This window comes from Desmodus rotundus, chromosome 2 (genome assembly GCF_022682495.2).
Source record: "Desmodus rotundus isolate HL8 chromosome 2, HLdesRot8A.1, whole genome shotgun sequence".
NCBI lineage: Eukaryota > Metazoa > Chordata > Mammalia > Chiroptera > Phyllostomidae > Desmodus > Desmodus rotundus.
In genome coordinates, this window is record NC_071388.1 from 30210156 (window position 1) to 30354334 (window position 144179).

The following is a 144179-nucleotide window of genomic DNA, read 5'->3' on the forward strand; positions in this document are numbered from 1 at the left end:
TTCACGGATGCCTTCAAGAGGTTCAGGATTTCCCAGTGAAGGAAGTAACTACAGAAGTGGTGGGAATAGCAAGAGAACTAGAATTAGAAGTGTAGACTGAAGATGAGACTGAATTGTTGCAGTCTCATCACGAGGCGTGAGTGAATGAGGAGTTGCTTTGCATGGATGAGCAAAGAAACTGGGTCCTTGAGATCTGTTCCTGGTGAAGACTGGAGAAATGACAACAAAGATTTAGAATATTACAGAGACTTGTGACTTCAGGTGATAAAGGCAGCGGCAGGGTTTGAGAACCTTGACTCCAATTTTGAAAGATGTTCTACTGTAGGTTAAATGCTGTAGGTCACATGCTACAGAAAGATTGTTGAGGAAAAGTCGACTGAACACGGCAAACTTCAGTGTTGCATTTGAAGAAACTGCCTCAGTCACATTGGTCTTCAGCAGCCAGCAACCGGCTCAGCCAGCAGCCATCAACATCAAGCAAGAGCCTCCACCAGCAAAACGACCAAGACTTGCTGAAGCCTCAGATGATGGTTAGCACATTTTTAAAGCAATAAAGTGTTTTTAATTAAGGCGTGTCCATTGTTTTTAGACATAATATTATTATTCTGTTTTTTCCATTACTCTTTAGTACCCTAATACCCCTACCCCAGCACAATAACCACACAGTTGCCCATGTCCATGAGTCCTTTTTCCTTTTTGCTCAATCCCTCCACTGCCTAACCTCCCCCAACCCCTTAGCTGTCAGCCTGCTCTCTATCTGAGCCTGTCTCTGTTTTGCCTGTCAGTTCAGTTTGTTCATTAGATTCCACATATGAGTGGAATCATATGGTATTTGTCTTTCTCTGACTGGCTTACTTCACTTAGCATGATGTTCTCCAGCTCCATCCATACTGTTGCAAAGGCTAAAATTTTCTTCTCTTTTTATTTTTATGGCCAAGTAGTACAATGTTATTGTACAGTTAGTAGTCAGCAGTAGAGTATAAGCATAACTTTTATGTGCACTGGGAAACCAAACAATTTGTGTGACTTACTTTATTGCAATATTCACTTCATGAATACTGTGCATATTCACATGCACAGTAGGGTGGTCTGGAACCAAACCCACAGTAGCTCTGAGGTATGCCTGTAGTAGCCGGAGTGCCAGCACTTTTTGTGCTGACTCACTAAACCCGTTTCCCAAAGGGCAATGCAAAGGCGGGGGCAGATGGTAACTGAACATGCAGCAAGATGTGTTATAGGAGAAGAAGTCTGAGCTTAGAGAAACTGACACTTTTATAGTGGCCAATAAGAGGCATTTTCTCTGTGTCGGGGGAGACACTACCTTTATTATACAGACGGTAAGTATGCCTGCCTTTTGCTCTAGAGGGGAGCACTATCTCTTGTATTCCAAGGCTATTTACTAGATAAATAACCTGTAAAGGTAGTTGAAACAAAGGACGTGTAGCACCTCTCTTCTTAAGTTGTGGAGAAACATGAGAAACTCATGGTATATCCCAAATCTGATAATATACATTCAAAAATTTCTAGGTGAGCAGTTTATTAATGATTGTTTTGTTAATTGAGGTGTTTAACTTTTGGATTATGTGACTCGATGTTTTGTTAATTATAGAGAAATCGTTTTCCATGACTCCATCTAAACTTATGGGATATTCCATTGGATTTAAGAACTCAAAGATTATAAGGTGTATCATTACTCTATTTAACACTAAGGAAAAATTTTCTAATAACTACATGCTGCAGTGCTTTTTGTCACATCTGCTATAGATTGCTTAATAATTTCAGAGATATTAAATTGTGGGAAATGTATGCATCTGAACATCAATGAAATTTATATTTATTTATTGTCTTCCTTTCCCAGTTAGAATGTAAACTCAAGAGGAGGTAGGGATTCTGTTGACGTTAATTATCAATATGCACCCAGTGCCTAGAACAGTGTCTGGCACATAATATTCAGTAATATTTGCTGAACTTATTTACATAGGAAAAAATTGTAAGTTCTGTCTTCCGCCCCCTTCTCTCTCTCCCCACCCCCAACTTTGGCCCACAATAATAGTTCTCAACTCGAGTACATATAGAATCATCTAGGGAGCTTTAAAAACATGGTAACTGGGCCTTCTCTAGACTAATTACATTGGAATTTCTTGGAGCAAGGTGCAGACACAGGTGTGTTGTGAAAGCTGTCCCAGTGAATCTAAAGCACACTGAGAAGTTCAGAGTCACTGATCCTTGTTACTCCATTAATAACAAATACACATGCAGCAGCCATGCATCTCTGCATAAAGCTTTCTAAAGGAAATTGTTGCTATTTCCTCAAACAGTGATAATCCAATATGCTTGGATAATACAGCCTTATCAACTATCTCATTTGATCCTCAACAGTCAGGTGAGGAAAGTAGAGCGAATGTTATTTCTAAAGCTGGAAAGAATCTGACTCGCAATGATTTAATCAAGGAAAAGGGAGGGTGTGCACATTTTTTCTTCTCTGTTTTATCATCTCAAAAAATCAGAAAAACTTTTAAATTATTACTTTATATCTATATTTAAACAGCATCTCCTAGTTGATGTATTAGCTTTAGAACAACACTGAAATGATCTGATTACTGTAAGCCATTCATTCATTTAAAAAATATTGAATATTGACCAGTTGTTGAATGCCTATAATGTTCCAACTGTTAAGGCAAGCTGAGCTTTCCTTGTAAGTTTTCCTCTGACCAAGCACTCTTTTCCCATACTCCTGCCTCTTCCGCACTTTTGACCTCTTTTTTTTTTTTTCTTTTTCCTTCCCTGGTTCAAGCTAGCACTGTAGGTATAGCAAGAAATACAAGTTTATTCATACTGCTACATTACTTAAATAAGTAATTTATATGTAAATTTTCTTGCGAACTATGATGTCCTAATTTCTTCAGCTTCAAATCATGACTCTCTGCTCTTTCTTTCCTCACTGAGTTTTTAATCAGTGAATTTGAGGACCCTTAAAAACAGATTGAAACAAACTGAGAATAACATCCAATTAACCATTGGAGGATTACAGCTTGAGAATGGAGGTCAGTTTTGTCTTTCTGGAGAAAGCAAAGTCCTTGTATCTCTAATGTTCTAGAAACCATTTTTCCCTGAGGGTGAAGAGAGCCATGAAGCTGTCGTTACCATTTTATAAAGCTGGAAACATTTGATGGAATTATAAGAGGGACAGTTCCAGCAACAGGGGAATCGGCACTTAAGTGATCTTATGCTCATAAACGAATGGGACTTAAAGCATTTTCCTAAAACAACCATAAAATACTCTTAGAATCAGAAGCCACCATGATGAAAATGGAGGGGAAATAGGCCACCCGTGCTAAGTGATCTTTAAGGACAGTGCTAATTTCCTTCTGGGGTATTATGACATTTATTAAAAAGTTAATGGGATATCAACCATACTCAGAAACATTTAAGCCCATGGATTTATATCACAGAATTGAAGTCCTCATGACATTAAAGAATTTAATATCATCCATAGGTACTTAAATTCATATAGAAATCATTTCCTCCTTTGGTTTTCACTTAGTTTCTTTCAAATTTGAAATTGAAGATGGGCATGCAGAATCCATTTTCTCTAAGTACGCGTTTAAAACCAACATTTCACAAACATTGTTTCACCTAGACCTTCAACGCGTTCAAACATATTTTTTGGAAATACCATATACTATTTATTTCCTAAGAAAAATATTGCCACCCAAAAGCTTTTCATCTGACATGTAATAAGTTGGGCACATCCATGTTTTAGCCTAGCACAATTCTGGTTTATGCCTTTGTTCTGGCATAATTATCAATAGCACCCCTTTCTCTCTCAAAGGGGTCCTAGCTTGGATAATAAGTTATGTGGTCATCCCAACAATTTTAGTTTACATTAGTTTAACCGAATGTTTCCTATCCTTACTTAACCATATGAACCATTTTGTTCCTGTAACATTAATCAATCTCCCTAGAAAATGGTTTTACATACTTCCTAATTAATATTTAAGATCATATCTGAAATTAGTTTAATTTCATGAGAATTTATTCTTGTTCTTCATAGCAAACACAAAAAGGCTTCACTTGCAGGAAGCAGGTATGGTAGAAGAAAATGAAGACACGTGTAGGCACGCATTGCGCAGCCGAGTTTTTTCATGCTGAGGACCTTGTTCATTGCGGCTGCTCCGGCACCTTCCAGTGAGAGGCGGAACCAGGCCTGTCGCACGTTTCCCAGCTAAGTTGTGCCTTAATAAGTTCACAGCTGCAATCTATAGCAGCAGATTTTGCATGCCCCTACCTTAACCATATAAATGTGCTTCCTCCTACCACCTGCCACCTGTTATTTCCCTTATATATTGCTAGTCAACTCTCTCCCTCTCTCCCCTCTCTCCCCTCTCTCCCCTCTCTCCCCTCTCTCCCCTCTCTCCCCTCTCTCCCCTCTCTCCCCTCTCTCCCCTCTCTCCCCTCTCTCCCCTCTCCCCCCTCTCCCCCCTCTCCCCCCTCTCCCCCTTCTCCCCCTTCTCCCCTCTTCTCTCTTTTCTCTCTGCTCTCTCTTCTCTCCTCTCTTCTTCTCTTTCTCTTCTCTCTCTTCTCTCTGTTCTCTCTCTCTCTCTCCCTCTCTCCCCTTTTCTCCCCTTTTCTCTCTCTTCTCTCCTCTCTTCTTCTTTCTCTTCTCTCTCTCCTCTCTCTTCTCTCTCTCTCTCTCTCCATATATATATATATATATATATATATATATATATATACATATATCAACTACCATTTCAAATAATTTGTTTATAACTACCAAGTTGTAGGTTAAACAGAGGCGGTCTCACCCAGGTGTCTGGTAACTAAGGGAAGTAGTGTTCCCCTCAGTTTGAATGGGCCTAGTAAGTAGTGTTCTCATAGCCTTGAGACTGGGTCTGAGAAATACTTCCCATAACATGAAGTGGGCTCACATGTATAGTGAACCTGTCAGGCCTTGAACAGTTGCAAAACACAAGTTAACTAGTATTCTCTGGAAACCATTTTTTTGAAAATATTTGGGCCCCCAAAAGGCATTACAATATTGTTCCACATCATTGTTAAATATTTATATGCACTAGTTTTTCTTGTAACAACAGTTAACACTTATACAAAGCTTCCTGTGTTCAAGAATGGCTCTAAACACTCCATGCATCTACTCACTTCGTCCTCCTAATAATCTTCTGAGAAACAGACATGACTGCCTCCTGTTACAGAAGTGGACTAGCCTGCCCGTGCTTACCCGGCTAATAAGTAGCAGCCTGCCATGCCTCATTATCAAACTGTCCCTCCCTCTTTATAATAGAGTGTATCTTTACTTGAAAGCTTTTGAGGAAAAGTACTGTGTGTATTTTTTTGGTTATCTATTTCAATAACCCCTGCACTTCTTATGTATTGCAAGCAATCAAGAATGGATATAATAAATATTTTAACCAATGGTAATTGTGTTTCAGATAAACGAAAGAATAGTCCCCAAAGATGTGCCTTGGGCATAGTAAAGTTTTAATAAATATTTGTTGATTATTTCTAATTAAGTACATGGAGACTATGCTAACATTTTCTAAAAACAGTGTTATTTTCTAATTCTTTTTTAATGTGTGTTCTCAAGGAGTTTATTTTATTGATTTTTAGAGAGAGAGAGGAAGGGAGGGAGAGACAGAGAGAGAAACGTCCATTTGCTGTTCCACTTATTTATGTGTTCAGTGGTTGCTTCTTGTATGTCCCCTGACCAGGAACTGAACCTGAAACCTTGGTGTATTGGGATCATGCTTAACCAACTGAGCGACCAGTCCAGGGCCATTTCCTAATTCTTTAGTCAGATAAAATTCAGTAAAAATGAAACAACACATTTCCCAAATAAAATTATTTAACTGACAGCTCAAGCACATGAATACCAAAAATATACTTTGAAACACTTCTTTAAACTGTTGATTTTTTCTTTACAATATTAAGACACTCTACTGAGTTGAATATTCTACACCCAAATTCATGTCTGCCCAGACCTCAGAATGTGAATTATTTTGATATAGGGTCCTTGAAAATATGATTAGTTAAGATGAAGTTATATGGAATTAATTGGGTCCTAAATCTAATAACTGGTGTCCTTAGCAGAAGGTAATGGGCTGACACAGGGACACAGAGACAGAGAGACAGAGACAGACATACGGGGAGAGAACCGTGGGATGACAGAGGTAGAAACTGGAGTGACGCATCTATAGTCACTGATTGTCAAGAATCACCAGCAACCCCCAGAAGCAGGAGAGAGTCATGGAACAGACTCTCCCCCAGAAGCTTCAGGAAGAGCCAGTCTGGCAGATACCTTGATTTGGGGCTTTTAGCCTCTGGAACTGTGAGAGAATAAAATTTCTATTGTTTTACATCACTTAGTTTGTGGTAATTTGTTATGGCAGCCCTAGGAAAATAATACAGATGCTAATGTCAAATGTTAATATTTGCTTATTGTTAGAGATTCACTGATGCCTCAATTGTTTTGACATTAGTAAAAAACTATTTTATAAATATCACTATTTTTGTTTCTATTATAACATGCATGGTCTTAATTTATCTAAAGTGATCACTTTTCAAAGCAGTATTAAATATCTAATTTAAACTTTTGAATAAGTTCAGTCTCTGCCAGTTAATTATTTGTTGCTATACAGTGATATGAAACTAGTATTATATTTTCTCCATTAACATTAACAATCCTAAGTCATTTCATTTCTGCCCAACAGATAGTGGTGTACAAATAACTCAATAGAGCTTTTAGTGAAAGGCAAGCCAGACAGGCTCCCATTGTGTTTTCAAAACGATGATCTTTCCTTCTTTGTTGTTCATGAAGATAAGATGATAGTTTTGCAACCCAATTAAAAAATGGGCAAAGGATTTGAACAGACACTTCTCCAAGGAGGACATACAGAGGGTCCAGAGACATATGAAAAGATGCTCAGTATCGCTAACTATCAGAGAGATGCAAATTAAAACCACAATGAGATACCACCTCACAATGGTCAGAATGGCCATCATAAACAAATCAACAAACAAATGTTGGAGAGGTTGTGGAGAAAAAGGAACCCTAGTGCACTGTTGGTGGGATGGCAGACTGGTGCAATCACTATGGAAAACAGTATGGAATTTCCTCAGAAAACTAAAAATGGAACTGCCTTTGACCTGGTAATCTCACTGTTAGGATTATATCCTAAGAACCCTGAAACACCAATCCAAAAGAACCTATGCACCCCAATGTTCATAGCAGCACAATTTATGATAGCCAAGTGCTTGAAGCAACCTAAGTGCCCATCAGCTAGTGAGTAGATCAAAAAACTGTGGTACATTTGCACAATGGAATTCTATGTAGCAGAAAGAAAGAAGGAGTTCCTACCCTTTGTGACAGCATGGATGGAACTGGAGAGCATTATGCTAAGTGAAATAAGCCAGGTGGTGAGGGACAAATACCATATGATCTCACCTTTAACAGGAACCTAATGAATGAAACAAACAAACAAGCAAAATATAACCAAAGACACTGAAATTGAGAATAGGCTGACAGTGAAGAGAGGGGAGAGGGGAGGGAACTTAAGGGGAAAAGGGTAAAGGGTTTGCAAAGACAATTATAAAGGACACATGGACAGTAACAGGGGTGGAGGTGGAAATGGGAGGGAGGTGGGGAGGGCTGGGGGATTGGGCTGGCGTGGGAGGAAAGGCAGAAAACTACTTGAACAACAATAAAAAATAATAAATAAATAAATAAATACAATTAAAATAAGACGATAGCTTTGGACATAATTTCAAAGCTACATATACTCCATTAATGAAATTTTAAGTTATTGAACAATGAATCTGGCAATTTTACTAGGTTGACAAAAGAAAAAATTGATAAAGTCATTTCTGACTATATAAAGCCATTTTATAATTATACAAAAACACTTTAACCTTTTGTTTTATTTGCTCAACCAAGCTCCTCTCTTCTTACCCCAGAAATATTTTCTTTGAAATAAAAGAACTAAGAACATTATTTGTATCAAGATTTTACTTCTGATACTATTTTGTAACTGCATTAAATTCTGAAAATGTAACTCAAAAATAGGAACAATATTTAATGGAACCTAGAATGACTAAGTTTTTTTCTTATTTTAACAATTTCCTGGCTCTCTAAGAAATATCCTTTAAATGGTTAAGTGCATTTCCAAACAATAAGAAGAAATATATTGTTTTTAATTGGTACAAAGATAATATTTACAGTTGGAAATTTTTTTCAAATTTGACATTTGGGACTTAAGTGTGCATGAATCACTAGGAAAGTTTACTTGCTGTTGGCATCTCCTATGGATTTAAATCTATACTGGAACTGTATCACTGGGGAAATAGAGAAAGATATGAGAAGAGTGTGAGTTGGAAGTGCTGACTAGTTTTTTATTCTAGCCACCAAAGTATAAATAACAATTAATTTTTCTCATGTAAGGTAAGTGCATGATTATGGTTTCTAAGCAGAAAAAAGTATTCTAGAAGCAGTATAACAATTCAATAATTCCCCCTTAATTTGTGGGCTGGGATATACATATAAGTAAATGTATTACCTCTTAATTCATCAATTCTACATGGGGATGAGGCTGCTGAGTTACCTCGTCATTGAAACAGGCAAGATGCTTAGATCAGTGTCTAAGATACACATAAAATTAGTGCTATACTATGCAATTTTCATGGAATGTGTTTACTAATATCTGTGGTCATGTTAAAGGCTATTGAGAGCTCTACATAAATAAGGAAACTCTCTATACTATAGACATTACATAAAATTTTTTACTGATATCCAGCCATGGAATGTTTGCTTTTCCAAGCTACTTAAAAACAAAAAAATATATAACAGTAAGATTCTTTCCAGAAGCCATTTCCTAGCTTAGTATAAACTTTGTCTTATTTCTTACTCTCATGATAAGAATTCTGTTTTTGAAAGGTCAGGAAACCATGGGATATTGGCCAGTGGCCAGCTGATCCTTCACGCTGAGCCTGGAATCAGAGCATATTGAATTTACCAGGCTATTAGTGTAAGAAGAATGCATGGTGGGGTGGAGAGAGAGGGGCCACAGCTAAGCTCGCCTACAAACAGGGAGCATGCATTAATTCCAGAGCTGCGAATAGACCACAGGGAAACACCACAAGGATTAAAGCCCACATATGCCCCTGTTGTGCTTCGTACATAGGCACTTATTAATTCAGCTGTTCTGTCCTCAAAAACCAAGAATATTTATAGATGTAAAGCCGAAGGAGGGAAAAGCAGAGGAAAGGATTTAGAATCCTAGTCTCCATTCCACGAGCCTTGGCTGCACCCACGTGCCTTCACACAGCTCTGAGACATCGGAAGTCAGGACACTATGAAGAGGCTCCCAGAGGCTAAAACCCACTCCAAGATCAGGGTGCAGAATAAGGTCACTAACCCATTTAAAAAATCGGGGTCAGCAATCTATTAGAATAAAAGTAACTACTCCTCGGGTTTGCAAGGGGTCAAAATCTTTGAACTTGAATGCAAAATATTTTTATTACTTCACTCACAGCTAAAGGCAAAGATAGGCAGGCTTTCAGTAAATCGGTCTGCAGCCCTCCTCCTTTACTCCCCATCCTCAATGGCGCCAGCATCCTCTGGCACTTTACCCAGCCGCATCCCAACCCCAAATCTCCAGGATTCAGAGATCCACATTTCAGTTGCCTGAGATTCTGTGGAGGAAGATAACCTGCCTCACCCAGAGAGAATCCTGTGCCAAATCATTCATTTCTGAGTGAGGATTTCAAGTCTTCAAGTCCTAGTGTTCAGGTACATACATTTCAAATATAGTAAGCTGGTTAGGAAAAAAAAAGGAAGGAGGTAGAAAAAACAACAAGAAGGAAGAACAACCAAGGAGTACATGCTATGGTTTACTGAAGTTACAGGAACCGTATGACATATTGGGTGGACCTTGGAAGACTCAAGGAGGCCAGGAAAAGGTTCCCAGGGTGTTCAGATGTAGACATCCCCAAACTGGGCTGTCCTGTGGTGTAACCACCTGGTGGTACACACAGTCAAAACTGCAAAGTGTGTGTGCGCATTAAATTTAAATGCATTGCAAAGTGAGAAGCCAAGATTTCATTTTGCAGTCCCCTGTTGCACGGTACCAGGCAGATTAATTAAACTTGTTGTTTCAAGTTCAACACTGCTGTTCCTTCCCTTTCAGTGTTTTAAATCAGTGTTTTAGCTGATTTTTCTCCCAACATGCTTTCATTCTTGTTAAACATGCATTGTGCTCTTTAGTCACATCTGTAACTTTGTTGCACGTCAAATAACACATCTCTGCTGTTGTTGGAGGAGGTCATGGAGAGGATGCAAGCTGGACCTGGGCAGTCGGAAGCCCCTCACCCTCTCCCCTGTCCTTGGAACGTTTGTTCCTCCTGCCATTCTGATAGCTGAAGACTATTCAAGGATGCAGCTGTGAGAGAGCAATGTGTTATTCAGACCATCTGGATGGTATACTTGACTGAATGCAAGGATTCTGTACAAATTTTTAAGACTCTGGCAGGCCAGTACATCTATTGGTCCTATGGCCACCTAAGACAAGCCTCATATGTAAGTAAGTTCCTTGCTTATTAAACCTGCTATCTCCCAACCTGGAGTGGTCTGCCTCTTTCTTCCGTCTCTCTTTGCCCTCAGTGTACCAGAGCCAGTTACGTACTTCATACAGAAAATCCTCAGTTTGCAAACCAGCACCTGGTTTTCTTTCAGGATTAGCCTTTTTGATAGCTTTTGCAAACTAAAGGATATGTTGGAGATTTAAAAATCTTGAACTACCCCAAGTTAACCACAAGCTTGGCAGGGTTGTTATCCTCCATGTTTCAGAAAAGTTTCTGGTTTGGGCTTGAATAGACACGAGGCAAACAGCACATCTTCGTAACAACTGCTGTCCCAGTTGCGACCCACAGCAGGACTGGCTGCCATGAGTGAGACAACAGCTGTCCCTGTTCCTGCCCAAAGTAACAGAAACCAAAGGCTGAACGAAGTTAACTGCTTTGCCTTGGGAATTTACTTCCTGGTGTTCACTTGGGTTCTGAATTCCTCATATTTCTGTACATATGACATATTGTTCCATGTCTCCAAAGTTTTAGGAAGTGCCCTACTGAGTGTCCTAACTATCTCTGCCAGTTTGCTAGGCCCTCAGATGCCCTGGGATGACTTGAAGGTGGGTGAATGGTGGGCAATTTAACCAGCGGCAAGGAAAGTAACACATGCCTGTTTGTGTGGTCATCCCCTTCCAATGGGACCATTTGTACATTTTTTTTTTCTGGGCTAGGATAATCATAGCATTTTCCCCTCATGTACTACTATTGGTTTTCCATAAGATAGATCGGTAGTGAAACTTATCTGGTTATTATAAAGGAAGGATGTGCATGGGGTGGATCAACTTGGATCTTAATCTTCTTTGGCCAGAACAACTGCTTAATCATTCTTCTGCCTCCAGCCAGAGTTGCCCAAATCATTAGGGATTAAAGAATTCATACTGTTGTTAAGCTCTTTGACTGTTTCATGAATTGAAAGCTTTGTTAAGACCTAGCTTCCATGTAACATCATTTAAAGGAAAAAGACAGTAAATACAGGTCTAGACTTCCAGCTTCCAAGCTAAGAAATAGGTGAAGGCTTCCATGGCCAGTGTCTTTCTCAGTGAGTCTTAACTTAGATGTAGAGGAAGGAGAGAACAACTTAAGAGGTGGGCACATTAGCTGAGGGTGCAGGGAACCCAGACCTAACCTGAAGGCTGCTGCAACTGTTCTCATTTACGAGTGAGCCAATGGAGGCTCACAGAGATCAAAAAGCTTGTCTGACTTCAGAAAGCTAAAGAACGGTGCAGCCAGGCATCAGATTCCTATCTGCCTCCTTGCCTCGTGGCAGGAAAAAGCATAAACCCTCGGCTGTATTCTCCCACAGTGTTTTAACTGTGGTATTTCTCAACACTAGTGCATTGCGCCGTCAAGATCCTGGGTCACGACCAGCACTGCCATGAAACAGAAAAGCAGGAAATGGCACGAGCTGTTTCTCAAAACTTTTATTTCCTTTATATAATACACACATATTCATGCACAGTTTGGGGATATAAATACATTTATTTCTTCCTGTAATCCTACTCAGAAATAAAACTAATTAAACTGCCACACAATTCTCCTTTTGGGATTCTTTGTTATTCTATAAAAACCACAGTTTATGAGTTTGAGGAACATTGTTTTGAGGCAAAGCAATTGCATTATGAGTTTTTTCCTCCAAGAGCAGAGATTAATGGAACTATTGACTCATGCAACTCCCCTCTGCAATATTGTGAAATTCTCCAGTGTGAATCTGGTAAGACAGCTATATCTCACTATTATGGTATTTACAATTTACTGTGAAATACTTTAACATAGCAAATGTGGTGTGCTTATATGTGTGGATGTGCATGCGTGTGGCTAGGGGAGCTTTGTTAACGTAGAACGTTAGTGCTGCTGGCGCCCTAGCAACAAAGGCAAGTCCCGCAGATGGCGAATCAGCCCCAGTACAAATCTAGTCTGGTGACTCCCAGCCCTGGCTATACATTGGAATCACCTGAAGCTTTTAAAAAGAATTTAATAGCTACAATATTTTAGTTCTTCAATTATCATACAATGAGACTGACCTTTTTTCCCCCGTTGTAGTGCAGAGCTATGAGTGTGAATATGAGTACAGATTTGTATAACAACCTTACACTCAGAAGACGGAAGAGTTTCTCCACCTAACAACTCCTTTGTGTGTGCTGCCCACGCAGGGTCACCCCTCCCCACCACCACGTCCCCTGCCAATCCTGATTCATTGAGAGGCTTGTAAAAAGTACTAATGTGCAGGTGCTGCCCTCACAGTTTCGGATTTAATTAGACTGGGGTTGGGGCTGGGGTGTCTTTAAAAGTTTCTTCAGGAGCCCTCATGTGCATCCAAGGCTGCAAGACCGGTGCTCTCGTCAGGGCGCATACCCCGGAGGCTGCTCTCAAAGATCTACTTTCTTCAGCCCCAATCAGCACTGTTTTGTTAGGTAGCACAGTGGATATTAAAGACTTGTTTTCATTCTACAAATGAATGGTGTTCAAAATATGTGAGTAAGCTGGAGGAATTCTAGTATAGGCACCTCCCCTCTCCCACAAGGAGGTCTGAGCACACGGTGAGCCCAGCACCCACTGCAGATGGACCCGGGTCTCTGAGGGGAAGACTGCCAGGCACGGGAGCTGACCACAAGGTGAGCTGAATTCTGGTGATGGAATATCATGAGCTCTGCCCTGACAAACCCTTCACGCCTCGTGCCTGTCTAGAACGCCTCTCCTTTTAGTGACTCGTGGAGACTTCAGAAAAGTTTACTACAGTTTCTGCTTGCCTGTAAATATTTGCTTTGCAAATTTGATCTGAGACTGCTTTCATTGTAATTCACCATCTGGCTGAGAGATGCTGGGGAGGGATCAGTACTCTTCCCCACTTCTAACTGGTTTAATAGTAGTCCTCGCTCTTCACGGCACATTAGAATCACCTGGAGAATTTTCCAAATCCTGATTCCCTGATGACACCGTGGTGTAATTAATTTAGTCTGGGAGTGGGACACAGGTATCACCACTTCAGAAATTCTCCAGCTGTGTGAACTACTGCATTAGAGACTACTGATACCTGCCAAAAAGAATCTAATAATTTTGAATAAATAAATTGGTTTAAATTTGTTCCACTCAGTAAGTTGAACTCCATCTTCCCTCACCAACACATCTAGGCCTGGCTCCCAGCAGAGCAGCTGCCAGATGCCTGGTTCCACGACCACCATCTCCACCTCTGGTCTCTCTGCTTTGAGCCATAAGCTCTCCTTAAAAGATGCATTAGTATCTACTGCTGTTTAACCAGTTACTCCAAAGCCTAGAAGAATAAACAGTTATTCTCTAAAGTTTGTGTGAGCCAGGAAGCTGAATATGACTTATCTGGGTGGTTGTGGCTCACGGTCACCATCAAGTTGTAGTCTGAAGCCTTGCCTGGGGCTGGAGGATCCGCTCCACACTCACTCGTGTGGCTGTTGGCAGGAGCCCTCAGTTCCTCACAGGCTGTTGGTCAGAAGCCTTGATTTGTCACCGCATAGATGTGGTTTCAAGGTAAGGCCGTTTGAATATCCTCATAACATGGTAGCTGCCTTCCAAGAGAAAGCAGAGGAAGCGGCGGTGTCTTTTAGGACCTAATCTCGGAGTCACACATCCTCGCTTCCCTTTCGTTTCCTTTGTTGGAAGCTGGTAACTAAGTCTAGCTCACGCTCAAGGGGAGGAAACTAGACTTCACCTCTTGAAGAGCAGACTCTCAAAGGTTTTGTGAACAAATCTTAAAACCACCACAGAAGAAATTGGCCAGAGCTAAGGGACTATAAAAGGTGTTTAATTACCTTTATGGAAAAAAATAATCTAATTCCACTAGGATGCATAAAATTAACAGGAATCAGAGACCTACAGAACCCAAAAACTCTGAGTTGAGACAACAAATTTGTTTATTGTTAACATATTAATGGGCAAGCATGATTATGTGTTCCCATACCTACGTCTTACAAAGAGGACAAACATGCCAGATCAAGAAGTCATCTCATCTTGCTCAAATCCATGTCTTCCGATGAATCAGTCCTTTAAAAGATATGTACTTTATGGGGAATGCTGTATATGTGTTAGCAGATAAACAGAAATGACATTTAATTTCAAGCATCATTAGTACCATACAGGGAATGGTGAGAACAAGGTCAGCCAAGATGGTAAAGGACGAAAGTATTTCATTTCCAATTACTTAAAACAGTGTATTAATGCAGCAGCTAAGATAATGCTGAGTGCTTGCCAACTTAAAATAGAAAGTTTTACAAGAGAGAGCTAGAAAGCCTTTATAGCTAAAGATCTCAACATGCTCTATTTTCTGTTGAAATCACCGCTTTTACAGCAAGCATTTGGATCATATAGAATAGGTGTCTACAGCCTGCGGGCCAAACCCGGCATGCTTTCGGTGAATGTAAATCAACTTTGATTGGAACACAGCTATGCTCATTCCCGTATGCAGTGTCTCTGGCTACTCTCACAGTAAAACAGAGTAGTTTCAAAAGAGTCTCCATGGCCCTCAAGGACTAAAAGATTTACTATCTGGACCTTTACAGAACACAGTTTGACAGTCTTTGGTACAGGCTAGAGAATAGAAATATACAAGTACTTTTAACTTTATTACAATAATCCCTAAGCTTTTAAAAAATATTTTATTTATTTACTTTTATACAGAGGGGAAGGGAGGGAGAAAGGGAGCAAGAGAAACATCAATGTGTGGTTGCCTCTTGAGTGCCCCCCTACTGGGGACCAGGCCCACAATTCAGGCATGTGCCTTCACTGGGAATCGAACCAGCAACCCTTGGTTTCATAGGCTGTCACTCATCCACTGAGCCACACCAGCCAGGGCTAATCTCTAAACTTTTTATCACAGATTGTTTGGGCCTTAAAGGCAGATTGATGCAAGAGGAAACACGGCAATCAACAGACGGACAAAACAGCATGTCATTATTTATTAAAACTTGCTACTTTTAGGACAATATGACTAAAAGTATTTCCTCCTTCTCTACTGTTGTTCTTCCCCATAAAGAAAAATATGACTCTAAAGTCAGTCAACATTCTTTAGGTTTTACGTGATAGAAAAGAACCTCAAACTTGCTTAGGAAAAAAAAAGAGGCAAGGAGAGATTTATTGGCAAATAAAATCAAAGGAAATTAGAACCTGGGAATTTAAACACCATTCTCTTTCTTTATGACTGACTCTCTCCCTTTCCCACTTTCCTCCTCTCTCCCTAGACCCCAATTCTATTCTACTTTCTGTGTCAGCTTCATTATTTCCCGCTGCAACTGGATTTGCTCCATGGCATGGGGAGAATGACCCCTGGCAACTCCAGCTGTAATGTTCCCTGCCCTCACCGGAGCCAGAGAGCATTTTTCATACCCAGCCTCAGCATAGAAATCCAAGAAGATGGAGTTGGTTTGGGGTTCTCCCCCGTGGTGGTGACAGGTTGGGCCTTTCTCCACATGAAGAGCTGAAGAGGAAATGGTGTGTGGACGAGAGGACAACCAGTGGATGAGCGTGAAGCCTAACGGAGTGCTCCTGCCTGGTTACAACTGGCCCTCCCACATGCTCACACCAGCCAAGGAAATTCTAAGAGGGTATTGCATCGAATCCTTAGAAGAGGCTTATGCAGGCCTCTTGTAAATGGCATTTAATATATTCTGATTTTACTCTCTAGATTTTACAACTCCATTCATCTGTTTCTCAAGAACTTCTTTACTCCTGATGCTCTAATGGATGCTTCAAAGAAGGCAGACATACAGTGTTACATCTTTCTCTGATCTCAGGTCAAAGAATTCCAATTTCTTGCTTATTCCTCTAAATCCTATGGCTGAGACTTTTATTTTTTTTTACTTCCATTACTTTTTTTTTTTTGCAAAATTTAGAACACACCTTCCGAATATATGAAACTCAGAATGTGACACCCGCTAGTGATCCGTATGACTCCTGCTACATTTAAAATTAGCATTGGAATCAGATTCACTTGGGAAGAAACTGTGCTCTGCCACTTATTTAAAATTGTATGATCTTGAAATAATCAATATTCTCATTTTATAAATGAGGGCTCTAAGCTATTCACTTAGTAAATATTTATTGAAAGTATCAGAGGTTGGGATGCAACCATAAACAAGAGAAATAAGGTCTCTACCCTCATAGAACATATATGTCAAGTGTATAGACAGGTTAATAGTGGTTTCCCTACACTGTGGTAAGTACTGTGATACAAAACACATGATGCTGTAGGAAGACAGAGAAAAGGTATGCACAGTAGACTTGGCGGGGGAGAGGGGGTGGTGGGGAGAGGTAAGACTCTTCCCTGAGGAACCCGTATCTAAGTTGAGACTTAGAGTAATGAGCCGAGCAAATGAGAGATGAGCATAGGGACTGAACAGTATCTGGGGAGAGAGTAGGAGACACATTTACCAAGATATGAGAGGGCATAATGCTTTAAAGGAACTGAATGTTAGTCAGCTATTAGTCAGGAATCTTCAGGTGGCAAGCCAACTGGCTCAACTAAAAAAAGTAGAATTTTTTCGGCTCATTAATCAACTTATGGCTGGACTTGGCTGGCATCAGGGATGGCAAGATACAGGGACTGAAAAAAATCCATCTCTGCTTCTGTCCTTTGTTTGTCCTTGTGGGTTAGGTCATCTGTTCTCTACTTCCTAGTTAGGGAACGAACGTGTATGCCCTCTGACCCAGAAGGAGACACTAGCTTTGTTAACTTCTGGCTGTTAGGCAAGTGTCCTTTTTGGTATACATTATATGTCACAGCTGTGTAAGACTCATAGCAATGTATAACATAATATTGTTAATAACACATGAAGACTGAGGGTTATGATATTAAACAAAGTAATGCTTTGCTTTTAAAAACTATCTCCAGAATCACCTGAGAACAATGTGAGGAAGGAGGATCAACTTACTCTTAGTGACAGGGTTAAAAAGAGGTGTGAACCACTTAAGAAATTGGATGAAATTCAAGCTTTTGAAAGATAAATTAAAACAATGTTCGTTCATACTGGAATTTTATGTATCACGGAGAATAGGATTAAAAGCATAGAGGTCTGCAACTTATTTATTTCTGAAGAGAGTCCAGGAGAAAAGCCGTCACAAGATGCTTAAAAGCTCGGTCATTGCCCTCCAACAGCAACCAACCAACCCCAGGGAAGAAATTCAGTCATGTGCCCATCTTGGACTGAGTATGCTGTCCAAGGAGATGGGTTAGTATTATTGGCTTTGTTCAAGTTGACCTCCCGTTGAAGGACAGGGGTCAAGGTTGCTTACTAAGACATTAAGAGAGAAATGTGCTTGACATAGAGGGGTCACGTTTATTATGATTCAGTTTAGATTGTAAATTATAAGGCTGAAGAGGTAAGATGGGGCCAGATCATGAAGAATTATGTAAGTCATACTAGGAGTCCGGAATTTTTCATATGTACAATAGCAATCTTATTGAAGCATTTTATAAAGTGGTAGTGTTAGTGTTAACTTTGGAAAGATCGCACTAGCACAGATTGTAGAGTTTGGGAGGCAAGAATAAGTGAGGACAGAAGTTAGGGGACTGTTACAATAGTGCAGATAAAAAGATAACAGGGGCCTGAACCAGCAAGGGTGGATGGTGAGAAATGGGCAAGGTTAAGGATACTTTGGTAGCAACTATAAGGAGAAAAGATAGAACCAAGGACAAACTTTTTTTGCTTTGTTTTGGTAGACTCAGTGAATTGAGATGCAGAACCTAGAAAGATAAGTGGGTTTTAGGTGGGAAATGCAAGCTCAGCTTTGAAAATTAGGAACTCCAGGTAGGAAAGGTCACAGAAAGCTAGGCTGAGGAGATGGATCAGGAGACGTGTCTGAGCCACAGGTGGGAAGAGGGCTAAACAGAGAGCAGACCTCTAGGCCAAAAGTCAAAGAACATAGATGTTTAAGGGGAAGACACAGGAAGAGAACTCTGCAAAAAAGAATGGAGAAAGTGTAGTGACAGAAAGAAGAAAACTAGGAACAGATAGCACAATGGAAGCCAAACGATGACTCAGTAGAAGTTGACCTCATTTTTAAAAATTGTTGTGCAACATGCCATAGCATGCCACAATGTAGTAAGAGAGCTAAAAATACAGCACAGTACTCAAAAGCAGTTAAACGATGTCAAATAGTCTAGAACAAATTTCTTCAGCGGGGGGATGGGGGGGTGAGGAACTCCAAACTGAAAAGAGCACTGTGGGATGAAGTGGGTCCTATCAACACACCTGTCGTACTATGACATTCAACATGTGTAATTTTCCTTGATAAAAGTGAGTCACTCTGACTTACATGTGGCTCATACTCTCACTCCTAGACCTCTTTCAATCACTCTTATAACTATCCAGTCATTGTATTTGTACTAATGCAGCTCTTTTTGTCCCTAGTAAATGTGCCTTTTTTTCCCTTTCTGATTACATCCACAGCACCAAATCCTTTGACTTATTGGTTGCACCAGAAGCCATAGATTAATTGGCAAGATAAGTACAAGTGACAATGTATTTCTGCTTATTTCATTGATGTAGATAAACCCTGGCTGATCAGTTGTCCTCCAAACATCAGCGACCATGGCCGTATAACGTACGCCATCCGAGAGTAGTGTGGTTTGTGACTGTTGCTTTTTGCTGATTGTTTGTGTGCATACAACACTCCGACACTTCTGTATCTGTTTTTTTTCCTTCCACTCAGAACTAACACAAATAAAATAAAAATTCTTAGTTCTTTCTTTAGGACAACGGGGGTAAAATCACATACCAATTGAAGTAGAGAGAGATATAAGGAAAATAACAGGTTGAGAAAGACATTTTATAATTTATTAATATATATTGGTACCTCTTAAATGTGTTTCCTTTTATGAAAAAGAATGTTGTAAAATCACAAACTGTTAAAAAATCACATACTTTAAAACTTTTATCACTTCCTTTTTATAGCTTTATTGACTATTACCAAGTTTCAATATTTCAAATAATTAAATACTGCAACTGGGACATTAAAATACAAACTAATTTACCAAAATAATCATATTCTGAATATTATGTACAATATTATACATTTTACATTACATAGAGGGTTTTTATACATAAAGGTAAAATTTGACTTATGATCATTGAAAATCCAAAATACATTTGAAGAACCATTCCTCTGCATACATACACAATCACTCAGCTGGGGAATCAAAACCATACTCAAGTGTGGTCACTACGAAATAAAATTACATTCATCCCACAAGGATAGCCGTGGAAATGTTTTTATCAATTTGAGAGTATTACAAACCCACAAACATGAATTATATAACCTAATTCTACATTTCTAAAACTCTTTATGCTTGAGACTGAAATGTCTCTATCCCAAGGGAAATTTTTGATTTTTCACTTCTTTAAGTAAGATTTATAACTCATCATCATTAAAATGTATATCTGTGGGCATAATGCAGACACAACCCCAGCAGTCAAAAAAGTCACCAAGGTTTATCACACTGTTGTACAGTTTTTGAAAAATAACCTTATTCAATTTTATAGCTTGGTATGTCTTCATATTCACACTTGTCATCGAAGTGATTACATACTGAGGCACCGAGCTTACAGGGAAAATATATATTACTGTAGGGAACTAGATAATGAAGCAAGGATATCACCAGGTGGCTTTGGAAAAATAACAGAATGGGTAGAAAACAACACCGCTACACAGTAAATTAGTTATTAAACCACGTGTCAGTCCTTCAAAAAAGGTTAATGCACTAAGGTGTCATACCTTGTTTGAATACTGAAATATCTAAGTCCAGAATACCGTTACATGAATTTTAGTACTATCTCACTTTTAAATTTAATTCCTTTCAAGAAGAAGAGCTGTGCTTTGAAGTAAACTGAAATATTTTTCTAACTGTTCTGACAAGTCTGAAAACAATGTTGGTTTTCAATGGATCTTACTCCAGAGATACAAAGACTGGTGAAAATTCTATCAGAATGACATAGAGGAACCTTAAAAAAGGAGCAATTAGTAAACTGGCCATTCTCCTTAAAGTCTGCACAGCATTTTCGCACTATTCCTTATTTTGAAATCTTGTACTTTATCAAAGGCAACCAACAGAACACCTGGAAACCAGAAGAGAGGAAAGCAACAAGTTGACACGTGTACAAAGTCGATGTCCTTTCCAATATCACATAATCTTTGAAAAACGAGACTCAGAGCCCAAGGTTTGCTTTATTGTTTTTCTTTTTGCTCAGGTGTAGCTTGAATATAAAAGAAGCTCTAACCTAGATTATCAAAATATATCATATAATTGTATGAGAATTTCTAATACAAAAGTTTAAAAAATCTAAATACATAATTTTTATAATTAAATATCCTAGAGTTCAGTAGGCAGGTTTAGTTTTGAGCAGCTTGGAAGGAATCTGTCGGCTGATCACTGTCTGTGAACTCGGGGTGCAGCTACATTTCAGCTCTTCGCTGTGATTTCTCAGCAACAGCCGCCCCATCGTCCTCCTCCTCCTCTTCCTCCTCGTAGTGTTCTTCCTGGCCTTTGGGGTGTTTGTCAGCTTGAACTTCTCGTTCCTCTCCATCATTGTTTTTCTCATCAGCCTTAAAGTTAAAAGAAAAAAAAAAGGGTTAGGGCACACAGTGAGACAAATAATCCCTTCTTTTAAACAAAGAGGCGAGAAGTTACTCATGTTTGGTGGAAAGAAGTAAAAAATAATGTTCTAGTAGGCAACAGTGCTACATCTTTCCTAATCTTCATATTGTCACAAGTTTTCCTAAGTCTAGGTTGGCCTGTTAAACTCCGAGGCACCTTAGATGTACTGACCATTACCTACCCAACTATACACATATATCTCCCACACATGCACAAACACGCACAACAGAAATGCACATCCTACACATACATTTTCATCATTTTCACCATAGGTCTCTTCTGCATTATGCTCCAATTCCCTTTTTTTCTCTTCAGTCAAATCTTCCTGAACCTAAAACAAACCAAAGACACTAGGTGACACTTCTATCATTTAGGCACTTGAAACAACATATTCTGATTTCTAAAAAGTTCAAAGTAGCAGCAACAAAATTAAACTAAAAATAAATTTGGAAAAAGATAAAAGTCAAAGATTTGATTTGTCTCTTAGCTACGAACAAATGTATAACACACCTACTATAAAAAATCTTACTCCACTGTCTGCTGTATCTAGATGCGCTCCTGGCACCACACTACTTAATAAACACTGTGGATGAACCAATGCGAATAACATCCACTCCGTAAGACACAGAAAACAGACCCCATAACCTATGTATGTGGTAGGAGAAATATGAGAAAAAACGTGTGTGTGTGTGTGTGTATATATTTATAATTAAGCATAAAATTTCTAGCTACAATATCCAGAACATAGAACACAACCACTTCAATTTCTTCACAGAATAGTTATTAAACTGCCTCAAATCCCTCCATCTCTTCAGTGTTCTAACATGACATTTGTTTTAAATAATTTTCTGTAATATACATTATCACTGTAATATCACTACCAATTAATTTTCAAAACGCAAATCAAAGAAATCACCCAAATATTTTTGCCAAATAATCTCTATTTAATGATCACATTCCACAAAATATATCACTTAGAAAAATGTTAGAAGATATTTTCTAACTTAACTATTTTGAAAACCATACATAGGCCAAGTGGTTTAAGTCATTTGAATATATTTCAAAAAATTGCTAATGATTAAGCATAATGTACTGGCCTGGTACCAAAAGAAAACCTGATCTCTCCAAAGAGAGTGGTAGACAGGAAGTCTCCTAGAATAACACACAAAATTGTCTGATTCTTTTTTTTTTTTTTTTTTTTTTTGGTGCAGAGGGGGAGGGGTTAAAAACCCCAGAGATGGGCAAGGAAAGGAAGTATGCAGGTGTTCTAATTAAGGAGCAAGAAATTAAGGGCTGTCTCAAGATGTTTAGCCCAGGTGCAACAGGAATGAACCACAACCTACCTGGGCTGTTGGGAGCCTACAAAAAAGGTCTTTCAAAGATGCCCTGGGCAGAGCCCCGCCTTCATGACCCAGTCCAATGCCAGCTGGACTCACAGCCCCTCCACTACACTGGCCCAAAATAAGCTCATTCTGGGGACAGAGGTGTAGAGCATCTGTTGTATTCACATGTCCTGGTGGGGTGAGCTAGAGAGAAGACACATGAGGCACCAGCAGGCTCTACCTGTGCCCATGACATTGTCCTGCCCTTTGTCACGGGACCTCATAACAACATTCCCCAGGACACTGTGATGAAAATGATGAAGCACTTATTTCAAACTATATTAAGTTCTCGCTAATTGAAACATCGTTAAATTGCTCAAGTGTCCCGGTCAATTTCAGCGAGTGGATATGTCTTCTACAGCTGGTGAACACTACACGTGGCTTAATTGGGGTTGGGAGGAAACTACCTTGAAACTGCAGAATGGCAGAAAGGATATGCAAGTCAGGGTCAGCACACTTTTTCTGTGAAGGGTCCGGAGAGTAAATATTCAGGCTCGCTCGGCCATAAGGTGTAGCAACTACCCAGCTGCACCACCGTGGTGCAGAAGCAGCCTCAGACAGTATGTAAATAAAAACACGGGGCTGCGTTCCAAGAAGACCTCACTCACAAAACAGGCTGAGGCCACTAGTTTGCCAGCCACACACTGATTATGGGGTCAGACAAACCCGGACTAAAACCTTGGTTCTGCAGCTCTCCTGCCTGTATTAACAATGAGGTCATTTGCTTTTATTATAAAAATTTTCAAGCACACACACAAAAAGAAAATAATTTCATGAATTCCTTATACTCATCACCAAGGTTCAAAAGTCACCTCAATGTTGCCACACTTGCACCACTTCTTGCTTTTCATTTTGTGATGAATTATTCTTCAAAATTCTACACATCATATCCCTTCCCTCCCCATCATTGTGTAGGGAGTGATGTGTAGAATCTTCTGTGATTCTACACATCACTTCCCTGCCCATCTCAGTATACATCTCTAAAAGCAATGAGCTTTTCTTATGTAACCATAGTGCCATTAAACCACCTGATAAATAATTCCACGGTATCATATAATGTCTAGTCCATACTTAACACTGTCCCTATTGTCTTACAAATGTCTATTTATAGTTGGTTTGTTCTCGTCGTCATTCAAACAAAGGCCACTCCTAAATTAGGTTCTTCTCTTTTCTCCTCAATGTTACTGATTACCTGCTTCTTTAAGGCATCACTTAACTCATTCCTTCAGCCCCCACATTTCTTATGAAAGCAAGTTAGCTTAAGGCTTGAGTGAATTCACATTCAATTTGCAAAGCAAGGATTTTTCAGAGGTGATGCTGTAGACTTCCTATTTTCATCACACCAGGAGGTACATGATGTTTGTGCCACATTTAGTGAGGCCGACATTGTTCAGTGAGCCTGATGGTGACAGCCTGACTGTCCACGGTGAAATTCCCCAACTTCCGTTCAACTAGTAATATCATCCACTGATGACTGCTCTTCCATCAATTGCTTTAATTAGGGGCTACAGAAACAGTGACTCTCTAATTCTATCATTCCTTCTGCATTTACTAACTTTATAAAGAACAACTTGCCCATATCAACTTTTTAGTTACATGCATGAGTGTATGCTGGGTGTACTTTAAATAAGACCTCGGTGGGCTCTAGTCATGGTTTAATAATAACAAGCTGTGTGACCTTCAAAAATTTAGCTACTCTCTCTGAAGCTCAAATTTCTTATTTGTAAAATAAAGAGATGGATGAAAATCAGTTATCAGCGAAAGTACTGATTTTCATCACTGTCTGGGGTACAGGGAGTCATGGATCTTTTTATGACTTTGGAAGAAAGTCGTTAGCAAATAGGTATAGATACACATAATTTGCACAGAAGTTTCAGGAGGTTCAGACTTCCCAAGTTCCACCTGCAACCATCTGTTCTAGGGCTGTGTCTGTAAACAGGGTGCTCCTGGAACACCAGCATCAGCCAGGGGCTTGGGTACAACTCTGACTTCAAGGTCCACCACAGACAGGGTCAAAATCTCCAAGGGTAAGGTAGACCCAGTCTTTGTAATTTTAACACTCTCCAAAGTGATTCTTAGCCACAGCAAGGACTGAGAGCCACTCGCTTGGCTGACATGGATATTGGCTAGAGTGATAAATATTAAGTTCTTTCCTTTCTTACCTTGGGGTCTGTTGTAGAAAATTCAGGTTGCTTACCATATGTCAATATAATCTGAGGTGGGAATTTTGGATTGAAATCATTCTTTAATTTAGGGAATCCATGCATGAAAATTTTGTAATTGTTTAGATTTATAAATATGCATTATTATTCTAGTAACATATTTTTCATGTATCGGGCAAAAGTACTATAATTCAAATTCATCTTAGAGGCATTACTGAAAAGGAAAAAGATGACATGGAATTTCTAATTTTAAAATATGCTTGGACTAATAACCAGAAGCGAAATGTTAGTACTTTTTTATAATGTAGATATCCCAATTATGTCTTCCACATTTGGCCCTCTTTAGTATCCCGTTAAAGCTGATACAGACATTTTGTTAAAGATTTCCCAACACTGCTCCTCATTACTCCTCTTTGTTCACTGAACTCTTGATGTTTTTAAGCCTTTTAGAAATGGTCCCCATGTGGTGTGGCAAAGTTTAATAAATAGCCAAAACAAAACAGATCTACTAAAACTGAGGTGGGCTTTGGCCAGCTACGCCTGTCCCTGTCCCTGCATTAATGCCTTTCTTTTATCCATCAAAGATGTTATGGGAGGAGCCAGGAACCAGAAGGCTGAACTGTAAGTAGTCAGAACGCCAGGATCCAAACAGGTGGATAGAACGTGACCAAGGAAAGGCCTTCAGCAATGTCAGCTTTAGTGACGGGCACCCCTGCTGGCTGAGTGATGTTTCACAGGACAGTTTCTGCCATCTGGACAGCTTCTGGATGTGGTGATGCACGGGCCGGCAGTACCACTACAGGCAGCCAAGTAAATAACCTTGTACTCGCTCTCTCGAGGGTTCAGATCCATCTGTTTTCGGTTGTACTGGGGAAACTGAGCACTCAGTGCTTTCAAGCAGTCATTCGATCTCCATATTTTTTTGAACATTTAATTTGAAAGCACACAGAGAACTTTTTTGGGCAAAGTCATAGTTTGTCTTGTTTGCTCATAAGTAGATAACCTGCTAAGTTAGCAACATGAGGATGGGCTCACCGTATGAATGTCTTTCCCTCAAACCGTCCCAAACAACAAACAGTGAATGCTGGTCCACAGCCATCATCTTTCTGTCTTTGAAGGGTGACTAACACCACTGCACTAAGACAAAAGGTGGGGACAGTGCAAATTTCCTAAAAATCACACTGCTTTTGGGTTCTTTACTCTCAACAGGTCAAGTCACAGGTCTAAGGTGCTGTACCTCTGAACAGGTATTGCCCTAGCAAGGTGCACTTCCTCCCAAGGGGAGGGGCACCGGCAGGAGCAGTGAGGCTCCCGTGCCAGTGGCTAGCTGGGACAGCCAGAAGACCCTGAGGCCTGATGGAAGTAAGAACCATGTACATTACACAGTATTCTATGGTTTTCGGTGTCTCACACACGATCACTGACAAACAACACAATATGCGTTTTCCCAGACCGTGACTCCTCTCATCTTTCTCATTTTGCTACAGCCTGCTGAGAACTTCATCTCTAACTGTAACTAGTCCTTGAATGGTATTCGGGAACCACTCTTCTCCACCCTCCTCATGGGGAGAACTGGGAACAATGGAAGGGGTGGGAAGATCCAATAATGATCATCTCAGGAACCACTGGAAAAGGACAACACAGCCTGAACAAGGGCTGCTCGGGGCGGAGAGGACAGTTACCCAGGGAAGAAGAAAGGCTCACCGGGCAACTGTCCTAAGTGAGAAGGTGTGGCCACTTGGAGCCTATGTGAGAGAGAGTTAGAAAGTGGGCACAGAGATGCTGACATAGGAATTCTGCGCAGGGAACTGGCCAAAGAGAAGCAGGACTAGGGGCCTGGTGCACGGAGAAGGAAAGGCTCTTGGTCAGTTCCGCCCACTGGAGGGAGGAAGAGCCCCGGCCCAAGGTAGTGGCTGCCGTGGGAGAGACTCCAACCTCCTGCCTGGTTACCATTCTCCCCACCCCCGCCCCCGCTTTCTTTTCTTTTTATCCTCAATCCCTCTTGGATCACAGGATTTCTCTTCTTCACCTTAATTGCTTAACTAACACAGGAATAAAGAAATCATCAGTAAATACTGATTAAAATTTTATGTTTACCCTTCTGAATTTTTAAAAGGAAGCCAAGGTGAACCTCTTTCCTTTTAATCTCTCAAAAGATTCCTGGCATCTACCATAATAAAATTAAGTAATATTAGTCTAGACATCCTGTTATAAGAAAAGTTCAGATGAATATCTTTTTCTTGCCAAGTGTCTTAATATTCAAGGCTGCTAGTTTCTCTAATGTTCGGTTCTGATAAGACAGCTCAGGGTCTTGATTGGGATTAGAAAAGAGCAGACAGAAAGATCAAGCGCGTTCGAGCGCGCGTGCCTAGAGACGCATGCTGCCCATGGCTGTGGAGAAGGGCATCCTTTCGTCTTCCTGGTATAAGCACACATTTTAGCATTGGCTCTGAAAGATGACAAATGCAATAAAAATGAGAAAGCAGACCTGGTCAAGGGAACTGCGTGTGTGAGTGCAGCAGCACAGGTATTGTGCGCAGGGTCTCGGGTGGGGAGATGGTCTGTCCAGGCTGCCATTTGTCCATCCTCTCTGGTGGTGCCCCTTAGGGCCAAAGCCACACACACTAGCAAGACACCTGGCTGAGAGGTATCTCTAAAACAGGGATTTAATTTGATGGACCATTTACTGGTATGGTGAGAGACTAAACAAGGGGCCTTGGCCTCATCCATATCACGTCCCCAAGTACTTCAGTCGTCTGTATAGTAAAGTGCGGTGACAAAGGAGCTACAACCAACAGCACTCCTCATTCACTTACCAAACAGGGCACCATGATGCTCCAAACTTAAGTAACAACAATGTGCCAGAAGTTTACAATAAAAAGCAAACTAAAATGACAGATTAAGAAATCCTACCCAAATGTATTTCACTCAGCTGAGACCTTACGTATTTTTCCTTTTTTTTTTATTGTTAAATTTAATTAAGGTACCAACTTCCTGGGATGGAAAAGGCTAAAAGCAGAGACCATACATTTTTTAAAAGAATGTCTGCAGGGTGTGAAGTGTACCTGACAGACGCTGTGGGGCACCCCCGTGTCTGTCACTTTGCTGTGTCTACAGAGAAAGTCACAGGGGGCGGGCCAGGCTCTCTCAGTGTGCAGAGCTCTGTTGCTCTCTTTTATGAAAGGGATATACAGGAGACAATAGCCTCACAGAGACCACACACACCCGGGTCCACCGTTTCTGAAAGGCCAAATGTCTTCTTCGTTCAACCGGAGAGAAGGGATTCTGTTACCCCACTATAGTTATCTTCCAACCAATGCCTCACGGCCACGGTCTATTTCCTCTTGCCTAAGTCGTGTCCTGCCCAAGTCTTTCCGAACATCTCCATAAAAGACACAGCAGAGCCAATGCCGCTGAGGTTTGTTTAAGGTTAGTGTGATGCACCAAGCAGTGTGATCGGCCTCCTGCATTCCAGCGTCCTACCTCCTCCTCTCCCTCCTCCTGGTACTGCTCATCAACATTATCCTCCTGCTGGTCTGGATTCCCTGCCATCTGTTGAAACAAGAGGGGAGGCTCCGGTTACTGAACACTGAGATGTGTTTTATAGTGCTCAAAGAACAAGCATGCCGCCATGAGCAGTGTATTTTCAATGCATCGGTGGCCAGGAAATAATGAGTAATCATTCCCAACACAAAGCCCAGGCCGCCCGTCACTCTCTGAGTGCAGACACATCGTTTCATATAATGGCTTGAAAACCAGCCAAAGAGGCAGACCATCTGTCAATGTAGGTTATGACTAATCTTTTGCATAAACCAGGCATTGATTAAAATACCCAGGATAAAGCCGCCTTTCCTAGAGGCCTCTACTTACCACCAAATGCTCCTCCATTTCCGCATTCCCTTGCTTTTCAGGACTTTGCTTTTGCTCTTCATTTTCATCTGGCAAATTTTCTTCTCTCACTTGCTCGGCTTCCTCAAATTCATCTTCGCCTTGATTATTAGGGTCATCTGCTGGGTTTATGTCCTCTACAGCTGCCCTCTGTAAAATTTTAATGAAAAGCAACCACCACTTCAAAATCCAGGATCAAGTTTAATTTCACTTGAAAGGCCACCCACGGGCAGAAAATGAAATCATCTTTCGCCGGATGGTGCAGACCCATCCTTGCCAAGACGCACGAGTACACACCCCACTGTCCAAAGAGAAAACTCCTGCCGTGTTTGTCGGAGGCCGATGAGCCAGAATGAAATATGACTGGCACTTCCTTTCTGTGATTCCAAATTGGTCCTCAAAACTTTACTCTCACAAGTAAAGAGAGCATAACTAAATAGGCATGACAAAAAATAGTTAATAAAAACCAAGAGACCAAGTAGGAGATATAATTAAAATGGAAGATTCAGGTCAGCAAATGGCAACTTCATGTACTGGTGTGCTGATTTTTATGCCGACAAGCTTTCCCATCCAAGCCACTTACATGTAAGTGGGTGAAAAAGCGTCCAAAGAGAAATGGGCCGACACCAGCAAGGACCAAAGAGGGGCCTGAAGAGGAGACAGGAAGAGGGCTGGCTCAAAAGCAAATGAGCGATTTCTAGCATGGATCACATTCCTTTAAAACAAGTACTATTGGGACCCAGGGAGACGCTGCGCTGGCCAGACGGGAAAACAAGAACCAAGCTCACCCAATTGGTGGCAATTATTATTTTGAAAAATATCTCCCTGGATCCATCCCCTCCTCCCAAGGAGCTCTCAGCTCCTGTGTTCAATGAATTCCCTTCATATTACCAACTTTAGAATTATCTCGATTTTCCACTTAAGCTCCCAAAGCGCCTTTCAAAATGATACATGACCTCATAAAAATTCAGATAGAGAGCCTGAGCTCGGCAGACACGGTGCTGCTCCTGTGAGCTTCCCCATCACTCCAGTGTCACCACCGGGACACTCAGAGAAGCTGCCAACGCTTCCCAGAGATGGTGACGCCTCAGAGTGAGATTTAGTCTCCTTCGGCATTCTCCAGACTTGATTCTACCTGAATTCCCTTCAGAGCCTTGAACGTGTTGGAGAGCTCACTGCGGTCTCCGCTGAATTATTCTCTGTACATCCCTGGCTGCACACTTCATTCAAGTGCAAACGACACCTCTCTTGGGGAGATCAGAGAGTGACAAATCATTACCCGCACACTAAACTCCAGTTACTTCACCATCTCTTATATGCATTTCTTTTTGTGCCTTATCAATAATTTGTGTAGAAATAGAAAAAGATGTCACATATTCTCTTCAGAATAAAAAGGACCAAAGCTTTTGTAAAACTTAATAAAAATATACAGCCTAGCTCTAACTCTTAGTAATAAGTAAGACTTAACAGGCATGGTGGTTATAGCCTAATAAAATAGATGATCAATCACACCTCCCTAAAGTTCGAAAACGGTGAAGGGATTCAGAAATAGAAGTTGGTAGTTAGAATAGTCATGGGGATGTAAAGTACAGCACAGGGAAGATAGTCAATAATATTCTAATAACTCTGTATGGTGTTAGATGGGTACTAGGTTTACCTGGGTGATCACTTTGTAAGTTATATAAATGTCTAATCATATGTTGTACACCTGAAACTAATATAATATTTCATGTCAACTGTAATTGAAAAATAGAAAAAATTATTAAAGAAAAAAAGAGCCCTGACTGGCATGGCTCAGTGGGTTGGCGTCACCCCACAAACCGAAAGGTCGCTGGTTCAATTCCTGGTCAGAACATATGCCTCGGCTGTGGGTCAGGTCCCTGAATGGGGGGTGTGAGGCAGCCCATAGACTGTTTCTCTCTCATGCCAGTGTTTCTTTTCCTCTCTTTCTCCTCCCCTTGCCCTTTCTCTAAAAATAAATAAATAAAATCTTCAAAAAAAAAAAAAAAAAGAAAGGAGGTACATAAGACAAAGAGAAGGACAAGCAGGGGAACAATTTCTCATTAAAAGAAGGCATGGCAGGGAGGCCATGTTTCCCAGTGTGTTCTCCAGAACAAGTAAACCGATGACAGTGAAGATTGCACAGTCAAGCAGGCAAAGCACACAGCAGTCCCCGGATGCCACTGACTGAATACTCATCCCTCTCAGCACACTCCCAGGCTTCTGCACACTCACTCTGCCGCTCTCTCATGCACACTCCCTTGCTCTTTCACAGTCTCTGGCTCTCTCAGACTCTCCTGCTCTCTATAGGTCTTGCTCTTTCCTGAAAACATTTCCGGGCTAGGGTTCCCTGGAGCACACTTTCACAGTGCTAATTCCAGGGCTGGCGGGACAGTGTGTTCTGCCTTCTCTCCAGGCGAGGGACAGCCATTTCCATCAAGGCGGCTTTAAGCAGCCATCAGGAAGAGTTTCTCAACAGTAATCAAGGAAGGCAGTGGAGCCCTTTTTCAATCCACCAGGTCAGTACAACATACGCAGGTCCCACAGGACAGCACAGACTAAACTTTATAAACATGGTGGTGGTTTACTAGCAAAAGATGATAGGAGAGCTAAAGGAAGTTGTAAAAATCATCCACACATAAGCCCAAGAACACATCGAGTTAACATGGCTTGCCACACTCAGAGGCAAGGCCAGGGTCCCAGACCACCCAGATGAACTGGCAGTCATGGTCCTTTTTTGGTAAACAACATAGCCTCATGGTACCTGAGCAATTTTTTTCCCTTCTCAAACCACACATTCTAATCCACGTGTTCATTAAAATGGTCACTGACTATTGGGAAATTACAGTCACGGGCATACGTCACGGCCTAGCAGACTGCTCGCCGTGCCCAATAGTAGTCAATTTCCTTTCTCTGGTTCCCTCTCCAGCTCCCACACTTGCCTTTTTTTTTTTTTATCCTTCAGAATGACTACATGTTTCAATGCCTTTCCATTTGGCTTTTACTTTTTGTAAATTTTAATTCACTAATCTAAAAGTCACCAGAGAAAGAATCTTTTGATGTTTTCCCAAAGTTTAACCCCTTCTCACCACCTCCCCTCCCCCCCCCCCCCCCCGCCAATGTTTTACAGTTAACAACACAGCTCATCTGCTGTAATCATGCAAGCCGCCCTTCTTTGGGGCTGATGAAATAACAGGCCTGTCTGGAGGCAGGCAGGGGCATGGTGTCAGGCAAACCTTCAAGCTTCCTTTCTGCCTTGTGAGTTGCCAAGTGTCATGACCAGAAGAGGGGACACTTACATCTGCGTCAGACTCGGGGTCAGCTTCAGGCAGCCCTTGTTCTTGGGGCACATGTCCATTCTCTGGGTCTTCTCCTGCCTCATCTGGGTGCTGGTTGTCTCTCTCATAGGCTAGCAAATCAAAGAAACTAACATCAGTCCAGAAGAACCAGACAGGATTCTTTCCGTTCACGACACCAAAGCCACCAGCAGGCTTTTCCAGAGACCCTTTACTCAGTCTCTCCTCTAGTGAGGTTAACTCAGAATAAGGCACCCGTCTCGGCTTTTCTGAATAACGCCACGTCCTTTCCCTGGGTGTGTGCCTAAGGAGATGTGAGGCTGAGTAGCAGCGTTCTAACTCTCTGAAACAATGTTTATAAGAGAGACTGCCATTCCCTGTCCCCCGCCCCACGGCACACACACAAAAAACAACAATCAAAACTCTCTCAATTAAATCCCGGTCCACTGGATATTGCTAAAATTACCAAGTAATTTTGGGTAATATCAGAGGAAATAGCAAGGTACCAAGAGTAGGAATGGATACTGTTTCAGGAAATAAAAGAAAGAACAACCCCACGTGTGGAACAAAAACACAAATAGTGCCCATCCTGTGATCGCTGACTCACAGCGAGGACGACGGCTACAGCACAGATACGTCCACATCATACTCACACAGACTTTCGCTAGCTGCTTTTAGAAAAAATATTTTTTTGATACAGTGAATTTAGATAAGAGCATATAAGAGAACAAATAACTTTATTAGTAAGCTATCGGAGGAAAGGTTACAGAGATGGAGAAGATTTAACCTGTAAAAACAAGGACATAGGCAACTTACCATTAGGTTTCAAGTGCACCAGGGGATTCATTAAGTAAAGAAGTGAACAAACCATTCCCTAATCTTTCTGATAACAGAACAAAAAAGCTTCAAGTGCTGCACAGGGAACATAAGGAAAACAATTTCTTGACTCTGAGGGCTATAAAATATCAGAACAGGCTAGAGCGGGGGGCCGGGTAATCCCCCTTCTTTGGACTTGCTAGGTAGGAAGCATACGTATCGAAGTGTTGTCAGAGGGACAGTTACTGTCCAGCTCTATTATTGCAGAAAGGCGCACTCGATAACTTACATGCCTGGGGCACACCACAACGGGAAGTTACTATCGGTTTAATTTTTGAAAACTTTTAAGGCAATGATCCAAAGCCTCCAAGATAAGGAGAAAATGAAATTTCCCAACGTCTTAACAGTCCTATGGTAACGTGTCAGAAGGAACTAGTATACAGAAGTTTAAACTACTATTTCCTTTCCACTCTGAAGTGTTACAGAGGAAACATTTTCTTGGGCAATTGTGTCCACCATGGCACACTGTCTGGGAGGATGAAGAAACACGCAACAGAAGACACACGGAACACTAGTCTCCTCTGCACGGACTCAGACGTGCACGCAACTCTGAGAGGGTGTATATTACCCAGCAAGTTTATTAAAGCATCCATCATCTAAGGGGTCTTACCACCTCCTTCTTCTTGTGTGCCCTGGTCCTCCGCTCCCTGAACAATGTCATTATCCACAGCATCGTAATGAGCTTGCTGCCTGCAAGGGGCACAGACATCATCAACTCAGCAACACAAATTAAGCCGCACAGTTTGACGTAAGTCATTTATCTTTAAACACAGTAATAAACTAATTTTTCAACTTTTTTTTAAGCCATAAAAATTTCTTTAAAAAATTTATGCGAATAAGTTTTAATAAAGATCCTGGATATACTTTCAAAAAATATATTAGAAAAGATAAACTACTTTTCAAATGATAAAATAAAGTTAGCACAAAACCTGCTAGGTTATTCTGAGACCTACACTATTACTTTTAAGCACACACAAAAAGGCCGATTATTTTTAAGATGAAATATTTGGAACTTAATTCTGCCTCAGCTACAGGAGCAATGCGAGCCCCTCACATTCATGGACAATGAATGCACAAGGCTGTGTTCCATCTGCTTATAGAAACCGGAGGAGGGGCCATCACACCCAACAGAAAGCTACCGTAGCTGCTCCGGGTGCTGAGCTCTCCCCTCCTCCTGTCCGGCCAGCCTCTGCTGGGCCATCTCCTGCGCGAGAAGCTGCTGCTGCTGCTGCTGCTGCTGCCTCAACAAGTGTTCCTGCAGCCTCTGCTGGTGCAGGGCCTCCTGACGCTCTCTCAGCCTCTGGGCCTCCTCTGCGCGTCTCGCTGCCAGTCTCTGTTGTTCCAGCTGCTCCTCATAGGGCGATCTGAATTTGGTAACCGGCTCAGCTGAAGGATGCACCTGGGGAAAAATGAGTTGGAGTTGAGCAAAAGCAGTCAGGTCCTCTGAATTCTCCGTTTGTTTCTCATGACGAACTCAGGAGGCAGGGATGGTGCATTAACACCTATCTATATCTGTCAGATGAACTGTGAGGAGATGCGACATTCAAGGGTCACCCAGCGCTGGAACTCCTATTCTCCAACTCCCTGTGAGTAGTAGCCCTTGGCTTCTTAGCAACTGGCCCTAGATTTATTGATTTGCTGGTCCTGATTTATTGGCTTTAAGGCCAGATTTCAATGTGTTCCCTCTCAAAAGGAAGAGGGCAGACAGAAGAAATGAGTTTTGAACCTTAATTAAACATACATTCAAAAGGCCCTGCTATAAGTGGGAATTCAGTGACCTCATACTCATTGGGGCAATTTTTGAGCTTTAGGCTAAAGACCTAGGGCACAGATGGCAAACACAAGGCCCGAGGGCCACCTTGTTTTATCCAGCCTAGCACCTTGTTTCTACCAGGCAGCAGTGCTGAGCTCCTTGCCCCTAGTTAAGGAGTAGTTCCATTCATGCAGCCCTAAAATTACATTTGGCCCTTTGAAGGCAACCTCAAGGCTGATGTGGCCCCTGGTGCAAATGAGTTTGACACCCCTGAGGGATTCTAATTAACTCTAGCAATGTCCCAATCTCAGGCGAAACATCACCAAAAGAGTGAAACTTCGGATTAGGGTGGAAAACAGAGAACCCATTTCCTTCCAAGAAACAAAGAATGGGTGAGAAGATAGTGCCTTCTGATCAAAAAGTCTGATACAGAATTCCGTAAACTCTGCTTCCCACCACTCTCTCCTTCATCCCCCAGCTGATACAAGTACATACAGTGAGGAATCACCTTTGAAGAAAACCACAAAGGACACAAAACTGGGAGAGGCTTCTTGAGGCTAAGTTTGCAGCATTGGAGTGCAGCTGCAGAGGGTTTCACACCTACTCAGCTTGAAGTCTCAAGCAGCTTGAAGCCTTGGAAAGTTCAAGGCCAATCGCAGCTTTGGTTATAAACAAACACAGCTTCAGTATCCATGCAAAGACCAGATAGCCTATTGTTGAGTATCAGCTTAGAGACAGGGGAAGGAGGGCGCCCAGCTGCATTCAGTGTTGCTTTAAGTTCTCTGAAAGTACCATTTATAAATATACGAAATGATTTGTATAAATCTTACTTATGCAAGAGCGGTGTGCTCAGTCGGGGGAGCCTGAGCAGAGGTTAAACATGCTCAGCTAGTGGAGTGTCCTTAAGGGATAAGATCAGCTTTTTGATAACTTAACCACCTCAAAGGTGAACGGGCAGGAGCCAGCATGCACTGGAGAGTGAGTGAACAGGAGACCTTTGATCACAGGAAGTCAGGGGCCCAGGCAGGGGCTCACCTGTGCTACCCTGTGAAAGGGACAGGAGCAGGTGGCCCCTGCACTGTGCACTACAGACATCGGTGACACACACATGCCCACAGCTCTTTCTCCTTTCTCCAAAGAGATTTCTTAGGTGTGGAAGTGGCTCTGCGGTGAACATTACACAAGAAAACTTACGTCTGTGCATGTAACGTTCAGTGAAATCACTCACATTTTTATTTTAGAGACCGTCATATATAGGGAAGCTTTTTCCTTTAATATCTGAAGACGAAGCCACGCATCCTCTCCCAGCAGGCCAAACCCAACGGGCGCCCACCTGAAGTGGATGAGCTGCTCCCTCCGCATGTGCACGCCCTTCCACTAGGTTGGCGTCTTCTTTCCGGTCACGCTCTTCCTTCCACTCCCGGTCCTGCTCCTCTGGGGATGGATCGTGTTCCTCCTCGAGATGCTCAGCCTGCCCAACCTGCTCCATCGCCTCCTCCTCCAGGGCCTTCCTGTGCTCCTCCTCCACCTGGTGCTCCTCTGGCTTTCTGGCTTCCGCTTCTTGCTGGTTCTGCTCTGCTGGACCCTGAAATTCTGCTTCCTTCGGAGTGGGCGGGGAAGGTTTTATTTCCTCTGTTCTCCCAGGCCCAGCTTCATGCCTCTGCCACACATTTCGAGACACCTAGGCCAAACATAACCCTGGAAATGACACTCTTCTATTTCAAAAGCAGTGACATAATTTATTTATAAACACATCTGTGAGGTTACAACGTAAGCGAAATCCTAGAGTCTAGAAACAGTCCTGACCAAAAAGTGTGGCTTCAATGGAGCCATCTAACTCTTCTCACTGTGTCATCCAACCTACCAAGTAGAGATAACATAAGCAGAGCTTCATCTGCGAAAGGACACAGCCAGTGACCTGAAAGTAAAGCCTGCAAGTGACCACATCTCAGCAGGCCTTTCCATCAAAAGCAATCTAGCTCTTCTCTTCCCTTAGAATAAAAAGGAGGGGGAAAGTTAGTGATGAAACATGTACATACTTTTCTTGAATGTAAATTTTGTCTTAATAATTGGAAAAGGAGATCAAACAGAGGATGAGTCGGGTTTATTTTTCATTAGCTAATAAAAAAAATAGAATGCCTTTACTAAGGAACATGCACGTTAGCTAAAAATAGTGCCTACTAACCAGAAACAATACAACCCTATTCAATGTATTAAAGTAGTGGGCTCTTTGTAACCAGAGAAAGGCTTTTGTATGTTGTGCTGTTAATACAGAAAACTCGGAACCATAACAACAACACAAAATGCTGTGTCTAAAGAGTACCCCTCTTCTAAAATTGATTGATTAAATCCACTTTCCCTGTAAGTTTCAGAATTTTTTGTACGATCTTCATTACTTAGAAAAGAGGGGCAAAATAGAGATTATATATCAACAGGAACATTTGTAACTCATTTCCCACCTCTCTGTTTATCAGAAAAGATAATTTCTTTGGTCGAACTGCTCTCCCGTAATTGAAATAAACCTGAAGGCCTCCTTAAATTCACAGGAGTGTAACTGAGAAGATGGACGGTATAACTAAATAAATAAACCTAGAAGAAATGTCCTTCCTTGGACATCTGAGGAAAACTTTTGGAGATGTACCTTTTCCCATCATCCTCCCGTACCTGGCAAGTGTGACACAACACTGTCCTGGGTGGACATGAAGTATTTCTCTAAAGGGCACGAAGTGCTCTCAACGGCCTGTCACTTATCTCCAGGGTATCCCTGGGCAAAAGCTAGAGCAGAAAACAACTATCTCCACCTGGCAGGTGGGAGAACTGAAGCTCCGAGTAGTTAAACAGTGAGCCCGGTAGACCGTTAGTCAACTAGGGCAGAGAGTAAAACCAATTCCCAGGCCAGGGATCCGGTGTGTTTTCATAAATTAGGAGTAACCTGAGACCCAGCCAAAGAACAAGGATCCGAAGGACACAGTCCTGTCTGTGAAGAAATGCTCTGCGAGGGCCGAAGACTCATGGAAATCCACTCACATCACTTACTTACTCCCCTCAGATGGGAACTTGGGGGCAAGTCTGCTCAAACGTTCACTCAACGACTTTGCCGGGGGAAACATCACCGCACTTGCCATTTTTACTACACCTGTGATTTGCAAAATCAACTTGTAAGAATTAATGGTTGGGGTGGCACTACTTCTGCTGGCCTGTCTATCAGACTCTGCAGCAAGGCTAAGTTTCTATGAAGAACGGGAACATAAGAAGTCGGTCATGACGGCAGCACTCACAGCCGTGGCCAATCCACAAAGGCCTTTCAGTACCCATTCTGGCCTGTTCCACGTGGGCCTAGCACTGCGGCTCACTCAAATACATCATCCCTTTTAGTATCTGAGTGGGCTGATTACCGCATTAGATTCTCAAGATCACTTAGCTTCTTACTCTAAAAACAAACAAACAAACAAAACCTTAAAACATCTCAGGGCACCACAACTCCTTTCAAACAAATAAACGCCTATGAATCAAGACAAAGCCACTGTGTCTTTCCCAGAGAATACTGCAGTCGTTCTCAGAGTGTGCTCCCCAGACCAACTGTATCAGAAATGCAAATCCTCAGGCCTCTCCCCAAATAAGCTGAATCGGAAACCCTGAGCTGGGGCCCAGCAATTGCTGTTTTGACAGCCCTGTTGGGGACTCTGATATACGCTGAAATTTATACAACTGTAATTGAATAACAATAAAAATTAAAAAAAAAAAAAGAACCATTGTTCTGCAGGAAAAGCAGTTCGCCTGATGACAGCTTGACAGGGAGAGTGACCTGACTGTAGGTCACCAGCCTCTCACCTGCTGTGGCTCTCGGGCTGCATTCTCCCTCGCTGTGTTGTCACCCTGTGGAGAATGCGCCACCTGAGTAACACTTGGCCGCTCTGCTGGGTCTGCTTTGCGAAAGCTTGGAATCCTATTCAGAGTATCCTTCAGCTGTTTGTATTCCGCAACTTGAGTCTGCATAGAAATTGCACAATTTGAAGAGGGAAAAAGATACTACTTATGGATGGGCATTAGGGTTCACTGGAAGAATAAACAAAAATATTATACTTACATACAAATTAGAAAAAATACGAAGATTGCTTCCATGCATTAGCTAGTCTTACTTGGACATGCTTAACCTTTTTTAAGCACATGCAAATTAGAATTTGAATTACAGGAAACAGAAAAAATATCTAAGACAGATGTTAGTTTCCCATGCTACATTAAACAAAGTCAGAGTTTGTATAAATACCTTCCTAGTATAAATATCGCTATTAAAAGATACCTATGCAATTGGTGTTATAGCATCTAAAAACCTATAAAAATTCACATAATTATAAATACAGGTGCAGATATCTTTTATGAATATGGTCTGAGGAACATTTTTCAGTGGCGAGAAATCATAAGTTTAAGATAAGGAACTGGACATATATATACACAAAACCACACAGGCCGCCCGTTTCCCAGTCAACTTGTGCTCCAGTGGGATCTCTTATTCCCCCAAACACTTGCAGTGTTGTGCTCTTTGGTTTTGGAAAGAAATAGCATAGACATGAAGTGAGGCTGGGTTTTTACTTCTCAGTTTTGACTGTACTTTTCTCCTAAAGTGACAGAGGCACTCATGTAGGTATTAGAGAGAATGTGTCTGTGTGTACGTGTGGTGGGGCGTGTGGGGGGGGGGATATTTTTAATACAAGGAGCTAGAAAGGCAGGAAAAAGTCACACCTTAACTAAGAAAATAGACACTGTTTATCCTTAGCTCATCATACACCTCAACACTGTTACCCTCAAACAAATACCGTGTGTGCAGACACACAGTTGCAGAAACACAAAGAATACAGAAATCTCGTTCTGGACAAGCTTCCCAGACAGGCCACCTCGCTCTGTGTGCAGAGCAGATGGGCACTGGAGACAGAATCCTCCGGTGCTCATGTTGCCAGAGCTCCCTGCACAGCACTCTCCATCCCACAGAAGAGGCGCCTTTTTGCCTTTTTCTAATGCATACAAGGTGAAGAAGCCTGCTTGCAGAATCTGTCTCCCGGAGTGCTTCTTTGTAATTGGTACAAAGGTGTGCCACAGGGCTAATGGTGGCCCTTAGCCCAGAATCTATCAAAACATTTGTCAACCAACCTTGAAGGTCAAAGAAAAAAAACAACTGACGTCCTCATAGTGATACTTTTAATATTTTAGGATAAATAGGGAAGAATATACAAACCTTAACACTAGCCTTTCTTCTTTCTTGTCCTCCTAAATATATAATCTTTGAAGAAGTTAAAGCCGTGGTTCTTAAATATTAGTGTGCATTAGGAATCATAGAAGGATCAAGTTAAAAGGGTAGGCCCCTGGGGCCCCGCTCTAATTGCTAGGATTCAATGGGTCCGGGGTAAGTCCCGGGGCAACTGTGGTGGAGGACAGTCTGCAAAACCACCAGCTTCAGAGTTCAATGTGACTCAGACGGCAGGAGGCCCCAGCCTTCAGGCTCACTTCGGGTGCTAGGCCAGCTACTTTATTTCCCTGTGACCTCACTATCATTTAGTTATAAGTGAGCACAGTACTATGTAAGTTCAGTAGGTTGTAAATACTAAATTCTGGATGTAAAATTCTCATGGTAATCCCCAATAATTAAAGACTCAAATTCTATTCTGTTCTTGCTTTCTCCTCTCTCAGCTATATTTAAACATGAAATCATCTCATAAGATGATTTACATAAGAAATGTGGATGTCTAAACAGTGTTTGTTTTCTAAGAAGATGCAGAGAAAATGCTAATATGGGGATTAGAGGGTGTCGATCTAATTATTATGCCTAGTTCTGGCATAACTATTTTTTAAAAAGGCAGGACAAACGTGGAGCTTTTTCCTCAAAGAGCCAAATGACATTTAAATAAATAGAAAAGTATATACAGGTTAAGTTTAAAAAATATTTTTTCTACAAAAAACCCGGTCAGTAATACTTCCGATGTGCTTCCTACAGAATTTGGCCCTGGTCATTAAATGAACTATTTTACTTACATTTATCTGTATTTTCATACTGTTACTTAGTCTAATATTTATGGCTATTACAGCACACAGATTATTCAAATTGGTTTGCCACGGATTTCAGTATAAAAAAACAGCCTCAAATGAAATAATACATTACTTAGCAAAACGTACAAAGAAGGTTTTGAGTGACATAATCCCTCTGAAGTCAACTGAATTCAGACTCGTGTGAAAAAGCCACCAAGCAGCTAGTTTTGCAGGGCGACACCCAGTCGACGGCCACGAAAGGGGCCCCACAAGTGCAGATGCTGCGGCCTCGGAGACGGGCCGGGGCTCACCGTATTGTACGTCTAGTAACTTTAGAAAGAGAAAAAAGAATACATGGTCTCCTGACAAATGCAGACGGCTGGCTTTCCTTCGCCCTTTCCTCTTCATCCTTCCAGGACAAGAAAAGTGAAGACCGGGTGGTTAGGAAGCCATAGGGACCAGCCGGCCATGCCCATCGCTGCTGCTGCGGGAGAAGAGTTCCGTGAAACTCTCAGCCTGGCATTGCTTTCATGCGCCCTCCAGCCTTAGCACTCGCTCATTTGTTCATTCAGCAAGCATCTGCCTTGTGCCAGGCTGCTCTGTGCTTGAACAAATGGAAATTATGACTCTCGTTTTGCCTTCTCTATTGACATGAGACTTCTTCCTTTTTTCAGTAATTGGAGCAACAATATCTAAGCCCAGTCCCAAAAGGAGCGTGTGTCGGCTGGAATGCTGGCAGCAAGGAAGGGAGGAAAGAAAAAGTCTGAAAATAATTTATTTAGGTAGCTCGTGTCAAGAAACCCTGGAACTCCTAAAGCAAGAGTCAACACAGGTCAGAGAGTGGCAAGAGATTTAAACAAGTATTAGAATGCTGCGTGTAAGGGCTGATGCAGGGTAGAAACAGTCGTAGGTACTACACAACCAGTGCAGAAAAATAATCAAAGGTTTATTTAATATTCTCTTGGCTGAATTTTGAAAGCATGCATGCTCCTTGGGATCAGGATAGCTCTGTGCTAAGGAACTCGCTGAAGATTGGCTTTTAAGAGACTACATGCACAAAGGAATTCAGAAATGTTAAGCAGACTCGAAAAAGAACCGACAGAGGCTGCTACCCTGCTAACCTGTGCAGCCGCTAGTGCACTCTTGTGGTCTTCCAAAGTCACTACAAGATGTTCATGCTCGGAGAGTAAATTCTTATGCTGTTGCTACACAAAAAAGAATTTTACATATTGAGTTTTAACATTCTGAGACAAATTCTTTTTTGGCTGACTGTGGTATGACTAACCCAAACATTGCTTACTCGCTTAGTTATGTTTTTATTTGCTGTTGCAGCATTTATCGAGTTTAAAAATCATTTACAGAGACGACTATGATTAATGCAGTATTCTAAAATCTATAGAATGTGCTACCCAGAAATCAGAATCACTTACAATAAAATCAAAACCAAAGGAATGAATAGTTCATTATTAATAAACCTTTGTAAATAAAAAAGCACATTAAAATGCAACCGTCTGGCAAGAGAATCATTTCAGTACTATAGAAAATGTTTGGATTTTCAGACCATCTTTTCTCAGCTTATGATGCCGAAGTGGTGAAAGCACTGGGCACACTCCACTTTACACAAAGCCCCAATTAACAGTGTGGACTTGGAGAGCAGGTCGTTCAGGGAACGACTTTTTAAATCACTGCACAAAGTAAATCAGGCGAGCAGAGAACTGCCCGATGCAGGGTTTTGTTTTACCTTGACGTCTTGAAGCTGGGTGTGTATGTCTTGGTGTGCTTTCCTCAGCTGTCTATTCTCTTCTCTCAAATTGTACACGGTTTCTATTTTAGAGAAAGAAAAATCACACGTAAAACCTTAGAAATTTTAGGCTTTTCATTCTAATATTTTCATATCTAAAGCTTCACATAACTTGTTTTAGGATTTGTTTTGAACTTCGACAATGTAATATTCCACATCAGCAAAAAACGACACCCTCTGGGCATGGATTCAGCTGGACATCCCAATACAGTACAATACAAGCTGGTTCGGTAGCTTAAATGTGTTTAAACAGTTTGTACAGTGTAGAAGAAGTTAAGAAGCTTTAATTACTCGAGAGTAAAAAATGAAATATTTCCGTTAATAAGCAAACCCTCAGGAATAAAATGTGATGGGAGGGGTGGTCCAAGGCGTGTCTCTTTACCAGTTAAGGACAGAGTTATCAAAAAGCACAAACCCTATTTCTCAGCACATGAATAATTTCCACCACCCCCAAAAGGTATTTCAATTATAAAGGCAACTCAAGGAGTAAGAAACACCTGTTGAAAAACTCCAAGTCCACTTTTGTTCTCCTACCATTGAGTTCTTGACTGTTCTAAATTCTCTGCTCTAGGCAAGTTCTTTCCAGGGTGCCACAGTGAGACCAGCAATCACAGTGAAGTCCTAAAACCTCCCCAGTCTTATGCCCTGCTGTTCAGGGTACAGCCACAGTAACTTAAGGATTCTTCTAGACCCACAGCTCGTATCTTCTTGGTAATTTTCTCACATTCCCTGTATCTGGACATTAGATGGTATAAACTGGCAGCCACAAACTTTTTTTTTTTTCCTCGCAACATTGTCCTATATAAGTATCTTCCACATTTGAGTAGTTGTTACCATTTATAAAATCAAGAATCTGTATCTAATAAAACTGGCAACACTAAGCCAATTCTCATGTGCAACAATACTCAGTGGAGTCAGACGGTGGAAGGGTGACCATATGTAATTTATTTTCCAAGAGGAGATACTATGGAGAGTGAAAGAGAGTGCCGTTAATTACTAAACTGGAACAGCAGGCGTAAACCTAGGCTGTGCTGGGTAAACTGTCCCTAAGGGGCAGCCACCCACCTGCCGACAAAACCCTAACTCTCTGGCATGCTACTCGGCACTGAAGAAAACTGTCAGTCACCATCGTTCTACATATTTCCTGTCCACTTTCACTCCTTTGGAGCCCCTGCCTGACTCCTGGGCATTGGATTTGTGTCGGGTTTGGGGCAGAGATCAACAGCAAGGTGGGGAAAGTGGCCAGTGACTGGCTTGTCCATCCACATGCGATAATGGATTTTTTCAAAGGTCGAAACAGGACCCCTGGCGACCCAAGAGGACTGTAAATGTGTCACTGGCTGGACGGGGCTTCGGTATACGCACACATGAACACACACTAGAACACCCAACTTTGCGAGCTTTGAAAGTAATTACAGATCATAAACTTAACAGCGGTGGCTCCCACGCCTGCGCTGTATTAACTGAAGTTCCTCGACTTTAGTAGGCCTCCATTTCCTCACTCGTTGTATCAGGCTGAACGCAACGCCTGCCTTACAGGTTATGAGAATTAAACAGGACAACTGCATGAGAAGTCCCACCTGGCTCTGGCGCACGGTAAACGTTTGTGCCGTGTCGGCTGCCATGATGGTGACAATGAAAGGAACGACTACCTAGGCTTATACGCTATCAGCTGCTCTAAACTCTCTCCTCACGCCGCACTAAACTGCCAAGTACCACTGGGACTACACACCTGAGTTCGCCACTACGGACCGTTGTCTACCACAATAGGCTTTAACCTACTGTCCTAAGCTTTATCAAGGATGGAGATCAAAAAAGACTGCTGACGTGGAATCACTTACAAACGGGTCATCAAGGCATTGTCACACTCTGTCAGTTAAGGTCTCTTTCAGGATTTTTTCCCAAACATTAACTGGTAACAAAAATAGTGTTTTCTCTAGCTCTTTCCCTCTTACTCTCCCTTTGTCTCTCTCCCCTGGCCCCCAAGGTATCGGTCTGCAGTCTCTTCCTGAGAACAAGAGCCTCTAACTTAGTGCAGCTCCCCTTCTGTCCTGGGTGCCAGGGAATTCAGACCAGGTGACAGGCTTGCTTCGTCTTAGCTTGTAGAACTCACGTCCTGTCCTCCTGTTTTCCATGATTCTCATTTCTTACTTCTATGCATAATTGGTTAAAAGTGCACGACACAGGGGTTTTGTTTCAAAGAACGGGGTGACTATAGAGTAGACATAAGAAAACCTGCACTTTAGGGGAACTGCTAAAATTAAATGAACTAATGATGTCACGTAGGCCAACCACAAGTCAGGCACCTATGAAATTTTATTTCCCATTCCTTAGTGTACTTAGTGTACTTATTGATCGTTAGTATAATTTAATATATTTACCCAGGTTAACTCAGGTTTGCAAATGCTAAACAGTGTATCCAGCGTGCCAGAAGTCTCTTCCCTCACCGCTGGAGGGCCAGCTTTCCAGGGCTCGGGGAGGGCTTTCTGACACTGGCGTGCTCCTTTATATGACCCTCAGCCCTCGGGAGAACTTCTGCTGTTGTCTTTCTTCCTTCCTGTTTTGTTTGTTTGTTTGCTTTTGTATTCCCCTATTCAATCTTGGCTGCCACAGTCAGACAGTCAGAAAGCGTGAGGACCCTTTTCTGCTGCATCTGCACTGGAACCCCAGCAGCAGACAGGGACTGCTCCAGGTCTGTCAAATAGATGCACTGCAGTTTCGTTATCCTGGCCACCCCTCACCGCCTGCTGCATCCCCAGCAAGCAAAGCTCCTACATGTACAACTCACGGGCACACTCTGCTGGCACCCGACTCTATCAAGACCACCTTACCCCTCTGAAATTGCCTCAGTGGCTACTTAACTCCTCCCGCGAGCCTTTTCATTGTACCATATTATTCTGAAATACTTAGAGACAAAATGTTGCATGAAAAACACAGAGAAGTCCGAGGTACCCACTTTTGACATTGTTTCTGTAAGTGCTGACTCTGACTAATATGTAGCTTGTAGATACACAGCATACTTGTGTAAGAATCCTAGGAACTAACTTCAAAAGATACAGACTCCAACTTTTAGGCGTTCCAGCCCGGGGACACTTGCGGACCTTCCACTGTGGAGTCAGGATGACTTGAAGCCAGGATGGCTAAACCGGGATGGTGCCTGCTGAACCATCACTTGCCTTAACGGAATGGACCATGCTCTTCTGCAGGAAGGGAACTTCGCAACCCCCTCCCTTGATCTCTTTGTTCTGTTACCCTCTCCCTCCTTGTAAAAAAACCTTGGCCTCCACTGAGATGGGGAGGTGGGCTTTGTGATGTGAGTCCTCCATCTTCCAGGGGATGGGCTTTGAGACATGAGTCCCCCATCTTCCAGATGGTCGGCATTTGCAAGTAAACCGCTTTCCTGACATCGGCACCTGCCTCTGGAGTATTGGCTTTGGTAGTGGCTGGCAGCTGGGCTTGTGTTTGGTTATATTATGTAAACGGTTTATTTAAATTTACGATTATTTGATATTAATTAACATTAATAACTAAACAGGTAATTGTACAATGTGCTATTATTTCTCTTTCCAAAACTCACATGTACTTCGAGGAATAATATATTTTGTTCCACATTATTATAAAAACACCTGATGCTGAATTGACGGCAACTTATGCTGAAGGTCCACCACATGCCAGTAGCTGTTCTAGGTGCTTTACACAAATGACTTAATCCTCATACTGACCCTACGAGGGTGACACTGTTTATGAATATCCAGTTTTACAGATGAGGACAAGGAAGCTGGTGGTGATTACACAACCTGCCCGTGGACATATAAGGGGGGGGGGGGCTCAAACAGAATTCATTTATAAAACATTGTGTATTTATTCTTACATGTTTAAACGTCAGTCACCTTTCAAGTACTCGCCATCTGATGCAACACGCCTATGGAGACATTTTTCCACTGCTCAAAACAGTTTTTGAACTTGTCAATTTCAATGCATTTTAGTGCTTCCGTCATTTTTTGTTTCAGCTCTACTACCATGTTGGCTAAACATTTCCCTTTGAGGACTGTTTTTATCTAGGGAAACAAACAAAGTCGCTCAGGGTGAGACTGGGTGAATAGGGAGGGTGGGGCATGGGGGCCATGCCATATTTGGTCAAAAACTGCTGAACACTCCATGGGGTGTGGGCAGGTCAGCTCGTAAATCATAAATCATCCATCATGAAATGGGCAAACATGTTGAAAAGATCCTCAAAAAAGTTCACTGAAGCGGAACACAACCTCTCACAATACCACCAGCTGGTACACAGATCCAGCTGTGTTCCTAGAATACTCACCTAGTGCGGGAAGCCTGTATTACAAGGGGCCTGCCCTCCAGAAGATAATTCTGGGATTTTTGGGGACCCCCCTCATAGTGAGTAATTGAAGAGGCTGATTTTCCAGGGCCATTAGACTCCAGGAGCCTGAGCTATTGCAAGCTACTATCAGCCATCAGTCAGAGCTCTTTCCTCCCCTTGAAGAGTTTCAGAAAGGCTTCGTCACTGCAATTTTTGATCATTCCAATGCCTGAGGAGCATTGATGGATGGCAGTTTGTGGGCTGAGGTCAGAGACGCCAAATGTGTCACCACACATACACACACATGCACACACACAAAGAACTGTCTTGCCCAACATGGCCAGTTAGCCTCACTGGAAAACACTCAATATTCTTCACTTCCCAAAGTAAACCAAAGAGATAAAGATAAATGTGAAATGTTACAAAGAAATTACATGGCTAAAAAAGGACCAGTAATACAGATAAATCAACCACCATGCAAAAACAAACAAAATAAAAGTTTATTGTTCTAGCGAAACATTAATATGAGCACTTATTTCCATATAAACTGGCTAATTAGATTTCCAAATACCTTTCAGCTTGGAAAGTTCCTGTTCTTTCTCTTGCTGCAGCTGCAAGTATTTCTGCTTATGGTCGTTAAATGTTCTACTGAAGTCTTCTCCTTGTTTGCGGTGTTCCTCTTCCAAGTCGCTGTGCTGTTTCTTTAGCTCCTCGTGTTGGCTCTGCAAAAACGAGACCTTGAGCAATAATGTACATTCTCTAAATTACTGGTATATCAGAGTCTATTTCTTGGTAACATAACCTTTCTCTTGCAAGAAAGTAAGAGCGAATAAGGAGTAGGTTTCATTTCCCTCAGGTTGCTTTTAATTTGTGCAGCTCACCTCCGTTTCCTTCACATTTCAAATAAAGAGTTTGGGATCATGGCCAAAAATAATTTTCTTCTTAATTTTTAACATTAATGGAAACAACAAGAAGCTAGAAGTCAGCGTGAGAGATGGAAAAGAGAGGGACCTGGGGAAATTCCCAAGCACTCAAATTACTGTGCAAACAAGGTAAAGCTAATGGAGAAATTAACCCGCTGTGGATATTCTAGACTTCCTCCACTCTCTTGTGTCCCTAAAATCATTTCTGATTTCCCCTCTTTGATTTTCAGCCTTCCTGGTGACCCAGTTTAAAGAATGAAAACAAAGACTCTTCCCTTTGGGGGACGTAATGAATTGACCACTTATTGAATTATTCTCATTTATCTTACTTCTGATTATAACACTATGCTGTAATGACAATCTAGATAAATTCTCCAGTCTCCAAATTCTTCCTGTGAAAGGACAGTCTGCTTTAACTCATGTGTTGCTTTCTTGGTAACAGAAAAGTTTCTGGTTTCGATAAAAAGTACTGGCCCTAGTGACAGAGGAGAAAGGACACTACCGAACGGACAGCCAGGGTGTCGGGGTGAAGGTCACGGGCTGGTCTGCCTGCAGTGCAGAATGGCACAGTGCACACCCCCACCTCCGCCAGCTTGACAGAAGCCGTGAATCCCCCTCCCTCTGCCTTCCTGACTCACAAGAACGAATTTTATCCCAGATCCAAGGGAGAGGATCTTTAATTATAAATTGTTTCCCTGTGGCAGCTAAAAGGACACTTTTTAAGTATTAGTAGCACAAAGGGGGTATTTTAAAAGTTTACCACCTCCATTATGCATAAGGTAAAATATCTAAGGAAAACTACTGTGAGAAATTAAACAAAAAGTCTTAAAGAATAAAATGAACAGAAAAAAATCAGCTGAACAAAGAGTATGAGTTACAAGAAATTGTGTAATAAGCTAAATATGTTCTCTGTAATGAGGTAATAAATATGATGGGGCATTATACTGCTATACCATTTTAGCCAAATGACTTTACTACACCACATCATAACAGAAATCAACTTTCTGTAACTGTCCTTAATCGCTTGAATTACTTAGTTAATCCTTCCACTCATTCATGAAGAACATTATTACATTACTCACTTTCAACATCTGATGTTGCACATTCAATGCACTGTATCTACTGTTGGAATCTTGCTGTAAATTGAAAAGAAAATAGTTAACAGAAAGATTTTTAAAACCTGGCTCTTTTGCTAAGCATAGCTGAAAACTCTATTGGAGAAGAATTTCATTTATTTCACTTGCGTAAGCTACAATGAATTCTACACTTGAACCAGAATGTGTGAGGCCGTCTTTTTATATAATAGCAGAGATGAACTTTTAGCATTCCATAAGTTTGCTAGATTTTAGTAATGAAAAAGAGGACATGAAATCATAAAGTAGCAGCTTGACCGGGCCCTTGGAGATGTTACTTCCACTCGCACACTCAGAAGAACTGAGGCCGCCCAGCTAGGAGCTTGTCCTGAGAGCCAGCACGGCAAATGGATACTAACACGTTGTGCTGGGTGCTCCAAGGAAAGGCAGGGCTAAACCACCAAGCACCAGACCTCCTACGCTTAGTTTGGCTTAATAGAGGGGAGAGAAAAGGTGCTTTCCTTGCCTGAGCTTCAGTGGGTAAGACAGTCCACGTACACTACTTTACCCAAGCGAGACTGCACTTCACAGAGTGAGAACTGGGATAAGGAACAGGTAAGTGAGAACTGGGATAAGGCAAACACTTCCTTCAGCAGCAGAGTCAGGACTGAACCTTGAGCCCGAGCTCCATGTTCCAGGAGCACATCACAGGCCCTGGCGCAGCGTCTGCACAAGGGGACCTCACACATTCCCAGTTCTGGGCAGCCCTGACCAGTACAAGACGCCTGAAGGTTTCTCTCCCCTGCTGTGTTGCTTTATCTCACACACCCTTCCCCTTGCTCATCCCACGGCCAGCACAAGTACATGCTCCATCATTTCTTATTTCATATTTTTACAGCTTCTAAAAGGAACTGCGTTTTCACTTTCTCACTTTCTTGCTTTACTACTTTATTTTAATTCACAAGGAAATCACACTATAAAATGGACTAGAGAATGCACACAGTTTTGGTCAGGGCTTTTAAAAGCAAGTGAGAGTTGAAAGTTAATAGCATCCCAGCTACCCAAGGAACTGACTCTTCTCAGTTGTAAGACCCTCAAGTACCAATGTTTTATTCGGCTAAAGCTTACTTTTTTTTTCAGTAAAAATAAGACTAGTTGTTCTCCAGTTAATTTGGACTTAAAACTTTTTAATGGTAATACCACTTATTCATTCATTCGCCAGATGTTTTTGGATGAGCTCGGGATGGAGGAGGGAGGCGGGCGGAGAGAAGACTACGCCGAGGCGGCGGTCTCTCAGCTGCTGGGAGAGTGCAGGGAACCTTGGCTCACAGGAGCCCACGGCCCTGTGTTAGACGCTACCCAGTAACAAGTGCTCCAGTGGCCGTGATGTTGTGCCAAGGCAGACCGGAAGAAACATCATATTCTACAGAAAAGAGACTATAAAAGAAATGAGCAAATAAATGAATGAAAATGAACTGCTTGTTACTGTTGACGATTACCTATTCCCAGCTTGTTGCTATCATAAATCAGCAAAGGTAGGTTTTAAAAGAACAATTTTTAAAGTCTTCCTCTTAAAAATTTTTGATAGCAAAAGAAATGTATTTCAGCCCTACAATCCTAATGCTTGACAGAGTACACTATTTTGCAACAATTCCTTCTCCTCTAAATTTCATGAAAAAAACAAAACAAAACTTACCCTTCCTTTATTTAGTGTTTCTTGTGCTTCTAACTTATAAACAAGAAAATCTGGAAAATACAAGATGAAGGAGAGTGTAAGTTAATTCCTTGTGAAATTTTTAAAAACATCTAAAAGAATAAAGGCAAGCTTTACTCAGACTTACAAAAAATAGTTCTAGGTTTAAAACAATCTATTTGGTGACATATATACTTTATTTTGCCTCTTCCTGCTTTAGAAAATGGTGAAAAAAGAATGATTATGTAATTCTCTTTACCCTAAAAGCTATAAATCTTACATTAACAACATCCACATGATAACCAACTGGTTAAAAGTGCGTTTAGAATGTGCACTGTGTAATTAACTAGCCTTGAAATTAAGGGGGAAACAAACACGCAGCTAAAGATAGAGATGATTTATTACAAGCCACTGGAGCGCACACTTGAGTCACTCAGGACCTGAAAAGAGAATTCAAGCCGTTGAAACCACTGTTAATGCTCTTAAAGCTTATCATCCACTAGATGGCCCCATAAAATCATGCTGCATTTGAGGACAAGGAAAATCCAAATCCTATCAAAGCATTTTAATGATGTTAAACTGCTATTCTTCACACAAGCTTAATCCAAGGGTCAGTGAAGCATCCTCACCAATTCTGCCCTGCCCTGCTCTCCCTCCGTCAGCCCACCAAGTTAAGCAGACAGAACACGTAACTTAAATCTCAAGATTTATCACAGAACATGAATAAAAATATAAATGCAGATAACTTTAAATCACAAGCTGTATAAAGCCTATGCTTTACACCAAAATTCTGATAAAAAGCATGGCATTGCCTAATACCTGTGCTAAATGCTACTTTTTCAAACTGAACCAGTTGGCTGTCGAATCAAAGCCCTCACAAGATACAAACAGCTGTATAGCTTAAAAGGCATCATACTAGGTGAACAATTTATTATGTTATAAACGTGTATACGTATGCATAAGTATATATAAAATTTGTCATATTCTGGACAATGCATACTGTTACTTTCTGGATATTTGTAAACAAACTTCTAGGTATTAGTAACATATGTGTATAATATTCGAATGAAAAGCTGTTTCTTTCTAAAGTAACATATAACCGACGTAAGAACTATCTCAAGGTGGCACACAGTGAATGAAAGATTCCACATCCGGTCTTGAGCAGGAATTATTTTACACACAACGCACAGCAAATTGTTTGGCATCTGACTTTGGGTTGATTCCATCAATTTCTTAGCAAAAAACAGTAACAAACCAAATACATGATGCCTCAAAGAAGATAAAAACAAAGCACAAATTACATTATTTATTTACCTTCCTTTGCTTTCTTATGTTCAAGTCTTTCTTTTTGCAAGGATTTTTCTAATCTTGATCTGTGTTCATACACAACTGAAAAAAAGAAGAGTTAAAACTTGTATTCAAAGAATTAAAAATTCTACAGTAAAATTAACATCAATGTTTAAAACAGAAGGAAAACAGAGTCTTTTCACAATTAAAACAAAAATGTATGTGTTTATAACTTCCACATTCTGGAGAAAAAATCGATGTTATAACTGATCTAACTCTGGGCCTACTCCTGTGCAGCTTGCCCCTTGACTGGATCAGCACTCTGGACGCAGCTGCCACCTTCTTTGCCAGCAACTGTTCCTTCTCTTGCTCCTTAAATGAGCGTCTCTGTGAGGTTCCATGTCTCTTCCGGGGCAACTTGTCCACTCGCACGGTTTCAACCACCACCTGCATAGCATGTACCCGCACATCTCTATTTCTAACTTCCGCCCCTCTCTGGGACTGGGAGAGTGTTCCCTAAAAGCCTGCAGGGTGTTTCCACCCAGAAACGCCTGAGCACTGTCATGCTAACACAATCTGAATTTAAATGAGGGCTGCTGTGTGTCGGTGAGAAAACCTGAGCAGCTACCATGGAATGAAAAAGAAGGTGTACGTCCCCACCTTCAAGGAAAATATCGGCGAGAGAGCCACAGAAATGAAGGAAAGACAGGGATGTGCTCTGAATGGGAGAGGAGTGAGGGAGGACTTTCCAGAAGAGGTGACTTCTTGGCGCTTTGACAGCAAAGAGCAGTTTGGAGACGGGGGCACTACACGAGGGAGGACTTCTGGAAGGCGTCCCAGGGACAACGGCCCAGAGGTGTGAGACTAGACAAGAAGTGGTTCCACTCCAAAAGCTTGGTTGCAAGTCCACTGGTGAGCAATCGCGTTTGTTCCAACATCAGTGTACGTATGGTATTTAAGTCCCTCGGCCAACTTCTAAAAGCCTACTAACACCAAACATCCTCGGATCGGTACTAACACCACCATCTTGTATGATGTTTGGGGTGAAGCAGGGAAAACTGCTATTTTATAACCACACTAAAGCCAAGCCCTGAAATGCAGGCTCACAGTCTTGGGGAATTTCAGTCAGGTTGGGGAAACTTACAGGAAACGGACAAATACAATGCTATCATAATATGACAGAGGCAAGAACAGGATGCCGAAGGAACACCCGAGGTCCCCGGCTGGGAGGAAAACCGCCCTCAACTCCAATCCACCGGCCAAAGCTCCCACAGTCTGGGCAGAACATCACAAGAGCATGAACACGCCAGTTAAAAGGGAATCTTGGTGCACTAAGTGGACACAATACAGGCAATTTCAACAAGCATGTGCATTACCTTCAAAGAAAGAAACAGGCAAAGTAGTCAAGACCTTGCTCCAATATAACTAAAGAGGCAGCCGGGGCTCCTGAGAATGTCAGGTCCACTAGGGTTAACAATTCCAGCCTAGAAGCCCCCATAATTAAAAAAAAAGAAAAGAAACCTGCAGTATAGTCAAGAGCGTGTGTGTTACTGGACCGCTCACCACCCAGCCCCAACCACCTCGGACCCCACCTAGTAAATATTATTGTGGCAGAATAGGATCGGGGGGGGAAGCTGCATTTGCAACGTCCAGTACTGTGAAATTCTTTTGGACTGGATAATGGACAGCAGTGACCACCGCACACTCACTGTGGCAAACTCAGTGTTGTACGGGACTCAATGATCAGTAATAATTATCTTTGGCTTGGGGAGCAGAAAACTCATCTTCAGTAAAAGCGGAGTGCCCGATAGATTACACTAAATAGACAGGGAGTGTGGGGGGTGGGGTGAGGGACCCCGGGGTGGGGCAGTGGGAGACGGCAATCCCTTCTTTATTCTCTTCCCTGCAGTGCAGCCAGGAAGATAATGGGCCAACAGCTGGTCCCTGGAATCCATTTATCACAAGGAATCACACAACTGTCTGTGACAGTTTTACACTCAATGGGAATTTATATATTCAACATATTAACAGTCGTGTGTCTTGAGAGCCAGGAGACCCTAGGGTACACAGTTATAAACTTTCATAAATCACCTTAAGAGATGCTATACGATGCCCACAAAGAGGCAACATATTTGTGGATTTCGGCCCACATACAAAGGTCTTGGGAGATCTGAGACATATTCATAAATAATAAAATGGCGTCATAACAGAGCTAAGGCAAGAGAATGTGTTTTGGCAAACGTAGTGGAAAAAAGGATGTGATAAACAGGAATAGAAGATATATGTAGAAACAATGAGGTAATTGCAATATTAATGTTTTTTTACTTAGCACCGGTCAAGCCATTATCACAGCATCAGCTTCTAGTCCTGATGTAACGTGGTGTAAGAGGTGGGGACGACCACCCACCGAGGGCCAGGGCGAGGGTGAAAGAGCAGCAGAGACTGGCGGGAAGTAGAAGTGTGTTCTCATCAGGCTTGGGGTGGGGGAAGAAAACAAACAAATGAACAAAAAACTGAACAGGAGCCCCAAACTGGGAGCTGAGAGAACCATATGAGGTAAAAGACAGTGAGTGAAAATTAATCCGTAGAGTTGGGAATCTGGAAAGAGGGGAGAGGGAGAGAGGCAGGAGGTAATACAGCAGCTGAGAGCACAGACTTGGATCTGAGTTCAGATCCCAGCTCCATCCTTCGAGGGGCAGGTTGCTGAGCTTCTTTCTACTTTGTACTTCAGTTTCTGTATATGCTGTGTGGTGATAAGAATAGCAGCTATCTCTTTGGGTGGATGTCAGGGTTAAATGAGTTAATATAGGTCAAGTGCTTAGAACACTGCCTGGCACAGAGTAAATGCCAGAAAATACGAAAATATTTTTCACTTATCAGCTGTGATGGCTTAAAACGGCCAGAGAGGAAATCAGGTGACACCTCTCAACCCTAAGGTTAAAATCTAATAATAACAAAGTTAAAATATTTTTTTTCAAAAAGGTATTAGATCTTGATTTCAGTTTGCTTTAATTTTTTGAAAAAATTAACTTAAAAAAGACAAAGCAAATAATCACTCCAATAGCTTCATAAGCTAATTTTTTAATAAAAATTAAGTGACAGTAAAACAAACCAGACAGAATCTGTGTCCTTGCAGCTCTTCTAGAAAATGCCCCCATCAATTAAACTCACACACATACTACCTTTAATTCTTTCAAAATGCATTCTCCAGGCTTTCGAGCTAGTGATTTATCTAGATAGCTTTACTGTTTCGCTTACAAGGAGGACTGCCAATCAATCCTTGTCACCTATCTCTATTTTCCTACTTCCACTGTGAGTCAAGGGCATCAGTCAAGACAAACTGATACTGCTAGAAACTTCGCAAAGAAATGGTGTATAATGATATTTTCATGGCAACAAATTAAGTTTAAGGGAGAAAAGTACAAAAATGCAACAGTTCAATCTTGGCATTCAGGATCTTTATTGCAGAGTAACGCTGTAACGGGGACAGGGTTTGAATCACAAGAGCTCATCAGAAAAAGAGGAAAATCCATAATACTCGTTATCTGCTTACTGAAAAGAAGTTTAATATTTCCCATTCAGTCGAGAAAGGAAATAGGTTTTATTCCATCTTAAAGTCCTCAAGAGTTTAAAAACACATCAGCTTCCTACAGCAATTTCCCATTTTAACTTTGACTTCCATCTGAAAGTCACGAGAGAAATTAGCTGTATACACCCACTTATGGGCAAAATACATATCCAAAATATATTTCGGGGCAAACTACTCCAGTTCAGAATTAGAAAGCAACACTAAAATTAGACAGAAAACGCGGCTGAATGTTTTAATACTTTAAGCCAAGAGAGGGCGATCTTTCCTTGGCAGAAGCAACAACAGCCTAGGAAATGTAGCTTTCAGTACTGACAACATAAAGTTTTATCTTTATTCTTTTAAAATAAATAAATAAAAACAATTTTGAAGCTTGATATGAAAGTCACACAATTCAACTTGTAAAAATATTAAGATTTGCAAGTAACTTTGTCATTTGACATATAAAATTAAAATAAACAAATCTGTGCTTTCGGTAATGGTGGGGGAAGATTTTTAAGTAGGATAGTAACGCTATGACAAAAAAGGAAAATAAACTGAAATCAATATAGTACTTTTGAGGTCTTGTTTTGTAGGCCTAAAATCGTAGATATTCATTTTAGTCTTTAAAAACAGTTGTGGTTCTAACCCCCAGAAGTGGCGTGAAGGCCAGCCACTACCCACCCCCTCCTCTGTAGGAGGAGATGGGCATTATGAAGACCACAACATAGATGGAGTTTTCCAATTATCCTTCCTTCCTTCTTTCATACTTACTTCATAACAAATCTGAGAAAGAACACAGATCTCCGTAGAAAACAACCCACATCCAACAACTAAAAGGAAAAAGAAGGGAGACAACTAATGCCACTTTGAGGACCTCACTGGACCATCCCTCCAGCCCCCGTGAGTAGGCAAGGGCTCCCCAAGGCTGTCTTCACTATCTCCCCAATCCGACTCTTTTGACAGTTTCCTCGAATTCTGCGTCCACCTTCCTAACTGCACACTTAACCCGCATCCATCTTCATACCCTCTCACACACAACTCCTATACACCGGTAAGTCCAGTTCTTGTCTCCCACTCAATCCCAGCTGTTCATCTTCCAGTAAATTCCACCTTTCCAGTCTGCTTGACAATTTACAGCTGAATTTAATGATTAATTTAACCTTTTTTATGGGTAGCTCCCTTTACTAAATCATATATCCACATTCCAAGACTGGGGACAAACCTTCCAATGGCTTCTCATTATTGAGTAAAACCCGAAGTCCTCTCATGGCTTCACCTGATTGTCCATCCTGCTCCAGCCACAGCAGCCTCCTTGCTACTCTGAGAAGGAGCCAGGCACGCTTTCACCTCAGCACCTCAGACTGCCTCTTCCTGGTGCGTCCTTCTCCAGGTGCCTGTGCAACTGGCTTCCCCACCTTCTTCAGGTCTCTACCCTCTCGGCCAGTCCTTTCCTGGACAACCTGCTTTAAACTGCACCCTGCTTCCCACCCTCACCACTTCCAGTTTCCTTTCCAACTTCATTCTTCTCTAGCACTTAACATTCTACAACTTTTTTTTTTTTTTTTTACTGATTTGTCTTATTTATTGTTCTTCTATCCCACTAGGATATACGGTCAGTCAGGGCAAGAATTTCTGGTTTGGCCCTGGCCGGTGTGGCTCAGTTGGTTGGAGCATGGTCCCCTAACCTAAAGGTTGTGGGTTTGATTCCTGGTCTGGGCACATACCTAGGTTGTGGGTTCAATCCCTGGTTCAGGCACGCACCATCCCCCGGCCAGGCACAAGCGGGAGGCAACCGATAGATGCTTCTGTCTGGCATCAATGTTTCTTTCCCCCTTCCTCTCTCACTGAAGACAATGAAAAAAATGTCCTCGGGTGAGGATTAAAAAGAAAAGAATTTCTGGTTTGTTTTATTTTACCATTGTATCCCCAGTAAAGTGACTATAAGCACTGAATAGGTAACAAATAAATGAATAAACAAATAAACGAACGACACGTGCCTTGAAGGATGGGATTGGCCGTCTTCTTTTCCTTTCTCTTCCGTGCCCCAAACCCTCACTACCACCTCAGTCCCGATCCGCAGTTCCTACTGTCTAGTGGTAGTCAGTACTTTTGTTAAATGAATGAGAGCATTTAGAAAATATTTCATTCTTTTCCTCACTTGCCTGCCATCCTTTATGACCCAGCACTTTTAAACTGAACTTCCACATTTGTTGGCTCATTAGTATCACACATCCCAGAGACTAAACAGATAATAGAACAGAGATTGAACATGAATGTATCTGTTGATGGACAGGCTCGTAAGATTAGCAGTAGTTAAATCATAGCCCTGAAATACAGCTTTCAGAATGCTGAGAGACTGAAGAACCGTCTGATTAGGTATTTTTCTACCACATGGCAACTGAAGTATTATTTTACTGCACAATAAAGTGTTATTTTTAACTTTGCTATGCATACAGTTCACAAAGTCATTTAAATGGAAATTTTAACCATGATTTGAATTGGTGCTTAACTGCCTTTTCTATTTTGGATAAACCTATACTGAGGCTTGCTTTCATGATACCACCTAATCGAGATTTGGCTCTTTCAAACAAGTACTGTATTAGCCGACTTAAGCTATACTTCATACAAGTCTTCTTTTTGGCATGCTTCCAAAGTGAGGAGCCACTAATAATCATTATTATGAGATGAATCTATTCACTCCTCATGAAAGGATTCTTCCCTTAGCTGCTCAGAGCAATTACACTACAGCCCAGCAGGGTTCCAGGCACCTCCAGAGACACTGAAGTGTGGTATTTACTCTTATAAAAAGCTTATAATCAATTAATTCAGGTTGTGAGAAGGGGCTACCACAGGTAAAACAGTCAGAAGACAGAGATCGCCACAGGCTAGGCGAACTGGAGTGATACAATGACCTGCCGAATCAGCCGATCTTTAAACGTAATCTCTTTGCAAGCAGAGAGGAAAATGACCCGCCTGTCCCACAGAGGTGCTGCACTCCACAAAGCAAAACTAACATGTAAAAGCATGTATGCATGTATATGGAAACTTCAGGAACCACACTAATAGAAGCAAACGTTATTCTAAGATTGGATGTAAGTAAGCAGACCCTGTACAGCACCAGCCTCCTTATCCAGCAGCTGGACCTCACCTGGAGAGCATCATAGTGTTTCAGGAAATAATGCGTGAGGGAGAATCCGAGAAAGAGGACTGGATTTCTGGTCACCCAAAATTGATAAAACAATGTATGAGAATGCCCTTGAGATGCACTAAAGCATGAGAAAGAACACTGGTTTGATAATGGGACTATGAATTTATTTATCTCTTTTCATAATGCATGTGCTTGAAGCAAACATAAAAGATATTTAATTTTCATAAGTTATCTAGGAATGCCAGCAAAGAAGCAGCAAACTAAAATCTGGTGCTTGAGTTATCAATCCTAAGAGGTTTTTACAGTGAATAAACCTGAACCCAGAGAATACCCGTGACCTGGGCAGAAGGAGCCAGGCAGCAATGGGATTCTCCTCCACATCAGTACAGCAGTCCCACCCTCATCCCAACTCCCAAAGTCACATTTTTACCTCCAGACATGTAAACAGGCAACATATCTTGGAAAAGGTTTCATACAAATATGGCTTGTAAAGAGATACTATGTAAGATCTCTATGTATTACATCCTGAGCAGTTCATTCAACAAATAAATCATATTCATTGAGCATTTATTATGTGCCAGGCATTGTTCTGACGCATGTCAATACATCATTAGCACAAAAGTAAAAAAAAAATCTACTTCTGGGAGCTCATATTCTGATAGATATGATAATAAGCTTAGCAGCACATTACAAATTAGTGAGTGTCTCGGTGTGGGGAGCAAGCTATAAGAAATTGGAGGTGTGGGAAGGATGGGTCAGAATTCATTTTTAAACAGTATGGTCAAGGCAGAAAGCACTGGGAAGGCATTTCAGCCAAGACTTGGAAAAAAGTGAAAGACTTAGTGCTTCAGACATCTAGGGGAATCGGGTGTGGCTAGAAGGAACAGGCAAAGCAATGACCCTGGGGCGCGACCAGACCTGGGGTGCTCTAAGACAAGCAAGAGGCCACGGTTGCTGAGGCAGAGGGAGCCTGCAAGAACAAAGGGGGAAGGAAGGTGGAAAAGAGGTCAGATAGCGACGGGCCTCCTAGCACCTAGTGAAGACTGACTGGCTTTCCCTCTGAGTGAAACGGGGAGCCACTGGAGTGTTCTGAGAAGGAGCATGTGAGGTTGGCTTGGAGTTTAAAATAACGCTCACTCTGACAGCACTGGGGCAAGTGCAAGCAGGGAACCTAGTTAGGAGCAGGCCCCTGCAGAAATCCAGGCCGGAAGTAATGACGGAAGAAGGCCGTGTGCAAGCTGAGGCAAATTCTACCTGTGCACTGAAGGTGACACCAGTGCATTTCATCAGCTAAGATGCGGAAGGCCACCGGTGGAGAGGTTTCTGAGGAAGGTCAGGAATAAGCATTTGCTGATGGCAGGGTGAAGGTAGACTCGCAGAGGTGACATCTGTGTGGATGTTAAAAGATGGCAATGGAGGAAGGACAGAGAAAAATCCAGATAGTGGAGAGAGAACAGGTAAGAGCCCGGAGACAGAAACAAAAACCACCTGTTTGTGGTGTTCCTGAAGAGTGACCTGGAGTGTCTGTTCGCAGCGGATTCCCGAATCTACTTGACCAGAATTTCCAGGGCAGGTTCGGCTTGATAATCTGAGTACTTAGCGAGTGTGCCCCCCTCACTGCCTGTGAATTTTTATAGGAGAGTTCTGGAAACACTATGATTAGCTAGGTCAACAGGAAAGTGGGTAATCAGGGTCGGGAGATAAGACCAGACTGCAACTGACTTGATGTACATGGTTATAAAAAATAACTTGATGGGTAGAGCAGAAGACAGAGCAGAGAATCTGAGAATGAGTAAAGCTGAATTAGTCAGGTCACTGAAATAACATAAAATAAAGCAACGTGAAAGTTAAACTTCCATATTGCCCAGATAAAAGATAATATCGGTTTTGTTAATAAGACAACCAATAAAAAATAGGTGATCATTTTTCCAACTGGAATATACTAAATTTTAGGGAAGTGAAAAGAGTGGGAAGTGACAAAGAATATGAGTAGGCACCTAAAGATATCCTAATGGAAATTATATAGATGAAAAATGGTCAAGAAAATTAGTCATCAGGGAAATCAAATTGAAATCATAATGTGATACCAATTCTTCCATCAGTATGGCTAAAAAAAAAGAAAAAGAAAGAACCAACAGTCGACAAAGATGCGGGGAAAGAACCCTCCTCTTTGCTGATGATGTGTAAATTGGCACAACCATTTTGGAAAAGCTGTTCGACAGCATTTACCAGGGCTGAGGAAGGCATGCTGTGTGGCCTAGGTACCTACCCAGCCAAATGCGTGACATTTAGTCACCAGAAGTCACACAGGAAAACCTTAAGAGCAGTACTATTCATAATAGTCCCGAGTTGGAAACATGAACATCTAACACAGTAGAATGGGTAAGTAGTAGTTGTTCAAAAAACGAAATACCACTCAGCAATGTGAACAAACTAGATAAAACAACATCGGTGAGTTTCACAAACAAAAAGATAAGGGAAGAAACCAGAGAGCAAAGTGGTAGTTACTGAATGATTCTACTCACAAAAAGTTGAAAACAAGTAAAGCCAGTATGTGGGGCTAGAAGACAGGGTACTGTTCGCAGTGCACGTGGCTGTGGGGGGCGGGCGGGCAAAGGCCGGGAGGAAGCACGAGGGGGCATTCTGGGCACTGGTGCCGTTCTGATTCTGGGTCTGCACTGTCTGCCTTGTGAAAGCTCTCTGAGCTTTATACTCAGGGTTCGTGTACTTTCCTGAATGCACGACTGTCTCATGAGATCATGGTATGTGCTATGTTCAGTTACATAAGTGAAATAGAACATAAAACATATTTAGACACACCATTTTTTCCTCCATCCATATCTCCCCAAACAGTTTCATTCACACGCTTCATGTGCAGGTCTAACGTCTGTGTGCTCACCACCTCAGGTCAGCACTTCGGCCCTCTGACAGTCTCTGAGGCCCTCCCATCTTCACCAGAGACCCAGCCCTGGGAAATCTCTGTCTGCCTCCATCGCTGGAAATGTCCTCAGCTGCAGATATGTGGTGTAAGCTACCATAGCTTATTTGCCATTTGCTCTGTAGTGCGTATGTATGCCTTCTGTGGCCCTAATTCCTGATTGTGTCGGGGTGTTTTTTGTTGTTGTGTGTGTGTTGGTAAAAAGGTTTTTTTATAAAGACATTTTGCATTTGCCATTGTGAGAACACATTCCAGGAACCAAATGCCCACACAATTTTAAATGTTACTACATCCTTTAGAAAAAAAAGATTTTGTCAGGAGGCCTCCATAAATATCTACCCACATTCAATGAGGTCACTTTGGCCTAATGTGTCTTCCTTACACAGCGCTCTGCTGTTTAAAATGAAGCAGTCGGGAAAGCACCCAAGTAATAGCAGTGGCTCTGTACTGGCTCCAGTACAACAAGAGCTCCTCTTATCCGAGGGGCAATTCTGCAGCACGAAGAGAACCGTGCCTTGTAATATTTAAGCATGTGCAGCAATCAATGACAGAGGGGGGCAATGCACAGAAACAAGTATATCCAAGGAAATAAAACCAAAATGCCTGAGTGACTGGTTCCAAGTGCACTGCGAAAGTGGATGGTGCAAATATTTCCAGCTGAGGGTACTGTGTGAAAGGGGGACCGGGGATGAAGGGAGATGAGGTGGGGAGCACATTATACCTCCCGCAATGGACACGTTTCAAGTTTGATAGAGACACACGGATAGCACAGAAAAGGGTAACAAGTAATCTAAGAAATACTGAAGTTGTTGGCAGCTAGATGGTTACCGCTGGGAAGGTCCATGGTCTACTTCATCATCATCGACAGGTCTAAGACCGAACACACAGACCCCTCTAAGGCAAATCCCAGCCAACCCTCCACAGTCACTTCTTACAGTTCCTGACATTTTCTGTGCCACGGCCACCAGTTACCACGAAGGGATCTGAAAAAGATCGTAGGCTGCGGGGACAAAGCCGACTCTGGATGTCTAAAACCTCCTTCACCAGTTTGATTGGAATTCTTAGTAATATCCTGCATTCTCTTTTCATTTTTGGACATCTTAAGCTCTTCTTTGCAATAAAAGTATAAAGTATTCTTTTCTTTCCTCGTATTCGATATAGAAAATGAACATTTCCTGATGCTTTGTTAAGAAGAACACATGGCTCTAAACAGGAGTATGCCCTGTTCTGCGGTACTGGGCACAGCACTGCAGGGGGTGGGGGGTGGTACAGTGTAATTTCACAAAATCTGGCGACCTTTCTTTAGCCATCTTCCATGCACAGTACTTAAAAATGGTGTTATATATATGATCTGTATCTGATGAAAATATACATCTGACAAGACTTCATTATAGAATCACAGTAACCTTCACAAGATTTTCCTTAGGAAGTCAGTGATCTGTCTAGCAGAAAACACATAGTGGTCATCCATGGGTCCATTTTCCTGTTAGGCTGACATTCCTTACTGTGATGAAAAACACTAAAAGCAGACCAACAAAAAATTACTGTGATTACAACTGTTCATTCAATACTCAGAGTAAAAAAATAAATAGAAAAAAATTTCAAAATTTGGTTTCTTAATGGTTCTATTTTTTCAGAGCATTTTTTCCTGAATTCTGAAAACAAGTATGTGACTTACTATTTACATACCAACTTCTGGTAGAATAAAAAACCGTTAAAAAGTTTTGTTATGCTTTCTGTATACACAACAAGATACTGCAATGTTGATTAAATAAAGGACAGATTTTTTTTAAACCAAAAAAGGAAGGACCATTTCTGGTTTTTTTACTTTTTCATATAATTTCTCTAAAACTTAAAATGGAAATAAGAATACATGATGCAAAATACCAACCTAAACAGGTTTACAAATTTTTAAGTAGGTTAAAAAAAAACTATATACAGTGTACAGCAAAAGTAGGTTTACAGTTGTTCACATGGAAAATACAATAATCAATAAATAATAATCCAAGAATAAACTCTGTGTTTCATGAGCTCACCACTATAAACCTCCTTTTGCCCCGCCCTGTATTCAGTTGAATCTTCTTCAAATCTGATCTCCATTTCTGGTACTAGAAGAAAAACTGATGTTTTCAATGACTATTCTAACCAATGAAGTAAGGCAATTAATAGTTTGGAATGCTTGTCAGTAATATAACTTGAAGCAAAGAGAATTTTAAGAATTTTTTTTATTTCTCTTTCTTTTTCCAGAAAAACACTTGGCACAGAGCTTTCTGACCAACTCTAATTCAATGGAATGGCTTAAATACAGACCAGAAACCATACAGGTGGAGAAGGTAATAAGGCTTCTACTTAACACTAATAACTAAATTCACCAGGATATTCCATTTCCTGACTATTTCACTTAATTGAGTTTGTTGCGTTGATGTCCATAGCACCTGGGTAAAGTGAAGTAACGACTGAAACAGAGGCCTTTCCAAGATCATTCCAAAATACACGGAGTGAGAGAACTAAAAATGCCTATTAAAAACATCATGTCTTTGCTAAACTTTCCTTAATGCAGATCTGAAAAGGGTATCATTAGAGCTTTACGTCATCTCTATTTTTATTTTCTAAGTTAGCGTTACATAAAACTATTATGTAATGTAGCTATAATAGTTTTCAACTATGAAGCTTTTGTATAGAATGATGAAATTACTAACTCACCATCAGTACAACAAATACTTTATTTTTCCAGAAGTTATAATTTATTAACTAATTAACATGGTAGGTGAGGTTGATTAACTTTTTCAAAGTATCTGCCAGGTACGAGACACAGTGTAAATACTCTCATTAGACTCGTTGAGTCCAGGAGCAAGTATGATCCTTGCGTGAACAGGCAATGAAGCAGGCCAGTGGCTAGGTAGCTGGTGAAAGGTCAACCAGGGATTTAGTTATGGAGTCCAAATTTACACCCAGGCCTCCAGTCACTCCAAATTTTAGGAAAGTGCATAGTTTCCTCATCTTCCTGACTTGGGTGTTCACTGTGGCTTCATTAATATTAATTCTCCAAAGTAATCTTCTACCTCATCAAATACAAATTCAAAGTAAACTCTAAAAACACATTTTGAAACCCAATAATTTTTAATATTCTCTCCCAATAACGCAATTAATCAATAAATGCCTAATTTTCAATGAATGTAAACCACTTTCATTTTCATTAAGGTTCTTTAAAAAGTTTTTTAAAAAAGAAAAAAAATTGTGTGATCTTTCTAGACAGAGGCAGGTAGCTTTATAATTTCGAGGGAAAGCTCATCCAACATAACACATTTCTGATTAAATATTAAATCCATATTCTGAATAACTGAAGTCAAGGAGTTGCCCCGAATTTGTTACATTTAATAAGTTCAGTCTTCTTACTGAGTGGAGGTTATCTACCCTAACTTGCTAAATCAACTTTTAAGGCCAGGCTTTTTTCTAATTTTTCTTTTTTTATTCAGTGGTGAAGAATACAGCTGTGTCTCCGTCCTACTGGCTAAGCGCTGCCATCACAGACACACACCGGAGCCAGAGCAGGGTACCTGGGCACGTGTGCCGCACATGGCTTACAGCCGCAGCCCAGGCTGGGAGAGGGGGCTGCCAGCGGCCCAGGCTCAATCACGAGCCGCAGCAGCCTTCCAGCTGACCTCACCAATGTTTCTCAGCGTCTCCGCACAGCTGGAAGAAAGGGGAGCTGTGCTGAATTAGAAAGACAACTAAAAGTGGAGTTGGCAGATCTGCATCCAATTCCTTCTATCATTTATTTATGTCTGTTATTCTGGACACATAATATTTTTGAGCCTCATTGTTCTAATCCATGATGTAAGTATCGGGGCCTAATTCAGTGTAGGGCACAGGGTAGATTCTCAGTGAATTTCAGCTGGACTTAAAACAAGAAAATGCAGAATCTTAGTAGTACTCCCAAGGCGTGGGTGATGACTGGATGTACAAGAAATGCAACATGCAGGAGAGGGCAGCCCGGGGCGAGAGGAGCTGGCCATGGTGAGAGGTTCCCAGTGGTCATTAGAAACCAGACCAAGGAGAAAACAAGGGAACAGGGCAGCGGGTCTGAGAGGCCCACACTGAAATGAGGCTCTCAGGGGCCTACCAGGCAATCCCGGAGACCAGGGCGATGACCCATTTTTGTTTGATGACTAGAAGAGAATGCTGATTTCACGGGTTTTGCTAGTGAATGAGTCACAAGGGTGGGTAAGCTGAGAAAATATGTTAGGGAGTGGAAAAATGTAATTACATGGATGTTGTAGAAGTGACTCTAATTAAAAAATTCCTTGCTCTGAATGTTTTGTTAACTTTCAGTATCTACAGTAACATCCCCCACCCACTCACCAAACCCCCACAGCCTAATTCTTCTCAAAAGTGCCTCTGATTGAGTTCCACTGTTGCAAACCGTAGGCAGGGAGAGAAATACCACATAGCAGTTACCTGCTTGTGGGTATCACGTCTCTAAAGGATACCTAGAAAGCAAGTTTATTTTTATGGACAGTCTCGGACTCTGGGTTTTCCTTAGGGCTCAGTTACTGGTGCCAGCTGCAGGGAAACCCCACCTTGGAGGGGAATCTCGGAAAAGAAAGGTGTCTACAGGACCGGTCTTCCCAGTCCACCGCACAGCACTGGAGATAAGCCAGGATGTCCTCGTCGAAGTTGTAAGCATTACGGATGCTGCATACCAAGGCATTTGTCCCTAGGCACTAGGTGACAGAGTGTGAAGACCATTCAATCTGGTGGGGAACGACTGGGGAAGGAGAAAACCAGGAAAGAAAATAGAGTGCCAGGTAACAAACATTCTAGGTCCTTAACATACTTATCTACTCTTTATACCAACTCTGTAAGGAAGATTTTTTTTTTTTTTAAATCAGGCTCAGAAAGATTCAACAACTTGTTTCAAGGCAGAAAACAAAAAATTGGCAGACCTATGAGTCAGACTGACTTCAAAGCCACCTATGATGGACTGAACAGAGACAAAAGTTCAACAGAGATCCCAAGTAAAATAACATCCTGTCTGTCTATTAAGAATTGTGAAAATGTAGGTGAGTTCCAGGAAGATGCATGAGTAGGCCACAAAGAACTGAATTAAAAATAAAATCTCCCTTAACACTTAATTATTTTGAAAGAAAACTCTGTACAGAATAATGCTTATTCTTATTATACACAATTCTATAAAGTTTGGTTTTGGGGCTTTCAAGTCCACATCAAAATTAGATGAAGCAACTTTAATTAATAAGAAGGAGACAGAATGTCTATTGTAAAAAGTTGGTAACAGCAGAGAATGCCATAAAAAAACAATCACTACTCAGAGAACTAATTCCAAAGATTCACTGACTGAGGGCTCTTTGATGTGTGTGGGCAAACTGCTCTACGTATGATGGCCACATACAATGAAACACAATTTCATATATATTTTAGCAAGGTGATCTTTAAAACTATGTAACTAAATAATTTACTATTCCTGCTTATAAAGGTAAGGTTAACTGATTTTTTGTTGTTGTTCAGAATATGGTTTCTTCCCTCTCCCATTCTGAACATGCTAACAGGAACACAGTATTACAGAAAATAGTGGTTCTGACCCTAAGACATCAAGGAGACACTGTTGTGTGGCCTGCCCCTCCAATTCTCACCTTGCCTCTAACCCTGTAATTCTGAATTTAAATAAAGGAGAGGGCTTTATGTTACGTGTTCTCATATGGCCCACACCATCATCTACCTTTCCTTACTAAAAAGACTCCTTGGGGGTAGGAACCATGTCTTATGTGTGTTTATGTAACTCCAGAGTATCTAGCACAGTACCTTCCATATAAGGTAAAGTCAACAAATGTTACTTAAAGCAATGAAATGTATGTATGTTCAGTATACTCAGTTTTAGAACACTGGGATGCATGTAGAAACATTTCCATATAAAATGGTTACACTAGAACTTCTAGGGCTTAAAAAGGCAAACCAATGTATTCATTTATCAAGTAACTATCTACTATATTGCAGGCATTGTTCTAAGCTCAAAATTAGAATAGTGATCATGAAAAACCAGTTTTCTGAATCTAAGGTCTTATAATCCCTTAGAAGAAGACAAGCAAGAAAGAAAATAGACAAGGAGATACAACATGAGATTTCAGATCGTCATCAGTGCAAATCAAACAATAGTGAAGGATAATGGGGAAAGATAGTACCCTGGATGGATGAACTATTGATGAAATACTATTATTTTTCTGCTTATGTGGATATTCCCTTAAACCAAGAATACACATAGTGAGGGAGTGTTCAGAGGTGTTAATATGAAAGGTGCAGCCTTCTTGACAGTAGCCAGGGAAATCTCCGGGGGGGCAGGGATGCTGTAGTAGCCAGGCCTTGCAGATTGTTTCCCACAATCCCCACCTTCTGACGCCTGCACCCTTGGGTACTCCTCCTCCTACACTGTACCAGGGCTGGCCTTTGTGACTGCTAGCCTCCAGCACAAGTGGTCTTATCCCACTTCCAGGGTGAGGTTATAAGGCTGTGGCTTCCATGCTGGGCTCTTCCTCTGATAGATCCTTCACTCTGTGGGGAACCGGATGCCACACCATGAGGACACTTGGGCAATGTGTGGAGGGATGTTTCATAGTGAGAAACTGGGGGGTCTGGTCGATAGTGAGGAATGGGAGCCTGCCAGCAATGGTGGGAGTGAGCTCAGAAGTGAATTCTCCCCTGACTGAACCTTTCAAGAGGCAGCCCAGCCTTCATTACAGCCTTGTGAGAGACCCTGAGCCTCACCAATCGGCTAAGCTGCTCCAGGATTCATACCCTCCGGAAGCTGTGCAAAACAATTCACGTTTGTATGTTTGCTGCAGGAAAGTTCTAAGTTTGGGGGTCATTTGTTATGCAGCAATAAATAACTAATACAGCTGCCTTTTGAAGTTGAAATCTAAGCTGAGGCTGGAATCAAAAGGGGCCAGTGAAGAAATCACAGGGAAGAACTTTCCAGAAAGCGAGGGTAGCACGCATAAAGATTCTGAGAAAGGAGTAAGCTGGGGGTGCCGCTGAAACAGCTGAAAGGCCCGTGTAGCTGGAATCTTATCGGTGAATTAAAACAAGTGAGTTAACATTTCCTCCAAAGAGAGATGGGAAAGAACACTACCTGATTTATATTCTACAAAAAGTAACCTTTGTAAACTACTGGACTACGGTCAATGTGGGATGTAAGGACGGAAGCAAGACAACCAGGCGGAAGCCTACTGCACTTAGTCAAGGTATTGTGGTGTGTGAGGCTGGAATGCTAGATACAGAGACATTTGTAGATTGGTAAGATCCAGGATAGACATTTTGAAAGCAGAGTCAGCACAACTGTATGAAAAAACATCTCGCATAGGCCTACACCAGACCTGTGGGTTCTGGTTTTTGCATGACCATAATAACACCAAAATAGACCTATAAAGAGGGGAAATTAGATATGGTCTACTGAGACATAACTCAACATTCAAAGAAATAATCGTAGGTGTGGTAGTTAAAAATCATCATCTCTTGTAGTTAAATACTGGGGGGCCTGGAAAAAAAAGACTTTTCCCTTTATAAAAGAATTAAACAGTCTGAAGAAATAGTCTTTTTGGTGTCTGTTCTGATTGGTGCCAACCAGACTATTTAAAAAAAAAGTGTTTAAGCACTCAACTAGCAAAGTAAAAAAATAATAACATAAAAATTAAAAAAAATCAAGTAATAAAAGAGATGATGATGACCAAAGCCAGATTTTCTTTCCACATCAACATATTATTTCCGGAGGAACAAGTGAGTGAGAAGTATTTACTTGAGTTAGAGAACATACACTGCTCTCCCAGAGCTTTACTTGTTAGGTCCTAACAAGAACCCACATGTTCCTACTCCAAACATTTTCTCAGCAGGTACTGGCCACAAAGAGTACAGAAATGAACTTGGCAGAGAAAACAAATGTCTCCTCCTACTGCTTCTTCTATTATGTGCACCAAACTCATGTCGGTACAACTCACAGGAAATTTCCAATCCCAAGTCAAAGCCACACTTGTGTACCTAGGGGTCCCTTCAGCTTCCCGTTTTTAGTAGAAATTTCTAATAGTCTCATGCTGAGTCATGAAGAATCATACTTTAGAAGAAAAAACATAAACGAATTGCTATCAGGATTATCTCACTACGGAAGGACAATACCATAACTGACTAGTCACATACCCCCATACATACAATCATTCACAATCACATATTAAAAGGAAGAAATTAATAAATGTACAACTTCAAAAGTAAGAGTGTTTTAAAGAAATGCTTAAAATCAGACTGACAGAAGAACAGCCGGGACATCCACCTCTATGAACTTCCCACAGTTTTTCCCCACAGCCTTGGGTAAAAACATACATGGTTGCCATAGCACATGTGATAACCATCAAGTAAATACTTGATGGAATGATTTTTTTCATTTAATTTTTTTTTACAAAAGAATCACAGCAAACATTCAACAATTTTGTCTTGAAAAAAGCATTATGAGAAGTCTACAAAAAAATTGAAATGCCTTAAGCTATCCATGGGCCCATGTTCTAAATTGTTTTAGTTGTTTATTTTACCCACACAAGCTAGTATATAAAAGTAAATCCTATGTTTTGTCATAGCTGCTTTTGCTGCTAAAATCAGCACCGTAAATGTCGAAACACTTTGATAGAGAAGGTCTAATTCTATGTTACTGAGAAAGCAGAGTCATGAATCCAACAGAAAGTCTTTAACTTGAACGGACACATTTTTTACACTTTCTCTTGATACAACACTGATATAATAAAATTTATAACCCAAGGAAGTCTCTGGACAGTAGGTACTTCAGAAAAAGTTTGTTGAATAAAAGAATATAATTACTTACTGCCCTTTGCTTAAAATTTATGCTAAGTGCTTATTCATTATAAACCCAACCCTCTGCCAAGACAATACAAATACGACTCAAATCATGCTATTTAATGTTAGCCTTTTTAAAAGTCGTTATCAAATCACCACAAAATAATTCCTTAAATAAAAGCAGCTTTCTTCTGCCCTGGCTGGTGTAGCTCAGTGGATTGAGCACCAGCCTGCAAATCAAAAGGTCACCAGTTAGGTTCCCAGTCAGGGCACACACCTGGGTTTCGGGCCATGTCCTCAGTAGGGGGTGTGTGAGAGGCAACCACACAGTAATGTTTCTCTCCCTCTCTTTCTCCTTCCCTTCTCCTCTGTCTTGAAATAAGTAAATAAAATCTTAAAAAAAAAAAGGCTTTCTTCTTTCATCTCACACTGTACTAATTTTGAAATTGACTATGATAGATGGGGTCATCCTGCCAAATTCTCCAACCCTCACTGTTGTAATCACACATCCACATTCTGCCGTTCGTGCTGCTGTGTTCACTGCTGTGGGCACAGTATTCTTCTGCATCCCAATCCACTAATGTTGGGACTGACCACATGACTTGCAGGGCCAACGGGATACAGACAAAGCTGACAGTGAGCCAGTTCCAAGCCGAGGCTTTAAGAGACACTGCATGTTAACACTCTCCCTCTGGTGCTCCTGAGATCTCCCCTGAGAAGAGCACCCCCAGGTAGATGAAACCCTTTCAGCACAGGTCATATAAAGAAGGGATTTGGAGTCTGCCTGAGAGTGATCACAAACCTGCTGTCTATGCCTAGGTCCAGGCAAGCTGGGCCCAGCCTAGCGCAGTCGGTAATGGCCAAGCCACAACCAAACTGCAGACCTGGGAACATGAATATATTTATTATTGTAAAACACTGAGATTTTGAAATATATTGATGCTCTGTACCTTTATAAGGCCACCAATATAATATTAGTTGCATCATGCCGCATCTTCTTGATCTACCTACCCCAAATTGATAGTAATTTCTTTGGTTATTTTCTATTTTATAAGTCAGAATCAGAAATCTCTTCAATGAGGGATTTTTTAAGAAAAATTTGTCACAGAAAGACAGACATTTATTATATAACTAAAGTCTAATGTCCAGAAATAAACTATAATACAGTGAATAAGCCATGTTTAAAGAAACCCCAGTTATAATTGTGTAACCTCAGATGTTTCTACAATTTACCTAGCAGTCCTCCAAGTGAAATAGAAGTAAAGCACCTCCTTAAATATCTGATATAATCCAGAACCATCTGTCTGGTTTTTTGAGAAGTTCCTGAGTAGCTTCCCTTAAAAGTTCACAGGTGTGAACTAACTAGGGTTGGGTGGAGGAGTCTGTATGAATTAGAAAAATTCTTGAATTAAAGTGGTGTTCAATAAGTATAATTTTTATTAACTTTATTGGGGTTACATTAGTTAATAAAATTATATTATTATATAGATTTCAGATGTACAATTCTATAATACATAATCTGTATATTATATTGTGTTTACCACCCTAAGCCAAGTCTCCTTCTATCACCATTTATTCCCCTATAGTCTCTTCTACCTACTCCCCTACCTCCCTTTCCCTCTGGTAGTCACCATTCTGTTGTCTGTGTCTGCGAGGGGTTTTCTTCCTTTTTGCTGAGTCCCTTCACCTTTTTACCTAGTCCTGCAACCCCTCTCCTCTCTGGCAGCTGCCAGTCTATTCCCTGTACGGCTTTTGGGTACTGATACTTTCAGGGCCTGCCTGGATCACTAGACAGGAATCATCGTTAACTCTTTGGCTAGGAGAATACCTTTCCTTTTTATGTTCCTAAGTATTAGGAATCTGTTCATTTAAAAAGTGGGATAGATTTTTGTTTACACGTATATTTTATTAGTTAAGTTTTTCCTAGCATAATTAATATGAAGATAAACTGTAGCCTAACACAATTATCACAGATTATAAACACAATATTAAGAAGATTCTCATGGATCAATCCAAGAACATTTTGCCCCTTTTGCCACTTATATACAATAAAGCAAAATTACACTGTGAACTTTGCTGTGTAGCAACAAACTGCTAAGTATGAGTCACTACATGTAATTCTTATTTTCATTATCTTTCACTTAAGCCAGCAGCTCAGGATTTAAAAATCACAAAATTATAACTTAGAAAAACTCTTAAGGCTAGCTTAAGCACCTACGAGGTATCTGAGCTACTGCCATAATATTCCTCTTGAGTGCTCAGTTATACTCTGGACCCTCCCGGGGTCGGGCAGTGTTCCCAAACCACGGGGACTGTGAACGTGTTTCAGGAAATAAATTCAGCAAAAGGCAGTAACTGGACCTGTTACAATTCCTACTTTTTGAATTAATTAAATTACTTTAAAAATGACCCCTTTATACAATACAATGGACAAAGAATGTACCAAACGAGCATGAATGATGGTGGGGAGAACAGGCAAGCCAGCTCATATCCGGGCAGTCCCTCGAGCAGCTTATCTGCTGAACAATGATACCAATGCTTGTGTTTGAACATCAAGTTTTAGTTGTTTTTACTTTGGTCGTACTTTTAAATTTATCCAAATAACAGACTAGTGCACACAGACAGGCTGCACAGGGATTTCACATTGGCACTAGCAGAGGCAATGATAAGGGAACGAATTGGCAATGCTGTCAAAACAGTCCTTAAATCGCACTATTTTACTTATTTTACTCAAAATACTCATCAAGCACACTAGGGAGCTGATAGTCCTTGGAAAAAAAAAAAAGACAAAAGAAGGTATCAGAAGATACTGACATTATCCAGGCCGTCTGTCAATAGGAGGATGGATAAAGTGATAAATTGTGATAGGCTTATATAAGGCAAACTAACAGAAATGAATAATCTATAACTGCATTTAACAGCTCTGGTGAATCTCACAATGTTAAGCAAAAGAAGCCAGACACCAGAGTATATACTGTTTGATATATATACTATATACATAATGACATGTATATATACTATATACATAATGATACTATATACATAATGATATGAAAGTACAAAAACAGGAAAAATTAATCAATGGTGATTATCTTTAGGAGGTGGGGCAGAGCTATAGTGTCAAAAAAAAGGAAATGTTAGATTTCATTGGGCTATTCACATGCCCGATGTTTTACTGGTAAAGTATTTCATTCTTTCTTATCTTGTCAAATATAAGTAATTTTGTCTAGTTTTAAAGCTACAATATGTAACTAATTTTAGACTACATATCCTATACATATGTGCCAAAATCAAATACAATGTTATTGTGACTGTGTTGAAAATTAAAATTAGCCACTGTATCAGGAACATTAACTTTATTTTTGAAACTACCCTTATTATCTAATAGATGATAATACGCAAAGCTAAATTTTACATAAAATCACTTCTGTATTATGTACCTCATAAAAATGAGGAAAATAAAACCCCTATAGGAGATTGTATGTCATAGTGAAAAGGTTTTGAGGATTCGAAAGACAGCCGGGTAGCACCGTAGTCACGGAGACGAAATACGGGTAGAACTGTATCTGCCGACTAATCACATGTGCCTCCAGCAAGCTGTGTGAGCTCTATCCAGTCAGCGCTGTCCAGCGGGAACACACTGTGAATCACATTTCGAATTTCTGAATTTCTAGCAGCCACAAATAAAATAGAAAGCATATGTACACTGTCATCCACCAATGATATCTAACTCAACACAACAGTTAACTGAAATGTAGTGTCACCAAAAGAAGAAAGTTTTGTTGGACAGAGAAACAGTTCACAACCCTTTAGTTTTAACGTTAAAGTTAAATGAGCTAAAATTTAAAATTCAGTTCTTCAATCACAGCAGCTGCACTTAAGTGCATTTGCCACACCTGGCCAGCGGCTCGGTAACACTGGACAGCACAGATGATGAGCCACACGATCGTTCTGAGGCACACTTTCTTCGCTGAGACACTAAAGTTAATCAAGATAAACAATTCCCGGCGAGAATTTTTGCCAACTGAAGCCCACCTGTTCCATTCAAAATGTGAGCCTTTCACCATGCAGGAATGCAGCCCAGTGTCCAAGGATCTTATGACTTTCAAAGTCGGAAATCCGGATGTTTACATAAAATATCCTTCTTTTTTTCCATGTAGACAACTACTGTGAAATTTCTCAGAGCTCTGTGTGGGCCAAGCCAAAACATATCCATATGCTTTATGGATATGTTTGCATCCTGGGTTCTGCGAACATTCTTTCCTGCTCTACCAATCTATGATTTATTCAGGAGTGATTTGACTTCTACATCTGGAAACCAAAAAACACAGCTGGAGAATCAGTTGAGTGCTGAGCTTCAAAGCCCCCTCTAAAGTCGAGATGAAGCTACAGATGCTATCAGGAGGAACAGCCTGTGGTGAAAGGAGAAGGTTCCAAGTATAAGCTTAAGCCCTGTCTGCACCCCAGAAGGCAGAGGAGTCCAAAAGAGACCCAGTCATCCTAGGGTAAGGGACAACTCAAACCGCTAACTTTGGACCAAGGTCAGTGTGTCACAGAGATAAATGGGAAGGGTGGTGAAGCCAAGTTCACCACAGCAACTACTGCTCTTAATACAGTGAGACCAGTCTCCTTGGAGCCTGCCTGGATCCTCCAGGGCATGTGAGGTCCAAAAAAGGAACAAAGTAAACATGCTGCTGACAGTGGAAAGCTCCAGACGTGAAGCAGGAACTAGGAGCTTGAGCTGCCATCAGCACCTTCCTTCTGCAGAGATGGGAAGAGGTGGGGGCTGGCAGGTAGACTCCAAGGAGACCAGTTCTCTAATCCAGGTGAGTCACTATCTGGGAATGTTAACTGTTTGAGGGATCTGAAAAGGACAGAGTTCCCTCTGAGACGCAAAGTCAGAAACTGTTTTGTGAACACTGTTAAAACCTCATGAGAGTTCCAGGGCAAGGGAGCCTAGGAGACTGAGGTGCAGTCAGGGCCCTGGGTTAGGACTCAGGCAGTTGGAGCAGTCATCTGACACATGTCACTGGCCTGCTGCATGCCTTCTGTCTCCCCAAATTTAAACTGGCCATAATATAGCATATTTTGCTTTACTCTATATCAGAGGGTTGTTTTCAGGACTAAATGATATCATGAATATAAAACAAATTGAAAAGTATAAATTTCTCATGTAATTGCAAGGCACTTTGTATTATTTATGAAGCATTTACTAATGGATTCTAGGAATGCAACCATTAAATGCCACTTAGGTCCCTAATCAGGATTCTTCTTAAATTTGAGGGGAAGGAGTGGGTTAGAGCTTTAGGGTAACAGTACTGACCACTACCACCCCATTACAAACCCAACCACTGTCTAAAGGGCTCATTGGATGGGATCAGGGGAGGTCAAATTCCAAGGTGGACTTAAAAGTACCTCAGAAAGAGGAATTTGCCCTAAAGCAGTGGTTCTTAACCTTTTTCAGGTCACTGATGCTTTGAGAATCTGATAAAAGCTACGATTTCTGTCTTGGAAAATGGCACCTATACAAACGTGACATGTACTTTCAGTTAGTTCATGGACCCCCACGGATCCCAAATTGACAATGCCACTTTAAGGAAGAAGGGGTCACAGACAAGACCCACGATGTGTCTCAGGAATGAGTTGTTGCTGGGTAGGAGGCAGTTTGAAGAACAGCTGGAGGCTGACAACAAAAACAAAGCGGTCTTTCTCTGAAGGCACAGCCCCTACTCAAAGCACCGCCACCCTGGGATCCTCAGCTGAAGTTCCTTAGGGTGTCTAGCTAACTCTTGACTGCTGCTTCCTTGCACAGTTTCCACAGAAAAGAGCATCCTTTAGATCAGTCCATATGGACCATAACCAACCCAGAGAGTAAAAGGTATGTGAAAAAAAAATGTAATCTGTAAATCTCCCTAAGAACCACACTGCACGTGTTGGCATTTCCTTGTGCAACACGTAGGGAATTTTTGCCATTTTGGGTTTTGGGACAGAGAACAGAAACCACATGTCACAGGAGACTTACGATATCCACATGAGCATCGCCAAGAGAAGTCCACAGTGACCTAAAGTAACAATGAGCATCATGGCAGCAACTGGTGCCCGCACGGACAAAAGTGGGGCAGGAAGACATCACTGATTCCACAGAAATTCAGCAGCAACTTCTCACTGACAGAGGCAGAACTCTCCTCAATTCTTGAATGGAATACGACCTCAAACATGTTGACAAAATATTCTCTATCCTCTCCCCAATCCAATCTCTCATAAAAACATGTTCAGGAGAGTCAAACAGGAAAATAGAAATATTTATCTCATACATTTCTAATTATTAAAATATGTTTAGAAAAGTGAGGTCATACTACGAATCTGGAATTATACTTGTTCAGAAAGCACTGAATGACTTTTTCATAATATGCTCTTGTGCTGTTTTTTATTTTATAATTATCACAAGGCATATTCATATATTACAATATTCTAAACTGGCCTTTTAAAGTAGGATGAATAACCCAGGTGAAATAGCCTGTCATGCAATTGATGCTCTTTCTTTACATAAAAGATTGTTAGCTGAGACCAGTAGAACTCTACAGAAATGATCTTCTGACTATCAAGAGCCAAGGTCTTCAGCAAGGGCTGCGGTCCCCAAAACCAGCAGGAGCGCTCAGAAGCACGTGAAATGCTCTAGAGCGAACACACTGCACTGCTTTCCTAGCTACTTGCCAACGAAATACAGGCCCTTGTAGGAGCGGGAAATTGTCACTTTCTGCCAATAGACTTTGAAACTACCCAAGGACACGTGCCTTCCACTTGGGGATTTCTCTGACAGCATACTAGTTGGGATTATACTTCAGGAAGCTACCTGGAACTCTCTTTTAATTTCAATTTTTCCGAGTCAGACAGTTTAGACACCAGATCATTCCCTTCTGAAGGCCGTGATTTCAAACGCCACTTCTTGCTAATACACTCCAAGTTAAGTGGTGAATCGCACTTTGATACGTAGCAAAACATTTTTTCAAAAGTATTATATGTTGCATAATCCAAGAAAACAATTTAGAACAGTGCCTGGTACATAGCAGGTGCCCAATAAATGTGAGCTACGAGGACTTTGGTAACGATGTGCCAACAGTGAAAGTAACGACATTCTCACTTTGTGGTAGGCAGCTACCAAGATGACCCCCAAAGATCCCCATCTTCTGTCATTCGACCTTCACAAAATTCCTTTTCTTGAGTGTTGGCTGACTTAGTGACTCGAGAGTAATTAGCAGAATATGGCGGAAGTGATGCTTTAGCACTTTCAAGATGATTAGGTTATTAGAATACTTTTACTCTCATCTTGGGTTCTTTCACACTCTTTCTTGGATCTCTTGCCCTGAGGGAAGGCAGCTATTCTATTTTAAGTTCCATGGAGGCACTATGGAGAGTCCTATCAAAAGACCCAGAAGGGTGGGATAGAAAGCAGACTTTCCAAGGCCTACCAACAACCACACTGTGAATTCTGAAGCCGGTCCTTATATCCCAGTTGAGTTTTGAGAAGACTTCCATCCTTGCCAGCAGCTTCACCATGCACCGTTCATGATGGATTTTGGGAGGACCACCCAGCTAAGCCCAGTTACCTTGCCCACAGAAACTGTAAAAGAGTATTTGCCATCCTAAGGCAATTCAGTTTGTGCATAATTTGTTATGCAACAGGGTAGCTAGCACAGATTTTGGAACAGCATAGCTAATACAGATTTTGGAACTGGAGTGCCACTGTAACAAAAATCTAAAAGGTGGGAGGGGCTTTGGAACCATGTAGCGGAACTTAAGAGGCACGTGAGTGAGAGGATAAGGTGCCTTGAACACAGGTCGACAGAATTCTGGACTCTGAGGAGTGCGCTAGTAAAGGCGTAAGTGAAAGTAAAGAAGATTTTATTGGAAGCTGGAAATTATATAGTGGCAGAAGGCTTAGCAATACCCACACTCACGTGTAGTTGTGTGGCCCGCAGTTGCTTGCGGTTATATGAAAAGTAAAAAAGGAACTGGCTGGTTTAGCGAAGATGTTCTAGCAAAATGTTGAAGATGCTACCTGGTTTTTTCTTGTTGCTTACAGTAGACTGTAAGAGGACACACTGAGGGAAGGACTACTAAACAGAATGGAGGCAGGACTAGACGGTTTTGAGAACTCAGCTTCTCTAGACAGTGAATGACGCCAAAATGAAGAAACAGCTTCCCAAGGTTGATTCCAGGGAACTGTTGGAAAAAACACAACCAAAAGATGAGACCAAGGGTATGGCTTTTGAAATCCTTGTTAAGACCTTGGAAATGGGGTATCTCAGAGTGCTATTCAGTCAGACCCTAGGAAAAGTTTAAGGGTGTGACTTGCAAGTCCTTTCCACAGCCCTTTGGGAAGTTAAAGGGCATTGTCTCTCCTTTGCCTCAGCAGAAGGTAGAGAAGGATTTATCTCCAAGAAATATGTGAGTGCGGTTTTTGTCCAACAGAGTAAACCCCAACAAGAGAATGTTATCACTAGAAATTGCCAGTTTGGACTGAAAGGGGCAGAGACAGTGCTATATGCAAAAAGGCCATGGGTCTCAAAAGTTCTACTGGCAGGAAGCAGGCTGAGAAAACTCAGCTGCAGGCACATACCATCTTTCACGAAAAAGGAAGGATGACTCAAAGAGTGGAACCAATTGCCAAAATGGTAGAAGCAAGAGCCATGGAGAATTGTTCTCAGGCCTGAAAACCTAGTCAAGGACCATCTGCCCAGCCTGACTTCAAAACTGCTATGAACCAGGGACGCCTGCACATGGGCACCTTAGATTTTCTGCTGTGTTGAACTAGACCATGAAAGTGCCTTAGGCCGCCCCACTGTTGTACGTTGGTGGTGCTGAGGTCAGAAGACACGACTCTCCAGTTTCACAGGTCTACAGACGAAGAGCACCTGTCCTTGAGATGCCCGAGGAGCTGCCCCCACACCCAGACCACACTTAGATGGCTTCTGGGTTTTGAGCTGATGCTCACCTACACAGTAAAGAGAATTTATTTTTCATCTTCTAATAAAAGTGATGTTTGACATCAATACAATTTAACATGTTTGACAGCATGAAACCTTTAAAAAGGCTATACATTCCTTTAAAAATTCCCTTGAAATGTTTGTTAATAGGCTAAGAGATTGACACAATAGAAATTATAGACTCATAATATTAAATCTTATCAATGTAAAACTTGATAAACTGCTGTACATTAACCAAACTAAATAAGCAAGTAATTATCAGCTGCCCAATTTTAATCTATGTGTAGGACATTCATTTTATAGCATCAAGCTATTGTTGAGAGCATCCAAGCAAGGTCAAAGCTCTCTGAAATATCCTGATTTGCAGATTATTTTTGTTTGTAACAAAAAGTCCACCAAAAGGGGTGTATACAGGATGTGAAATGGGAAATGAAATGTTTAACTCTCCTAAAATAATCATAGATTTTTCTTATATTCTCTTACCCTCAGAGGCAAGGAAACGGTGCCGTTCAAAATGTTCTATAATGCCTCATCCTTCAGAATGACGGTATGTATTTTACTTTCCTATTCACTACCTAACAGATTGTGACATTTTATATATGAAAAATTGTTAGAGCAATATTTTTTAAATGTCATACTGTTATAAAGGGCAATTTATTTCATGCCCGTGGCCCTCCAGGCTATGAGGCTATTTAGGGAGGCCTATTAGTGAAGGGCACTGACTGGCATGCCCCCCAGATCAGCAGTCACAGGCCAATAAAAACAAAGCACACAAATACGCCATTCAGAAACACACAGCATTGTTGAAAGTAGCGACGCCCATTTCTGTCCTAGCAGAGCAGAGGGTGCTGTCAGTCCCCACAGAGAGCAGGGAGCAGGGCACAGGGCAGGAGTGCCACACTGCACTGGAGCCCAGGGGTGGGGGCTCCGTGCTGAGCTCCAGACACACAGGAAGGGGTTCAGCCGCTTCCGGACTGGCATCTTCCCTGTAAAATTCAGTGTTCACATCAGATTTGAACAGTCCATGCATTCCTACACTTCAGACATGCAGGTACTCCAAACATGAGTTCTTACTTTATGCACACAAAGCTTGTACAAGTACTGTGAGTTGCCAAATATTCACTTGTTTCACTAGAATAAACCTCATGAAAGAAACTTTATGCTAATACATTGTAAATGAAAAAAAAAATCTGACTTAGCTGGCATTAATGGATGGTAACTATAAAACTTAAATGCAATAAAACAACAAAACAATTATTAAATTCTAACTATCAGGCTGTTGGCTATCCGAAATCTGCTCTCTGAGAAAAAGAAATGAGCAAATCTATCTAGGAGAGAGGTTCTTGCATCAAATTGAGAGTTTCTACTTGACTTATCAAGAACATACTGGAAAGGAATTCAAAAGGACATTTTTTTACAATGTGATTTGATGTTATTTTATGCGATATCTGCATAGCACCTAAAATCAACTCAGTATCAACCTAAAAGGTCCTTCCTAACATAAGCAAATGTCCTACACTTTGAAAATCAAAGAATCACACCTGACTTTTGATTCTAAATTTTACCTTGAACCCTCATACAACTCACCTAACCTACTTTCTCAAAACCAGGAACATTGTCACTGGACACTATAGTAATTTTGAGGGCAATGGAGTACTGTGGAATGAACACAAGCTAGGAAGTCACATTAGGGTTCAAAGTTCAGTTTCATTAGATTTGACCTTGACACTGGCAAGTTAATTAACCCCTCTGAGCCTCAGATTGTTCATTCACATTGAAATGCTTGTGTCCCTGTTAAATGACAAGATGCATGTCATGTGCGTAGCACAGTACCTGAACATGGTAGACACTAGATAAGTGTTACATATTTAAAATAATTTAATTCCTCCAAATGAATTTTCAAAATTCTATCACAATAAATCCACTTCAAATAACAGTAGCTTGAGAGGAAAATACAGCTTGCCTTTCTTCTTTTATAATAAAGTTATATTACATATAAAACCGTCACTTCCAAACAAAGGTCCAGAACACAAACCACTGACTGGCAAAGACGCAAAAATATTTTGTTTTCAATGATAAAATAACAACACTTAGTTGCAACCACATAAAGCGTTTTCAGGTCTTTTCTTAACCCCGCAAAAGGGTCAAAACAATAGAAAAGGCAGAGTGAGAGTATCTTAAATCAAAGAGAAGTTTCAACCAAACTGGGCACATGGCTCAGAAAAGAGCCGCATTTAGGACACATCTAATAACACTGTTACCGACTAGATGTAGCAAACGGTGGCCAAATAAACAGCCTGATGCTAATCCAGCAACAGCAGTCCTGCTCACCTAATACATCAGGATTCATATTGTGCACTTTAAGTGCACTGTTTCTAATCCATACAAGTTGCAAGACAGTCACTGTTATCCCCAATTAAATATGAAGAAACCCGAGTTCTGACAGTTTACTTGCCTGGTCAAGGTCACTCTACTGGTCAACACCAGAATTGCATTCAAACTGTATCTGATGCCAAATCCACTCTCCTTGCATTAGTTCCTGTTTTTTTTTTCTTTTCTTTTCAGGACATAAAGATGTGAGCAAGAATCTTTCTCAATGCCTGGAAAAGTCATAGGCTGATAGGAGTCTCTCTGTCTCTCTCTCCCTTCTTCTGGTTTCTCTCAAATCCTTTGCATTTTGGTCCACGACAGCTTCAGTCATCATTTGCCAAGTCCAGTGCATTCATTCCTAAAGTCACTGAGACCTGGTCTTGAGCCTCAGCCCTAAAAGGAACTGCACTTGGAAAGGCAAGAGAGAATAAAAAAAATTCAAGGTAAGGTTTTCAACCCACCTGGCACTTAAAGCAAAGGCTCACAGACAAGGAGCAATTTTCTCACATGGTCAACCAGCATCGGCATGTTCCCATTTACAAGGACAACGGAGGCAGACACAATGTGTGGAATCAAAATTTTTGCAAATCATATATATTCAAGAGTACTTCACTGGGAAAATTTTCAAATGTATCTAAAAGTTTTTATCCTTTATTCAGGGAATGGGTTTTAAGGTAGAATTTTACATAGGAATAAAAACCACTAAACCTAGAAAGTATTTCTGTTCCATTTTTATTAAACACAACAGAATGAAACAAAAACAGCTTGATAAGTATCTCCTTTTAACTATAAGATGTACTTCAATGAAAATGTTTATTTACTAGTTAATATCTAATTGATGTTTATAAGTCCTAACTTTGTACTTCAAAATGAGTATACCAATGAGTATACCACTGCCCACACCTGTTAGTCTGAATTACTGAGGTCTGTGAAATACTCTGTGGTACATGAGATTCCCCAACAGTCCAAAATGAAGCTGCAGCCTTCTAAGCTCACACCACTGATTCTCACGATAACTTATTATAAGCACCATTCTTGTGATTACTGCATCTGATTAAAATGAGTCACAGAGAAGTTAGGTAACTTGCCCATGATCACACAACTGAAAAGAAAAACGAAAAAAAAAAAAAAAAAAGACGAAATCAAACCCAAGCACTCTGATTCCAGCTCTTATCCACTACACTCCACTGCCCACCACATATAAGCCCGTTCATAGGCAGAGAGAAAATTCCGCAAAAGCAAAGACCTAATATTTATTGAGCAACGACTATATGCTAGGCACCAGGCACTGAAGGTGAAAGAATTTTTAAAAAAAGGCTGTCTCTGAACTGAAGGAGAGTCTTTTTTTTTTTCTTTCCTTCCTTCCTTCTTTCCTTCCTTCCCTACTTCCTTCCAGCAAACTCAGTGTAGGCGGAAAACAAAGTAACTAGTTACAGTAAAATGTGTTCATGTTCTGGCTAGCAGACCATCCTGCTTGTTCGGGGAATATGATGCAAAGGACAACTAACTTAAATAAGATTATGACCCTTAGGAACACCAAACTTCTTTTTAAATTTTAAATCATTAGCCCTGGCTGGTGTGGCTCAGTGGATTGAGCACTGGCCTGTGAACCAAAGGATTGCAGGTTTGATTCCCAGTCAGGGCACATGCCTGGGTTGCAGGCAAAGTCCCTGGTGGGGGGGTGCATGAAAGGCAACCTCACATTGATGTTTCTCTCCCTCTCTTTCTCCCTCCCTTCCCGTCTGTCTAAAAATAAAGTAAGTAAATGAAATCTTTAAAAAGTTTTTTTAAATCACTATAATACACTTATCTGGAATAAGCACAGAAAATATTATATAAACCTTTCCTTTATGGCTTCCAGTCATCACTGGGAAGACCAAGAGCACTGTAACAATGTCATAAAGTGTTTTAGGAATGAGGAACACATTGTCCTACTTTTTAAAAATGTAAAGTCATATCTCTCTCCCAGATCTTACTGCACAAGGCTACTGGCTATCTCTAGCGGCTGCACTCTCTCCTAACCTGAAAGGATATACAAGCGAGTTAATCAGTAACCATGCTCTGAGTTCAAACAGTCAGGGAAGGTCCCTTCTCCACAGTAAAGTACTCAGATTTATGACAGTTCACCTATTTGCCCTGAGTTTCTTTCATTTAAGTGCAATAAAAGGGGGTGGATAATTATAAAAACAGATTTGATCAATTCAAATTTTCACCCATGACAAACCAGGGAAGAGCAACTACGATGAGCAGTACCTACTATGTGCCAGGTGCACTAGCAGGTTAATAGGAATTAATTATTTTATCCTCACAATACCCCGATGAAATAGGTCATTCTAATCTCCACTATATAAATTTTAAAACATGAGGCCCCAGTTCACATAAAAAGTTGCAGGACTAGAATCTGAACCACATGCTCAAGGAAAAGCCTTAAATGTCTTTGCGGCTAAGGTGGTAAAGTAACTGTGTGAAGTGGTTCAGTTTTAAGATTACAGACCTGTGGCTCTCAACCGTGGCTGCATGTTGTAATGGGAAGATTGCTAGGTGAGCTCCACCCCGCTGGATTGTGATTTAATTGGCCTGGGAGTTGCCAGGTAATTCTAATGGCCAGTCAAAGCTGAGAACCAGTGTGTGTAGACACAGACAATGGTGCATGGTGTACTTCAAAGGAGTTTTAAAAAATTTAAAAGGTTAAGGAAACGCTGTGTGGTCCAAGGTTCTTAGTACTGCCTCTGCCACCAATAGGGAACGTCTGCCCCACTCCTCAGAATAAATAAGGTGCAGTATGGATGGCAGCCGTGGATAGGCTGACAGACATAGATATTTGTTTTTAGTTGGAGGGGTTGCCTGTGTTGGAACTTGCCCTATGTCACCTTCACCATATCCTATTTTGGAACTGTTCTACTACAAAATGCATTCGGTATTAGAGGTAACCTACTTTCAAAATAAGCTCTGGAGTACAACCCATTCTTAAACTGAAGATGACCTAAATATGCTCACTTAACAAGTGCATACCATCAGAGTACAGGGCAAAACTATTTAAACATATCAAGGATCGTATTTTTTAAAGAAGGCCACTCATAATTAACTCTGATCTTTACCCAAGTTAGGTCAAGAGATCTCACAAAACTAAACAAGTCTTAAGAATAGAGTCTAATGCCCTAAAACAAATACAGGTGGCACATAGCGTGGCTGAGTAAAATGTCATTTGTCATTGGAAAAGGAAAACAAATCTGCATAGTGTCAGAAAATCGTATTAAATGGCCTGAAGATGTGAAAGCCCAAATAAATGCTGCAGAAGTCAACAGGGAATCCATTTTAAAAAGAAGAAACTGTAGCCTGCTTGTGAAACAATTCTTCCAGCTTAACTGCATTAGAATTGTTGCAGCACCACAACTCAAGAGGAAGTGGCAAAAGAGTAAATGAAGAATGGACTTCAAGGCAACTCAGTCGAACTAGCCACAACATTCCTCTTCTGCTGCAAAGCTATGCTGTGTACTGCAACGGTCTTGTGTTACCACTTATGACCACTCTCTCTCAATACCACCGAAAGAAGGCAAACAAAAGGAGAAAAGAAATTGAGACTGATTTCCAAAACGGAATGCTGCAAATAAAGGCCATAACTCAGAAATCAGGGTGTTGGTTGATAAGTTTCAGCATTGGCAGTTCCGGCAAAGCCACTACTTGGGTAAAATATTTCATTGTTGTTACTTTGTTTGGCTTTTCACAAAGCAGAGACAGGGAAGTGAAGAAGTCTGAGAAAGCAGACAAAGTGCACGAGATTAATTTTCTCGCCACGGTTTAGGATAATTTTGCTTGTTGACTGAATAAATATATATCAACCCCCTCCTGAGAGTCAGGCACCAGGCGGTGCTGAGGATGTACCAGGGACATGGCAGTGCCTGCTCTCATGGACCTCCGAAACCAGGAGACCAAGGCACCAACGCCCCAGAATCCACCCTACAAGCCCCTTCCAGCCATGAGTGGGGAAACCCAGCCTTGCCGTTGTACTATTAGACAGCAAATTTCTCCCTGGTCTAACTGCACTGAACTTCCCAGGGAAGCTGCTGACATCATCTAAACAAATAAGTAAGTAACTATATGTCCACACTCTGAATACCAACAATATAATTCATGGGTAAATGTCTGTGAGTTTAAGGGAAAAAAATTCTAAGTTAAGACTATCAAAACAGGTTTTCCATTTGAACTAAGACCAGCTAACATATTTTCACTGCCTGTGGCTATGCAGCTTCAGTAAGCTAAAAATACTTTTCTTTCTGCTAAGTTGGGAAGAACAAATAAGAGACCAAGCAATCAGCTGTGCATCATTTTCTCTCATCTTAATTCTTTTTTTACTAGAAAACACTCAAAATAGCTGAAGCAACGAAAAGGCATCTGTTTTATATTTGTATACATATACACTGACAGATATCTATTCAGCTGGTATCCTCCTAGTAATATGAAATAAGCCATATCTGCATTATCAGCAAAAACTGTCAACCTTTCACTGCTCACAGCTCTTTAGTATTGTTTTTTGGTTGGAGAGAGGGCTGCCTAAGTGTTGAGAACTAACCACAAGTACACATAAAAGCTTTCTCTACATATATATTTATGATGACTGTCTTCTTAACAAGGCAACGTGCTGCTTTCATTGCAGTCATGCATCTTTATGTTTCCGAAATGTACATTAAATGAGATTCTAAAACAGAAGAACAGGAGCTTGAAGTCCTTCTGCAGGTCTTGCTCAAGTGATGCTTCCTATGTCGGGCAAAGTGAAAAATTGTGTTTCTCTTCTGGGACGTCTCGTGGCTAATTGTAAAACACACACACACACACACACACACTTACCTCAGTGATAAACTAAATGTTACTCAAGAAGACAAACTTTTTTTTTTTTATAACATCCTTACAGGATGTATACAGTAGTACCGTGGACTTTTACAAGACATCCAACATCTCTTAAGTCACCCTGTTCAGTTAACAGAAACCAGCAGGTCGAGGTTCCATTCGACTAGGCCACTAGTTTGGGCTGCTGGGTCATGGCTTAATTTCTCTGGAAAAAACAGCACAGTTCGAGAAATCTCTGCCAAGCCCCCCATTTCTTAGGCTACTGACAAAGTCAAACGGAAAGCAAATACCTAGGAACCGGGAAACCATCCCTCCGGAATGGGCTGCCAGAAGCAGAGCGAGGGCTGGTGGCTTGCCTACCCCAACTGCGGCTGGGCCTTTGACAAGTGCTGGAGTAAAAGACGCGGGGTGCACCTCCCATCCAAGGCCCAACAGGACCAGGGGCTGGTGTCCCCCGTTTCAAAGGTAACCGCCTTTGGAACCTGGAAGATGGGGATGTCACCTCCCCTGACACTCCAACGGGCCCGGGGACCCTGCAGGGCTCGCCTCTGATGTCTCTGAAGGTCAGAGGTGGCACCCGCAACGCCAACTGCTCACCAAAGCCACTTTTCCAGCGGGGGCGGAGGCGTGGGACAAAGTTGGCCACGGGCCCCGTGCGTCCATTAACCGTACCTTGTAACTGGGCGGAAAGGGACTCCTGGTGCTGCTGGTACTTGAGCGCCACCGCCTCGGCTTTCCGCAGCTGCGTCTGCAGCTCGTAGTAGAGCATCGCGCCGTAGAGAAAGCCGAACACCACGGTCAGCAGCAGCAGCGTCTGAAAGATCCGCTTCTGCTTTCGGGAGCACATCCCGTTTCCCATAGTCCCCGCCGGACCGCGCGCCGCGGCCGCCCCTTCCTCCCCTCCGCCCGAGCGAGCGCCTCAGCAGCGGCCGCCGTAGGAGGGGGCCGGGCGCGGCATGGGGAGACGCGAGACGGTCACACAAAAGCGGGGCCCAGGGGGAAGTGGTGCCCGCTCAGCCCCCGCGCGCCGTGGGGCGCACGGCCATGGACGCCGCCGGGGCAGCGGCCGCCAAACTTTTGCGAGGCTGGCTATCTGCGAGTGCCGGGGCCTGGGAGGGGGCCCTCCGCATACTTCCGAGCGGGGCGCCCTCACCCCGGTCCGCAGGCGCCTCCTGCCTTTAGTTCTCCTCCCCACTTTTTGGCCCGGCGGTGCCCGGCGGCGCTCGGAGTCCCGCCCCGGCCGCTCCCCGCCCCCTCGCGGCGGTTCCCACTGCGCGACTTCTGTGCCACCAAAGGGAGGGGGTGCGCGCCCAACAAAGGGACCCCGGCTCCAGGCGGTGCCGCCGTGGGGGGTGGGGTGGGTGACGGGTGGGGGCTTGGTCTCCCCAGGCTTTGGGAGATGGCGGGCCGGTGTCACCGACGGGGCTGCGGAGCCTCAGCCGCCGCCGTCTCCCGCCCAACTTACGTGTCACCCACAGCTCCGCTATTCTGGCCAACGGGATTCCCGGAGGAAGTCCCACTCGGGCTCCCTGCTCATTGGGCCCGTCCTAGCTGCACCTCCCTCCCTTCGGGGAGGCACTGCCGGGCTCGATTGGACGCCCGCTTTGTCCGTCCGACCCCAGGGCCGCGCCTTCCCTCCCACTGCGGGGCGGCCCGGGGGCTAGTGGGTCGCCCCGGCCCCTGGCGCCGGGGTGTGCCCACGTGGAGTACGGGTGGGTGGGGTGTGGCGGCGGAGCTGGTGGCGGGGTGAGTGGGGTGCGCCTAGGACGCGTCCCGGCCTGCGGCTGGGCGAGGTACGGTGCACACGTGTCTGAGTGTGCTAGTGAATGTGTGATCCAGCACTTGGAACGCACTTGGGAAGAGGAGTACATTGTACATAAATGGGAGAGAGTGGTTGGGAGCAGCTGCGCTCCGCCGAGTACCCTCTCTGTCTTTCCCTAACCAGCGGGCAGACGCGATAGACTCACGGGATGGCTACATCGTCAGCACAGTCTTCGTATTGGAGCAGGAGATGCTGTGCCAACCGACTCTTGCCCCATCCAGTGTACCAGTGTGAATGCGTGTGTGCCCACAGATGGCAGGACGCGAGTCGGGAGACTCGAACACTCTAGCACGCTAGACTTTCTGCTCAGCCGTCCACGTGGGTTGGAGAAATCAGCTTGCCTTTGGCAGAAGGGAAAGAAATGATCTCATATTTTTTCCCTGGCTGCAAATAGAATAATTTAAAAACAAATTTTACAGGCTGAAATGAGTACGCATTCATTTCGTCATATGTATTTATTTTATTGGTGCCCCCCCCCAAAAAAATGTTACATCGTTAAATTACATTTTAAAGGCCAACAAAGTCTCATGTAAAAACAAGAAAAACAAACGTAGTAAACACAACCCTCTTCCAAGAAAATCCATGGCGCCTGCGTTCTTTCGGCGCACTTGAGGGAGGAAGATGGGGGTTATGCATGAATAATGTCGTCTCTGCTCTTGTCCTGCGTTCTGAGAAAGTAAATTCTTTCTCAAATGCCTCGGTAGTATCTTGGAGTTTATTACATACTTCGTGATTTCAATATATTCTAACTGGATTTTAGTCATCATTACCAATAATGGCCAGTGAGTGCTCAAAATGGGGGTGGATCTGTTTAGCCAAATACAACAAAAATTCTGATGCAGAAATTTTTAGGTTGGCTCTGAAGTTATGGGATGCTAAAAACCATAAAACAAACTGAATTGACAGCCTAGCGAGCCTGTGACATAAATTTATAACAGCATGAAAACTAAGTGTGCTTGGCATGTGCTTTTCCCTAATAAGTAACTTACAGCATAATGTTCAAAATGTTTTCATGTACAAATACACTATTTCACTTATCACAGATGTTCCTCAATTTATGATGGGATGATGTCCTAAAAGGCCATCATAAATCGAAAATATGCTAAATTGAAAACGGGTTCAATACACCTAACCTACAGAACATTATCGTTTAGCCTCACCTAACTTAAATATACTCAGAATATTTAAATGAACGTAAAGATACCAGATAAATTAGGCAAAATCGTCTAACACAAAACCTATTTTATAATAAAGTTTCAGCATCTTACGTAAATGTTATTATGCATATGGTTTTCATACCATCTTAAAGTCAAAAAATCGTAAGCTGAACGATTTTAAATTAAAACTTTGTTATGTCCAGGAGCATTGTAAGTGAAGGACCAAATGTATTAAGAGTCATGTTTTGGTAAATAAAGAAACCAAAGTTTGTCAAAGTGACCGGTAGCTCGAGGACCTTCTAGACCGTGCAGAAAGTTGGGAACTCCGAAGCTTAGATTCCAGGTCAGAATCCTGTCCTTTCCATCTCTTTCTCCTGTGGAAGCCAGGTTCTCATTCTTTTTAAACAAGTTATATTAACAACTGTGTCTGGTCCATTAAAATGAAAACCAAATTTAAAAGAAAAAGATCTAAAGAAGTTTCAGAGTTTTGTTCTGACATGTAAATATTATATAGCCTTACTTGTTATTGAATCGACCTCTTTAAATTTCCCGCTTTCGTTCTGACTCTTAGAAACTGAGACAGGAAAATTCCTGTGACCTTGTGAAATTCCTCCTAACTGAACATTTCTTGCCATTGCCACTGTGCACTTTGCTAAACAAACTCCTCTTCCAAAAAAGTCTCCCCAAACTCCTTGGGTGGAAATAAAGTTTTATAGCTACAATCCTGGACCATACTTAAATAGAAAATCATCCTCGTCATAAAAGAGAAAGAAATTGTACAGAGAGCTGGGAAATTATTTCTCATATATTACACAGTATGCAGTATTTAGTTGTATTTCAGAACCTTTGAACAATTCTTGTGCTTCCGGAATACATGATTACTCATTTTAAACCTTTCATTTCTTTGCATCAGATTCCACACTCCAAAGGCATTCTTTGCCTAAAGCTGCTGGCTGACTGCACAGAAAATAATAAATGTAGGCCATAAAACACAACTCAATATTTTAGTCATAAAATTTGAAAGAGAACAAAAATTATTACCTGAACTTATCCATTATTTCAAATTTAAGAAGGGTATGTAGAAGTACATAAAATCACTAATGGCAGTGTCTTTATAATATTACTTTTCCAAGGTGAAGTATGCTGCTAGTTTCTTGAAAATATCAGTATAGAACTTTTAGGAGGCCCACGGTGGGGAAGCTATCCAGGGCCTATAAACTGAATTGACATAACGTTGCCTTTGAGCACAGCTTGGAACAGATGAGCCCTGGTGACTGGTCTTGCTAGGTCTGTCGTTAGTTCTACTTTATTTTTGTTTCTTTATCACTTTAGTAATAGTACCATGTCATTATGTTTTTATATGCCATATATTTACCAATGCATATAATGTAAAAATTGTAAATCCTGAGGAATGCCCTCAATTTAATATTTTATTTCTAAGGCAGGCAGAAATTAAAGAGATTCAAGGTCTGACATTTAGAAGGACTGAGGTAACATTAGGGAACCTCAGCAAGCATTCTCTTTAACTTTAGTAAATTTGTCATTTTAGTAAAATGTGCTCATTTTTACAATAGAAGAAAGCAAGAAAAATATAGTTGATGGATACAGCCAGAACATAATTTATTAAAAATGGATGGTTTTAAATTAATAATATTCAAGATCCTGAGTAAATAATTCCCATTTTTTGAAATTTCTCATTTACCTGTTTATTACAATTCAGTTTAATATATATCTCTTTTAATTTGTAAGAGAAGTCATCACCTAAAAAAAGGTGATGAATGTTAATTTTTTAAAAAATTTGTAACTATGTATGTTGATAGATGTTAAGTAGACTTATTTTGGTGATCATTTTGTAATAAATACACATATCGAATCATTATGTTGTACACCTGAAACTAATATAATATTATATGTCAATTGTATCTCAATAAAAAATAAATCAATAAAATTTTAAATGGCATTAGAGTATTAATAAACCAGTTTTAACCTTTTCGTCTGAAAACTGCTGAAATCAACTCTTTTTCTCTTCAGGAAACTTTACTCTGTATCTGCCTATTTGCCACTTCTCCTTTCTGTCACCTAATTAACACACAAGCTTCTTGTCACCTTTACATGATTTGTTTTTAGGGGTAAAGGAAGCTACATTCAAAGTATTCTCTCTTTGAGGACTCTGTGAATGGTGCCTTGAAACTCCTTTTTCACAAGATTTTGCTAATGATCTGGTGATATTTGTTAGCAGATTAACAAAGTAAAAAGCAGGCCTTTGTCTAAATAAATAACAAAGTAACTGAACCACACTCTCTGTGTCTTGGTACCTTACTTTGGTCTGTCTCTAAGCTGCCATCTTTGTAACTCTGAGCTATTGGGCTGGCCAAAAAGCCCCTTAGTTTTTTCCGTAAAATAAAAGATACATTCTTCATTTTCACCAATACCTTTATTGATTTGGATATTTTCAGTGTGTTGCCCATCTCCCACTATCTGCTTCTAGTGGGTAGAGACCAGAGGTGCTTCTAAACATCTTCCAATGCATAAGAGAGCAAAGAATAAGCCCCACAGCAAAGAATCATTTGGCCAAAATGTCAATAGTACCAAGAAACTTCACTAACCGTTTTTGACACGTTCGATCAGTCACAGCCCCTTCTCCATATACTGCAGAAATCTTTTGCGTTTCAGTTAAGTTTTTACGTCTCTTGAAATAATAAGGCATAATCACTGAAAATGTTGTGTATCTTCTTCCATCTTCAATATAAAAATGGCTGCATGAAAATACACCAATTTTGATGTGTTTTTTTTAATGCATGCTAATATGACAGTTGTCACAATACAGTCTAACAAAATTGTTTCAAATGAAGTTAAAGACAAGTAAGCACCACTAGACCCATCATAAGGAAAAAACATAATGGACTTTTTGGCCGACTCAATATTTAAGGAGTTAGAGAGTAAAGTAGATGTTTAGCCCTTATTTGTAAAATGCTTTTCAATAAGAAAAACCTTGCCAACAACATCACTAATAAATACCTTTGAGCATGAACTACTTTGATAACAGGGGAAATGGTTTAGAAGGCCCTACTTGCCCGGAGATTTGAGCTACACAAAAGAAACAGGAACTGTTCGTTGTGAAAGTTCTCTAACGACCTTCTAAAACAGGCCCAGGTAACATACTCTAAAACTCTTCTGAGTTCTAAGGTGGCACAAGCAATTATTTTGAACTTGTTGCTTAACCTTTATTATGCTAGCATGTCATGAACTAACTAGCATATTAATTTTAGAAAATAGTTTCATAGAATGTTAGAATGAATCTTAAAGGGCCACATGTGAGACTCAGATGTGAAATGAATTTCCCAAATCTTCTGTTGGCTCATTCAGGCAGCTTTTTACTAGCTCCCCGCCTTCAGGGGACTGTGGAAAAGATCAGCAGCCAATGCAACATGACATTTTTAAGGTTCCCCTCCAAAATGTATAGTTTATTGGATTCTTTTGTATAAAAGACGTCCTTGGTTGATTCATAACCATTTTATAGAATTGGTATTATAATTTTAATATGTTATATGATAGGTATTTATAGTAATTACTTAATTGTCATGAGGCATGGCTGGTCATATTTATCATATATCAAATGCTAACTCCTGGGTCAGAATTTCGGCATTCAATTTCAGAACTTTTCCTAAGGGAAATCATAATCTGCTTCATAAACATCCTTTATGCTCTAGTTTTCTGGAACATTTTGAATTAAAACAAAAGGATTACCAATCCTTTTACTTAGAAATAAACTAGAGAAAATTTTCAAATAAAAACCAGTAAGAATCAAGTTACCTCACTATTAAATTCAGCTCAAATTAAAATTGTTAAACAGAAACATTTGTTTTGGGTTACTCTGCTCCTTCTCATTCTATTTGCTAGTTCAACGCTTCAACTCCTGGCATCCAATATTGTACTAATGCCCTTTGGATTTCCAGAATCCTCACCTACGACTATGCCCTCCACTCCCCATCACCCACCTTTAAACATACATATTGGCCCTTCCTTCTTGAAGACAAAGTAGGACAGATAATCTAACATAATTTTACCTCAAAATTCCAATTAATGTCCTTTTCTTCAAGTAACAAATTAATCAAAGAAAAGCAAATTAGATAATTCATAGGAAGATATTAAAGAGTGAATTATGAACTTACTATTCCTCCCAAGAATTTAGTTGGGTAACGTGGCAAATGAAAGAACTGAACTCCAATGGCATGGCATAGTCTTAGACAGCCTGGCGAGCAGATGAGGGATAACTGTGGACAGGAGGGTCTGACTTGTTGCTATTTAGTTCCTGATTCCCCTGCCCAATTGTGAATGGGCTTATGAACATTTAAAAGGTGACCCAAGCCTTGACTGATGTGGTTCAGTGGGGTGGGCATTGTCCAGCAAACCAGAAGTTTACTGATTTGATTCTGGTGAAGGCACATGCCTGGGTGACATTACAGGCCAGGCCCCTGGTTAGAGGCATTCGAGAGGCGGCCGATTGATTTTTCTCTTGCACATTGATGTTTCTCTCCCCCTCTCTGTCTCCCTTCTCCTCCGTCTAAAAATAAATAAAATCTTAAACATAAGATAAAATAAAATAAAATAAAATACAACCCAAGATACCCGGCATCAGAGTACAAATCCCACTGAAGTCATAAACTCTCTCTAAGGTCAAGAGTAAGTCAGCAACCACTAGGGCCATTACTTCTCTCATCTGTAAATGGAAAAGATAATCACATCTGTCCTAGCTCGCTCAGAGAAAATAAGCCCATAGGATTCTAGAGGGAAGCAAAACTTCAGACTTCATTTAGATAAAGTGCTAAATGTTGTAGCGGTATTGTCATTGTCCACCTAAATTTGTCTGCACCTTTCTGGGAAACTACAGTTGTTATTTTTTTTTTAATTTGCTTCAGCTACCCAACTTAAAATGGTAAGTTTCCAATCATAATTTTTAATTGAGCTTCTTTAATTGCTGGGAAGGAGTAAGTTATGACTTCAAAGCAAAGGAATTTTCCCGTACACTTTTTCAGGCCAGATTCCTAATTCTTGAGTTGTAATTTATGGACTAATGTTTTCATTATGCTTTAAATCTCACCAGTTGTTTTTTTTTTTTTTTAAGTAGTTACTGTGTGCAAGACACATGCAAAGAGGAAAGTGAAACTGGGGGAGGTGGTAATGAATGAACCAAGGACCCTCTTTGCAAAGAGCTTGAAGATTTGTACTTACTTGTTTAATAAGTTGGAACTCGGGTTGGAAGTTAACTTTCTCAAAGAGCAAGGAGGGAAGCCTCATGATGCAATCAAGATATTTCTAGAGAAGGAGGCCTTACAGACAAGGCAATTGGGACAGGTTAATCTACAGGATCAGTTAAGGCTGTGAAAAATAAAAGTGATGCATAGACACCTCACAACATAAATCTATCTTCTTTGAGTTCTCTTTTGATGTCGGGCCAAGGCCTTTGCTCCTTGTGCAGACCTGTTGCTGGTTGGAGCTCAGCCCTGTCTTTAACACCATGGATCATCATTCAGATTCCAGTTTCATCTTGGGTGAGTGGTGCAAGAACTTAAAGATACTTGTATGACAAGGTAATTCAGTGTAAAAATATGTCTAGATTTGTGGAATTTTTTTTCTCAGCCTTGTTTTTTACCTAATTTGTCTGCAATTATTTTTTTTAAGCTACCAGCCAGTGTGGAGATTTTCCATAGCACTCATCTGAATTTTCATAAAAAACAGCTCCCTTTTTCACTCTCATATTTCATTAGCATATACAATATTTGATAAAGGAAGTACAATGGCAAAAACAGTTTTTAGAACAAACTGCCTGTCTCTGCTGAAGCATACAGCTCGGTAGGCATGCACAGGCCAGTTAGAGATTCATTTATGTGCCAGGGGTCTTCAGGGTGAAGTGTAGTGGGAGGGACTGATTTGCTGAAAGGGGAACAGCCTCCCTTAACTAATTCCATTGAGTTGGTTAACTGGAGTCAAGGGCTTCTACCATATATTCAAACAGGTAGAGAGGTAAAAGCAAGAATTGGTGATCAAGGAAAGGTATGTGAGAAAAGTACAAAGGGTTCCTTGAAGAGAGGCCAGTGTTACTGATAGAACTACCGAGAGGGCAAGTTAAGATAAAGCTTAAAACAAGACTGTGGAATTAACTGATTAGGGGTGAGGCAGAAGAATGTGGTAGGCTGGGGAATAAATAGATAGCAGGTAAGTAAGGGAAGAAGAGCATGAAAGTGGACTTTTGAGTTTGGTATATTTGGCTGGGAAAAAAGATAGACTGGCTGTAGCCCGAAGAAGAAACTAGATCGACAGAAAGTTTGGTATGGGTTTTATTATTATTATTATTTCTTTGGGTTAAAATTGACTTAAGAATTTTTTGGAAAGGAGATAGTAGAGAAGGACAGGTTAACAATGTGAAATGCTACATTTAAATATAGATTCTAAGAAACCAAGAAGGTTCTCAGTTACGAGAATGCATGGAACATTATTTTTAAGGCAATGACCTATTATAGTCCATTTTCTATTTTAGAGGCTCAACAAATTATTGATTGAATGATCTTAAGAGTTACTAAAGAGAAGAGAATTGAAAAGGTTGCTAGGCTAATTGAAAAAGAAATTTGTTCGAGGGCCCAAGGTGGTGTGTGCTTGTAATAATTCACTTTAATTAAATGTGTACACTAGAAAAGTGGGCATGATTGTATGGTAATAGCCCAAATAGAATATCTGTAAAACAATATCTATTTAAGAATAAAAACTAACTCTACTTTGAAAAGAGAATTGACCCACTTAAAGTTTTATATGAAATTATTAGATATGATGCTTACTAATTTATGACGTGTAAATGTTTTATAACGTTAAATAGAAAAAGTAGAATGTAAAATAATATAAACGATATGACTATAACCATGTTAAATACTTATAGAAAAAATAATTTGTTATAGCTTATTACTTTAACTAATTAGATGAAGAAGAAAAAACTATATTTTAAATAATTCATGAAAATCTGTTTATCCTCTTTAGTATAATGATGCTTTTTACACATTTTTAGTTTTTAACATTGTTCAGCATATTCCTGATCATAAGATCTGTTTTTCTTTGAATAGTGAGCTGATACCACACTGTGCAAGAGGCGGGAAAATCCCGGGCACTGCCTGGGCCGCCGTTTCACACATTTCCTTTTCCCCTCTTTCTCCACCATGTCATCGGAAATCCGTCCAGTGCACTCTGACCTCAAATGTGACTTCAGTATCCCTTCGAATTTGCCTCTGCCAATCATATCCAGAACCTTGTCTGATGCATAGTAAACACCGAATACATTTTTTATTGAGTCGGAGAATAAATTTGGCAAACAAGATGAAATCTGTTTTTGATCTATGCAATATGTCAAAATAAATAACTGAGAAATTCACAAGATAAATGTTAAAGAGATAGAAAAGGAAGAAAAGCTTTTAGAGGAACACGTATCTGACTTTAGTAGAACTTTCTGAGTAGGAAAACATTGGAAGAAATCACAAAAGGAAACAAACAGATTGAATTACTTGAAAATCAAAAGGAATTGTTGCACTTAAAAATACTAAAAAATTTTAAAGCAAAAATATACAGAGAAAATTTGCGTCGATTAAATAGATGGCATAAATTACATAGATTTAACAAATTTAAGTTATATGGTTGTGTGTAAATTGTCAAAAAACAGAGCAAAAAAGAAAAGGTCCTCATGGACATGGACAACAGTGTGTTGATTGCTGGGGTGAGGGGCCTGGGTGGAGGTGGAAGAAGGTATAAGGGGAACAAATGGTAATGGAAAAATACAATAAAAAACAATTTTAAAAAGTTGCCAGGTTCATAAACAGGTAATTCACAAAAGGCAATCAGTATAAATGTGAGAAAGCATTCAAGCTCGGTAATCAAAGAAATAAAAACAATACTAATAATCTCATAACTAATAAAATTAGCAAGGTTTTAAAAACTTTTCTTGAAGATTGGCTTAATGTGGTAAAACTATTTTAAAAAGATCTGCTACAAAAGGAACTAGAAATCAATACATATTTCTGGAAATTGAATTGGCAGTTCCTAACAAGAGTGTAAAACATTCATGCCTTTTGGTTTAGTAATTTCCCTTCTAGGAATCTATCCATAGAAAGTCATTTAGAACTCAAGAAAACATCTTGCATCCAAAGATAATCATTACAAAACCAGTTACTGTAGAAAAATATAGAAATAACTCAAAAGCTGACCTACTGGGAAATAGTTAAATAAATTACGATATAAATGGTAAAAGTAGAATACTCTTTTAACAGTCATTAAAACTGGTTGTCCTAGCTTGAAATCTGGAAAAATGATTTTTGTATAAAAGATTAAGAAGGGTTCTTGTGGAAGATGAGTATAGAAGCAGGGCAGATGGCAAACAAACCAATTCATACGTTGTAACTTTTGCTCAGTTTCCTGAAAAGCTCTGGAGAAAGTGTAGGTCGGTCATCCCTCAGAGTTCCCATCGGGAGTGAGGGAGCTGGCATATTTATATTTCTGGAGTCACTCATTAAGGGCTAGAGTGAGGGAAGTATCCCAGGAGTTTCCCTGCCTTTTGTGTGCAAACAGCAAAGCGGTGTCAGCAAAGCGGCCTCAGCAGCCCAGGTCCCAGGTGCGGCCTGGGGGAGTGAAAGCACACTGCAAGCCCCCAGGAGGGGAAATGGTAAAGGTACCCAAGCACATAGCAGCGGACCACTGGCTTATCTGCAGAACTGGTGTTCACAAAGAATACTTCACAACAGGATGAATGCTAAGTGAGAAAACCACCAAGAACAAGGGTCGAAATGCTCTGTAAGGGGACCAGCCTGGAATAACTAAAAATCTCTACAAAATACTTGAAACAGTGGTTCAGACTGAAGACAGCAGGCAAAAGTCACCCTAGAGAGGGAGGGAGCAGAAGAGGTAAAGCTAATTAATGATTGCTCTAACTGCTGCCAGCGACACGCCTGCTGCGCAGGGAAGGAGGACTCCAGCTGGAGCGAGGCCCTCTCCCTGACAGGGGAGACAAAACTGCGCCCTGGAGAGACAGTTTGCAGTAGGGGAAGCTCAGGGGAGGGTCTACGTGAACTATTTTTGCAATTTTTTGTGTTAGTCTGAAATTACCTCAAAATGAAAAGGTTAAAAATACCAAAAGAAAGAGAAAAAAATATACCATGAGAACACTAATTAAAAGAAAGATGGAATGGTTATATTAATATCAAAGTAGACTTTAGGAAAAAAACATCATCAGGAATAAAGATGGTCCTTGCATAATGATAAAGGTTGATTTATCAAGAACACAATAATCCAAAGTATTTATGTACCAAACATCAGGCCTTCTAAATACATGAAGCAAAAACTAATTGAACAAGGAGAAGAAGATAAATCCTCAATTATAGTTTGAGCCTTTAACACTCTCCTCTCAGTATCTGATAAAACAAGTAGCCAGAAAATCTGCAAGGATATAAAAGACCCGAATAACACTATCAACCCACATTACCTAATTGATATTTTTAGCAAGTTCCACCCAACAGCAACAGAATCACATTAAAAAAATTTACTCATGGACCATTTACCAAGATGCACCATATTCTGAGATATAAATGAATCCAATAAAATTAAACCACACCACATCCATTACTACTTCTATTTGAAGATGGGCTGAGCTAAAATTTCCAATCTACCTGACCTCCATAAGCCCCCCTCTCTGACTGTGGACCACTGTGACAATTTGGGTCTCCTGAAATTAATGTCAGTTCAGAGCCAATGTCTAGTCGTCCTCCAAAGGTCTAATTATTTTCTTTTCCCAAATACACTGATACCCCAGTAAAATGCTGTTGATCCTTTGGTGAGTGTCGGACAAAGGTTAACAGTATGCATTTGGGGCAGCACACAAGGTTGTGACCTCCATGGGTTTCACCCTCAGTAGGTCCCAGCCTCCTCTCTATTGATGGGGTTCTGTACCTGAAAACTAATTCAAGTTTGGGAATTGGTTAAAAGGCCATGACCCTGTTCTTATGATTCAGGCTAGGATTTTGTCCTTGACCTGAAAATTAACTGCTGGTACAAATCATGTAAGATTTTTAGTAGGCTTCTCACCCATTTCACTTCTCAGCACACCAGGATTAAGCAGCCAGTGCCACAGGTCTGTGCAAATCAGGCTTGTGCTGCTTGTGAGCGATCGTCTACAGTTATGTCTCTACAGATAGATTGCCTACCTCTGCCCCATCTTGCTCTCTTTTCTTTCGCCTGAATTCCTTTGTACCCTCTTTCGACAATTCCAAAACAATTCATCCATCACTAAACAAAACAGTTTCACCACCTCCACAAAATCTTCAATGATTATTCTACTTCACAATCATCCTTCCTTTCCTGAGTTATTATTAAGGTTATAATCTGTGTTGCAATGTTTAACACTTGGTTAATAACATGTCGTATATTCATTCATTTGTTGTGCATCAGATTTTATCAACCACCAACTAGACTAAGATTTCTTAATGATCAATACTTTGGCTTTATGTCACTTGTATTCTTTGAGCAATACACAGTCATATAATGTATGCTTTTTGATTTGATATTTTCACTAAAATTTGGAAATGATAAAGCTAACCTTTATATTAATCTGTAAGGTTCTTTAAAAGTTAATTTGCAATTTATAGTGTAATTTTGTAGTTGTTTTTATTGTACAGCACTCCCTCTTTCTTATCATTTGCCTTTGACTTTCATTAGAAAACTGTGACTCTATGAAACCCAAGCAGAACCAATGATTGTCTTCCCTGAACATGTGGCTTGAGGCTGCTGGTGCCTTTCTTGACCACCCTGTGAGAAATATCTCCTTGCAAAATGAAGACAAGGAGATGTAGAAAGAGCAGCAAGGAAACTCTAATGACATTCTTTGAGCCTCTCAGTCCTTTTACACTTAAGGTCAGCTGCATCCCTGATTAGGCCAATTATATGTCAATAAGTTTCCCTTTTAGAAACTAAGCCAGTTCGAACTGGGTTTCTGTTATTTTGCTATTGAAAGAAACCTGAATCATACATATGTAATATCATTCGATTATCTTATATTTTGTATATGCAAAGCACTGAAGGCACTGTGTTAGGTATTGTGGGTGATACCCAAATGAGCAGATTACTCATAGTCTGCCCTCAAGTTCCATTACAATCTGGTAAGAAAGATAAGATGTACGCAGATAATCATACAACACAATACAGGAAGGATGCCTCATAGGAAGCACAAAGGACTACCGGAGTTCAGATAAAGGACCTATCTCTTTTGTCTGGAGGTATCACAGACACTGCCTGGAGTAGGAACATTAGAAATGGCCCAAGGACAATGCAAGGCTTTCTCAAGGAATGATACAATGTTTAATTATATGAGAGTATAGATTTTTGTATAATGCGGATTAGAAACTAAGGTGGAAAGAAAAATTGGGGCTAAAGAGTGGATAAACTTAAAATACTAAAATAATGCATATGAGTTTTCATTAGGGATAAGAGAGTCATAGGGGATTTTGAAGAGGATCAAAGTATTGTAGAAACATCTCATGTTGTTTTTTTTTTAAAGGAAATCGAAGCTAGTATATAATGTAGGAAACTTGAAATCTTTTTTGGTTCACAATATTTTCTCAAATATCATTATCGACATCTGTCAACAAAACACATTTCTAGCCAAGTATATCCAAGTACGTGATGGGGTTTTAATTGGTATCTATCTCTCCTATTTTAATTGTTTATAATGTGTGTATTCTTCAAATACCAACCCTTTGGACAAATCATAGGACAATCATTACTACAACTGAGTTTGAATTATTTTTTAGTATTTAAAAACATGTTTATAACCTATAATTATCCACTTTATTCAAGGATGCTGATGATTACATTTACTTGAAATAGCCATAGGCTTGAAAGTAGAATGCAATCTTTGGGTTGTATCACTGAAGTTATACTTGAGAAGAAATAACCTTATTCTTCGTCCTTTTATCCAGTTACACTGGGCACTCAGAAGACTTGCTTTTATACTGCACGCACATGCTTAGAGAGCAACTCAGAGATGTTCCCTTTCACCAACTTGTGGGCAGAAAATGACACGCTGCACGGTGCAAGCCAAGTAAAGAAGCAAACTTCCCACAGAATCACAAGACAGCCCCATCTGTAACTCTGGGTGGAGCTGTGGTCACGTGCCAAGTCTTCACTCTGGAGGAGTTAAACAGGACTCCTTCCCAGAACTCCTGAAAGCAGCCGTGTCAGGGCCCGAATGGAAGTTCTGATGCCAAGTATCTGATGACCACTGGCCCAGGCTCAGAGGAGTCCTTTCACCTAGTAGGTCTGGCTTGCTACAGTTCACTTAGGAGAAACCTTGTTGCTCTTTCACTAAAAAAAAAGTCTCAGTCTGGAAGACCAGGACCCCCTTTGATAATCCTGAGATTAATAACATTAAATTATGCTTTGTTTACCCTATTGGTAGAGTCATGAAAACTCTAAACTCATAAACTCATTGTTATGCACTTTAGAATGATTTCCACTTAAAATGTATTCAAATAAAAACATTTTTGTGAAAAGGGTAATTGTCTGATATCTGAGGGGAAAAGATAGCTGGGCTAATTCTTTCTCCTTGGTGATTGGCCAGAAACAAGTCACCAGATGGGCATATTTTATATTGAATTTGTATTGCAACCCTGAAAAGCTAAGCCAGTTTTGCTTTGGGTAATCTTCAGGGAGCAATTATATCTGATGTCAGCTCATTAAATAACAAATCTTATATACTTCTGATTCTAATCTTCTGTTGTGACCGACCAGAGACAGGCTACTTTGTGGGGAAATAAACAGGGGCTGTGAGAAAAAGCAGTACAAGGTGTGAAATTTTAGAGACAAGCAGACTGAGAGAGATGTTTCTTAGGCTGGCCCTTAAGGGAATACTAACTTTATTGTTGTGAGCATGGCTAAAGGGCTTCTTCCTTTTGTTTATTTCTCTTAGTTCCTATGTATTCATCTGTGTTAGTATTAATAAGTTACTCTTTACTTAGCACTCCATGTAAGAGCCTGTTCGCCCCACAGCCTGGAACAATGCCACCACAGCCACAAGATGAAACAAGCCTGAAAGATTGAGAAGTGCTGTGGTGAAGCAATATTCTGCTTTATTTCCTTTGCTCTTCAGATAATAATGACTCTGGGGAAGGAAGAGAAACTCCAGAACTACTTTGTTCTCTTCAAAGCCCGGGCCTCAGGAGAAAAAGTAATAAGACAAGATACCTCTCAAGCCAAAAGGCCACAAAATGCACCAGCCCTGTGCCTTTATTTTATTACATCGATGATATTGAGTTCAAAATTTCCTTTTCTTTAAAAAGATAGCTGAAGGTAATAGATAGAAGAAAATCTTAATGATGGCATTTAAATCAGAACCTTAATTTGTTTACATATATTTTCAGTTACATTTCCCCTGGAAGAATGCAGGATTTTAATGCACAAGAGGGAAAAAATGAGAACAAATGAAAAAACTCTGGATTCTCATCATGCAATCACATAAATAAAATAAACATGTCTTCACAGCTGTTCAATATACATAGATGAGTAAAGAGTTGCTGGGAATTACTGTCAGTTGATGTGCTGGTCTGCAGAGGCGGGGGGTGGGGGAGAAGCAAACAGTCAGTGAGAGCGCTGTGAGGTGCACCTGAGTGAGTGGTGCGGTATAGGCTGATGAGTACCTGGGGCACAGAAAGGAGGAAAGAAAAGGGGGGGGGACGCTTTCCCTGGGAGCACAATCTTTGCAGGTCAGGTCACTCTTCTGCAAGCTCACCCACGTCCAGGCTTCTGTCCTACTATGGTCTCTGCAGGTTCTAGGTTGCCCATCTCCAACTCACTCTGCATGCTCTGTGGTCTTGAATAAGCAAATTTGCCTCTCCTGCCCTTGGTTACACACCCGTTTTATAGACTGAATGTTTTTGTCCCCCAAAATTCATGTGTTGAAGCCCTTAACCTCCCTTCTTAACTCTATTTGGAGCTCGTGCTCATGAGGAGGTTCAATGAAGTCAGAAGGGTGAGGCTCTAATCCAATCATGCTGGTGCCCTAATATGGAGGGGTGGAGACCCCAGACCCTTCTCTCTGTGCCTCAGGAGGACACAGTGAGAAGGATGCAGGCTGCAGACCAGATGAACACACACCAGGACTGAATCTGCCCGCCCCTTGATCTTGAACTTCCCAGTCTCCGTGACTATGAAAACCATTTGTTGTTTAAGCAACTACCCAGCTTTTGAGAGTTTATCATATCAGCCCAAGAAATGACTCAGATGACTGCAGAGTAAGACAAATGATGCCCTTTTCAGCACTAAAATTTTATCATTGAAGTTAGGAGTTTGAAACAAATAATTAAACAACATATTTACATCTGTTCTTAATTGAATGAATATATGTGTGTGCATGGGAATATGCATATGTGTCCAGTTTCTTCTAGATCCTGTTGTGATTTTCATGATTTCTCTAAATGCCCATATACTCTTAGATACATTTGTCATCTCAAAATAAAATACCGTGGCCCTCAAATTGTCTCTTGTTGTTCAATCGTATTCAGCACATTAACCCACTTCAATTTTAGCTGGGCGAGCCCGCCCTACGAGAGCTGCCATGAGTGTTACGGACAAGGAAGTACACATCAGGATATGGCGGCAGAAAAGCTTTGGAAGGGTGGGTGATTTTAAGATTCTTAATGAATATAACTGAGATGGCTCTAGGTCGGTACAATTATAACTCAACCACTATTTATGCCACTATATTTTCCTCCCAATTTTTGATGCTCATTAAACATGTGAGGCTTGTTGGCCAGAATTCCCTCAGAGTCCATGAAACAAACGCCCTCTTGCCGATTAGTTTATTTTGAGTGATTGTTGGCAAAGTTTGGAGCAATGAGTACTTTTCTTTGAAACTTGCATGGATAAAAGAAATCCAATTTGAGTTGTTTTTTTAAAAAAATAAAATTCATACCATGGAAAAAATGTTAGTGGCGACATCAAAACCTTAAGATGTGATATTAAAAACTTAATACACTTAATAAAACTCACAAAATATTGAGAACTTAATATTGGTCCTGTAATAACAGAATGTCTGCCTTTTGTTATAAACAGTATTTTTAAAAGTAGCCCCCAAACATTTTTGCAATAGGCAGAAATATATACTTTTGTGCATTTATTTACAGAAACCCACATCATCATTATTTCAGTATTTACTCTTGTGTCGCTTGCTTTCCACTTGGGGAAGAGACACTGAGGAGGTGAGTTACGGACCCCTGACCCGGGGAAGCACAAGAGTTGGGCAGTAGATGGAGCCGTTCGGGGAATCCAGGGCTCCATCTTCTAGTATAATCTTTATGTTGGGGGTGAATCTTTGTGTTGGAAATTTTAGGGCAGAGTAATTGCGTGGCTGGTTTCTTAAAGAAGAGGACTCTATGTCACTTCATAAAATTTTAATAGGACAGCACTTGTCCTTGCGTGAAAAACTCTCGGCTGCTCACTTTACGAGTGGGCAGGTCAAGTCTTCTGAATGCCCAAGAAGGGGTCTTTCCAACAGCTGCCTGATGTCAGTAGAAGTCAGGTGATGACCCCTGACAGATTTACTGAGGAGGCTTTTTGCACCTTCATCATGCAGGTACCAGTGACTCGAACTTTCAAGTGATGAAGTCTGAGTGACTTCAGGGATACTTGATATAATTCATTCCCTTCTGTTCTAGTACACATTTTGCCAGTTTAACATGAACAGCTACTTTGCCTTCCTGTTATTTATATTCTGACATTATTTCCTATAGGTATCATTTACTGAGTCAACATTAACATCCAGTTGTATCTCCTTTGGGAGGGAAAAATTATCAACCATCTCACTTAATTATAATACCTGCCAGGAAGGCTTTGGCTAAACTCTGTGAGGAGCATGACCAAATCTGCTTTGCTGAATTCCCGTGAATCAGTTCACAAACCCCTCATACTCTTATATTCCCTCTTATGATGCTCCAACAGTTTCTCTCGCCAGTCTTCTGAAAACTCACCAACATTTTTTTTACCTAAAACTTGCCAGTTTGACCAGAGGGAAGAGAGACATGTACTCTCATTAATCCTTATGATCCTATTTCTAACAATAACTTTGTTTATATTTTGAGATACAGATTACAAAGTACATTCACGTTCTGCTCATTTCATCCTCATTGCCATCTTCAAGAGTAGCTTATGGGGTCAGGTTATGCCCTTTCTTAGCATCTGCTTTTCTTTTGCAGGATTTAATAACTGCTTAGTTAATATCCATCTGTGTGGCCTGCAAAATACTTGATCCACAATGACTGTTCAAACAGTACTTGTTAAAGGAATGGATTAATTGATGAATGAATAAAAGTTTCTATCCTAATTTTATAATTGAGAAGATTGGGACTCAGAACATTTGAGTAATTTGCCTAGATTCAAAGAGTTAACAATAGGCTGTCAGGGCTCAAACTCTTTTGGACTTCAAACCCCTCCTTTCCTTTCCCACGGCTGCTAGACTGGAGAGAAAGTGCCAAGAAAAATTTTAGAACAAATAGAATTGATAAAAGCCAAGTAGGAGTATGGTGGTGTATTAGTTTTCTAGGGTGGCAGTAACAAAGTACACAAGCTAAATGACTTAAAATGACAGAAATTCCTTCCCACACAATTTTGGAGTCCATGGTCCAAAAGCAAGGTGACAGCAGGGTTGGTGCTTCTTGGTGGCTCAGAGGGAGAATCTGTCCCTTAGCTCTTTCCTAGCTTCTGCTGGCGGCTAGTAATCCTTGGCATCCCTTAGCATGCAGCTGGATTCCCCCAACCTCTACCCCTGTCTTCACATGACCTTCTGCTCTACATGTCCCTGTATCCTTTGTTCTGCATGTGGGGACACCAGTGTCTGAATTTAGAGCCCACCCTAATTCAGTATGATTTCATCTTAACTCATATCTGCAAGGACCCTACTTCCAAAAGAGGTCATAAACACAGGCACCAGGGGCTAGGACGTCAACATATCTTTAGGAGAGATGCAGTTCAAGGCACAACAGATGCTTTTTAAAAGGGGGCAGGGAGGAGACTAATAGTGAATAATTTAAATATGGCTGAATTATTTCTACAGATAACACATTAAATTCCTCAGTACACCATTTCTTCAAGTGTTTTTTTCTTTAACACTAATCTGCAGAATATTAAGAGGTACTGCCTGGGAAGAAAGGGTTTTATTATTAAATAGTTTTAAGAAATAATGAGTTAAAGAATATTAGACAAATATAAACAATTTTATTTTTTAAACTTATTGGGGTAGCATTGGCTAATAAGGAATATCAACGATTTTAATGAGAGTAAACTACCTGGTTTCTAAAACTGTCCTTTTATAATTTCTAATATCAGGTTGTCTTTTGAGGAAAAGAAAGTTGGATAAGACAGTTTCTACAGAATAAATCCAGATTTATCTCTATTGAATAAAATGGCAGCCTAGCTTCTTTTACTCCAACACACAATGTTTCTAAAAATTGAATGGTTAATTTTAAGTAAATCATATTTTTAAAAATTCATTGAGAATTTGCAATTACCACAAAGTTACCTTTCTTAATAACTTCGTACACCAGCTGCGGTATTCCACTTCGGGTCACAGGATAGAGGGTTCAGAGTTTAGCAGCTGCTTGGATAGTATTACAAACAGCAGCACTGTGAATGGTGACATTTACAGAGGTGCTGGCATGCAAAATCATGGCATTTTTAAGACAAATAACTTTTTTTTTAAGTTCTATAGCCTTTACCTTTAACTGGAACATAATCAACAAAACAAAAAAGCAAACAAAATATAACCAGAGACGTTGAAGTTAAGAACAATCTAACAATAGCCAGAGGGGAGGGGGGAGGGGACAGTGGGGAGTGAGGTTTACAAGGAACTACTATAAAGGACACATGGACAAAATCAAGGGAGAGGGTGAAAGCAAGGGAGGGCGGTGTGTTCGGCTGGGGTGCGGTGGAGGGATGGGGACAAAATGCAGACAACTGTAACTGAATACCAATAAAAATTAAAAAAAAAAAAAAAAGCTCTCTAGCCTTTTTCGGTTACAGAACTCTTCAGGGCCTTTAGTGCACCAACCAGTGCAGCCTGTGAAGCTCTAGGAAGTAAGCTTCCAAACGTGTGATGCCAGACCACTTTCCAACTAGAGGGCTATCCCAGGGTATCCTTTGTGAAATCCTGAACTTCGCAGATAAAATTACATTGTAATTATCTGTTTACAAATGTGCCTCAGTAGGTCATAAGTTCCTGAAAAGGAGAATCCATAGGTCACTAATTTTTGAGTCCCCAGAATTCTCTTAGCATCCCACAGCTACAGGGCCACGTGGTTTACAGGATGCAAGCAAGCGATGCTCCCCAGGTGTTTGTGCAGCGCAAGCGCCTGGGGCGTAGAGTGGGTCGTTTGGGCAGCTAAGATCTCCTGCAGTCACGTGCCACAGACCCGAGCACTCTTTTCTGAACATAAAGGGATTTCTTTTTTTCAGATTATAAGCAGTCGGAGAGGAAGCAGTCCAGAACTGATGCACATCTATCTGCTGGAAAGGAATCATCAAGAATACAGATTACCTCGTTCCCTGCCCCCACTCTGTAATAGGAGGTTCTCATATCAATATTGCAGAATGGTTGCTTCACAGCCAGCCACCACTTCTGAGCTCCAGGCAGGAAGTGAAAATCTTTTCTTTTTTTCTTTCTTCCTTTTTACTTCCCTCCCTTCTTCCCCACCCCCCTCTCTCTTACACATACTCAGGAAAACAATAGCTTTCTCAGAAACCACTTCAAGAATTTCATCTTCTTATATTTAACTGTCCAGAATTGGGTCACACAGTTTCCCCCTGATGCAAGAGAGTCTAACAAGGTCTGTACTTTTAGGCTTATTGTCAAGCTTAAAAAAAAAAAAGTTCCTGTTGGCAAGGAAGAATGAGAGAAAGACTTTTGAGTAGCCAGGTCTGGAATCGCACACTATTTTCATTGTTAACTCTACTGGAGTTATGGCTAGTGTTGGTTTATGGTCCTTAGAGAAAAAAATACGTTTTTTTTTTAATGTAAATATTGCTAGACTTTAAATTCCATGGAGAAGAAATTTGTTTTTGTTTCTATTTCATTTAAACGGTTAGGTTATATAACCTGTTAGTAATAAACTATCCTGATGGGGAAGAAAAATGTGTTGGAGAGTGTCCCAGGAGTTCTGGACCCAGAATAGCAGGCTAATCGAGTGATTATGCAATCATTGGACAAACTCACAATAAAACCGAACAAAGAATTAAATATATAGCTTTAAAATATTCCATTGACTCATTGCCTTGGGAAACTAGTATTAACTTACTGCATTCTATTGATTCAGCATGATAAATAGAGCATTTTAATAGGGACTTTGATTCCATAATGATTCAGTGTCCAACATCTGTAGCAATCTTAAATCAGCCAAAAAAACAAGCAGCAAGTCTTGAGCCAGACTGGTATGATATTTGCTTTACAAAGTTGGTGCCCTTTCCCTCTTAGATACGGCCCCACTCGATTAAAACCATGCAATGTTGGCTCAGTAACGGGGCAGCAACCCACGTCTCAACTGTAGAGAAAAAATCTCAAAGTGTGTTTGAATAGTAGGAAACAGGAACTCAAAAATAGAAGCTGCTCTGGCTGTGATCAGAGCTGTGCAGCCGTCAGAGACTCTTCCCATTGGTTTTGTGAGTGTAGGCGAGGCAAATTAAAAATAAATAATTGTAGCAGCACTGCCCCGACTTTTTCTGTCACATTTAATTAATTAGAGGTTTGGAAAATTTATTGATTTGTCTTTCACTCTATTCTTATTTTAGGCTTACTGGTCATGTTAGTAGGTGGATCTGAGGTAAAAGACTAGCTCTTCCTCGGTTTTCTTTTTAATCTTAATATCAAGATAATGAATCAAGAAACTGTTCAGGATTAAACGTTATGCCAGAGCACCACTCATTTCTCAGACATGAATCAAGTGGACTGGCTTCACTTTCCCTCAGATGTCAACTCATAAAACCCTATTTTTAGGGAGAGAATGCAGAAGTCTAGCCCTGTTGTATCTCCCAAAGATTATGGTATTGGAAAGCATATAAAACCTCCAGAAACTCGTTAAGACAGGACCAACTGCTTTGTTAACCCTCAGTCCCTAACCCTGTGGCCTGCTAGGAATTCCCTGATAGACACAAAGTATACTTTCGCTTCCTTCAGGTTCTAATGAAATCCCCTGTGTGTCCGGGGCCAGGGACAGGCTCCGGCCTTAGGCTCCGGCCATAGGCTCCTTGGGAACCTCTTGGGAACTCTTCTTTTTCTCCCTCTCTCACTCCCTTTCTTTCTCTTTTATTTTTATTTTTATTATTGTTGTTCAGGTACAGTTGCCTCCATTTCCCCCATCACTCCCCCCACCCCTCTTACCCTCAATCCTACCCCCCCTTGGTTTTGTCCATGTGTCCCTTATAGATGTTCCTGAAAACCCTTCCCCCTTTTCCCCCCATTATTCCCTCCCACCTCCCCTCTGGTTACTGTCAGTTTGTTTTTAATTTCAATGTGTCTGCTTACAGTTTGCTAGCTTGTTTGTTTTGTTGATTAGGTACCACTTATAGGTGAGAATGGCCATCATAAACAATTCAAGAAACAACAAGTGTTGGAGAGGATGTGGAGAAAAGGGAACCCTAGCTCCCTGTTAGTGGGAATACAGACCAGTGTAGTCACTGTGGAAAACAATATGGAATGTCCTCAGAAAACTAAAAATGGAACTGCCTTTTGACCCAGCAATTCTACTGTTGAGATTATACCCTAAGAATCCTGAAACACAAATTCTGAAGAACCTATGCACCCCAGTGTTCATAGCAGAACAATTCACAATAGCCAAGTTCTAGAAGCCACCTAAGTGCCCATCAGCAAGTGAGTGGATCAGGAACTCTTCCCTTTCCTGCCTGAGGGCCTTTGCCCAGGCTTCTTATTTTGCCCTGATTATTCTTCTCTCCCTTATTTCCTTTTGTCCTGCATTCCCTTCAAGTCTCATTAATTTAATTTGCATACTAGATGAGTTTTTCCCAGTTATGAGTTCCCTAATACTCTTCTCCTTTGCTTATCCTATTTATAATTTTTGATCATTTTAAAATTATTTGGGAAGTACCTTACGTTTTTCCTTGGGTGCAACCTAATGAGGACAGGTTTGAGAGACATGGGAACCTGGGGGCAGGTTTGAGGAGGGGGTAGAAAACTGTGGGAGCCACCCCGGTGCCGTGCTTCCATTTCCATTTTAACCCTCATAGCATTGTATTATCATAACCTCTGTATAGGAGGCTTATTCCCTATCAGATTGCTTGTGCCCCAGGACTGAGTGCTTAATTGTCCTACTCAAGTCCCTCTGGCGCTGGCCTTTCCCATGACTTTGAGGTGCATGCAGTACCTTCATACGGAGATTCTGCATGGGCAGTTGGATGAAGGTCAACAGAAGAACAGGAGGGAGAAATTTGGGAAGCATCTACACAGAAAAATATAGTAAAAGTTGATGGATAACAGTGAAAGAGAAGTTCCAGTGAGTAGCAGAGGGTCTTAAGGAAGGGCAATCAATAGTGATGGAAGCAGAGAGGGAGTGAGGCCGAAAAGGGAATCAAAAAGGTAGTCAAGACAAGGCATGCCACAGAAGCCGGGGCATGGAGCCTTGAATCACACTGAACCCTGAGATGAACTCTAAGGTGTGGCCATCACTCTAGAGAGTTCATTTCCAACAAAGCAGAGCAGCCATATCTAGGGGGAAATTTTGATGATATTCTGCAAATATATCTAATTTTTCCCTTAAATTATTATAAGTATATCATCCATGAATTTATCTAATTCCTTCATAATCCTATTTTCTTATTTCTTCCCACAAAGGTCTAAGAGAACCTCCTATTCATAACTGGAATACATGCCCTCTTTGCAGGACATTCAAAGGCAATATGCAATAGAGGAAAAAATCTGACAACAAAATGAGAGCAGGATTGGGGGTTCAGAGATTTGGTTCTAGTCTCCATCTGTAATTAATTAGCTATGTTAACTAAAGCAAGCTGCTTCATTTCTGTGGGCCTAAATCTCCTCACCTACCACAGGGTGGGTTTGCACTACATGCCAGATTTAGTGTTTTATAAATTCGCTTCTTCATAGTATGATTTTTACTTATAAAATTTTAAAGGTAAATTTTTTCTAAGAATTTTTAAACTGGGCATGTTACTTAATACTATCACCTTTCTCAATAAACCCTACCTACACTATTTACATTGTATTCCTTATTCGCATTCCTCATATAAGGTACAGAAGCAACATATTTTAGTAGACATTTTGGTGTCTACAAGGGGTAACGTATTAGAATACAGAGATGGCATAAGATTGTAGGTAAAAATTTAAATGCTACCCAGTTTACAAAGAAGGTCATAATGAAATTCTGTATGTTAGTAAAGCGATACCTCATAGTAATGAGGATATAATATGGAGTTAAAATTGTAGTGCTGAAATCTTGTAGCAGGACATGGAAGGGAAGTGAGATATGATGTTAATGGGAGTTTGCTACTTTCAGCAGTTTCTCGGGCATAGTTGTGTCTCAACAACACATAGAAATTTGTGAAATATTGTTAGCTTCTGAATTTTATACCAAGTGAATGAATTACCTATTCAAAAATAAAACTAAGAACAGGAAATGAAAAGAGAAAGGGTAATATTAATAGATTTTATTTTTAACTTTTGATTAATTACTATATCTTTTCAAATTGATAAACATCACTATACTCTTAGAAGATGATTTTTTAAGTTATAAAGATGTTTTGTAAGAGATAGACTTTGAAGGTGGGCTTTGGGAAACCAAGGCGAACACGTGTCCCACATATGACAATGGGGTGACAGTGGGGTGACGGAATCCTAACCAGCACACCTACGCAGTGCGAAGCCCCCGCGGACAGCGCGCTTACAGAACTGCCTCTCAGGTAACTGGTCTCAGGAAGCTCTTCGATGAGTCCACGCCAGGTCTGATTTTTGTCACCATCGTTCTATTACTAAGGAGCTGCGGTTTCTCAAGAAATTTTCCCTTTATCCCTTTGACGTGCAGAATGTCCTTATTATTCTCCACCCTCCAATCAGCTTTCCACTCAGTTATGGTTTATTACAAAGGAATTTAGCATTTTAGAAATCTCTCTATAACTGAAATGTGAAGAATATGTCTGAGTTTATTATAAACGTAATGGATGCACATGTTCTAGTGAATATTTCTTTTAAGGTCTGGTGGGTGTTCGATGCATCCACCGAATACTACCGATCGTGTTAGAGCATTCCATTACAGAATACCTCACTTTATAGTCAATATATCAATATCACTTACCAGATAAATCCTCCAAACTCTTCAAACGAGGAAGTTAAGTTTCCTCTTTAATATTGCAAAAGCACATTTCTCTGAAGACTCATAATGACTTCAAATAGTCTTGAAACTATGTCTGATTTTTGATTCCAGTTTAGATAGAAAAATTGGTTAATTCCTTAGAAATTGTAAGTTGAATGGGAAGGTTCCTCTGCTTAAACGCATTGCGAATTGACTTATGAGGAAACATTAAATGTCTTGGATTTGCTTTTGTGTACTTGAAATGTGGCTTTTAACTTCTTTGGCACTTCCTATCACAAGGGGTTTCAGTGAGGAATAAGTTTGTCAGGCTAAACCCCACTCTTGTAATGGCAGCGTGCAGGCGGCAAGAAACCGCAGGCGGCAAGAAACCACAGGCGGCTGCACTTCGATTAGCTGTAGGGTGTGGAGATTCATGACCGCGAAAATAGTTGTCTCTCAATATTATATTTCAAATGAAAATACAAAGAGAACATATTTTTCAGAATATTATGTTTTGCCATGAAATATGGTTTAGTGGCCATTTTATGAACCTGGCATTTCTCTTAACAATGACATTTGTGCAAATTATAGTCCAAATGGGCCAAATCTAGCCTACCTGTTTTTGTAAATAAAGTTTTATTGGAAAACGCACACACAAATAAAAACGTGTGTTTTGGCAGTAACAGTTAAATTGTGTTAATTACTGTTTATTATGATGACTTTGAAAATGTATTAGACTTTAAAATAACTCTTGAATTACCAAAGAAAGATTAAAATGTCCAAGTCACCTCAGTGTTCAGAAAATATTTAACCTATATACAGTATAGACAACACTACTCTGTTGCCAGGCTCTTAGAAAACCTAGAATTTGAAGTCATTTTCTATTCCAAGTATTTCAATACTTCTTCATGGCAATTTGGACATTTCTGACATAATTATTATAGGCTGTGAATAACTTTCATTTTCCATTTATTTGTGCATTCTGTGGAAAACAAAGTTAAATAAAAAGATTTGGATAGTTTTCTGTTTAGGAAAAACCAAAATGGTGAAACACGGCCAAGTTATCTATCCCCTTACCAGTGTCATTATTAGTGATTTTCTTTCTTCCATCACAGGAGATTATACTGAACAGGAAATAATTGGGCTTCTCTAAGTGTGAAGAATGGACTCCCTGAAAATTTCCAATAGGGGTGAGGATTGTTTTGTTTTTGTTTGGTTGGTTGTTTCATTGTAGTTAAACCAAGTGGAACATGTTAGGTTCATTACTAAAAGTAGGCAATATAATCAGCGAATACAAAGAAATCGGGATATGAAAGGAATCTTGCAGCACGATGAGATATAGATTAAACCAATAGGCCAGCTTGTCTACCTGTTTTTGCTTACAGATGAGTAGGTAAGTAGGTCAGCCTTTGGATAAACTAAACTGTGAGTGTTAAACCATCTTTCAAGCCCCTTGAATTAATTTTTCCCTGTGGGTTAGGCTCCTTCCCTTAACAAGGGCTCTGAGGCCCGACGGAATTCACACTAATTAAAGCAGAGATGGCAAATCAAGCAGCCTCAGCTTCCACACAAGAAGCCAGGGGCAGAATTCAAGCTGCTGGTGAGTTTTACACTTTGCGCCACCCAGCAGGGCAGACCTTCTTCAAAAATACCTTAAAGCAGAAAAAGGGCCAGCCAGTTAAACCGTATTGCACCTGGCCAGAGTCCAGAGGAAATGTACACCAGGCCTACATGGCCAGTAGCAATCCTGACTAACTCGTTTGGGTCCAGGATTTACTCTTTCAATGAAAACTATTAAAAGGCGGAAAGTAGCTTTGGCACAATTTCAGCTGTTTTATGCATTCATTTCTACTTCACTTTGTCCTGGATTGTATTTGTTCTATGACCTAAAGTTGATTTAAACTTGAGAAGGCTCAGATCTGGAGGTTCTTTCACAGTTTATTTTAGGAGATGGGACTGACTGGAGTAATGGAGTCTCCAACAGCAGTAGATTCCAATCCCAGCCCTGTCCCATCGAGGTCTGGCAAGTAGAACCAATCCTCCTGCTCTCGGGCTCCTCGTGCATAAAATGAGGTTCCTAACGCCTTCCTCAGAGAGTGTTACTGGATGTTCAAAACTCCGATATACTTGAAGCACTCAGCACATAATAAGGATGCAATGATTGTTCTGAGATTCTTTTTTTTCCCCTTTTCTCTTTCTCCTTCTTAAAGTAACACAAGGTTCCAAATAATGTTAGATTTTCTATTTTTGTTTGTTTCTTTTTTGCTCTTTGAGTCTAATCTCTCTCTCCTTGTCTGGAACTAAGCCCTATGCTTGCTATTTAATTATTTCAGGTTGGTGCAATCCTTCCTGCATTTGACAACTTTCTAAGAGTTTGATACTCTCACTGAAAAGCAATCGGCTTGCCAAAGAACTAATACTTTAGTGTCAGGAAATGAGCTTTGCATCTTATTATTAACATAACATTTTTTGTGCTGATATTTATGCTCTGCTGAATGTCTATTTGTAGACTCTGGCCAGAGTATCATTTTATTATGGATTTTAGTCCTGCGTCTTACCTTTTCTGCAAATGGTAACAAAGTTGTGCAGAGGGGGCAGTGGGGGGATGGAAAGTCAGAGGAACGGTGTTAATGGAGAATAAGTGAATTTTTTTTTCTCTCTTCTGATCCTTTCTTGGTCTAAGTATCCAGTATTTGCTTTCTTAATGTAAAAAAGGAAAACAGTCTTCTTTCTACTAATTTCAAGATTTAAAAAAGTTAAGGCTCCTGAATATATAGAACCAATCACTGCTAAGCAAGCAGTTTGAATAGGAGTATATCTATAGTCTATATTTATTGCCCTCATTATGTGTGAAGCACAATTCATGAAAGGATTATATACAAATTAACTCGTTCATTTCATGAAAACCTTACTGTTATGCCTGTGTCACAGAAGAGGAAGTTGAGGCACAAATGTGACTTGTCTCTCAGCAGTGTCAGGGCCAGAATCTGAACCCAGGCAGTCTGGTGCTTCCCTTCTTACAGCATATGGCGTGAACTCAGAGAGGTCTAGGGTCAGTCTCCTGAAACTGTGCTTCTCAAAGCACAATTGGTCATCCTTGACCACACACACCAACATGACCTGGGAGCCTATTAAAAATATAGAGTCTGAGGCCTCGCTCCAGACCTACCAAATTATAGTTTGTATTTTAATAAGACTCCCCAGGTTAAGTAGCGTGCATATTAAAGTTCAGGAAGCACAAGCCTAAAGCATTTTATCCAGGATTATATATACACTTTTTGTGTGATACAGAGAGAAAAAAATATCACAGAATTTTAGATGTCAAAGGGATTAAGATTTAGAGACAATATAATAAATATAGTTCAATCTCTTCCTTGTATAAATATTGAAAACAAGTTACATCATGGTTAAATATATATTTAAGAATAAATAAATATTTATTGAATTCTTAAGGGTTCAAATAAACATTTATTGAGGAGCTGTCACTTGCCAGGCTATATGCCAAGTGGATGGGGACATAAAGACATAAATCATGCCCTCTGGAAGCTCAGTGGAAAAAACAAATAAGTGCATGGAATTTACATGTGCTATGACAAAACCATATTTACACAGTGTATAATAGAGCACGCAGGAAGAAAGAGGAAGGGGTGGGGAGGAGGAAAAACATCCTTACAGTCTTAATATTGGAGCTGAAAGAACGATAGGTATTGACCAAAGGTAGTAGAATGTGAGCCTTTTCATTTGCGACTGGACCAATGTACATCCTCAGTCAAGGCAATAAGCTATTCAGAGAAAGAAGGTATTTACAGGAGTGGATATCACCTTTGGCTTCACATAGAATCACCTGGAGAACTTTCAGAAAACCTGTGCTTGGGTCCACCTCCAGAGTTACTGATTTAGTTCATCTGGGATGAGACCTAGGTATTGGGGGTTTTGTTGTTGTTTACGTTTGGCAAGTGATCCTCGTGTTCACCCAAGGCTGTTATCGCTCTCTTGCACCTGGTTTCCTCCTTAAATGTTTGTATCTTCTGACCTTTCATCTGGTTCCTGACCCAGCTTTCTTCCCAGGACTTGAGAGTCACTCTGGTCATGAATCACTACTTCGTCCTTCTTGGATCCTGAACTAAGTCCGACCGTAAATACCATATTCTCCTAACCCCTGCCAGAGCACGGACTTTTCCTCCACATCCCCACAGGCTGGGGACGAGCCTGAGGTCAGGGACGTTAGCTTTCGAACATCCTGAGGGCAGGATCTCCTGATCTTTAACTGGTCTACAGCCCTACCCTCAGTAGAAAAGCCATCATATTGTCCCCCAATGTAAATAAAACGTCAGAAGATTTTCCTTCGCTGTTTGATGATCCTGATTTCCAAACTAATTATGACACCTGGATTCAGTAAAGGCGGAGTCAAAAGCTTTTGTAGATGAAGGAAATGTTGAACACGTTTTACTGATACACAATACTGTGAACCCAGTAAGAAAGGGAGAGTGCACATTTCCCACAGCACGCTCATGGGCCGAGCACATCAGAGTTACTTGGGGAAGCTAAACACAGTTCAGGTTCTGCCTCCTTCTCTTATCTTATCTTGAATAAAAGTTTCTAGAGACAGATCCCAGAAGGTGAATGTTTAACACTTACCAGATATGATTCTGATTGACATCAGGTGAGAGGATGACTAAAAAATACATTATCTTATCAGAAATTATTAATCTCACAAGTTTGTTTTTTTATTTTTCACTGATTCTTATTTCAACTATATCCAAAAGGAAGTGTTGTAAGCAGTCAATAGAACACTATAAATAACCTTAAAACAAGAAGTACATTTCAAATACTTGAACAGACAACTTATTTTTGTGTTGGGACAATTTAAAAATACATGGTAAGGCCTCTGAAGAGTTAAGGAATGTTTCTATCTTTAATGTCTAGAGCATGTATTTACTGATGTGATTTTGATTTAAGGCAGTGATTTTGTTGACCAAGAGAGTACCCAGCAATATTTGCAACCAGGTGGGAGCGAGGCACCACCCCCAGGGTTCATTACTGTTAAAAGGCCCTATGGCTGCTGCAATGGGCAACACTGCCGAGAAATTCTGCCTTAAAAGCTCAGATGTGTAGAGAACATAAAAATGGTGTCCTACTCTGTGAGCTCCCCCGGTTAGAGAGCAGCCAGTGAAATTATACAACCTGACTGAAGTCAGGTGAACAGGGGAAAAGGCGTACCACCCTTCCCTTTTCTATTACATAGCTCCTTCCTTCCTTCCTTTCATTGATTTTTTCACCACTGCTCTTTATTTCTGCTGCCTAAACTTGGACTCTATCATATCTACTTTGGACTATTGCCAAAACCTCCTAACCAGTCTCCTCATTTCCATTCTCTCTCTCCTACCTGCTGCCAGAATCCCCCTCCTAAAACCAGATCTGTTTTATGTGTGAACTTAAAACCTTTCAATTAAGGGGTTCTCATTACCTAGAAAATCCAAATTTCTCACCATCCTGCCCTGACTGGGGTGGCTTGGTTGGTTGGAGCATCATCCCGTGCATCCAAAGGCTGCAGGTTCGATTCCTGGTCAGGGCTCGTATGGGAGGCAACCGATTGATGTTTCTCTCACACATCTGTCTCCCTCTTCCTCTCTCTCTTTCTCCTTATCTCTCTCTCTAGAAAACAATGGAAAAAATGTCCTCAGGTGAGGGAAAAAACCTCTCGCCATTCCAGGGAAGGCATTCTGACTCCTGCCAGCCTTTCCCCTCCTTGACTTCGGTCACTCACTCACTCACATGCGGTCCTCAGCCATGCTCCACCACACTGACCACAGTTTAATGAGACATTCATGAATGCTCCTCTTTCTTTATTTCTTCCTTAGAGGCCAGAGATAAGCAAGGCAAAGAATCAAACCTCTTGAAGGTATACATTTCTGGACAAGGGCTTTAAGTTTAAGTATGTAACATTTCCTCTTCCAACATCAGCTCAGGAGCCCCCATATTATATGACTGCTTTGGGGAAAGAACTCACATTATCTTGATGCCACAGCTTTTCACCTTAGCCCATGGAATTTGCCCTGGGAAGTCCCTCTGACCTCGATATGAGCTGATAGCATTTATGACTGTCCTTTTAGCCACAGAGAGTTTTCCTGGACCTCTTGGCACTCAAACCCCTTCCCCATGTCCAGGCTTACCTGATAGGGCCATTACCCAGGATACCCTTAGGTCCCCTGTAACAGCTGGGAGAAAGGCGAAGTACCTGAGACAAAGGGAAGGTGATGTCACACGGTGTCAGTTCTAGAGAAGAAAATAGGAAGAAAAAAATCGGATGTTTAATCTTGCAACCCTGTTACTCCAGGCTTTTCATTTTGCCTAAAGTGGGAGTCTAGGATAGTTAGAATATTCAGTGAGAAGATGGGGGAACTTTAATATTCTCTCTTCTGCTTGCTCAAGGTATACTCAGGGTTAAATCTTAATGGACACTAAGTTAATAATTCTTCTCAATTCCTAACATTTCTCCTTTTCTTCAGCAAAATGCCCAGCTGTCTGCAGATGCTCAGAGGCTCCCTCTCCAAAGGATTCTCAGGTGCTTTAGGTTAGATATTCTGTCTCTCAAATGAAATTATTATGTTGCTTGATTAAAAAATTATATGGTAAGCTTTAAGGGCTGCACATGTTTATAAGACAGAGAGAGAGACTGGCCAAGAGCAAAATATGATTTGAAAGAAATTGTAGGATAATGCCATTAAGAACAGCCCTTCCTTCCTCCTTCTTTCTCTCTTTTCATTTTCTTTCTTCCCATTTCTCTTTGTTCTCTTTTTTCTTTTCTTTATTTCTCTATGTTTCCTTTTCTTTTTTCTTTCTCATTCATCTTTCCATTTTTTTAAAGTTTTTTGCTCCCATCCATTTATTGAATAATATAATAGTCCAAACACTACACTAAGCATTAGAGATAAAAATATAAGAAAACCCACTGCTACCATCAGGGCTCATACAACTAGTGCTGGGAAGAACATGCAGGTCTCCCTCATGGGAGAAATGCCATGAGGTCTGGAGTTAACCTGATGTAGGAAATGAAGGCTTGGCTATCTCCTACTTATTCATTTCTGTATTGTTTCACGGTAGTAGAATATTCTGAGAATGATAACTCTGAGGCTGTAGTATGAGGACTGCTGGAGAGTGTGATAAAGAGGCTGGGAAGAACAGATAATGATGCGCTATCATTCACGATAAGGGATTTGGCATTTGTCTTGAAGTCTGTGAGAAGTCACAGTCACTATTCAAAGACTTTGAGCAAGGAAATAAGATGAGCATGTCATTAGCAAAAAAAGTTATCTGGTAACAGTGAGGAGAAGATACAGGTAGTAGGGAGTAGGTGGGGCGTTAGACAGAGGTAAGGAGACCTTTCAGAAAGGCCGTCATCTGGACAATGATAAAGGCCTAAATTATATCAGGGAAGTTGGGTGTCTAGAGAAAATATGAGGCTTTAAGCTACAGAGCCACAGGGGAGAAGTGGAAAGGGAGAAATTCTAGACAGCACCCAGGTCTGTGAACATAGTATCATTAACAGAGGTACAGATGCTGGAGGTGGAGAAGGCCTAGGGTTGGGGTAGAGGGGACATAATTTGGGTTAAACTTTGAACATGTTGAATTTGAAGTGTCTCATTAGATATTCAATCTATATTTAGAGGGAAGATGGGTTAGGAGCTCAGAAGAGAGATGGGTATTTAAATGCAGCTTTGGAAGTGGGCAGTGTATGAATGGTGGCTGAGACCGTGGGAGTGAGCACAATCATTCAAGGAGGGAGGGAAGAGGACAGTGTGAAGAAAAAAGACCAGAATCTTAGAGAATACTATTCTTAAGGAAATAAGTGACAGTTAAGGAGACTGAGACTAAATGCCTTGGGAAGTAGAACGAGGATCTCAAGCAAATGATTTCATGTGAGCCAAGGAACAAAATGTTCAAGAAAACATAGATAAAAACCAATAAAGAATATTGTGGAGAATTCCAGTAATAAAGGGCCTGGAGAATGGTAAATGAATTTAACAACAAGGTGGACATTGGGGACCTCAGTGAGAGAGGTTTCCATAGATCAGGGAAAGCGGTGGAGCATAGAATTGGTTGAGGAGAGAGGGTGGGGGCATTGGGAAAGTGGATGGAGGTTAATGAGGAACACAATGTGGCAACAATGGGAAAAAGAAGTGGATGGCAGAGAGGCTGGACATCAGGGGGCTCATCCGGGGAATGAGTGAGGTCTGGGAGCTGCAACTGAAGAGAACAAGGATGTGTCAAGGCCGAGCCACCACAGGAAGAGAGAAGTGACAGTCCAGCCTCAGTGGCTTAGAGCTCACGCTGGGCCTGCTGCAGTCCCAGAGCCCTTGGGCTCAGGAAACTGACCTGCCATTGTTTCTTTTGCAATTCAACCCCAGTGCTGCAAAGGCAGGGAAAGGAGGAAACCGCACCCTTGGCATCTATCTCAGTTCTCTTCACTCTATTCCTCACATCAACCCCGCCCTCCACAAATGCTTGTGACTTTGCCAATTCCAATTACAGTACTCAAAAGCGAAAGAGAGATGTGAGCTCATTTATGGAGACTTCACATTAGGTTCCCCTCTGGGGCATGTTTTTATTAGTTTATGGCACCAGGTCAAAATATTTTTTTAAGTTTCTTATTTTGTTAGTTCTTAGAGGGATTGTCAAGACTGAAGTATGGATATAGGCAAAAAAAGGAAAAAAAGGGGGGAAAAGCCCCAAAGGAAAGATGAGGATTCTGGGCAGAAAGAAGCTCCTAAGGGGTGAGAGGTGACAGGCACAGAGCAGTGGTGAAGACGGGAGAGAGTGTTTTGAGGAGTGAAAAGCTGGGAAGAGAGGTTCTGAGGTGCTAAGTCAGGAATTTGTCTCCCTGTTCATTGGCCTCTAGTTTTCCAGGGGGAGAAGACTTGCCTTGGGCCTGGGCTGTGTCCATGGCTAGGCTGAGGCATGCTTAGGCAGATGGGCAAATTGGAGAAACAGGCCCTTTGGAGCAGTCAGCTATATGAGTTGATGTCCCAGAAAGCTTTATGGTTTGATGAAATGATAAAGAAGAATGCCTGGTTGCTTGGGGTGGGTGTAGAGTGGTGGGCAGTGGAGGTAGGGACAATGAAAAAGAAGAGGCATTCACTTCCGGTTCCACTGAAAGGATGCCCTCAGAAAAGGCTGCAGGAGCTGTTTTTCTTGTGATACGGCGGAGGTGCCAGCTGACACCAGGTAACAGCGTTAGTTGGAACACAGCTCTACCTGGCAGGTACAGGACCCCCATGATTTGGTTCCTTGTTCTGCAATGACCGAGGCCTTGGAACCGAAGGGATTCTTGAAAACCATCGAAGTCCTCAGAGGATGTCCTGCTGGAGATGATGGTTGGCCTCCACTGGTCTCAGTATCTCAGTTTGTTTTGGGGGGTGGGAGGGACGTGTTACCATGGCAGTGTTTAGAAAGTCATGGGCGGAGGGCTTGAGGGAGCAGATAAGGACAAGGGCTATGTTAATTCAGCTTACTTTCCCTGAAGAAAGAGGCGAGGTCGTCCGCAGGGAGAAGGGAGGCGTGGGTCTTCAGGAGAAAAGGGAAAGCCAGTGGGAAGGAGGTCAGAGCTCTGCCGAGGGATAATGAAAGGTTGCCGACCAGTGTGGAGGCCCAGCTGTGGACAGGGACAGCGCGGTTGTAGTGTTATCATTTACCTGATTTTCTTCAGTTTTCAGTAGTTTGAATATGAGAATGAGAAAAGCAAACATCTAGTTTAATCCATGGTTGAGACAAGTTTCAGAAAGAAAGAGAGAAACAAGCTCACAGTAAGACTCCAAAGGGTTCCCAGGAGGAGTCGGTGGGGGGAAGGGTATCTAGAATTCTCACGGGCTGAACAGGAGAACACAGGTGGTTGAGAGGCAGAGAAACTCTGTTTTGTTAAAGGTTATTATGGCTGGTGTGGCCTGAGGGAAATCTTTGTTACACTTCTAATAAGGCAGCCTACGATCGCATTAGCATTTTTGGCAACCACATCATACTGTTGGCTTACATTGAGCTTACAGTCAACCAAAATCCCTAAATCTTTCACACACACTGCTCTTAAGCCATGTTTCTACCAACTTGTACTTGTGAAATTAATTGCTGTTTTGGGCCTAAAAGTAGGGCTTTGCATTTATGGCTGTTAAATTTCATCTTGTTAGATTTGGGCTATTGTGCCAGCTTTCGAAGAATATTTTACATATTGATTCAGGTTTTCACACACTCTTCCCCATAGCTTTCAATAAGACAGAACCCGGAGGAATTCCTTATGCACATTCACTAATGAGAGATTTAACCTACTGTCCTGTTTTTCAGGTCACATCTTCGTGTTGTCTGAAAGGGACCTTGTCATATTTCTTCCTAACATCCTGATTCACCAAACTGCATTGGTTAGGATGTTACTGCATGCAAGACGGAACCCTAAATCACCCTGGAATAAATATGGAGGACAGTTTTTATTGCACAGAGGTAGGCAGGGGTCCAGCATGGCACAACTGGGGTGGGGGGTTACGACTCTGTTCTGCTGTTTGCAGGGCTGTCCTCGGGCAGCTTCCTTTATGGTTGGAAGTTGGCAGCCAACAGCAGTGGGGATAACATGCTCCGTCATCTGTGCCCAGAGGGAGGGTGGGAAGGAGAGAAAGTGTGAAGAGAAGACTGTTCTTCAGTTTGACTAGAACAGCCTCCCAGGTCCCTGTTAGAGTGACCAACAACCCCAATTTGCTTGGGAGTGAGGGCTGTCCTGGGATGTTGGATTTTCAGTGATAAAACCAAGAAAGCCCTGGGCAAATAGGCCTGGTTGGTCACCCTATCACTTACGTCTAGACCAGTAACTATTACCAGGATAAAACCAGAGGTATGCCTTCAGCCTACCTATTTCAGATTCTTCTGGGGACAGATGCCAGGGCCCCTGCTCCTCCTGATTCGGAATCTCTGGGCATGGAAAGGGGAAATTAATTTTCATCAAGCATTGCAGATGGTAGTTCAACATACCAGTGCTTGTAGAAACACTGGTTTAGACCTAACGGTACTCACCCCTGATGAGATCAACACCCAAAATGACATGGCTACCACCCAGTGGTACACCCAGGTACCCTGTACAAGGCTGGTATATCCATCCTACAGCTATTTCCTTCTTTCTTTTTCCTGTTGTTCAAGTAGTTGTCTCCATTTACCCCCATCCACTCCCCCCGACCCCAGCCATCCCCACCTCCTACCCTCGATCCTACCCTGCTTTGGTTTTGCCCATGTGTCCTTTATACATGTTCCTTGACAGCCCTTCCCCTCCCCCACACTCTCCCCCCACCCCATTATCCCCTCCCCCCTCCCCTCTGGTTATGCCAGTTTGTTCTTTATTTCAATGTCTCTGGTTATATTTTGCTTGCTTGTTTGTTGTGTTGATTAGTTTCCATACAGAGGGCCCAGAGACATATGAAAGGATGCTCAGCATCACCAGCCATCAGACAGAGGCAAATTAAAACCACAATGAGATACCATTTCTGACAAGTCAAAGAACGTTTTTTCATAAGTGAAATCAATGTGTTTACTGTTGCCGCTCTGGTATTTAAATAAGCTGAAGCTCTCTTCTTCAGCCTTTTTTCTTAGCAGTTGCACCGGAGGCCTGGGAAAGATTAGAGGGGGAAATCCCAGTAGTTTTGCATAAGAAGAAAACATGTAAGAGACTAGGGAAATAGTCAAAAAGGCCTCTGCCAAATGCAAACCAGAAACCGTGGGTCGCTGGGGAGAAAAATGCTTCAGCAATCTAGGAAGTAAAAAAACTTCAGATAATGGTCGCCACCTAGTGGGAAACTGGAGGATTTTGAATGAATGACAGGATTTCACAATTTAGAGATGGCTTAAAATATTATTATGAAGCTTATTCACTCTTTCCATAAACATTCATTGAGAACCTGCTATGTACCAGGCACATCAATAAATTCTAGACTTTATTTGTTAACAGTTTGCAGCTGAGTCCATACACCCAGATGTCCAAGAATTCTAACTTTATTTTTTGATGACATAACATCCATTTCATTTGGTGATTAAAACTGAATCTCAGTTACTTTAATGTGTATATACCCTGTGCCCAAGCTGGGTCTGGATTCATGGGTTTCTGTGTGGTGAAGCACCTGTGGCTAGCCCTCCCAGTTGCTGTTTATACGTTGTCTTCTGCTGATACGTTACTGTTTCCATCTGCCCTTTGGGTATCGGCCTTCACAGGTCACTGCTGAATCTGATCTTTTTTTCTGTGCACTGGGTTTTTCTGAGTCTGCCTTCATCTCAGCTCTGTCCAATACCTTCTCAGGCTTTCTGCTGCTCCTGCAAAGCTGTCTATGCCTTAAGTCTTAGACACACGGAACATGCATTTTTAAGCTGACGTCTTCATGCTTTTCTCCTTGGCTTTATCTAGCAGCTGGATCCCAGGTCTCTTTGACCTCAGATCCTCCACATCTCTCTCGGGTTTTTTTTTGTTCCATTTTCTGGAAGCACGGAAGAGCATATGTTGAAATAGCCCTCATGGCTGGGTCACAGACTGCATGCTGTATAGCAAAGGTAGAGGTGGCCAATAGGGGATTTGGGAGCTCCATAGATTTTCTACATCGCTGTAAAGAATTTCGTATGTATTCTCTGCAATTAGAAGGCAATTTTAGTGGTTTGGGTGAGGGATGAAATACTGACTTGGACATTGGAGAAGAATTGGTCCATTTACAAGACAATGGATGGTGGAACTAACTGTACTTGGGAAGCCCAACCTCCTGTAGCCCACATATCAGCTTTGTTCACATTAGAAAAAGAGCTATCCCTACAGGAAGAGGCAATCCATGGGCTGGTGGACTAATGTGTGGTCTAGATTTGATCCCCCCCCCTTGGCTGGATGCCTTTGTGCAGTGACCAATCTTGCCCGAACTAATGTGGTGACTCTGAATGCAGAAGTGGGAAGTGGGAGGAATGACTCAGTGTCCTTAAAAATATGCCTGGAAGTTAATTTCTATTCACTAGATCTTACCCCTAAGTGTTTTAGAGAACAGCTATGTAGGGTGACAAGCTGAAGTCTAATGTGCCATCGAGTTTCTTAGCTCAGTTTTTACCCCATCAGAATTATGACACAATCAACCAAGACGAAAAAGAAACTACCTGTTCTAGGTGATTTTCAAGAGAAACATTAACTCATGATGAAAATTTCTAAAAATGTTTCCCTGGTAAAGTGTGAAAAATTGTCACAGCCAAGAACAGCCAGTAGAGGCATGACAAGTAAATGCAATGTGGTTCCCTACGTGGAATCTTGGCACAGTGAGAAGACATTAAGTAAGAACTAAATAAACCTGAAAAACCATGCAAATATACTATACTAATGAAAAATGTTAATAGGGGAAATTGGGTACCGTTATACTGGACTACCTATATTCGCTTCTCAATTTTTCTGTGAATCTAAAGCTCCTACAAAATAAAGTATACATTGAAAAAATGACTGGAAGATGAAAATATGGAAAGGTACAATCCGGTCACTCAAAGCAAACAAAAAATGTTTATTTGATTTAGAGTAAACAGATGAATTCACTCTGCCAGGTATTATGGGATATAGTGGGCCTACAATCTAATTGGGGAGATATGCCATATACGTGTGTATTATATTAAATTCCGAATGAGTGAGGCATAGTACAATATCTTGGAAATCAAAGGGTCAAGAAATATCTTTGATGGGAAGGAAAAGGGTTGGTTAGTGGCAGAGGAAGAAATGAGCAAGTTTCATGTAAAATTCAATAGGACTTGAAGTACGAGTGGGTGGGGCTTGGATCACTTTAATTTCCCAAATAATCAAGTGGGCTTCAATTACATGCAAAGCACTGCACTCCGGGCTGATTGATGACTTTCTTACTTAGATTACAATAAGCAGACATTTGGGCTCAAAAACATCCCAATCAAGAATCACTCTGATATTTTGTTCAACTGGTGTTTTTTCTTAATCTCCCTTTCTTATTGAGATACACTTTTTCTGGGGATGAAGTGGAGTTTACTCTTCAACAGTCTTTTTATTTTTTTCTTTTTTAAAAAAAATTTTATTGTTATTCAATTACAGTTGTATGCCTTTTCTCCCCATCCCTCCACCCCACCCCAGCTGAACCCACCTCCCTCCCCCACCTCAACCCTCCCCCTTGATTTTGTCCATGTGTCCTTTTTCAACAGTCTTTTTAAATGTGAACACTGTAACTGATGGCATTGCATGCAATAGCAAATATTACTTTCTCTGGGTACCTTATTTGTATTGTTTTGACATGATTTTCATTCCATTTGGGTAATGAAATGAATCCCACCTTGAAGTGAAATTTCTGGGTCATGTTGAAAGTGTGTGTTTCATTTGATTAAAAACTGCTGAACTGTTTTCCAAAGTGGTTGCACGATTTTGCATTCCCACCAGAAATGTATGAGAGTTTCGGTTGCTCCACGTCTTTGTCAGTACGATATTGTCAGCCATTCTGACTCACTTTAGCTATCGCGCTGGCTATGTATAACGCCTCCTCATTGTGGTTTTACTTTGTATTCCATGATGACCAATGATGTTGAACATTGCTTCAGGTACTTATTGGAAATGTGTTATCTTCTTTTTGGTTAAGAGTTGGTTCATACTGTCTGTCTACTTTTAAATGAAATTGGTTGCCAGGCTCTGGGAGGAAGTTGGAATGAAGAGTTGTTATTTAATGGTTATAGAGTTTAAGTTTTGCAAGAAGAAAGAATTCTGGAGGTTAATGATGGTGATGGCTGCAGAACAACATGAATATACTAATGCCAGTGAACTGTACATATAAAAATGAATGACATGGTAAATTTCATGTTATATGTATTTTCCACATTTTTTTAATTGGGAAAAAACCCTATTACTAACATCACACTTATGCCCATGTGATTGAGAACAAAGAAAGGATATCTGTTCTCCCACCAGCACTGTGCTAGGGTTCCGTTTTCTCTGCAACCTCGCCAGCACTTGTTGATTTGTTTATGATGGCCATTGTGACTGGTGTGAAGTGGTGTTTCATTGTGGTTTTGACATGCATCTCTATCATGGCTGGTGATGTTGGGATCCTTTCATGTGTCTCTGGGCCCTCTGAATGTCCTCCTTGGGAAAGTGTCTGTTCAGGTCCTTTGCCCATTTTTTAAATTGTATTGATTGTCTTCTCAGTGTGGAATCATGTGAATTCTTTATATATTTTGAGATCAAACCCTTGTCTGAGATATCACTGGCAAATATATATTCCCATACAGTTGGTTCCCTTTTCATTTTGCTGATGTTTTCTTTAGCTGTGCAGAAGCTTTTTATTTTGATGAGGTCCCATTTGTTTATTCTTTCCTTTATGTCCCTTGCTCCAGGGAATATATTGGTGAAAATATTGCTGTGTGGGATATCTGAAATGTTCTTGCCTATGTTCTCCTCTAGGACTTTTATGGTAAAACACCAATTCAAAAGAACCAATGCACCACCTTGATATTCATAACAACATTATTTATAATAGCTGAGTGCTGGAAACAGCCTAAGTGCCCAGCAAGAAATGAGTGGATCAAAAAACTGTGGTACATTTACACAATGGAATACTACACAGCAGAAAGAAAGGAGGAACTCCTACCTTCATGACAGCATGGATGGAATTGGAGAGTATTATGCTAAGTGAAGTAAGCTAGGTGGTGAAAGACAAATACCATATGATCTCACCTATAAGTGGAACCTAATCAGCAAAACAAACAGGTAAGCAAAATAGAACCAGAGACATTGAAACAAAGAACAAACTGACAGTGACCAGAGAGGAGAGGGAAGGGAAATAATAGGGGAAAGAAGGGGAAGGGTCAAGTCAAGGAACATGTATAAGGGCCCATGGACAAGGGCAATGAGGGGGGAGAATTGGATGTGGGAGAAGGGCAGGGCAGGGCAGGGGAGAGTAATGGGGGAAAAGGGGGACAACTGTAATTGAACAATAAAAATTTTTTTAAAGAAAAAATTGTTATCTTCTATTATTAAATAGAATTTTGTGTATTTTTGATATATGTCTTATCAGATATGTTTTTTTGCAAATAATTTATCACTTTCTGAGGCTTGTTTCTCCATTTTTTGCCATTATCTTTTTTAACCTGCAAAGAAATGACTTCATTCCAAATATAACTTAAAATTGTTTTTTTTTCTTTCCTTCTTTCCATTTTTTCCTGGTGTATGGTTTTGTCTGTGTGCACATGTATGTGTATATGACTTAGTTTTATGAGGTTGTATCATAGGCCTAGGTTCACACATCTCCCTCACAGTCAAGATGAGAGCACTTCTGTCAGCACTAGGGTTCCTATTGTGACTCTTCTGTAACCACACCCACTTGACTCTTCCTGTCCTCGCCCTTATCCCCTGGCAGCCACTAAAATTGTGTCATTTCAAAATGTTATATAGGTGGAATCATACAATATGTACCCTTTTGAGATTTTTGTTACTCAGCATAATTCTCTAAAATTGTGTATATCAGTAGCTTGTTCCTTTTAAATTCTGAGTAGTATTCCATTAACATAGAGGCACCACAATTTGTTTAACCTTTCATCCATTCAAGGATGCTTGAATCGTTTCCAGTTTTTGACTGTTAGGAATAAAGCTGATATGAATATTCATGTACAGGTTTTTGTATGAATATATTTTTATTTCCCTAGAATAAATGCCAAGAGTGTAATTGTTGGACCATATGGTAATATTGCATGTTTAGCCTTATAAGAAACTGCCAAAGTAATTTTCAGAATGACTGTGCCATTTTACATTTCTACCAGCAGTGATGAGAAATCTGGTTCTCTGTGTCCTGGCCAGTGCGTGTCATCAGCACTGTTTTTCACTTCAGCTATTCTTAGAGGTGTGCAGTGCTATCTCGCTGCAGTTTGAAGGTGCACTTCCTTGCTAGTTAATGATGTTGAACACCTTTTCATGTGTTTGTCATCTCTATGTTCCCTTTGGTGAAGTGTCTGTTCATGTTGTTTGCTCATTTTCTATTTAGATTATTGATTTACTGTTTTGCAGTTATATATATATTCTTTATACTAGTTCTAGGATATGTGGTTGGCAGTTTTTTTCTCATTCTGCAGCTTGTCTTTTCATTCTTTTCACATAGTCTTTCCCAGAGCAAAAGTTTTTAGTAGCGTTGAGGTTGAATTTATGGATTTTTCCTTTTATGGGCTGTGATTTTGTTGTCAGGTCTAAGAACGCTGCTTTATGCTAAGATACCAAAGGTTCTCCTCTATTTATTTTCTAAAAGTTGTAAAGGTTTATGTTGTTTTGAGTTAATTTTGAATAATTTATGTAGTTTTGTTTGAAATTACTATTTTCGCTTATAGATGTCCAATTGTTGAAAAGGCTATCCTTTTTCCATTTAATTGCTTTTGTGTCTTTGTCAAAAATCAGTTAAACATATTTGTGTGGGTCTATTTTGGGGTTTTCTTTTGCAGGGATCCCCAACCCCCAGACTGTGGATTGGTACTGTTCTGTGGCCTGTTAGGAACTGGGCCATATACTACCCCCAACCCCGTTAGTGGAAAAATTGTCTTCCACAAAACTGGTCCCTGGTGCCAAAAAGGTTGGGGACCTCTACTGTGTCCCATTGATCTATGTGTCTGTCCCTCCACCACTGCCTCACTGTGTTGATTACTGTAGCTATATAGTAAACCTTAATATTGTATAAAGTGATTCCTCACATTATTCTTCTTTGTCAGGATAGCAATTCCAGGGCTTATGCTTTTCTATAGAACTTTTTGAATAAGCTTGTCTATGTCTACAGAAAAAATGTGCTAGGATGTTAATCAGAATTACATTCAATCTGTATATAACAATTTGAGGAGCAGTGACATCTATATGATATTGCATCTTCCAACTCATGAATACAGTGCCATTGATGTAGGCCTTTGGTTTCTATCATCAACATTTTGTAATTTTCAGGATACGAATTCTGTATATATTTTAAATAGATATTTAAGATTAAGATTTTAATTTTCACTGGAGCAATTATAAGTGGTATTCTGTTTTTAATTTGTTTTTGCATGTTTATTGTTAGATATATATTCAATAATTGACTTTTTGTTTATCTTGTATCCTACGATTTTGCTAAACTCATTAGTTCTAGACAACCATTTTATCTACAAGTGGAGATAATTTGATTTCTTCCTTTTTAATCAATATCTTCGCCTTGTCTGCAGTATGCAGCCTTTTATCACTAAGATGTTGCCTGTAGATTTTTTTTTTGTAGATACTCATAATCAAATCAAAGCAATTCTCCTTTATCTTTAACTTAATGAGAGTTTTTATCATTTTGTATTGGATATTATCAAATGCTTTCTTTAAATTGATTGATGTGACTATATATAATTTTTTCTGTTGATATAATGGATTATATTAATAGATTTTCAAATATTGAACCAGACTTGAGTACTTGAAATAAATTTCATTTGGTTATCATGTATGATTCTTTTTATATATTGTTGTATTCTGTTAGCTAATATTCTGGTGAGGATATTTTCATCTAAGTTCATAGCAGTTATGTTTTTGTACTGTCTTTGGTTTTGGTATCACGGTAATATTGGGTCAATAAATAGCCTGGAAAATGTTTCCTCTTTTCCTCTTTTCTGGAAAAATATTGCGTAAAGTTGGTGTTAATTCTCGAAATGATTAGAGCCATCTGGACCTGGAGACTTCTTTTTGGGGGGGTCTTTTAACTACTAGTTAGATTCATTTAATGATTAAAGAACAAATTAAATTGTTTCATCTTCATTGACTTCTGATAGTTTTGATGGAATTGGCCCATTTCTTCTAATTTTTTAAATATACAAGGTGGGGAAAAGTAGATTTATAGTTGTAGATATGAAAAATAGTACAATAATGAACAAATAATAATACAAGAATAAACTGTGTTTCACATACTTACAACTGTAAACCCGATTTTGCCCCATCTGTAAGAGTGTAAAGTTGTTTGTACTGTTTCCTTATTATGCTTCTTAATAACCTCAGGGCCTGGGGTAATATCCCTCCCTTTATTCCTGAGACTGGTGATTTGTATTTTCTCTTGCTGTTATTGCCAGTCTTGCTAAAGCTTTATCAATTTTATTACTTTTTTACCCAGCTTTTGTTTCATTGATTTCTGCTCATATCATTAATATTCCCACCCTTTCGGCTTGAGGTTTATTTTGTTCTTATTTTTCTAGTTTCTTTAGGTAGGTTTCAACTTGGATGATTGATTCCTTGGATGAGACCTTTTCCTGTTTCTAATGTAAACATTTAGTGAAATAAATTTTTCTCAGCACTGCTTTAGCTGCGTTCCACAAATTTTGATATGTTTTATTTCCATTCAGTTCTCTGTATTTTTAGAATATCCTTTGAAGTTTTTATTTTGCTAGGCAGTCCTCCTGTTTAGGTTTAACACGCAGGTCCCAGCCTATTTTGGGGGGCTATGGTTCCAATGAGAGCTCAGTTTTCCGGGACTTTGTGATGTTATTCGGTTCTTCCTGGTTTATCTGGGGCTCCCACTGGCCTCTAGGTGGCTGAGGGGTTGAAAGTATTTCCCTGGGCTATTGAACCTGGTGTCTCAGGTCTGTGGGATAAAGAGGCTTCCAGGGCTGGGCAACTTGTTGTGGCAGTGTCCTTCTTGCTGGTTCCCCTGCCACTCTGGTATAGCTCACTGTGACAGGGAAGCCTCAGGCCTGGAGGGGGAAGAGATGGCTTCCGTGCCCAATTACTGAGAACAGGGCTCTGAGATCCGTCCTCCTCACCGTGGGGCTAGGTTCATCTAGATTCCCTTTTGATATTTGGATGGAATGAGCCTGCCTGGACTGCCTTCTCTTGCTAGTCTGGGGGCTGGGAAACACCAGATCTGGGTTGCCTTATTCTATTGGGTGGAGAGAAAGGTAAGATGCCCATTCCCTGTGCCTTTCCTTCCATCTTGGGACCCCCAGCTAGCTCGTCTTACTACCTTCCAAATCTCTCCTTTGGTTGCTTCTTGTGTTAGTTTAGTGTTTGTAGTGGGGAGGAGCAGGGAGAAATAAGCCTTTGTCATCTCGTCTAGACAAGCATCATACCAGTTTATATACAGTGTCTGGCAGAAGTAACACCTGCTTGGGTGTGGTTGGTAGGGTAATAATATGAGTAGAATAATTTATGGTTTTGATTTGAACATTTCACCTAAAATGTCATATGGTGTGCTTGAGAGTGGTACTGTTATGTTACAGAATTACATGATCATGTAATAAAGATTTTGTGATAAAAGGGGGGTGTTATTTGTGTGTATACATACTATTAAGGGGAAAGAGAGGGCTTCCTTATATATATGTTCAATCCTCACTTGAGTATATGTTTATTGATTTTTTTGGGGGGGGCAGAGAGAGAGAGAGAGAGAGAAATGTCAATGTGAGAGAAACATGGATCGGTTGCCTCCCACCTGTGCCCCGACTGGGGATGGAACCTGCAATGTTTCTGTGCGTGGGACGAGACACCAAGCAACTGAGGCACACAGCTAGAGTTTACCAGTGTGTTTTATAAAACAGAAACTTAAAAAGTTTGATGAAGTTCAAATTACTGATTTCATTTTGTCTTTTATGGTTTGTTTTTTTGAGTTTTAAGTAGGAAATCATTGCTTAAACCAATGCCACAGAATTGTTCTCTTATGTTCTCTTTTATACGTTGGATAGTTTTAGTGCTGTGTTTACATTTATGATACATTTCACAACACTTTTTGTCTCTGTTGTGAAGTAGCAATCAAGGCTTTTTTTGGCATATGGCTATCCAGTTGTTCTGGCACCATTTGTTGAAAATTTTATTTTTTTATTGAGTTACCTTCGAATATTTGCCCAAAAATAATTGTCTGTGTATGTGTGGGTCTATTTGTAGAATCCATGTTCCATTGCTCTGAATTTCTATATTTACAGCAATGGAAGTCTTCTAACTTTGTTCTTTCTTGTATTTCCACATGAGTTATAAAATCAGCTTATCATTTCAACAACCAAGAACACGCTAGGATTTTGTTTGAGATTGTAGAAAATCTATAAATTAATTTAGGGGAATTAAACACTTTAACAAAAACAAACTTTCTGATATAGTGTATCATCCTATTATTTATGGATTATCTAATTTCTATTGGAAATGTTTTGTAATTGCCAGTGTACATGTCTTTCACATCCTTATTTACCCCTAAATATTTCCTGTTTTTTCATGCTATTGTAATGTTTAAAAAATTTTATTTTGAAATTGTTCTGTGCTAGAATATGGATTATAATTAATTTCTTTATTGACCTTGTATCCTGAAACCTTGATAAATTCATGTATTAGTTCCAGAAGCTTTTTTATGGATGACTTAAGATTTTCCAGACAATCATAGTGCCTGTGAATAATGACCATTTTATTCCTTTCTTTCCAACTTATAGGCAATTTAGTTCTTTTTCTTGCATAATTGCATTGCCTAGGACTTTGAGTACAGTGTTAAATATAAGGGGTAAGGTGAATATCTTTGCTTTGTTCCTGGTCTTAGGGGGAAAATACTCAATCATTCACCATTGAGTATTATGTTGGATTAAGAAAGTTCCCTTTGATTCTTCATTTGGTGAGAATTTTAAACCAGGAATAGGTTTATGTGTTGTGAAATGCTTTTTTAATTACAGATGACCATTTGGTTTTTCTTTTTTAGTTTTTTTAAGATTGTAAATTCTTGGGATAGATGCCAGTTTTTAAGCTATATTATCATTTCATATATTGCTGAGTTTTATTTGCTAATATTTTGTTAAAGATTTTTACATCTATTTTTTATGAAAGATATTAGGTGTAATTTTTTTCTTATTATATAGTTTGGTTTTATGATTAGGATAAAGCTGGCCATATAAAATGAGTTGTGAATAGTTCCTTCTTTTTTTATATTCTGAGCATTTGTGTAGAACTTTTAATATCTATTCCTTACTATTAGGTAGAATTCATCTGTGAAGGAATCAGAGCCTGAGGGGCTTGGGGGGAGTAGGAGGGGGAAAGGGATAGGAGAAGTAAAGCAGATTCTTTTTAATTGTCACTTTAATATTTCCTATTATATATCTGTAGCCACTGTTCATGTTAACATTTTGAGCCCCATTAAAGTCTTTTATGTTGAGGTCCTTACAGTGGTACAGTATGTGTAGATGTGTTAAAATAATTCATTGCACTCAGGCCAGTTTTCCTCTGGCTGAGAAATCAGTAAGAACCAAGAAGTTCCCCTTAACAATGGACTTTCTCTCCATGACAATGTCGAAAATGGTTTCATCACCTTTCATTCCACCCAATGGGCAGTTGAAGTGTTTTATTGCAGCAACATAATAAGAGCTTACGAGATTCATCTGTTCTGGAAAATTAATATACTTTCTTGGTCAGCTTAAAAATGCTGCAAAATTTTTTTCCCACTCTTTCTTCACTCTTTCAACTTTTATTCTCTGTTTCACCATTTTGCTTTTTGTGTCTTTTTCCTTTTAAGTAAAAAATGGGACATTGATCTGTCTCAAGATTTGACCAACTCGGATATGAGTATAAAAAAATAAGTTCCTTTGAGTCACTAAAATTCCTTTTTCCACACTAACCTTAAGACTGGCTTCTTTATACGCTTTTACCTACTGCCTCTTTTTTCCCCTTCATCTCTCCTGTTTGTAAATACCCAAACAACTCTGCACACAGCTGGAGACTATGGGACTAATGCCAGTGGCAGAGATGACTCCAAGTGATGCACAATCATTTGTTTAAAAGTGAAATTAAACTTAAACACCAAGAAATAAAATTAGGACCTTAAAAATTTCTGGAGGTTCATATTAAAATCTTTATTAAAAACTATCTGCCAATTCATAAGCCTTTAGTTAAACCTATCATCTCCAGTTGCCAGCAATCAAGACACATAAACTATTTATTATTTAAAAATATAAAATTTAATATATTATTTAAAATATATCCTGTTTTATTACAGGTGTTGCAATAGCAATTTTTCTCCTCTAATTTTAATCATACATTATCAGTTTCTACATTTCATTAGACTAAATAAGAGCTTTAGGCTGACCTAGGATATTAACTTCTAATGTAGCACTTTTTTTCTAAGAGAAATGCATTTGAAATAATAATCTCTCTTCATTCAAAACCAGATTTAAAAAAAATCTAGTCTATATTTATTACCACTAGTATCTCACTTTCCTTTCCCTCCTCAATTCATTGCAATCTAATTTCCACAACAATCCTTCTACAGAATCTACTCTTGCTGAAGGTACCAAGGACTTTCTATTTATCAAAGCGAATAACTTCTTTTCAATCTTCTTTCTCCATGACTTCTCTTTACTCTGGATAGTATGGATTATCTATTCCTCTTAAGAGTTGCTTTTTAAATTTATGATATTATTTCCTTTAGCTCTTTTAATGCTCTGACCATTTTCTATTTGTGCTTCTGATTACCCTTTTCCCTTTTCTGCTTCTTCAGGACTAGATAATAGATCACCTTATCCCTGAGTGTATTCTTGCCTCGCATGGACACCATGTACTTGGGCGGTCTTATTCACTCTTAAGAATTCAACTCTCTGAAATTCCAGCCCTTACTATTCTACTGAGTTCCACTCTCATATTTCCAACTCTGACGTGTAATTCAGGCTTTCCTTCCTTTTTTCTCTCTGTCTGGGTCAGCAGCGCCACTCAACATCAATCCAGCCTCTCTTAGTTACTTAAGTATTAGCTAGGGCCATTCAAAATTGGACTTAAAAGTGACTATGATCAGTTCTAGTGCTGTTGGAAGTCAGCACAATGCCATTTTGCAAATCAGACAAAGTCACTCCATTCCATGAGATACTCTACTTCCTAAAACAATGTATAACACTTACCATGTAACGATTAATTTATTAGAAACATTTTATAAAAATATATAGTGACTAGGACGTAAACAACACTCCCTTAGATTTGGTGCTTTCTTCTGTCCAGTAGCACAGAACTTATACAACTATTCCCAGTAGGATAGTATTTCATATGTCTGTAGATGGGAAAGGAAAGGTCAACATGGCAGTCATCATTACTATGGACTCTATCAAAATTTAAAAGATACCCTCAAGAATCTTAATGACTTCTGCTCCCTTCCAATGGTTCCTGGATCAAATAATTAATATGAATTATTGGGAAGAAGAACTTAAATAATGTAATTATATTAGCACTACCTTGCAGGCATGTGAATAAATGTTTTGATGATATAACCTTAACATTATTCCTTGACTGATGCCTTAAAATATGTTCATTGACTGATGCCTTAAAGGATGCTCAGTGTCCAATCAGGTGTAAGCACAAATTCTAAAAAAAAAACAAAACAGGCTCTAAAGCATTTGGCATGACCTATACCAAATGTGTGAGAGTTAAAAAACATATTTGGGCCCTGGCTGGTGTAGCTCAGTGGATTGAGCATGGGCCTGCTAACCACAGGGTCGCTGGTTTTATTCCCAGTCAGGGCACATGCCTGGGTTGCAGGCCAGATCCCCAGTTGGGGGCGCATGAGAGGTAACCACATATGTTTCTCTCCTCTTTCTCCCTCTCTTCCCCTCTCTCTAAAAATAAATAAATAAAATCTTTTAAAAACATCTTTGGGATTCAGTGATTTGCTAAGCTTTTCAGTAGCTTGAACAATAGGTTCCAGACAATCACAAACCATCATGAAAATAGTACATGAAAACAGGCAGCTAGAACGTTTGAGGGAAGGCAGAAGTTATTATTCATCAGGGCTGTTGCGAGCTTGCAGACTTGCTTTCATTGTTTTTTGAGCACTATTTGCTCACTTGCAAATAGTGTCTGATGAACGGTAGTGGTGGCAGTTCCTGGCAGAAGACTGCGATGTTCAGTAAGACAGTCACGGGAAAGCAGTGAGGGTGTGCACAGTGGGCTTCCGATAACACATTCATGTACACTGATGGAGTACTTTCAGAAATACCTGGGGACAACTCTGCAGGGGAGTGGATAAAAAAGGTATGTGTTTCAGCAATACTTGAAGTTTTTGAATATGTATAAATGCTGGAATAAGTACCTGAATGAGTCAATTAATAGGATCAAATATGTTAGAGGTAAATATAAATTTATATACCCAGATCAAAAAAAAGTCAACATAATCGAGCGTCAGCTTTAATGATAAAAACATGATTAATTTAGTTACATGTATGATCAGTAATATGACGTGTCTATCAGAAAAAAGTACATATGACCTGCGGATGCATTAGGAGAAGTATAGTGTTTAGAGTGAGGGAGGTGATAGTCTTGACCTATGCGGTACTGACCACACAGTGCCTTGAGCATTGCGTTCAGTTCTCAACATAATTTTGAGGAAGCCATGGTCTAGGCTTGGATTTAGAGTCTATTCTTAAAATGTTATTTGTTTAGGTGATTGGGATTTTTCTCTCCCAATAAAATTATTTTGAGGAAAGAATTATTAAAGTAAATATGTTTCATATGGAAGAGGAAAGCTTGGGGATATGCATTAACTATTGTTAAGTATTTGAAAAGCTTCCCCCTGGATAAATTAAAGTTCCTTTGGATATAAGCAGTAGAAATTAGGATAAGATGGAGAATTTCACAGGGTCTAAGGAAGATCTGGTCAGCCAGGCCTCAGTGAAGCGGGAATCGGGGCAGCTCCTGCGTTTCATTCAGCAGCAGAACCTGAGGCTTCTTTCTATGGGTGCCGCCATTCACATGCCTCAGTGCCAACATCCCAGGCTCCGCCAGGTCTGTGGAGAGAGGATATGACCCATCAGTTATAGCCAGGTAGTAAAGTGGGCTTCAAGTTTAGGCTGCTAGAAGTGAAAACTGAGAACGGACTCTTCACATATTCACGGTTAAGTCTGTCTCCCTTTATCTTCTTTCTTTCCCTGCCTTCTCTGAAGTCCAAGCAATGAAAAGATTTTTAAAGAAGTTTTATTGACATTCTCATCTTTTTCTTTCAGTGTATTGCCCTAAATCTATTTTATGACAGTTATTGCTGATCTGTACTAAGACTGAGCAGAAGGAAATGTCCTTTATTGAGAGATGGCTTTTCCTCTGAAATTATTGACTAATGTGATGTACCTTAAAAGGCAGAAAACTGTAACTAAAAATCTTATGTAAAGAATAACTGTCTGATAACGCACTTGTTTGAGAGCTGGCCTTATAGAGGCAAGTGTCTTTTTAGACCAATATTTTAGGGAGATATTGGATATAGACTATTTTATTTATTCAAGAGATCAGTTTTGACTAACTGAAATTTACAATGCAATTTACTCTGCTAATCCATGAGTATGGAAATATAAACATAAATTTTAAAGCAAAAATATCATATCAATATTGGTAAATATTTAAATAAAAATCAATAGCTTTTAAAACTAAAAAATAAAAAAGTTGAGCCAATGAATTTAAAAAAATCTTTTAGGTCCTGTAATGCCGCCACTCAAGGGTTTGACAAACTCTTTCTGTAAAGGGCCAGCTAGCAAACACTTTCATCTTTGGAGGCCACAGGGTCTCTGCTGCGATGACTCGGTTCTGCCCCTGTAATGGAGCAGCAGGGTAGACAGTAAAGACACACGTGAGCATGGCTATGCTTCAGTGAAACTTTATTTATGAAAGTGGGTGGCATATGAAATTTGGCCCAAGGGCCGTGGTGTGCCACCCGCAGTAACTCATTGTGTTTGCATTGGTGTTGGCTGTTAGGAAGCTCATACCGAACTCCGTAGTGCATTTCTAGCCACACAGCCTGCAGGTCGGACGTTGCTGTTTTCGTGGTATCTTTCCTTTAGGCCAACGTCCTCAACCACTTTTTAAAATTCTGTTTTATTTTATGGGCCTCAAGTCATCACAGGAGGTCATCTTTGAAATAATATTAACATGGTTAAATTAAACATGTTAATTGGGAATTAATTTTGTATGTTATAGATCAAAAGTTTGGTATTTTACATGGTAGCTGACTTTTATTATATCTTTTTCTAGCTAATTTACAAAGTTCTCACAGTGGGACCGATGTTTTCTGATCCTCTGCGTTATTCATCTTCATCCTGGGACTTGGGGAGATAGTATCTTTCTCCATTTATTACCTGTTAGACTATATTTATATTTATAGGAATTAAATTAAAAACACACAAAGATAAAAATTAAAATTCATCCCCCCTCCCCCCTCCACAAACCCACTGGTTCTGATAGAGTCTCAGGATGTCGACTCACGTGCCCACTGCCTCTCAGGACAAGGGGCGCTTCAGTGAAAAAAGAGGTCTGCTGCTTGACCTGAGATGGATGTTTCACAAACCGGCCATTCACGTATAACCACAAGTTTTGGAATGTAAAACTTTAACCATTATTTGTTTTTTTTAATTAATGTTTTTAATTTAACCAATAAATGTAGATCCAAGTTATACATCACCTATGTAAATTAGTATCACTTGTCATAGTCAGAGTAATTCAAAGTATTACTATGTCATGTGTATATGACCTAACTTTAACTGTTTAATACCAGTAGAACATGCTATATTTTTGGAAATACTGGCTTAAATGATTCCTGCTTCTATGCTAAATCCTAGCCTAATTAAGCAAGCAATCAATCAGAAATGAGGCCCTCGGTCCTCACAATTTTGTCCCTGTTCTGCCCAGTCAAGACCCTTATTAATTTCTTGAGGCCAGGATGTAACTGAAACTGGCTCACCTTAAGCTACCTGCTTCTTAAAACGCTGGGTCCAAATCTGTCCTGTAGATGTCACATCCTTCTTGTCAACATCATACCTACCCCCACCCACACTGAGAGCCAGAGAAAGCCCTAAGGAAAGGACTTCATAGGGCAAACCTGTGCACTTCATTGTATAAGAGACAAATGGCAGCTTTGGACTTGATTTCCTTTCTTGGTACATTTCTAAAAATCAGGCTTTTTTTCCCCTTCACTGACTCAAGTCACTTTACTTAAATAAAAGACACAATTTCTAGAAAGGATATTAGACTTTTATCATTAATGTACACAAAACTAATCAGAAAATAGAATTTTAAGGAGTAAAAGATGGCCCTACCCCACCCTCATTTTCCCATTGTATAGAGCACACTGCAATTCAAACATATGGGCTTATGTAAGATTAATTGTTACTACTTGTCGTCATGTCTTTAAATCTTTTCTTTTTTTCTTTTCTTTTTATTTATTTATTTTTTTGTCTTTCAAGTACAGTTGTTTCCATGGTCCCCCATATGCCCCCCCACCTTCCACCCTCAATCCTACTCCCCTTTGGCTTTGCCCATGGGTCCTTCATACAAGTTCCTTGATGACACTTCCCCTTCTTTCCCAGTTATCCCCCTCCCCAGTGCCCTCTGGTTACCGTCTTTATGATGTTAAATTAGTCTTAAATAGACCAAAATGTTTTATTATTATTATTATTGAGGTGTTGATTTAATTCTCGATTACTCTTAAAAGTGGAGATAATTACTAAAAATGTTTTTTTTTTCTTTTCTTTATCAGGGGAGAGCAGGAACACAGTCTCCCACTACCACAAGTTTTGCAGTAAAGGTTCCCACATTTGGGGAGATTGCAGGGGTCAGCACATCCGGAGTGCAATGGATAAGCCGCACCCTGGGAAAATTACCTTCATGATTGTGGTATTTCCCCTGCCAACTAAGTATACTACTAAAAATGTTTTTAATGCTAAATCTAAGTTTTGTCAAACCAACAAGTGCCCCCGAATCTTTACCCTTTATTTGGCAGAGAGGACTTTATGAAAAAAGCACAATTTGTACTACTTCGCCTGTCATAGAAGCTGCCCTTCTAAAGCTGAGATCCGTCCAGCTGGCAGCGTGACACTGACAGGCATAATCTTTCCACTAGCTGCCATTTCCACGACTGAAAAGGGTTATAAGGTGTCACACTGTGCATCTGCCTCCTTTCCAATGAGTAAAATTTAGTTTTATTTTAAAAGCTCATGACGATTTCCCTAAACTAGTGGTAAAGCTGCTTCATGTCTGTTTGTTTGGAAGACACATCTCTATCTTATAAAGAGGGTCTACTAAACCCTTGGAGGCTGTGCCTTCCCTGGGTATGACTCCGTGTGCACCCAGCAGTCCAGAGAGCACGTATGTGTCCTAAGATTGGTCATTTCAACTCTGTTTGTCGATAACAGCCTCATCGTTAGGATAGTTCATACTTGACTTTTATTTTGTCCCAGATCTCTTATAAACAATGTCTATAATTCTAATAACAATCCAACACAGTGGGTAATTATTCTCATTTTTGATGGAGAAACTGAAACTAAAAATTAAGTATCAGAGCAAAGCTGCGCTTCAAGTTGAATTCCAATTGTCATCATCCCTAACGTTTCTATTTTATACATAACTTTCCTTTTTAATCCTCCATGCTTTTAAAGCCTGGAGTCTACTTGATTGTCAACTTTAAAGAACTTCTCTATTTTCTAAGACTTTCTAACATACTGGACTTGGCTCGCCCACGAAAGCTATGCTTCTAAAAAGCTCTCTCTCTAGGATTCTGTGTCCTTGACTGGATTTATGAATCATGGTGACCTTGCACAATTTTTTGCCTTCCTAGAGAACATCTTTTCCAGGCCCCTTCCTCTCAATCAAACTTCTGGCTCTGGCCTCTCCTATCACTTTCTGTATGAGGGCAGAGGCTGTTAACTAGCAGCCAGGTGGGAGACACCCATCCTAACATATATTTGGTTTATCTAACCCAGTACTATTGTTCATTTTCTTTTAGCATTGTGACCACATTTAAAATGGAGTGATTTCAGAAGCCAAACACAAAAGATCACATATTCTATGATTCCCTTTATATGAAATATCCAGCATAGGTAAAATGCATAGAAATAGAAAGCACATGGGTGCTTTTCAGTGGCTGGAAGGAGGGGAGAATGGAAGTGACTTTTTAATGGGTACAGGGCTTTATTTTGGAGTGCTGTAAATGCTTTGCACAACATTGTGAATGTATTAAATATTACTACATTGTTCATTTTAAAACAGTTAATTTTATCCTAGTGTGAATTTCACACAAATGAAGAAATGAGCAGAGTGGTCTCAGATTTTCTACCTTTATTGGGAAAACTGCTCTCTCATTTCCTCCATGTGACCGTCAGCTACAGCGGAGTGGCCACTGCTCCTTCGAATGAGATGTGCTTTAGGGACCAGCCAGCCAGACTGTTCTGGACATTTGAGTCTGAGAGTAAGAGTCAGGGCCAAGTTTCCACATACCTGACCTGTTGACTTCACTGCAACAGAGAGCTATTTCTCCATACCCTCCATAAAAAGCAAAAAAAGAAACGATTTGCTGGGAGATCTACAGTTTTCAAGAAAAAAATGGGGTCAGTGGAGAGGTAAGGAAACAGATTTTCTATTCTGAAAAAAAGGATGTTCTTTTATATTAATAGGCAAACAAATTCTATCAATATCAAACCAATATCAAAGGAAGCTTTACTCCTTTACCCACCTCTGGGGCATTTGACAGGAGATCCCTAAGACAGAGTTACATTTTAATCATCAAAACTAAGAGCAGTGAATTGGAAGAGGCAGAACAAGAGAGAGAGGGAGTCAAATGAAACAGAGACCTGCAGTGACAAACAGCAAAAGCACAAAACGAACAGTTTCTATTCTCCTCCGCCATCCCTGACACTCTGTACGGTAGCAAGAAGACAATTCCCTCCTTTAAGAATCATTGTGGAATAACGTCTGAAATCAGTTTGGACGCTTTTACTCCTCTAATGGAAGCCCATATAGTGAAGAATTTAACCTTGCTCCAAAAGATTTCTGGCCTTTGACCTTGACTTCTGAAGGTAATTGCTAAGCCCTTAGAATGGCAGGCCTGATAAGAGTGTCTTCATTCTCCTGGGCCTTGGGTCCGCAGGGAGTCTAACAATACAATACATGGTAGTGGCCGGCTATGCCCGGGTAGTCTTAGGGTGGGGGGCTGGCCACACCAGATCACCCAAAATCATATTTAGCATTATGCCATGTGAGACAACCTTGAAGTTGGGTTCAGCCAGGAGGGCAACGAACCTATCAGTGATGCCTCAATACAAACTCTGAACACGGAGCTGGGTGAGGTTCCCTGACTGGTGATAGTCTGTGTGCATTGTCACACAGCGACGCTGAGAAAGGGATGTGTCCTGACTCCACGGAGAGAGAGGACGGTGGGAGCTCCATGTTTGGTACTTCATTGGACTCTGCCCTATGTGCTTCATCCACTAGCTGATTTTCATCTGCATCCTTCCCCTCAAATAAGCTGTAACTGTGAGTATAACAGCTTTCAATGAGTTCCGTGAGTCCTTGTAGCAGAGGAACAAACCTGACGTTGGCTTCGGGATCCCCAGAAACTTGCACTTGCTTTCAGAAGGGAGGGCGGTCTTGTGTGGGCTGTTTTCCCTTTAATTTTGCAGTTGG

At 40.6% G+C, this 144179-nt stretch overlaps 1 protein-coding gene and 2 non-coding genes across 5 annotated transcripts; all 3 read right to left on the reverse strand.

The window, feature by feature from the left end:
• Nucleotides 1-19531: 19531 nt before the first annotated feature.
• Nucleotides 19532-87918, reverse strand: GOLIM4 (golgi integral membrane protein 4). 3 transcript variants are annotated; one of them, XM_024563280.4, is made up of 16 exons: nt 87096-87917; nt 51751-51825; nt 50440-50489; nt 48753-48806; nt 47319-47469; nt 42370-42452; nt 41750-41833; nt 38442-38600; nt 35944-36291; nt 33997-34256; nt 33468-33547; nt 31985-32094; nt 28668-28835; nt 28281-28349; nt 21504-21584; nt 19532-21201 (listed from the first exon to the last, which is right to left on the reverse strand). In XM_024563280.4, exons 1-16 carry the CDS (start codon nt 87280-87282, stop codon nt 21052-21054), a joined length of 2109 nt encoding a protein of 702 aa, XP_024419048.1. In that variant the 5' UTR covers nt 87283-87917; the 3' UTR covers nt 19532-21051. The 3 variants fall into 3 exon arrangements, with proteins under 3 accessions (XP_024419048.1, XP_024419050.1, XP_024419059.1); XM_024563282.4 differs by lacking the exon at nt 21504-21584 and having other exon boundaries at nt 87096-87918; XM_024563291.4 differs by lacking the exon at nt 41750-41833.
• LOC112309854 (small nucleolar RNA SNORA31) lies at nt 45008-45140 on the reverse strand. The gene has a single exon (XR_002975314.2). It is a non-coding gene; the product is annotated as a small nucleolar RNA SNORA31 (small nucleolar RNA).
• Nucleotides 87919-141255: 53337 nt separating the features above from the next.
• Nucleotides 141256-141419, reverse strand: LOC112309613 (U1 spliceosomal RNA). The gene has a single exon (XR_002975282.2). It is a non-coding gene; the product is annotated as a U1 spliceosomal RNA (small nuclear RNA).
• Nucleotides 141420-144179: the final 2760 nt, after the last annotated feature.

What these genes read in the sequence shown, in the direction of transcription:
- GOLIM4 (XM_024563280.4), bottom strand. Translation starts at nt 87,282, where the DNA reads ATGGGAAACGGGATGTGCTCCCGAAAGCAGAAGCGGATCTTTCAGACG. An exon ending in AAACACTAAATAAAGGAAGG is followed by an intron (nt 48,807 to 50,439) that starts GTAAGTTTTGTT and finishes TTCAATTTACAG; the next exon opens with CAAGATTCCAACAGTAGATA. An exon ending in GTGCACTAGCGGCTGCACAG is followed by an intron (nt 38,601 to 41,749) that starts GTTAGCAGGGTA and finishes ATTTCTATGCAG; the next exon opens with ACTCAAGTTGCGGAATACAA.